Source organism: Bos taurus, chromosome 4 (assembly GCF_002263795.3).
Source record: "Bos taurus isolate L1 Dominette 01449 registration number 42190680 breed Hereford chromosome 4, ARS-UCD2.0, whole genome shotgun sequence".
Classification (NCBI taxonomy): Eukaryota; Metazoa; Chordata; class Mammalia; order Artiodactyla; family Bovidae; genus Bos; species Bos taurus.
In genome coordinates this window covers 76,884,117-77,024,878 of record NC_037331.1, presented here as the reverse complement: position 1 = coordinate 77,024,878, position 140,762 = coordinate 76,884,117, and the positions used below count along the sequence as shown (strand labels likewise).

The following is a 140,762-nucleotide window of genomic DNA, read 5'->3' as shown; positions in this document are numbered from 1 at the left end:
GCCTTTCTCCTCTGAAGGCCTGCTTCGACCTGGACCTCAAGAGGGGACGCAGGTGCACATGGGGAGGGGGGAGAGCCCTCCCTCCACAGACTCCTAACACCCCCACGAGGACATGCACAGGACCCCTCCTGCCCGGCCCGGGTCTCCACCACTCCACACACCACACCGTCCAACCTCCCTGGCAGAGAGCCACCCAGGAGCCTCCCAAACCAGGTGTGCACACTGGGAACACACAGGGAGTTCTAGATGAAAGGGTAGAGGCTGCCTGCTCCCCCGCAGTCTAAGCCCCTCCCTCTTCCTAGCACTTGGCACTAGGGGCTGGCAAGCAGAGGTCCCAGGAACAGACATTTCCTATTCAGAAAGAGGTCCCTGAATCGGGGAACAGTGTCTGGTCCATCAGCATCGTGGGGTCCTGAGAGCTCGCAGCCCCCTTGCCCAGGTAGAGGTATGTATTCTTCCTCTCCCAGGCATAGTCCACCTGCCTGCTCCCAGCTCTGGCCTGGAAGAAGATGGTCCATCTTGAGAGTGGCCCTGGAGAGGCGGACAAGTGAGCAGAAGGAGGGGCAGGAGAGGTTGGGCTGACCCCGTTTCCCACAGAAGAGCCTCTCCCAGGGCCACACCTAGGCGGCCATCTAGAACCAGGACTCCAAATTCAGCAAAGACAATCTACTGGGCTCCACACCCTCACACTCCTCAGAGAGGAGAGGGCCAGAGTGAGTCTTGGGCAGGCCCAGAGGAAATGAAGCTTCCAGCTGCCAGCCCTGGATTTGGGTCGTTCTGCTGCCCTGCTAGAAGCCACTTACTGCACGTCGGGCTCACCAGGAGTAGGGTCTGGGCCTGTCCTGCTCATCTCTCTCAGCTTGGTGGCCAATCCAGGGCTGGCTCTAGAACTCACAATAAATGTCTCCTGGATAGAAGATCTAATGCAGGGATTAGGGGGCAGGGGTGTACCTAGGGCCTCCTCGACCAGGATGCCTTTGGCACACAGCTGACAGGCATGTGAGCACACCAGGTGGTGACCAATCCCAGTCCCGGCTGGTTTTGCAGACCCAACTTGTACCCAAAAGAGGGCTGGAGGTCGAGGAACACTTAGGAGACAAGGCGAGATCTGGACTGGGGGGCAGATAGGGCCCTGTGGTGGGCGTGGCCTTGATCTCTGCAGGGCAGGGCAGAGATGAGACCTCCTCCAGGCCTCAGTGCTGGAACTAGAGTGCCCCAGGTGCCTCCCGATGGGCGGCCGCCCACCTCTCCTGGGGCAGCTGGGGGAGGACTGGAGGCCCCTCATGGACTGACAGAGGCTTGCTCTTGGGGTTGTGTTCTGCCCCACAGGGGCCTCTCCCCACATGCTGGGCCATCTGCAACACTCTGAGCTGCGGAAGGAGAAGGAGGCAGTCCCACACAATAGAATACAATTAGCAAACAAACAAAACAAAATTGCACCCCTCAGTAAATCAGGCTCTCTCCAGGCTACAAGCAGACCTTGCACACTGCCAGGGTCACACACGCTCCTTCCAGTGCGAGTCCATGCCACGACACAGTGGCATTAAAGTCATGATGACAGCAGACAGTGACTTACATATATGCATTCTACACGTGTTATCTCATCTAATTCTCAACCAGTCCTAGGAAGCATATACTATTATGATTCCCACGCTACTAGGTGGGACAGCAGAGCGACAGGTGAAGTAACTTGTCCAATGTCACGTAGCCGAGAAGTGGCTGAGGCTCAAACCTTATTTCCCCATTAAGACTCTTTTCTCTTTTATTTTCACACACACATATACAAACACACAGTCACATAGTACATACCCAGCACACACTCACACACACGCACGATGTCCTGCCACACTGGGCAAGGACACCACAGCACTCTGGGTATCTGTTTTGAGGTCCTTTCCCCTGGGAGGCTGCCCAGATCAAGTTTACATGAGAAGTCAGAGTCACTAAAAGAGTGTGATTTGAGGCCCCCATGTTGCTCTTGTGAGCACTGGAAGTCAACAGGGCAGCCCCTCCTCTGGGCTGGGACATTAAAGGCATGACATCAAGTGACCCTGAGGGGGGCAGGGATAGCAGGGTGATCAGAGCATCACAGTTGAGAAGGAGTGAGCTACCAAAGAGACCCAGATTGTCCCTGCCTATACAGTCCCACCCCTCAACCCCACTCTCCACCTCCAGACCCAGAAGGCTCCTCTCCAGCAGAGTGGAAAAGCTGGAAGGGAGAAGGGCTGCCAGCCAAGACACTTTCAGGAGTACTAGGCCCCAGAAGCCCTCTCATCTGGCTTCGGCCTCCCACCCCTCCTGCAGGAAGGGCCCTCTTCCACCCGCACCCCCACGTCATCTCCACCTCCCACCTCATCCTTTCTAGCTGGCTTTCGTCAGTAAGGAGGGCTCTCCCTCCCCGGTGGCAGCTGGGGCGGGTGTGGGGAAGATCAGTTCTGGGAGGTTATTGTTAGGACGGTCACCATGGCAACAAGCGTCACATCTGCAGAGCCAAAAGTGCTGCACATGGGGCTCCTTCTCCCAGGAAAGCCACGGCCTTCCCTATCCCCCTTGCCTCAAGGGATTGCTGTCATGGGAGGGATGCCACTGCTGCCACTTCTCCCAGGCCCAGCCATCTGCCTGGAAGAGCAGGTTGCAGTACCCCAGAGCAGGAAGACCCTAGTTCATCAATCTCCAGTCATCTGGCTCTGACACGGCAGGCCGTGCAGGACATGGTGGCAGGCATGTGGGGAGAGGATGGTAGTGGTGGGGGATGGTGACGATGGTGATGGTGATAATGATGATAGTGGTCACGATGGTGATGGTAGTGGTGGTAGTGGTGATGATGACAATGATAGTGGTGAAGCTGGTGATGGTGATAATGGTTGCTGTTGTTGAATCACTCAGTCATGTCCAACTCTGCAACCCCATGAACTGCAGCACACCAGGCTTCCCTGTCCTTCACTATTTCCTGGAGTCTGCTCAAACTCATGTGCACTGAGTCGGTGATGCCATCCAACCGTCTCATCCTCTGTTGCCCCCTTCTCCTCTTGCCCTCTATCTTTCCCAGCATCAGGGTCTTTTCCAATGAGTCAGCTCTGCACATCAGGTGGCCAAAGTATTGGGGCTTCAACTTTGGCATCAGTCTTTCCAATCAATATTCAGAACTGATTTCCTTTAGGATTGACTGGTTTGATCTCTTTGCTGTCCAAGGGACTCTCAAGGGTCTTCTTCAGCACCAGAATTCAAAAGCATCAATTCTTCGACCCTCAGCCTTCTTTATGGTCCAGCTCTCACATCAATACATGACTACTAGAAAAATCACAGCTTTGACTATATATATCTTTGTTGGCAAAGTGATGTCTCTGCTTTTTAATATTCTGTCTAGGTTTGTCATATCTTTTCTTCCAAGGAGCAAGCGTCTTTTAATTTTGTGGCTGCAGTCACTGTCTGCAGTGATTTTGGAGCTCAAGAAAATAAAATCTGTCACTGTTTCCACTTTTTCCCCATCTATTTGCTATGAAATGATGGGACCGGATGCCTTGACCTAATTTTTGAATGTTAAGTTTTAAAGATAGTGATAATGATGGTGGTAATGGTAATAATGATGGTGATGATAATGGTGGTGATGGTGCCCCTACCATCACATCCGTGTTCCTAGTGGCCAGATAGCGAAAGGGAGGATGGTCTGAGGGCCCTCATCAGTTTTTGGTCACATGACCCTCTTCCTAACGGCCCATTGTCCAGAATCTATCCATGACTTCATTTAGCTGCGAAAGATCCTGGGGAAAAGGTCTTGACCCAGCTAAAATATGGAGATCCATCACTGAAGTAGAGGGGAGAATGCATCCTGGGGACAAGCAGAATTCTCTGCCACCTGGCCTGTGACATGGCCCACCAATTCTCTGGGTATCAGTCTTAAAGAGTCAGTGTCTGCAGAGCCCACTGCTATAGAAAGAGACAGGGGCCTGAGTACATGCCAGCTCAGGGGTCTAATTCTGATCCCAACTGAGAGTCTCTGCTTTGTGACAGGAGCTAATATCTAATAGCTGTTAGGATTTACTGTTTTTAACAGATGCAAAATACTCTAAAAGAAAATGTACAGAATTAGGGACAGCCACTTTCAATAGCTGTTTGGCAGTTTCTTATAAAGCTAACCAAATACCTTCCCTATGACCCACTAATTCCTCTCTTAGGTATTTACCCAAAAGAAAAAAATGTATATCAAAAGAAAAAAAAAGGCATTTGTACAGCAATATTTATAGCAACTCTATTCATAGCAGCTGAAACTGGAAGCAACGGAAATGTCCATACACTGGAGAGCAGGTAAACAAATCGGTGTATGTAAATAAGAATCACTACTGATACACTTGACAACATGAGCAAATCTCTCAGAACTAAAGTTGAATAAAAGAAGCCAGACACCAGACACAAAGAACGCATGCTGCAAGATACCATTTCTACAAAATTCTAGGACTAGCCCATGGTTATAGAAATCATAAAAGCAGCTGCACAGCAGAGGCTCAGGGAATGCTGAGGTCAGCTCCCAGCAGCCTGAGGGAAGATTCTGAGGTGGTAGAAATGGTCTCTATTTCTTTGGGATTACACAAGGGTAGGCTTCCCAGGTGGCGCTAGTGGTAAAGAATCCATCTGCCAGTGCAGGAGACACAAGTTTGATTCCTGGGTCGGGAATATCTCCTGGAGAAGGAGATGGCAACGCACTCCAGTATTCTTGCTTGGGAAATCCCCTGGACAGAAGAGCCTGGCGGGTTACAGTCCATGGGGTCGCAAAAGAGTTGGACATGACTTAGCGGCTAAGGAACAACACAAGGGTATACATTTGTCAAAAGCATATACTCTACACAAACCATACTCTTAAAATCGATGCATTTTTATGTGAATGCAATTTACATGCCAGTGACATATCATTATGTATGTAAATTACCCCTAACTTTAAAATTACACAAAATGTTGGCATCATTTGTGGAGAATACATGTTCTTCTCAGTCACATGGAACAGTCTCAGTGCTTGGCCAAGGATCAGAAATCAGAGCGGGTCTCAAAAAATTTGACAAAAGCAGGCATCAGCGGCAACAGTGCAATAATATTAAAAAATAAATAACTAAAGGAAGCCAAATACATCCACTCGGCAGTAAATTTAAATGATAAACTACAGAAACTACAAAAGCGAAACATGAACAGACACAAGTGAAACCAGCGTGTCCATAGGCCGTCGGGTGCGGCCAAGCAGTGTTCCTAGGAGATAAGCCAGTTTGATTTACTAGAAAACAAGTGAAATTGAGAATAAGCTGAGATTTACAGCTGAAAATGTTGGCAAAGAAAAACAACCCCGAGAAAGGTAAAGGGAGGAGTGTGATAAAACCAAAGAGAAATCCGTGAAATAAAAAACAGCCAAGCTAAGCTCAACTAACCAGTAATACCAAAACTTGAAAAAAAAATTTCATGGTAAAATAGACAAACTTTCGCCAAGTTTGGCCAATAGCAAAAATATGTCCCAAAAAAGTTGAAAAGGAAGACAAAAATGAAACAAAGAGATAATGATCACCAAAGAACACTATGCACAACATTTTACCAATAAATGGAAAAGCATAGTTGAAATGGAAAATTTTCTAGGAAAATATAAATGACTCATGGAGACTCAAAAAAAGAGTAAAATACCATAGAAGAAATGCAAAAACTATGGTGAACTTTGCACAAGAATATTTTCACATATTATATTTGTACTACAAAAAAGCCAATGAAAATATGAAAAAAAAAAGATAAGCAAACAAAAGCAACAGCCATGACTGGGGAATGACCAGGGCCCATCACACCTGACCTCTATCCAGTTGCACAGAAGAGTTCATTGCAAATTTAAAGGAATAAAACATTAGGAAATACTGGGTGCTCCTCCTTTACTTTTCCTTTGGTTTGTTTATGCCCGTGAGCCTGGCAGAGGCTGCATTCCAGCCCCTGGTGCCCTTTTGTGCACTTGCCAGGCCAGCGTCCCTAGCAAGGGTCTATGCAGCGCAGGTAGGATGCGCCAGGAAGCAAGGAGGGTTTGGAAGGATGTGCTCGCGGGGCGCCAGTGCCTTGTGGGGCTTAGTTATTCGGGGTTTCAGAGGAAAGAAGGATTTGTAATAAAGACATGCACAGCGGTGTTATTTATAAACCAGAAAACTGGAAACAGCCCAAATCGCCCCCCTCTGGGACTGGCCTGGCAGATCTGCGGAGGAAGGGATGGAGATACCGGGCCACGTGACACATGGGGAGGGAGAGCTCCGTGGAAACAAGAGCCTTGTGTGTGGGGGGAGCCAAATATAATGCAGTTTGCACACAGCCACCGTAATTACGGGACACTGCAGACATGCGCACCCTTACAGGTGTCAGGCCACGGCCAGGCAGCAAACAGCCAGAGTAACTCGAGTGCTAGTCTAGCCGGAGCCTTCCATATGTGGGCACGTGGTCACCACTTTGCTAACGAGGACACAGGGTTCTGAGGCGTGGGGCTGATAGTGGTGGGGCCCAGTGGATTAGGGGTAGGAGAGTGGTGGGGGAAGCTCTCCCCAGGCCTGGGGGCAGGTGATCCAGCCAGCTGTGCGATGCCACCTGAAAGCAGTCCAATGATGGAAACAGAGCTGTAAGATCACAGGTCTTGGCCCCAGGGATACAATGCCTACCTCTAAGCTAGCTGGGTCCTCCTTCCTAACTGCAGGAACAAAGCCTGGGTCTCAGGGAGCAGAGGGGAGGTAGCATTTTTAACTCTCCCTCTCGGACCACGTTCCCTCATCCTGCCAGGACTCCCCTGGGCCCTGCTCTGAGGTGCCTGGGTGCAGGGCCTCCCCCTCTTGCAGTCATCCCATGAGGGTCTCCCAGGTGTCTGGGCTCTCCTCCACCCAGAGGCCATGAGGGCAGTGGGTGGAAGTAAAGTGGTGGGTGGACCCTGAGGCCCACAGAATGGAGTGGCCTCACTCTTGCCCAGACCCCAGCCCAAGGTGCTTGGCCTCTGCCAGCTCCTGCCTGCATCTGGCCTTCCTAGTGGGTCAGAAGAAGCTTCACACCATGGATACAGCCCTCCTGCCACTCTCCCCAGTCTCTGACCCCTCTGCACCGCACCCCCAGGCTAGCAGGCCACAATAGTTTCGGGGCTCTCATACAGAACACTCATGGGCTTTCCTGGTGGTTCAGATGGTAAAGAATCTGCCTGCAATGCGGGAGATCGGGTTCCATCCCTGGGTCGGGAAGATCCCCTGGAGAAGGGAATGATTACCTGCTCCAGTATTCTTGCCTGGAGAATCCCATGGACAGAGGAACCTGAAGAGCTACAGTCCAGAGGGTTGCAAAGAATCAGACATGACTGAGCGACTAACACAGACACATACAGGACAGTCACAGAGGGAGGAGGTCCCTGTCCTTCAGGGACGTGACTACAGAAGCCCTCTCCATACAGTAGGGGCCTCAGCAGACTCGCTGGCAGGCCTGCTGAACAGCAGCTTGGTCAGGCTCTAAAGCAGCCACCCAATGCCAGCCAGTCCCCAGGCAGGCTCCCTTCACACCTCAGCAGCTCCCTGCCACGTGACTGGGTCTCTATCACAGTGACTGGTGTCCAGGTCTTCCTGCCTAGGGTTCTGCGGGGGGCCATGCAGATCCTTGTCCTCGTCTAGGAACCAGGGTCTACTGAAACCTCCTCACCTTCCCCTCACCTCCCAAGAGAAACTGTTGAAAGCCACACCCTGGAAACTGCACATCTGACCTTCTTCATGGTGTTAATATTAATACTAGTAATAGCTACTGTCATTGGCAGGGAGCTAGAAGGTTCCCAGGTGACTCAGTGGGTAAAGAATCTGCCTGCCAATGCAGGAGGTGCAGGTTCAATCCCTGGATCAGGAAGATCCCTTGCAGGGGCACAGCAACCCACTCCAGTATTCTTGCCTGGAGAATCCCTTGGACAGAGGAGCCTGGTGGGCTACAGTCCATGGGGTCACAAACAGTCAGACCCGACTGAAGCAACCAAGCACAGAAGGTATCCATTTGGAATTATGATTTGGTGGCCACTGCAATGGAGAAGTCAGGGGAGAGGAAATGCTGCATGACCACTCCTGCTGAGGGGGGCAGTGTGGGAGAAAGACACGAGAGAGGAACAGGTTTGAGGCATAGGTAGTAAGTTCCACTTCTTGGTGTTGAGAAAGAGCCTCCTGGCACCACCACCTGCAGTGTCAGGTGAAGATAGGCCCTCAGGCCAGAGCAAAGGTGGGAACTGAAGGTCCAGACCAGGGACTTATGTGAAGGAGGCGCGTGGGAGCCATAGTGAATGTCAACTGGAAGAGAGTAAAGGGCCACTTGTAGGTCTCCAGGGAAAGCCTGCAGGAAGGGGATGATCTGAGGAAGGGGCGCTGAAAGACATTAGAGGGAGAAAGCCAGGAGTTCCCTGGTGGTCCAGTGGTGAGGACTTGGCATGTTTAATGCCGAGAACTGGGTTCCATCTCTGGTCGGGAAACTAAGATCCCAGATCCTACAAGCCATATGTCATAGCCAAAAAACTAAAAATAAGGAGCAAACTGAGGGTGAGAGAACCAGAGAGGAGACGTTCTGGAAGCCAGGCCTGAGAAGTGTCCAGGCAGAGAAGTATCACAGGTGGTGGGGGCAGGGGGTGGAGACAAGCGTCACCTTCTCCATCAAGAAGTTTGCTTTCAGGACTTGCCTGGTGGGCCAGTGGTTAAGACTCCATGCTCCATGCAGGGGACTTGTATTTGATCCCTGGTCAGGAAGCCAAGAGCCCACAAACTGCAACTAAACACTCTCACCGCAACTACTGAGCCCATGCGCTCTAGAGCCCATGAGCAGTAACTTTAGAGAAGCCTGGATGTCGCAACAAAGACCCAGCAGAGCCTAAATAAATAAATTAAAATTAAAATAATTTAAATAAAGAAGCTTACTTGTGACTTCCATGTCTAAATATTATGGACGAACTGGAACTAGAGTAACCTTTCCTCAGATAACCATAAAACTGGACAAAATGTATGCGATAACTCTTCAGGCTGTGGGTGACAGACCAGACTGGAATCCCAGAGAGGACGACTTACAATCTGCAAAGGTTTCCCACAGTGGTTTCTACCAAGTTACATTCCTACCAACACTGTGAGTTTGGGCTGCTTCATAGTCCAGGGAGTATAAACTGGTAAAACTTGGGCCATTCAGGTGGGTGTGTATTACACTGTGATCCTAACATTCATGTCCCTGACAACCTTCTCATATGTTTTAGGAACCTTTGGATATCTCTTTTTATGAAGTGCAGTTCATATTTCCCCCCATTTTTCTATTGTCTGTCTTTTTCTTATTGACTTGTAGAAATTCTTTGTATATTCTAGATCAGGATCCTTCATCAGATACAGGCACTGGAAGTATCTTTTATCACTCTGGGGCTTGCCTTTTCACCTTCTTGAACATTATTTTTTAATTAATTTATGTTTTTATTTATTTTGGGCCACGTTCAGTTTTCATTGCTGCACACAGGCTTTCTCTAGTTGCCATGCACGGGCTGCTCACCGTGGTGGCTTCTCTCGTGGCCCATCTGCTCTAGGGCATCCGGGCTTCAGTAGTTACAGCTTGTGGGCTCCAGGGTGCAGACTCAGTAGTTGTGGTGTACAAGTTAGTCTTCCCAGACGAGGGATCAAACTCATGTCCCCTGCATGGGCAGGCAGATTTTTATCCACTGGACAAGCAGGGAAGTCTGTGCACATCACTAATAGTGTATTTTGACCAGTATAAGTTCTTAATTTCAATGTGATTAAATGTATCAATTTTTTCCTCAATGGCATTGTGCTTTTTACATCCTATTTAAGAGATTATTGCTTATTCTCAAGGTCATAAAGATATTCTCCTATGTTTTTTTTTTCTTACAGCTTTATTGTTTATCCCTATGAATTAGTTCTACAATCCTTGTGAATTAGAGGTATGCACATATGCACACATGTGTGAGTATTTGTGTGTGTATAGTATAAAGTAAGCATCAAAAGTACTTTTCCATATGTATATTCAATCTACCCAGCAGTAATTTTGGAAAAAACTCTCCTTCCCCTAATTTATAAGCAAGTAGTAATTTTGTCATACATGTGTGGGCCTGTTTCTGAACTCAATTCAGTTCCATTGGCCTATATGTCTATTCTTGACTAAGGCCACCCTGGATATTTATTGAAGCTTTGCAGTGAGTGATGCTGCTGCTGGTACAAGTCCTACAGCCTTGTGTCTGCTGTTTCTCTGTTCCTCCTCCTTCAGTTCATCTTACCTTTCTTAGTCCTTTGAAATTTCAGGTAGGTTTTAGGGTCAGCTTGTCAATTTTACACACACACAAACACACAACTGCTAATATTTTGGGGGGTGGGTAATGTGCATTACATACATAGCTCAGATTGCATAGAGTTGAAATTACTTCAGTATCATCTTCCAATCCACAAATATGGTATAGGTCCTTCCATTTATTTAGGTGTACTTTAATAAAGCTCTTAATTTCCTATGTAAATGTTTTGCATGTCTTTCGTTAGTTTTATTACTAAGTATTTGGTGTTTTTTAATCCTATCAAAATGATAATTCTTAAAATATTTTAATTATTTTTGGTACATATAAATACAAATTTAAAAATATTGACATTATAGCCAGCAACCTTGCTAATTTCACATATTAATTCTAGTAAGTTGCCTGAAATTTTTTTGGACATTTTACTTGCACAATAATGTCATCTCTAAGTAATGATCATTTTATTTCTTCATTTTCAAACTTTGGGTCTTTATCTACTTGCCTTTAGAACTGGATAAACTCTTCAATACTTTGGCCACCTGATATGAAGAACTGACTCATTGGAAAAGACCCTGATGCTGGGAAAGATTGAAGGCAGGAGGAGAAGGGAATGACAGATGAGATGTTTGGATGGCATCACAGACTCGATGGACATGAGTTTGAGCAAGCTCCAGGAGTTGGTGATGGACAGGGAAGCCTGGCGTGCTGCAGTCCATGGGGTTGCAAAGAGTCAGACCCGACTGAGCAACTGAATTGACTGACTGAACCTCTTCAGTACAATGCTGAACCGTAGGGTGATTATAGATATCCTGTTTCATTCCCAATCTCAGGGGGAATGTTTTCAATATTTCATCACTAAGAATGCTTTTATAGATAGTTTTTAACAGAATACAAGTTACCAACCACTCTTAAGATGTGATCTGAATAACTTAAGTCTCTTAATATGCGTTGAAACTTATAGTTCAACCATATGATCAATTTTTGTAATGTTCCATATATATCAAAGATATCAAGTTTGTTAATCGTGTTATTCAGATCTTGTCCTTACTGAGATTTTTATCCTCTTGTTCTCATAAATTAAGGGAGATGGGTTATCCTCTGCCAATTTTAAAGTTTCTCCTTTTAGTATTGTCAATTTTTACTTTATATGTTTTGAGCTTACTAGGTTTATACAAAATTCCTAATCTTTGTGTATTTCTGGCAAGTAGACTTTTAATTATTATGTCTATCTCCAGTTACCTTTATTTTCTGAGTGTTTTTTTTAATCTAATGATAATATAATCGCATTAGCTTTTTTTTGGTTAGTGACTGCATGGTATGGAATAAAGGGTTAACACAGCAGACTTGGTTTGCCCAAATCCTGCACATTCCAAGAAAGGCCTGATCCTTGGCTGGCTTCTGTGAAATAACTTATGAGCTCTTGGAATATCCTTGCTAAAAACCATGTTTTGATATTCCTGAGATCTTGGGCCATGCTCTATCAGTTTGACCAGGGTTACAGGGAGGCCTGGTGTGCTGCGATTGTTGCAAAGAGTCAGACAGACTGAGTGACTGAACTGAACTGAACTGATGAATTTAACTGTGTCCGCTACAAATCCAGATGCTGAAACTCTAGTCCACAGTACTTCAGAATATGACTGCATTTGGAGAGAGGGTCTTTAAAGATAAATAAGCTAAAATGAGGTCATTTGGGTGGGCCCTAATACAATTTTGCTAATGTCGTTATAAGGAGACGAGGACACACAGAGAGATACTACAGATGAAGAGAACAAGTCATGGGCAGACACACGGAGAAGGTGGCCCTGCAAGCCATGGAGAGAGGTCTCAGAGAAATCAACACTGACATCTCAATGTTCCAGTCTCCAGGACTGTGAGAAAAGAAATTTCTGTTGTTTAAGCTACCCAGTCTGTGGAATTTTGTTATGGCAGCCCTAGCTGACCTATACAATCACACAGCTGTGCTAACGTGACTTGTGGTGAATATGTTTCATAGCCTGAGGCCCTGGGCTACCCTGTATTGGCCTTATCTCTGGGGGCTACAGACTGAGCAACTAAGCCTAGTCATTAGACAGTGCAGCCAATTCCCAATACAAACCCTTGACATCAAGGCTCGGCTGAACTCCTTAGCTGGCAATGCTTCATGTGTGTTATCAGGCTTCCCTGGTGGTTCAGACGGTAAAAAAAATCCTCCTGTAATGCAGGAGGCCTGGGTCGATACTTGGGTTGGGAAGATCCCCTGGAGGAGGGCATGGCAACCCACTCCAGTTTTCTTGCCTGGAGAATCCCCATGGACAGGGGAGCCTGGCAGGACTCTGCTCCATGGGGTTGCAGAGTCAGACATGACTGAGCAACTAAGAACACGCAGCACACATGTGTATTATCACACTTTATCAGGGAAATTAAGCAGCTTCCCTGGGGGTGGTGGGAAGGCGGTTTCCCAGGTTATGCCAGTAGTGAAGAATCCACCTGCCAATGCAGGAGACATAAGAGATGTGGGTTCAATCCCTGGGTCAGAAAGATTTCCTGGAGGAGGGCATGGCAACCCATTCCAGTACTCTTGCCTGGAAAATGCTATGGACAGAGGAGCCTGGAGGGCTATGGTCCATAGGGTTACAAAGAGTCAGACACAACTGAAACAGCTTAGCGTGCACACACACACACACACATTGGGAGCGATACCCCTGGAAGCTAGTGCCTGGTTTCCCCTAGATTTCATTCATGCACCTTTCCCCTTTGCTGATTGTAATCTATTTCCTTCTGCTTTAAAAAAAAAAGTAACTGTGAATATAACAGCTCCTCTGGGTCCTGTCAGTCCTAGTGAACCACCAAGCCTGAGAGTAGTCTTAGGGACCTGCGACACACATGGTCTATATTTTCCCACCCCTTTATTGTCAGACTCTCTGCATCCTTATATTTAAGATATGCCTCTTGTAGCAACATACAGTTTGTTTTGATCCAGTCTTTCTTAGTCTTTATCTTGGAATAATTCATCCCTTTATATTTAATATGGGCTTCCCAGGTCGCACTAGTGGTAAAGAACTCACTTGCCAATGCAGGAGACGTAAGAGACTCGGATTCGATCCCTGGATTGGGAAGATCCCCTGAAATGGGGCATGGCAACCCACTCCAGTGTTCTTGCTTGGAGAATCCCATGGACAGAGGAGCCTGGTGGGCTACAGTCCACGCGGTCGCACAGAGTGGAACATGACTGAAGCAACTTAGCGTGCACACGCATTCTGCCAATGAAGATTTTCATTTTTAAATTTTTTCTATTTTTCCTGAGGTGTCTTCATTTCACCCTCACTTCCGAAGAAGATTTTTGCGACCAAATTCTACGGTATTCTAGGTTGGTGTTTATTTTTGCCAGCACTTAAAAATGTTTTTTTATTGCCTTCTGATTATTCATTTGTGTTGAAAACTCTGCTATGTCTGATTGTCACTCCTTTGAAGTTACACTGTAGTTACTTATTTTTAGTCTGGCTCCTTTTAAGATTATCTTTGTATTTATCCTGCTTGTGGGTTCATTGAGTATCTTGAATCTGTGGGCTGATAGCATTCATTTATTTTTAAAATCATCTGCCATTATGTCCATTAATATTTCTTCGCTCCTTTCTCTTCCTAGGACTCCAGTGTACACATTTTAGAACTTTTCAACATATTCCATATTTTCTTTTTTTCCATCTTTGTGCATCAGCCTTGATATTTTCTACTGTCCTGGCTTCTACTAACCCTGTCAATCAACTTTCATTTGTTCTTTATTCTCTTGTGTCCCATCATAAACCCACTGCTACTGCTAAGTCACTTCAGTCGTGTCCGACTCTGTGTGACCCCGTAGACGGCAGCCCACCAGGCTCCCCCGTCCCTAGGATTCTCCAGGCAAGAACACTGGAGTGGGTTTCCATTTCCTTCTCCAGTGCATGAAAGTGAAAAATGAAAGTGGAGTCGCTCAGTCGTGTCCGACTCTTAGCGACCCCATGGACTGCAGCCTACTAGGCTCCTCCATCCATGGGATTTTCCAGGCAAGAGTACTGGAGTGGGGTGCCATTGCCTTCTCCACATAAACCCACTGACTTATTTTAAATATCAATTATTATGTTTTCAGCTCTAGAATGTGTAATATATATTTCTCTAATGAAATTCTTTATCTCATCATCTATTTTCTTTAAAATATCAATAACAGTTATTTTAAAGCCTGTCCTATAACTCCAAAATCTGTATCATCTAAGAGTTTCTTGGTATGTCGATAATTTATCACTGAATGCTGGACACTGTCCGTGACAATTGACTGAGGTTTCTGGATTCTTCTACATCTCCAGAGAGGGTTCATCTTATCCTCTGGGAGGCGGCTAGTGTGTGGGCAGACTACTTTAATCCAAAGTAATGGGAGGCAGGATTTTAGTCCTTCTGTCTCCTTCTGTCTTTAGTTCACACCCATTCCCAGGGTATAGCCTTCCCCAGGCCCGAATTCAGATCCTAAATTCCAATTTTTGTCTCTTCATAACCATGAGATTATTGAAAATTCCACTCCTTGGTTCTTAGCCTCTCACCATGCATTTAATATACAGGCTAATGCTTTAGGGGCCACATCTGAGTTTGGAGCTTCCAGTCTCTTCAGTCCTGGCTAATTTGTTGGCACTATAATTAAAAATGTCTCCTCTTCTCCATGTACGCGTAGAAAATTATGCTGGCTTCTGTGCCTTTTAACAACAGCAGCCCTATGCTCAGATTCGTAGCCTCTCTAAGCCAAGAATTGGTTCACATCTGAAGATGTAAGTGGTGTGCAGAATGTCAGTTCACATCTCTCCAGTTCTCTTTTCTTGGGAAACTTGGCTCCTCAATTCATGGTTGTCTGCAGCTCTCAGATGCCTTCAAACCAATTGTTTCGTCTGGATTTTCTAATTGTTCACAGTAGTCTAGCCAAGTCCTCCACCATAGCTAGAAGTAGAAACTCGAGGAAGGGATGACATCAAACTGGACAGGTCTCTCTCTCACACACACAAACACACAGAGTAAATAATGATGACTGCTCCTCTCCAAGGAGCTCTCATCGTGTGCCAGACTTGATGCTAAGTACTTACGTGCATTATGCCATTTGATTTTTATAGCAGCCTCATAGGATAGGTACTATGTCTGTCTTCATTTTACAAATGTGGAAACGGAGACTTAGGAGGTAAATCAACTTGTCCAGGCAACCAGTCTATCCCTTGCAACTGAAACACACACACAAAATTTGAAGTTGTTTTTTATTATAGTAAAATATATATATTATAAAAGTTACCATCTCAACTATTTTAAGTGTACAGTTCAATGATATTTAAGTACATTGTTGTGCAATCATCACTACTATTGTGCCTTTCCAAATTTTTCATCAGTCCAAACAGAAACTCTGTGGTCATTCAGTAATAACTCCCCATCCCACCACCCTCCAGAGACTGGTAACCTTTAATCTACTTTCCGTCTCAATGAATTTGCCTATCTTAGATATTTCAGATAGATGGGATCATACACAATTTGTCATTTTTTGCATCTGGCTTATTTCCCTCGGGCTTCCCTGGTGGCTCAGAGGTTAAAGCGTCTGCCTGGAATGCGGGAGACCTGGGTTCGATCCCTGGTTGGGAAGATCCCCTGGAGAAGGAAATGGCAACCCACTTCAATACTCTTGCCTGGAGAATCCCATGGAGGGAGGAGCCTGGTAGGCTATAGTCCATGGGGTCGCAAAGAATCGGACATCACTGAGAGACTTCACTTCACTTATTTCCCTTAGCATAATGTTTGCAAGGTTTGTCCACAGTGTAGCCTGTACAGTAATCTCTCCTCATCCAAACACTCCAAGCTCCCCAGTTCAGTTCAGTTCAGTCGCTCAGTCATGTCCGACTCTTTGTAACCCCATGAATTGCAGCACGCCAGGCTTCCCTGTCCATCATCAACTCCCAGAGTTCACTCAAACTCATGTCCATCGAGTCGGTGATGCCATCAAGCCATCTCATCCTCTGTCGTCCCCTTCTCCTCCTGCCCCCAATCCCTCCCAGCATCAGGGTCTTTTCCAATGAGTCAGCTCTTCGAATCAGGTGGCCAAAGTACTGGAGTTTCAGCTTCAGCATCAGTCCTACGAATGAACACCCAGGACTGATCTCCTTAAGGATGGACTGGTTGGATCTCCTTGCAGTCCAAGGGACTCTCAAGAGTCTTCTCCAACACCACAGTTCAAAAGCATCAATTCTTCGGCGCTCAGCCTTCTTCACAGTCCAACTCTCACATCCATACATGACCACAGGAAAAACCATAGCCTTGACTAAATGAACCTTTGTTGGCAAGGTAATGTCTCTGATTTTTAATATGCTATCAAGGTTGGTCATAACTTTCCTTCCAAGGAGTAAGTGTCTTTTAATTTCATGGCTACAATCACCATCTGCAGTGATTTTGGAGCCCCCCAAAATAAAGTCAGCCACTGTGTTCACTGTTTCCCCATCTATTTGCCATGAAGTGATGGGACCGGATGCCATGATCTTAGTTTTCTGAATGTTGAGCTTTAAGCCAACTTTCTCACTCTCTTCTTTCACTTTCATCAAGAAGCTCTTTAGTTCTTCTTCACTTTCTGCCATAAGGGTGGTGTCATCTGCATATCTGAGGTTATTGATATTTCTCCCAGCAATCTTGATTCCAGCTTGTGCTTCCTCCAGCCCAGCGTTTCTCATGATGTATTCTGCATACAAGTTAAATAAGCAGGGTAACAATATACAGCCTTGATGAAGCTCCCCAGTAGATGCCTCAAACTTCAGATAGTACTAAGCACTATGTATATCGTGTTTTTTCTATACAGGCAGAGCTGTGATCCAGTTTAATTTATATATTAGGCATAATAAGAGATTAACCATCATAACAAAATAAATACAACAATGTACACTGCATGTGCTCAGTTGTATCCAACTCTCAGTGACTCTGTGGACTGTAGCCCACCACACTCCTCCGTCCATAGGATCTTCCAGGCAAGAATACTGGAGTGGGTTGCCATTTCCTCCTCCAGGGGATCTGCCCTACCCAGGGATCGAACCCACGTCTCCTGCATTGGCAGGCGAATTCTTTACCACTGAGCCACTGGGGGAGCAAATTATAACAATATACTGTATAAAAGAATTATATGAATGTGATCTCTTTCTCAAAATATATTATTGTACTATATTTACTTTTCTTGTGATGACATGAAATGACAAAATGCTTACAAGATGAGATAAAGTAGTGTGAATGAAGTAGGCATTGTGATGTAGCATCAAACTATTATTGACGTTCTGATGATGTGTCAGAAGGAGGATTATCTGCTTAGGGCGATCCTGGAACATGGGGCCATGATGATGTCAGTGGCTGAATGTCATAAGCTGACGATGTCGATGATTGGGGATCTCGGACAGAATGGTGTTAGATTTCAACATACTACTCAGAATGGTAGAAATTTAAGACTTAGGAATTGTCTATTTCTAAAATTTCCCATTTTATATTTTTGGATTACAGTTGACCATGGTAACTGAAATCTTAGAAAGTCAAACTATGGATAAGGGTGAACTACTATATCAGAAAGTCATTCATTTTTACAGATGAATTATATTTTTGCTATCTGGATATACTATTGATACATTTTATTTATCCATTCATAAGTGGATGGACATTTCAGTTGTTTCTGTGTGTGCTAAGTTGCTTCAGTCATGTCCGACTCTTTGCCACTCTATGGGCTGCAGCCTGGCAGGCACTTCTGTCCTTGGGATTCTCCAGGCAGGAATCCTGGAGTGGGTTGCTGTGCCCTTCTCCAGGGGATCTTCAAGACCCAGGGATTGAACCCGAGTCTCTTGCGTCTCCTGCATTGGCAGGTGGTCAGTTGTTTCTACCTTTTGGCTATTGTGAATAATGAGGCAATCAACATGGGTGCACAAGTATCTGTTTGAACCTGTTTTCAATTCTTTTGGGCATTTATCTAGGAGTGGAATTGCTAGATCATATGGTACTTCTATGTTTATCTTTTTGAGGAACCACCAAACTGTTTGCTATAGCAACTTCACCATTTTTCATTCCCACCAGCAATATGCAAGAGTTCCAACTTCTCCACATCCTCACCAACACTTACTTGCCTTTCTAAAAAATTTATAACTGTCCTAGTACAGGTGAACTGTACCTCATTGTGGTTTTTGCATTTCTCTATTGACTAATGATATGGAGGATCTTTTCATCTGCTTATTGGTTATTTGTCTATGCACTTTGAAGAAATGTCTATTGAGATCCTTTTCCCATATTTTAGTTGGTTTGTCTTTTTCTCACTGAGTTGTAGTTCTTTCTACATTCTGGATATTAAACACTTATTTTCTTCTACTTTGTATGTTGTATTTTCACTTTCTTGATAATGTCTTTTGATGCCCCCCAATTTTTAATTTTAATTAGGTCTACTTTATCTAGTTTTCTTTTGTTGCTGGTGCTTTTTGGTATAATACTTAAGAAGCTAATATAAAATCTGAAGTTCAATGATTTGTTTTCTTCTAAGCGTGTTATGCTTTTAGCTCTTATATTTGGGTGGTTTATCCATTTTGAGTTAATCTTTGTGTATGGTGTGAGGTAGGGGTCCAACATTATCTTATGACACTGGCAAGTTCATACAGACAGATTAGTGGTTGATGAGGCCTGGGGATGGAGGGGGGGGGGTGGAATAAGGAGTGACTGCTAACGGGTATGAGGTTTCTTTTGGGGATGATTAAAGTATTCTGCATTTAGATAGTGGTGATGGTTGCATAACTGTGAATACATTAACAACCACGAATTGTACACTTTAAAAGGGTGAATTTTATGCTATGTGAATTAGACCTCAATAAAGCTGTTATTAAAACAAACAAACAAAAAGAACAGCTGGTGGCCCGTAGGAGGGGGACAGGCCTGGCAGCCCCGCCTCCTGCTTCTAGGAGAGCAAGCATGCTGCCCTCCTGTGGCCTCTGATGGCCGCCAGCCAGGCTCCAGGACTGCCAGGGCTGTGTTCTAAATCAGACTTGCAGCCCAGACCCAGGATTCATTCTCCTCTGCAGTGTCACAGTTTAAGAGGAAAGGATCTTCTTTCACCAACTTTTCTCCACTTCGGTCCCAACCCCAAATGCGACTGCAGTGGGCTTTTAATCCTGGCAAATCACCAAGATGGAAAGAGCGTGCAGACAGCAGCTCCTGTGCCGTCTGTCTCTTCCAGGGAGTGGAGGACGTGCAGAGGAAAGGCAGGAGCACGAGTGGTCCCAGTGGAGCCGTGGGCGAGACCAAGATCAAGCTCTGCCCCGAGCTCCCTCCGTGCAGGGAGGGGCTGGGACTCAACCTGTCCTCTGGCATGAACGAATCTGGCAAGGTGTCTGGGGGTCTTCCTGCTGCAGGGCCAACCCGGGTTCTACCTGGGACTTGAGCACTTGAACTCACGGACAGCCTCTCAGGAGGCCCGATTTGCACTGGCTCTTTACACGAGGCTGCTTTGTGGGCCCTTTTGTGGATTGAGGGGATGGGAAGATCTCTCATGGGTCCTGGGCATGGGGGTCTCAGGAAACGCACTGCCTTCCTGCACTTGGAGGAGCAGGGGCTGGGGGCAGGGCTGTCAGCATTCTCCCAGGGACTTTAGAGGTGCCACCTTGGTAGCCTTCCTAAGCAAAAGCTGTTGACAACCTGGGCTAGAAAGGAGAAGGCGGCAGGCAAGAGGTGAGGACTGTGGCTGAATGACCGTGGATGGGTCCCTGGGCCACTTCCAGCCCCCTCAGTATGACCAAGGCTCTAGGTTGGGAGCAGGGGGGCTGGAACCAGTCTGGTTGGTGCCATTGCTGTGTGGCCCCCAGTGGGCCTCTACCCAGGAAGCTTGGGGTCCCTCAAGCAGGCCTTGGGGGCCCTGAGCCCTCTCTTGACTTTCCTGCCTCCCAACAGGGCTGGGGCCCAGGGGAAGCAAAGCGTGGGACTCTGGGTGGAAAAAACAGGCTTGAGAAGAAGGTCCTTTGATTCTCCTTGTGAAGTCTGCAAGGCTGGGAAGGAGAAGGGCCAGAGGGCACACTGGCAGCAGGGCGCAGCCCTCCCCTCTCCTGGCCTGAAGGCCCGAGGGGCCTGGCTGGCCCGCTGCCCCCGGTGTCAGGCACTTGCGGCTCTTCAGCAGGATTCAGGAACCACCTGGCCGCTACAGAGCTGCTTGGCATTTTAATTACAGTCATTAAGATGCCTCCTGCCACTGCGGCCCTGTCAGCAGTTCCAGGCCTTTCCGTGTGGAGCACCTCAGCCTCAACCCCTCCGCCTGGCTGCTAACGCTCTCCCTCCAGGGCTCACAGTCCCCTGGGGCTTCTGGCCCCCAGGTCCCACCTCCCCAGCTGGACAGGCAGGGTTTTAGGCAGCATCTCCTGCCCCGCTACCACCCCTGCCCCATTCACACTGGCCATCAGGTCAGGCGCTGGGCAGAGGCCACGGTGACTGGGTGAGAGCAGAAGCACTTCCCACAGAAGGGTCCTCAATAGCGTCCAGACCACTGTCTGCCTTGTCCCTCTGGCATTGGGAGCTCTGCCCAAAGGAGTTCACTGTGGTGTCCCCTGCTCCCAGCCCAGCCAGCCAGCCCCTAGCCCCTCCCTAGTGGGACCCCTGGGCTCCAAGTGCTGCCTCTTCACAGAATCTGTAGAGTGGGGACCTCTTCCACAGAGCCACCATACCACCACAGTTTGGGTGTGACAAGCACCCTGTTTGTCTGTCTGTCCCCTCACAAGGCTACAAGCAAAGCACCTGTCTCCCTACGCCTCCTCTAAGACCTGGGCCTGAGTCTGAGAATCTTAATTCCCAGAAAAAGCTGTTCAGCCAAACTTAGCACAGAATGGCAATTCTGGGGTTGAACTCTACCTAGCAACAAGATTAGCAGCTGATTTTGCAAACTGGTATTTTTATCCCTGGGACTGGAACGGCTCAGAAAAGTGGCCTCCTCCTGCACCACCTGGGGACCCCGCCTCCCCAGACGCTAGTCCTGGCCCCATGCCTGGCTCTGCCTTCCCTTCTCGCTTGTAGGGGTCCCTGAGTTCTGGGAGGTAGGGGGGAGGATCGTGACAGCCCCCAGAGAGGAATGTCAGTCCCTCGGTCCATGAGGAAATGCTGAATAGATGCTGAGGCTCCCAAAGTGGCCTGTCCTCCCCTCCTCACTCACTACCTCCCTTTTTCTTTTCCTCATCCCTCTGTCTCCACATCCCAGATCACTGATACTTTCCATGTTGTGCTGCATTTTGTGCCCCATCGGCTGGGGGATCTGTGGGGCCAGTGTCACAGTGGGCTGGGCAGCTGTAGGATGCTTTGGACCATTTCCTTGCCTCCCGCTCCCAGCTCCTCTCTGCTTGCCTTCTCTCTGCCCTCCGCCCCCCACAATGATCGGAACCTTCCGGCAGCCTAAAGCCCTAGTGCTGTTTGTGTGGGCTGCCATCTGCCAAGCTGTCATCTAGGAGTCATCATGGCTCCTTGTTTTAGAGAAAAAATATTGTGATGGTAAAACCTCCCGGAACTGGACTTTCAGTTCCAGAACAGGATGGATGGTGTGGACTCTCTTTTCCAGCTCCTCCTGCCTGGACATAATCCAGCAGACACCCATAAAAGGACCCTGAAAGCTGGAAAGGAGAAGGCAGGCAGCCTGGGGTCACAGGACTTGAGAGCAACATGCTGTGTGTCCCTGGGTTTCTTTTTATCCCTCAAACATATCCAGGGTTGAGCACAGGGGCTTGCAATCTGGATTGACACCAGACATCGACAAAACAGACAAACAACAGGAAAAGCTACTCTCAGGCCAAAGGATGGGAGAGGGAGGCCCAGCGGAGCTGGTGCTCTGTGCTCTTCCACCAGATGACAAGGCAAGCAGCATCATGGAGCCCTGCCTCTCCCCACCTCCATCCAGTGCCATGCAGAGCCCCAGGCCCAGTAGAAGTGTGCCTGGCCTCACAGGCTGTGCCACCATGCAAGAACTCTGAAAACTAAACACTGTTCAGTTCAGTTCAGTCACTCAGTCATGTCTGACTCTTTGTGACCCCATAGACTTCAGCACACCAGGCTTCCCTGTCCATCACCAACTCCTGGAGCTTACTCAAACTCATGTCCATCAAGTCGGTGATGCCACCCAACCATCTCATCCTCTGTCATCCCCTTCTCCTCCTGCCTTCAATCTTTCCCAGCATCAGGGTCCTTTCCAATGAGTCAGTTCTTCACATCAGGTGGCCAAAATGTTGGAGTTTCACCTTCAGCATCAATCCTTCCAATGAATATTCAGGGTGGATTTCCTTTAGGGTTGACTGGTTTGATCTCCTTGCAGTTCAAGAGACTCTCACGAGTTCTCTCCAATACCACAGTTCAAAGGCATCAGCACTTTGGAGCTCAGCTTTCTTTATAGTCCAACTCTCACATCTGTACACATGGTAAACACTGTTACCACAGTCTATAAAAGTAAGCCTGAAAGTATACATTAAACCTGAGAAGAGTGACTACCTGCTAAATAGAGGAGTTAAATAAGATCAAGACTCAACATAATAACCAAAATATCCAGGATATAACAACAACAACAAAAACCCATCATCATACCAAGAACCAGGAAAACCACAATTTGAATGAGAAAAGACAATCAACTAATGCCAATGCCAAGCTAACTTGGCAGTTAGAATTATCAGGCAAGAATTTTAGAGCAGCCATCATGAAAATGCTTCAATAAGCAGAAGTTTTGTAAGTTTTTTTATAAAAATTTTTCTATAAAGAAAAGTATTTCCTGCAAAGTAAAAATTATACCCACAATTGTTGAGGTTTTTTTTTTTATCATAAATGGATGTTGAATTTTGTCAAATGTTTTTTTCTGAATCTATTGAGATGATCATAAGGCTTTTATCCTTCGTTTTGTTCTTTCACATGTGTTACAGTGACAGATCTGTAGATGTTGAACCATCCTTGCATCCCTGGAACAAACCCCACATGACCATAGTGTAGGACTTCTCTAATGAATTGTTGAATTCAATTTGTTCATATTTTGTTAAGAATTTTTGCATCTATGTTCATCAGGGATATTGGCCAGTAATTTTCTTTTCTTGTGGCATCCCTGTCTGGTTCTGGTATCAGGATATTGCTAGCCCATGAGTTTGGGAGAGTTCTCTCTTACTCTGGTATTTGGAAGAGTTTTAGGAGGTTTGATATCAATTCTTTGAATGTTTGGTAAAATTCACCAGTGAAGCCATCTGGTCTGGACTTTTGTTTTTTGGGAGGTTTTTTATTATGAATTCAATCTCCTTACTGGTAATCAGTCTGTTCAGATCTTCTATTAATGTTTCATCATGACTAAGTCCTGGTATGGGCTTCCCTGGTGGCTCAGACAGTAAAGAATCTGCCTGCAATGCGGGAGACCTGGGTTCGATCCCTGGGTTGGGAAAACCCCTGGAGGAGGACATGGCAATCCACTCCAGTATTCTTGCCTGAAGAATCCCCATGGACAGAGGAGCCTGGCAGGCTACAGCCCATGGGGTCATAAAAAGTTGGACATGACTGAGCGACTAAGCACAGCATAGCACAGGTCCTGTGTTGTTAGGAATTTATCAATTTTTTCTAGATTGTCCAATTTGTTGGTGTATAATTGTTCATAGCAGTCTCTTATGATCTTTTGTATTTCTGTGGTACCTCATTTTTCATGAAATTCCAATCTTATTTATATATTCTCTCTGCTTTTCTTGGCAAACCTAGCTAAATGTTGGTAAATTTTGTTTACCTTTCCAAGGAACCAGATCTTAGTTTCATTGATCTTTTCTATTGTCTTTTTATCCTCTATTTCACTTATTTCTACTCTAAGCTTTGTTATTGCCTTCTTTCTATGAACTTTTGGCTTTCTTCTTCTTTTTGTTGTTCCTTGAGGTGCAAAGTTAGGTTGTTCAGGATTTTTTTTCCCCTTGAGATAGATATTTATTGCTATAAACTCCTTCCTAGTAATGCTCAGCTGATCGCAGCACTACAAGTGTCAGCAGCCAGCATAAAGCAATTGAAGAGACCACAGTGAGAATGACTGGCTCTGAACAAGATCTGATGAGCTGGAACAGCAGTGCAATGAGATAAACAGAGAGAAGGAGAAGAATATCCAGTTGAAGAGAAGAGCTGAGGATCTGGAGTCCAAGAAAAAGAGATGAAGCTGAAAGGCCTCTGAAAACACAGTGAAATCACACCTCCACTCACGCCAGAGTGTGAACACATCTCTGAGAAGTTACAGGCAGCAGAGAGAGACAGTAGGAACCTGGAAGACAAGGTGTGTTCTCTGAAGACAGACATTGAGGAGACCAAGTGCCGACACCACCACCTGAAGGTGGAGCTGGAGAGCTTCTCGGAGGTGCTGGGTGGGAGGATCTGTGCCCTGCAAGACGTCCACCAGGGCCTCTCCAAGCCGGGTGCCAGCAGGCAGGGCTGCTCCTGAGTCCCCAGCGTGTGTGTGAGAGAGGGGGTCTCCTCCTGAGTCCCCAGTGTGTGTGAGAGAGGGGGTCTCCTCCTGAGTCCCCAGTGTGTGTGTGAGAGGGGGTCTCCTCCTGAGTCCCCAGTGTGTGTGTGAGAGGGGGTCTCCTCCTGAGTCCCCAGTGTGTGTGTGAGAGAGGGGGTCTCCTCCTGAGTCCCCAGTGTGTGTGTGAGAGGGGGTCTCCTCCTGAGTCCCCAGTGTGTGTGAGAGAGGGGGTCTCCTCCTGAGTCCCCAGTGTGTGTGTGAGAGGGGGGGTCTCCTCCTGAGTCCCCAGTGTGTATGAGAGAGGGGGTCTCCTCCTGAGTCCCCAGTGTGTGTGTGAGAGAGGGGGTCTCCTCCTGAGTCCCCAGTGTGTGTGTGAGAGGGGGGTCTCCTCCTGAGTCCCCAGTGTGTATGAGAGAGGGGGTCTCCTCCTGAGTCCCCAGTGTGTGTGTGAGAGGGGGTCTCCTCCTGAGTCCCCAGTGTGTGTGTGAGAGGGGGTCTCCTCCTGAGTCCCCAGTGTGTGTGTGAGAGGGGGTCTCCTCCTGAGTCCCCAGTGTGTGTGTGAGAGAGGGGGTCTCCTCCTGAGTCCCCAGTGTGTGTGTGAGAGGGGGTCTCCTCCTGAGTCCCCAGTGTGTGTGTGAGAGGGGGTCTCCTCCTGAGTCCCCAGTGTGTGTGTGAGAGGGGGGTCTCCTCCTGAGTCCCCAGTGTGTGTGTGAGAGGGGGTCTCCTCCTGAGTCCCCAGTGTGTGTGTGAGAGGGGGTCTCCTCCTGAGTCCCCAGTGTGTGTGAGAGAGGGGGTCTCCTCCTGAGTCCCCAGTGTGTGTGTGAGAGGGGGTCTCCTCCTGAGTCCCCAGTGTGTGTGTGAGAGGGGGTCTCCTCCTGAGTCCCCAGTGTGTGTGTGAGAGGGGGTCTCCTCCTGAGTCCCCAGTGTGTGTGTGAGAGGGGGTCTCCTCCTGAGTCCCCAGTGTGTGTGTGAGAGGGGGTCTCCTCCTGAGTCCCCAGTGTGTGTGTGAGAGGGGGTCTCCTCCTGAGTCCCCAGTGTGTGTGTGGGAGAGGGGTCTCTAGTGGTAGTGCTAGGCTGTCCTCTCGTTTCGTTGCTTCTGTAAATGCAGGTGCAGTGTATCGCGCTTCCAAACCCGAGGTGCTGTCCATGCTCTCCTCCTCAGAACAGAAATCTCCCTTCGCTTCTCTGGCCTTATGAGCTTGTAGATAACTGAACGATTCTGACTCAGGAATCCAAAACTAGGTCTACCTTAAACATTTATGCTGTCAAGGCAGGGATGTTTATATCTTTCTTAAGGGTTGTTGCAACCACATGAACTGAAAAAAAAAAAGTCTCTTCTAATCCAAATATGAATACCTTCCTTTGCCACTTCCTTTTTCTGAGTAGTGTTCAGAGTATTCGAATGTCCATCAGGCACCAGTGCGTGGGGATGTGGTGACAGCAACTTCCCTCTCAGTATACATGGAGATGTTTCAAAACAACCACTTAGTAGAGATTTGTCCCAAGAAAGAAAACAAGTTTCTGGTGGGTGTGTTTTTTGGCACAGGAATCGCCTGCATTCACTCTGCCCACTTCCACCCGCCCCTGGTTTGTAGGGTTGTGACAATTTTCTTTATCTTGGTTTCATTTCTGAGCAGATTACAATGCTGTGGGGACACGACACACTGAGGGTGCCTAACACAGTGCCTGGCACAAAGTAGGTGCTTAGTAAATATTTGTTCAGTTAAACACATTAAAAGAAACACCTCCCTCTTAGAACTGCTTTTGCTGTAGCCCATTAATTTTGGTATGCTGATCAGACATTTTTATTTTCGTTTGTCTCAAGGTATTTTTTAAATGTCTTCTTCAATCCATTGGTTGTTCAGTAGCATGCTGTTTAATCTCCACATATTTATGAATTTTCCAGTTTTCTTCGTGTAATTAATTTCTAGTTTCATACCATTGTGCTTAGAAAAGGTGCTTGATATGATTTCAATCCTCTTACATTGATTAAGTCTTATTTTATAGTCTGACATACAAGCTATCTTGGAAAATGTTCCATGTGCACTTAAGAAGAATGTGTATTCTGTTGCTTTTGGATGGATTGTTCTAAAAATATCTGTGAAGTCCATCTGCTGAACATGTTGCTTAAAACCAATGTTCCCGTACCGATTTTCTGTGTGGAAGTAAGTGGGGTATTAAAATCCCCTAGTACTATTGCGTTGCTGTCTCTTGCTCCTTTTAGGCCTGTTAATATTTACTTTATATATTCAGGCGCCCCATGTTCGGTGCATATACAATTGTTCTATCCTTTTGTTGCGCTGACTCCTTGATCGTTACATAACGCCTTTGTTGGTCTCTCATTAACAGCCTTTGCTTTAATGTCTCTTTTGTCTGACATAAGTATAGCCATTCCAATTTCCTTTTGGTTTGCACTTGCATGGAAATATCTTTTTCACATCTCTTCACTTTCAGCCTGTGTGTCCTTACATGTAAAGGGAGTCTCTTGTAGGAAGCCCATAGATGCGTACTGGTTCTGTTGTTGTTGCTCATTTGTTTTTTCAGCCACTCTATGTCTTCGCAGAATTTACCCCACTTAAACTCTTTATTGACAGACATGTGCTTATTGTCATTTTGTTAATTGTTTTCTGGCTGTTTTTGTAGTTCCTCTGTTCTTCTCTTTGAGAGGACTCAAAAAAAGTCCTCTTCTTTTGTGGCTTTATTTCTTAAGCAGTATGCTTCTATTCCTCTCTCTTTATCTTGTGTATTTACTGTAAGTTTTTGCTTTCTGGTTACCATGTGGCTTACATACAACAACTTATATCCTCAACAGTCTGTTTCAAGTGGATTAACAACTTACGTTTGAGCCCGTTCTAGAACTCAACATTTTTGCACTTTGTCACCCTTGGCTTAATGTTTCTGATGTCATATTTTACCTTGTGGCTCAGCTGGAAAAGAATCTGCCTGCAATGCGGGAGACCTGGGTTTGATCCCTGGGTTGGGAATATCCCCTGGAGACGGAAAAGGTTACCCACTCCAGTATTCTGGCCTGGAGAATTCCATGAACTATATAGTCCACGGGGTCGCAGAGTCAGACACAACTGAGAGACTGTCACTTTCACTTTCAACGTATCCCTTAGCTAATTACTAAACTCAGTTTTACTACTTTTGTCTTTTTATCATCACACTAGCTTTACAAGTAATTAAACCACTACTATCTATTTACGCTTACCAATGAGATTTATACTTTCATATGTGGCCTTTTACTAGTTAGCAGCCTTTCTTTCAGCCTAAATAAGGTCCTCTAACATTTCTTGTTTAGTAGTAATGAACTCCTTTAGCTCTGTTTGTCCATAAAACTCTTCATTTCTCCTTCAATTCTGAATGATAACCTTGCTGGGTAAAGTATTCCTGGTTGGAGGTTTTTTTCCTTTCATCACTTTGAATATATCATGCCACTCCCTTCTGGCCTGCAAAGTATATGCTGAAAAAAAATCTAATGATGGTCTTATGGGAGTTTCCTTGTATATACTAAGCTGTTTTTCTCTTGCTGCTTTTAAAATTCTCTCTGTATCTTTAACTTTTGACACTTTAATTATCACATGCCTTGCTGTGGATCTCTTTGGAGTCCTGTTTTTTGGTGGTCTCTGGGTTTCTTGGATCTGGATGCTTGTTTCCTTCCCCAGGTTAGGGAAGTTTTCAGTCATTAGTTCTTCAAAGAAGACTTCTGCCCTTTTCTCTCTCTCTTCACCTGCGGGACTCCTATAATGTGAATGTTACTCCATTTGATGTTGTCCCATAATTCCCTTAAGTTACCTTCAGTCTCTTCATTCTTTTTTCTTTTTGCTACTCCGCATTGTCCTCAAGTTTATTTATTTTTTTCTGCTTCATATAGTCTGCTGTTGAACACTTCTGATGTACTTTTTCAGTTCAGTTATTGTACGCTTTAGCTCTGTTATTTCTATTTGGTACTTTCTTATATTTTCCATCTCTTTGTTGAAGTTCTCACTGTGTCTGTCCATTCTTCTTCCCAGTTCAGTGATCATCTTTATGACAATTACTTTGAACTCTTTATCAGGTAAATTATCAAGTAAATAATTAATACTATTTAATTATAGCTTTTTTCCTGAGGTTTTTGCCTTCTTCTTTCATTTGAAAACTGTTTCTCTGTTGCTTCATTTTACTTGACTCTATGTGTAAGCTTCTATCCAATAGACAAAACAACCACTTCTCCTAGTCTTGAAAAGAGCTACCTTGTATAGAAGAGAAATCTTGTTCAACCCTGCCCCAACTTTTTGTTGTCTCTCAAATTTTGTGCTTGTCCAAACAGCCTATTACGTTTTTAATAGCTCCCAGTAGTTGAGAATGTGCCAAGACAAGACAATGTCCCAAAGTACAGGATCTCTGTACTTAGGTTCATGCTGGCTGGAAGCCAGACCCTCAGGTAACAGCTTTTAAAATACACAAATATCCACAGTCCTGTGGAACTGCAAGGGTAAGTAAGCCCCATTGGCGATCAGAGTTAGGTGATCTGGAGTTATCCGCTGGGCCACAGCCACAAAAATCAGGGCTCCAGATGAGTGTAACTCTTTTCTGGGTGACTCCAGTGAGCTGAAGCAAGACAGATGGAGAGTGTCAAGATGGTGACAACAGCCTACATTCCTTGAGAGCAGCTCTATAAGCCACTAAGTGTGTGCCAAACCTGAAGTTTGCCCCTCAGGCTGATGCTCTAAGAGAAGCAAAGAAGCCTTTTTCACAGCAAGACTGGAGGACGTGCCTCAGTTCACAGTCTGGGCAGTGTCCTGGGAGTAGCAGCTTCACAAGAACCATCTCTCCAACTGCCGCAATCCTGTGGGACCCAGGAATAAAAGCCCTTCTGGTCATTGGAACCGGGTGATCAAGAGGTGCTTCCTGCGTGGGTCAGTCACAGAAAAACGGGCACCAAACATAGAAACAAGGGCACTAATGCAGGTAAAGATCCCCCCACTCCCTGCCACCAGAAGACACGGCTGCTGAGCATGGCAGGGGTAAGGAGAAAGGTAACATCCACCCTCCAGGGTCTCTGGAAAAGATTACAGTTAGCCCCTAAATGTATCTAATTGGAAACCTGCCCCTTAGGCCTCGGTCATGATGATTAGCTAACAGGTTTTCTTCTTGCTCTGCCTGAGGGTGGCTGTTTAAGGACTCTGTCTCCACTGCTTACAGTCTTCAAAAAGATATACGTTCCCTCATGTTCACTGCAGAATTATTTACAGTAGCCAAGACATAAAAACAACCTAAGTGTCCACTGATAGATGAATGGACAAAGAAATTGTGATATATATATACTAATGGAGTATTATTCAGTTATAAAAAAGAATGAAGTCCTGCCACTTGTTGACAACATGGATGGACCTCGAGCGTTATACTAAGTGAATAAGTCAGAGAGAGAAAGACAAATACCATATAATGTCTCTTATAAGTGGAACTTGAAAAAAAAAAAAAGCTCAGGATACAGAGAACAGATTGGTGGTTGACAGAGGTGGGGTTAGGGGTAGGGAAAAATTTTTTATTAAAAAAATTAATATTTTCTATAAAGTATAAATTATAGAACTGAAAAATACACTAACCAAATTAAAAACTTTGCTGAATAAACTCTCCAGTAGATTGGAGATGACAGAGGATAGAATCAGTAAACTTAAAGAAAGATCAATAGAATTTACTCATTCTGAACAGCAGGCAGAAAATAGACTGAAAAATAAAATGAACAGATCTATGGAACAAGGACACAAGATCCAACATTCATATTGTATCATTCTTATTATCTTAGAAGGCAGGAAGAAAGAATATGGGGCTGAAAAAGTAATTTAAGAAATGGTATCTTTTTAAAAATCCCAATTTTTACAAAAGAGATAAATGTACAGATTCAAGAAGTTGAGCAAACCCCAAACAGGAAAAACCTAAAGAGATCCACACCAAGACATCATGACTAAACTTCTGAAAACGAAGAAGAATTCTTCAAAATAGTCAGAAACAATAAATTTCTAATAGAGGAATATCATTCAAATGACAGCATATTTCTCACCAGAAACCCTGGTGGCTCAGAAGTGAGTGGCACAATTATCATATTATTTTTCATGTGCTGAAAAAAAGAGAAGAGTCAACTGCAAAATCCAGTGAAATTACCCTTTAGGAATGCAGGGGAAATAAAAGTATTCCAAGATGAAGAAAAACTAAGAAAATATGTTGCTATCAGACCTAACTTTAAAGAATGGCTAAAGGAAGCTCTCCAGATATAATGACAAAAGACGGCAAGGACCTTTTTCAAGAAAAGAACAATGGAGAGGACAAATATAAAGAAAACAGGGAATCCCTGGTGACCCAGTGGTTAGGACTCTGCGTTTCCACTGCCAGGGGCTGGTTTTGATCCCTGGCTAGGGAACTAAGACCCTACAAGCCATGTGAGGTGGCCAAAAAATAAACAAACACAATAGACTACTTCACTTCATGAATTTCTTTAATAACATTTCATGGCTAAAGTAAAAATCCTAATACCATCTGATGCGGTTTCTCAATGTAGAGGAAATACTGAAGACAAATGTATTTTAAAACTTAGAAGAATAAAGAGACACTAACAAAAGTAAAATGGCTAGACTCACTCAAAGTGAGAAAATGTCAATACCACTGGACTGTGACCAGTTATATATGTGTATGAGATACTTAGGGCAATCACTAAATAAAACTATACAAGGCAATAGACAAAAAAATGTTACAAATAAATCAGAGTAGACTTATTTAAAAGGTTCAAGAAATGAAAAGAAAGCCAATGAAAAGAAACAGAGGAACGAAAAAAGGAACAAAAGCAAAAGAAATATTAAAATGACAAACAAAAGCCTAATATACCAACAATTACTTTAAATATATATGGTCTAAATACACCAATTAAAAGACAGAGATTGGTAGAATGGATTTAAAAAGCATGACCCAACTATACACTGTCTACAAGGACCTTATCTCAAAACAGAATGATACTGAAAGCATGAATTATAAAAAAATTTTAATAAATTGGACCTTGCCAACATTAAAAACTTTAGCTCTGAGAAAGTCTGTGCTAAAAGATTAAAAGATTTAATCACAGACAGGGAGAAAATATTTGCAAATCACATATCCAACAAAGGACTTTTACCTAGAATATATTTTAAACATTTAAAACTTTTAAAAACAATTAGTCCAATTAGGAAACAAGCAAAACATTTGACAAACATTGCACCTAAAAAGATATATGGATGACAAAAGGCACATCAAAAGATGTTTACCACAGTCAGCCACTGGAAAAATACAAATTAAATCACAATGAGAAACCAGCACCCACCTATTAGACCAGTTAAAATAAAAAATATTGACAGTGTCTATCACTCAGGCATGTTAATTTCCTACTGCTGCTTTTTAACAAATTACCACAAATTTAGTAGATTAAAAGAACACATTTGGGACTTCCCTGGTGGTCCAGTAGTTAAGAATTTGTTGCCAATGCAGGGTACATGGGTTCAATCCCTAGTCTAGGAACTAGGATCCCACATGTCACAGGGCAGCTGAGCCACTGAGGCAAGACTATTGAAGCCTGTGCACCCTAGATCCTGTGCTCCAAAATGAGAAGCCATCACAGGAAGCTTGTGCACTGCAACTAGAGAAGCCCCTGCTCAGCGCAACTAGAGAAAGCCCACAGGCAGCAACGAAGGCAGTGCAGTCAAATAAATAACTTAAAAAAAAAAAAAAGCATAGTTATTTTCTCAGAGTACTGGAAGTCAGAAGCCCCAGATGGGTCTCATGGGGCGAGAAGCAATGTTGGCAGGGCTGTGTTCTTTTCAAGGCTCTGGGAGAGAGTCCTTTTCCTGGCGTTTTCCAGCTTGGAGAGCCTGCCTACATTTATTGGCCCACAGGCCCCCACCATCTTCATAGGAAGCAACGGCTGGTCATGTCTTCCCGTTATTACAGCACTCTGACGTGAACTCTCCTGCCCCCACTTCCAATACCTGAGGGAGCGTCGGTGGGCAGTGTGGAGCGAAGGGGGTTGCAGTAGCTGGCTCCGCCCACCTGCTACGGCCACAGCTGCCCGGATGCCACCTGTCTGGGTTTCCAAAGCTGTCAACAGAGCCCAGAAACGGAGACTTCTGTTAAATCTCACTTCCAATACCTGCAACGAATTTTTAAAAATTTTAACCGATATGGAATTTCGCTTTGGGAAGGTAAGTTCTGGACATGGACAGTGGTGATGACTGCAGACCCACGTGAATGCACTTAATGCCACTGAACTGCACGCTTCAACGTGGGTAAGATGCTAAATTCTGTCTCATGCATATGGTACCACAATAAACATGTTAAAGGGTGTGGTCATCTTCCTGCCTTGGGGTCAGAAGAGGAAGGGCTGAGGAGGTGAGGAGGAGAGTGCAGGGAGGAAGGAAAGGATGGGAAACAGAGGGGAGATGAAAGCAGTGGGAGAGGAGAAAAGGGGAGAGAGAAGTGGAGGTGGGGAGTGGGAAGGGGAAGGGAGAGAAGTATGAAAGCAGAGGGGAGAGGGGGCCGGAGCGGGGAGGCGAGCAGAGGCCAGGGATGGTTGGGTAGACTCACAGGTGCACCCACCTCTCCAGGTGTGAAGGCGATGGTGAGAGGAGCTTGGGGTCATGATGCCACTGGAGGGGTCAACGGGTGCCTTTTCAGGACCTGCCACCCTGCACACCTGGCACAGGCTTTCAAGACCTGGACTCATTGGGCCCTCACTGCCGCATCCCTGGCCCCAGGCCCAGGGGCGTGTGGGGTGCCTGCCCATACCCTGGCCTGCCCCAGATCTCTGGGCTTCATGTGAGCCACTAACCCAGGGAGTTGGGGGTCCCAGAGACCTTGTTGCTTGTTACTGACCATAAACACGGGATGTGCTCTTGTGACTGGCACTGGGAGACGCTGATCTAGAGTCCCAGGGGGTACCCAGGATGTCCTGATGGTGTCCAGTCCAACAGAATGTGATAGAATGTTCCAGAAACACCACCTGCTTCCCCTAACCAAGAATTTGAACACAGGGTTCCTGTCACTGGGTTGATGCACTCAGAGACAGAGCATGGCTGCACTGTAGCCCCCAAGGTAGTCGGGTTGGGCAGGAACCCCAAGGGAGGTGTCGCAGCAGGTGGAACAGGCCAGTGGAATCCCCATGGGGAGGGGTGAGCCCTGCTACCCTCTCCACTGGAGGAAGCCTCTGACAGTGTCCTGAGGAACCCCGTATGCAACCTCTTGATAGGAACGTGGTCCAGAGACTGGGAGGGGCACAAACTCCCCACCTGCCTGCTGCTTGCTCTCCTTTCTTCCTTCCTTCCTCGCTCTTGGACCCTGAGTGTCCTGAAATGAGGTAGAAGGAATTTGGAGCACAAGAACACAGCCTCCTTCTCTAGCAAGCACCGCCAGCCCTCTCCTGAAGGCAGGCGAGGGCCAACACGTCAGTGGGCCCCAAACGCACTGCTAACCCACTGGTTGGATTCAGGGTGCTCCGCCAGGGTGGGTGGACAGCACTGCTCAGACCCTGGGAAGCATCTGGATTCCCGCCTAGTTTCTGGCCCTGTAGGTCACATCTTAAGTCCTCCCAGGTGCTGGTACTGATGCTTGTATGAACCACCGATGTGTGTGCTGACACCCCTGGAAGGAGCTGGCACAAACCCCACACTCAGGGTGGCTCCTGTGGATGCTTTGTGCTCAACGGATGGGGCTGTTTAAGAACACAGCTTCTGTGGGGCTCGGCAGGGCCCTTCTCCTCCTTCCTGCCCCTGCCTCCGCTTCCCTTTGCTGTCCTCTGCCCTCTGCTGGCACCTTGCACCTTGGACTGAGGTCTCCCACCCTGGGTCCTCTGCACCAGCCCGGTTCTGATGGGTGGTCATTGAGAATGCTGGCACCTTCTCCACCACAGGCCCCGCTCTGCACCCCCTCCCTGGCCTCTGTTAACCCCAAGCCCCCTGTGGGCACTCTGTAGGCCAGACAGACCCTCTTTGGGGGCTGCTGACTCCCCATGCCACACCTCTGCAGCCCAGGCCCATCAGGGGACACTCTAACCCTAACACGATGTTCCTGACCCTGGTCCCTGCAAGGTCATAACCTGAGCAGCTTCCCAACAACCCTGTCCCTCAGGCAGCAGGCTCGCCATCCCTGCAGGAGAGACCTCTGCCAACCACCCACCCTCCATCATCGCTCCGCTGTGGCTTCTGAAGTGCCCTCTGGGGCCTCTCTCGGAGTGTCTGGGCTGTCAGAGTTTCAGTGGGTGAATGGTGCTGGGGGATGCTTTGCACCCCTTCAGCATCTATATGCAGAGCCAGACCATCTCTGGGATGATGCGAGAGCAGAGGCAGGGGGTCCCACTGGGAATGAGGGCACAAGTGGGGCCCAGCTCACGCCTCAGTGGTGACACTTCCCCTGTGGCCATTGTACACGGGGAGTTTAAGCCAAAATGTCTCTAATGCCCCAGCCGGTGCTGGCCAAAAGCCTAGGATCCCTCCCAGGAGGAACAAGGACAGAGGTGATGGAAGGCCTGGCCTGAGCTCCCTGGAGAAGCCCTGACTCACCCTCGGGTCGACACCTCTCTTGCAAAGGCCTCCTCCAGAAACGACAGGCCTGGGCCTGCTCTGCGGGAGGACGGCCACCTCAGGCCCACGGGTGCCCTGTAAAAGGTGGTATCTCCCTGTGCCACCAGGTTGACCCCTCTCAGCACCACCAAGTCTGAGTCACAGTAGCCAGACTCTCCCAGCGGGAGCTGGAGGGTGTGGTTTCAGACGTCCCCTCCCCACGCCAATGGCAGCAGATGCCAGATTCCGCAGAACAGGGCTGGGAGAGCAGGGAGTGGCGTCCAGTTCAAGGTTCCAGGGGCAGGGAGATCTAAGGCCCCACCTGGCATCTGACGCTCCTTTTTCCCCTTTGAAAGCAGACCAGTGATCCAACCTTGAGTTATAAAGAATAAACCCAAGGATGTAGATAAAACCAAGCTCGTGTGGACAAGCTGAGGGGTGAGCTGAGCCTGAAATCGCAGATTATTACTTTTTCCTCGCCCCTGAAGTTGTGATAGGGACTGAAGGAGAGGCTTGGGATCCCTAACCATGTCCAGGGGGCATCATGCCAACCTCATGTCCAGGAGAGGTATGCCTGGGAGCAGCCAGGCTTGGACAACCTGATTCCCAGGCCACGGGGGACCAGCGCCATGTGTGTGCCACTGTTCGGGGCAGGGGCTCTGCTCTGGCGCCTGCCCTCTGTCCAAGAGGGAGAGAGTGCTTACCAAGGACTGCTTCCACACCCACACTCCACTCTTTATTCATGGAAACAACGTGTCCGCCCTGGATTGAGATTGCTGCCAGCTGGCCGCCTGGGGAGCAGATTGGAGGTGGGTTTGGGTCTGTTCCCCAGACTGTGCTCTGAGTGGTCAGGTCTCTGTAAGGCAGCTGCCACCTCCTGGACACATTTGCACACAAAATACTCCTGACTTCTCCCTCCTGCACACTTCGGAGACAAACTATTGAAGACGGTGCTGTCCTTCCTGGCAGATTATTTCTGTCCTGGGAGTTTGCTTGGTAATTTCACTGTTGAACTGTCTACTTTCTTCATTCATTCAAGAAATACCCACCAGGTTCTGCCCATTGAGCTCGGCCCCTGGAATGAGGGTGGGGGTGGGGGGAGGCCACACTGGACAGCCTGCGATGTAAATGAGGCACCAGGACGTGCCACAAGCCTATTATGCCTGGAGGGGTGCAGGCACAAGCATGAGCCCAGCATTTTGGGGCCACTGCAGGTAAATGGGGCACCAAGGACCCTCTGGCTGAAGTCTTTCGAATCCTGCTTGGAAATGGATGTGAGCTCTAGAGCTACAATCATTTTTCCTGATCGAAAGCTTATTATGTTTCTGAAAGCTGTGTGAAGTCTTGCCAGGATGCAGGCTGGATAAGAAACAGCTTTGGGAGCTATTTAGGAATTCCCATTTTGGTGTTTGCTGTATACATGGGCCTGATGGCTAGAATTCGGGTAATGACCACATAGTGAAAACCGTCTTGGCAGAAAATATCACACACAGACCCAGAAGTGCTTAAATACAGATTTATTGCAAACCAACACCGGAGACAGGGTGATTTCGCAGGCAGGCACCCCATTTTCCTTGGACCTCAGCTGATGGAGCTCAGTGGCCAAACTGCTCCTGCCGTGTCTGAAGAGAGAAAACAGGCAGAGTGCACAGGTCCAGGGCCCAGGCCAGCAGCGAGGGGCGCAGGCAGCCCACAGGATGGCAAGCCCTCCAGCCTGCCACTCCCAGATGCCGGCAAGCTGCTATTACCCCCAGTGGGGTGGGGAGAAACGCAAACACTTGAAAATAAAATCAGGCAAAAGGAAGACAACTGACCATGGAGTCCACAGCTCCCAAACAGCCAAGGTGCAGGCCTCATACCCCACCTGGTGACGGCAGAGGACCCCCTGGTGGTGGCGGAGGGGAGGAGACAGGCACGGCGCCAGAACGGTTCTCACATAGATGGGTGAGACCTCTCACTACGTGGGACAGGTGAGACCCGGAGGATGCTGAAAGGGGGCCTCAGCAGCTCCATGACCAGCCTTGGTGACGACAGCCAACAACAGTGCTCCGTGCCCCCTTGGTGGTGCTCCCACCAGTCACCAGGTGTACACACCTCCCGTGATGGCACAGGAGCAAGCAACTGCTTCCCAGGGATGTGTCTACAGGGCCCTGTGAGCCAGAAACCTGCCCCCACACACGGCAATGAACCAGCTCCCACCCACGCAGCTGAAGGGGGAAGCTTCTAGAAGGAACGTCCCCAGCCCCAGGACTCCTCCTCCCCAAGTCCAGCACACAGAGCTCGAGGGCAGGTTCCAGGGTGCAGAGGCCTGCAAGGTAACAACCAATAGGGCAGCCGCGCAGTCCTGGCAAAGGGCAAGGGCTCTGGGTCCTGGGAGAGCCGCGGGAGCAGGGCCCCAAGCTCTGGGTGGCACAGTCTGGCTTCAGCCAAGAAAGGACCCGGGGCTGCAGTGAGCAGTGGCACACCGTGGGGTCTCCTGAGGGCGCCTGGCCCAGCTTGCTCTGACAAGAACCAGTCCCCCAGGGGAAAGTGCCAGGCCGGGGGCAGCAGGACAAGCCAATCAGAAGACAGAGATCCTGCTGTGCAGGGCCTGAGGCCACCAGAGACGCTTCCAGCATCCGGAATCAGAGACCAGCACCCTGGTTTCCGTGGCTCCCCGATGAGGAAGGCAGGGGACACATACAAGCAGATGGGCAAGACTACACAAGAACACACCCAGCAAGAGGGCAAGGCGGCAGCTTCCCCAAACTGGCCCTGAGCCCAGCCCTCAGCCTGCACATCCCTGCCTGCGCTTCCACAGCCGAGGGGCACCCACGCCCGCCCGAGCGCACGGAGAACAGCAAGCAGAGAGCACAGGAGCAGAGCAGCGAGTGCAGGGAGGGAGGGAGCGGCGAGCGGCGCCTGCAGGGCCCAGAGCTGTGCCCGCTGGGACAGCCCCTGCTCCCCACACCCCTCGGCAAGGCCGCACAGCCCCGCCCTGCTCTCAAACAGTCAGGAGACGCAGGGCCAGGGGTGGAGGCCGGTTCACCCTTGAGAGAAAGGATGGCAGAGGTGAACTAGACAGCGAGTCCCCGGCAGGAGGGAGCTGAGGGGCGCGGCCGAGGCCCCGCTTCCCTGCCAGCGAGGGCGTCCTCTCCTCCGGTCATTAAAACTGCACAGCCCCCGGGGAGATGTTGAACATGGCGGGGTCGAATCGCTGGCCTCGGAAGGGAGAGCCTTCAGCGTCCCACCCCTTCTTCAGCATCTCATGGACTTTCTACAAACAGAAAACAGAGAGGTTACTGTAGTCACCAGGCCTGCACGTCCCAGAGCAGAGCTCTGCTCTGCTTCCTCTGGAAAAGGACCTGCCTGGGCTGACAGCAGACCCTCTGCGAGCCCCTGCTCCCCACATTCGGGTTCCACCCCATCCTGTCCCCAGAGCAACACCGGCCACCTTCCTGGTTTGGATGCTGTCCCTGCTCACCAGGAGTATCTGTCCAAGCTCCAGAGGGCCTGAGGGCCACAGCCCACAGAGCCGACTGAGCTCTAGAGAGGGTCTCTACTCCCCTTTCATAGGGACAAGGTGGGTAGTCTCCAGGCCTGTGCTCTCAGATAGTCTAGGAATGTGACTCAAAGGAAGAGACCTCAGGATGTCTGACTGTGTACCCACCAATCACCGATCCCACAGCCCCTGGGGGCAGGGGCCAAAGCTGTTATCAAAGGTGGGCTCAATCATCCCAGTCTGGACCACCAGCCTTTGGGGTGGCAGCAGGAAGCTGCTCCCTGTCCCCTCCCACATCTGCCCTCCATGTCCTCCCTGCAAACACACTGGGCTGGAAACCCTCTCCCCTTCCTTCTGACCAGGAGAAATGAAGAGACGCACGGCCACAGGGCCAGAAAGCCCTGCCCACCTCTTAACCTCCAGGCCGACAGAGTGAGCTGAGGGGAAAGCTCCTGGTGTCTGACAAGACTGCAGGGCTCCTGACGGGGCCTCCTCTGCCCCGTTACTCCACCTAAGTGGTGCAGCAGCGAACACGTCAGACACGCAGTACATACTGCGCTCGGCTCGGCACACCTGACACACGCCAAGGACCTTCGAACAGCACCTGGCACAGCTGCCCACAGGCCGCCCGAATAGGGGCTAGACGCCCAGCCCCGCCCACCTGCGCGCCTCCGGGCGCCGGCAGCCACAGGGCGAGCTGCATCCCATCCCTCCTCCTCCGGCTCGTGCCCACCGCCCGCTCTGAGTCACCTCCTCCTCAAGCTCTCACTGCACGCCCCTCATCTGAGCATCTTGAGACAAACCCTCTCCAGTGAGCTCTGCCTCGAGACACACCCTCTGAGCTCGACCCATGGTGATGTCCCCATACCCCTGCCTTGCCATGGGCAGTCTGACGGGCCCTCTTGCTCCAGCCCCACAGGGTCCTCAGCCCGCTCTCTACACTGGTCCTGCCCCAGGCCCCTCACTGCCACCTCCTACTTTCTTAAGCCCCCTCTCCTCCCACCACCCTCAACCAAAGCCACCTGCAGCGTGCTGACTATCTTCTCCTTGGGACGCTCTCCTCCGGGGACCACAGTGACTGTGCAGGGCTTCAACGCCACAGAGGCCAGCTGCCTCACCACCAGGCCACGCCAGCTCTGCCGGATCCTCATGCCTCCACGCTTTCCTCTTGGTTCCAAACCTGCTCCCCACACTGCGTGTCCCTCAAGGCCCCATGTACCGAAGACAGTCCAGGGGGACACCTAGGAGGCCAGCCCTGTATGCAGACGTTCGTTCCCAATCCCTGCTGAGCCCAGAGGAGTCCCAGACAGCAGTGCTGGTGCCCCTGCCTCTCCTAACACAGCCCTGAGGTACTGAGCCATTCAGCAGCAGGTCAGCTGGATGAGGGGTCACCGCCTGCACCAGCATCCAAGGGCTCCCGTGTGTCCACTGAAGGCCTCCACAGGGCACTGCATTCAGCCAGGCACTCATGCCACCATGGTCAGCACTGCCAGGCCCTTGACAAGTCCTGCTAGAACCAGCACCTCTGACTCAAACCACGGAAGCCTTTCCATCAGACCAGCATCTTCAGGTTTCTTCAGATGCTTCCTGGATCTGTGGATCCCAGCCCTGAGCTCATCAGCAGGAACCTCTTGCTTCTTATTTAGACCTCATGGCCTAGTGCCTGCCCACTCTGGGGCCGGACATCCAAACTTTCAACAGCTGCCCAGGGCCCTCTCCTGTCAGGTCAGTGTTCAGACTGCTCTTTCATCTGGCGGCTACAGGCAAATGCAGCATTAACTGGATAAACCTGCCACCTAAACGTGCACAGAGGTGGTTGCACCCCTTGTCCTATGTTAGGCCAGCTCAGGGATTACAGCCTGAGGCCACCTTCCACAGATGAGACTACCAGGTGCCTGGGAGCCAATGGTCAACCACAGTCCTGGCCTCCAGCCCCATAAGCCCAGGTAAGGTTGGTGAACCAGATCAAGGGACGATTCAGAGACTCAGGGAGGGATGACAGACAAGCCTAACACCAGCTCAGGGTTCAAACCCCACCCTGCTGCCAGACCAGCTACAGGACCTTGAACACGTGCTGTGACCTCTACACCTCGACCCTCCTCTCAAATCCCCATGCGGTTCACTTGGGACACTGAGAAAGGAACTCTCTTCTCTAAACAGCCCCTCTTGGGAGTATCAAACAGGAGAAAGACAGCACGAGTCTAATCTTCCTCTCTGCCACCACAGGCTCCAGATGAGCCTCCTCTCCAGTCACTGATGTCCTCCTGCCCTTCTTGGGCTACCGGCCAGCCACGCTTCTCAGGCCTCTGACTTCGAAAGTGACTTGGAAGAATTTTCTTCCCCCGGGTCCTTTGTGGTCAAAGCTGCACCGGACCTGAGGTAGGGCAGGGCCAGGCTGTTCCTCCTGTGCTGAGGGTCTTGGAGGGGCTGAGGGGAGGAACAGCCCCAGTGTGTGAGGTGAGAACACGCAGCATTACCAGGACCCTCTGGAGAGGCACCTCTCGGCCCTGCCACCTGGGCTCTCGGTCCAGGCACGGAACCAGAGCCCCAGCCCAGGCAGTGACCAGGCCCAGGCTGCCGTGTCGGGACCCAGGAGGCAGCTGCAGAGACAGCAGCATGCCCGGTCCACCCCAGCTCAAGCCCCAGGAAGGCCCAGGAAGTGTGTGTGCCCGTACCAGCTCGTGGCTCTGCGGCTTGCCCTGCAGCTTCTGGTGGTAGTCGAAGGTGAGCCTGTCCAGGACGGCGTGCTCCTCCTCGTCCACCGTGGCCATGGAGCGCTCCTTGTTGATCTTGTCGATGTCGATCTGCTCCTCGCCCTCCAGGATGGCGCTCCACCAGTACTCACCCACCTTGTTCAGGCTCACCTGGCACACGAGGGCAGAGACAGGGTCAGGGCTGGGGAGGTGGCACTGGGGACCCGGGGAATGTGGGGACACTGGGGATTCCATTCTCCAGAACTGGGACTGAGTGGTGCCTAAGGTCCTTGTCTCCAGGTCCTCTCAGAAAAAGTGACCCCCCGACGGGCATCAGCAACCCTACCTGCTCAGCCACCAGAAGCCCAGCTTGCTCATCAGAGGGGACATTTCCAGCTGCTCTGAGCTGCACCACCCGTGGTAACTGGCCCCTGTCACAGCCTCCCAAGCTGCCAAGGGAAGCTTGAGCCCAAACAGGAGATTCTTTCAACACCCACCTGTGGAGCCCCACTAGCTCACCACCCCTACAATGACCTTTCCTGCTTCCAAGTGCAGCAGCCAGTCTCCTGCCTGCTGGGGGCACTTGGAACCCAAGGGACCAAGCATTCAGCCTGACAGACTCCCCCACAACCAGACGCCCAGGCTTCTTTGTCCCACTGTCCTCCTTGGCCTGGCCAGGGCGACCACTGCGTGTGAGTCACTTTCTGCCCAGCCTCATGGTGTAGCCCAGGGAGGAGACAGAAGAGTCAGGGGGGCATGAGAACTCAGAGACAAGGATGGCGGAATAGCAGGGCTTGGCCTGAAGGTGAAGCCAAGTACACGCATCCCAGCGTCCACACAGGGAGGGTCCAGGGCACACCCCTTCCTATACCCAGCAGCTGGGTTCTTGGGGAAACTCTCTATCAGCTGACCAAGAATTGACAGGTGAGCTGCGAACCTACCTCACATTGTCCACTCTCGGACAGGATGAAACCCCCAGTCACGCCCGAAGATGTGCAGAGGTGATAGAGATTAGGAGCCCACAGCAAGAGCAGCTCTTACTCAGAGAGCCATGAGGACGGTGTGACTGGCTAGCGGGCAATCCTGACAAGTGACATCTGTGCAGATACTGCGTGCTCACAGGCCACAAGTCAGCCTGCCCCATGGCTCACGGGCTGCGGGGGGCAGTGCTGCCAATTCCAGCCCTCTGTCCCGGTGCACCAAGAGCCCCTACGGAGTCCAGGTCCAGCAGAGCTCAGCCCCAGGCACTGAGAGCGGCTGAGGTGTGGGCGCTGATAGGGCAGGTCATGCAGTGGAGACAGCTCCAGAAAACCGCGAGCACAGAATCAATGTCAGTATCTCAGCCCAGTACACAAGGCTGCCCCACTTCTGACCATCATGGGTGGACGTGGCTGTGCAGATGGCAGGGGTGAGGTGGCAGGGGCCCTGCCCTCCTCATCAGATGAATGGCCTCTACCCTGCCAACACCACGGTTTCCAGTCAGAGTGAAGTCTCTGTGTCCAGATGCTCTGCCCAGCTGCTTAGCCCAGCTGCTCAGGCAGCTTTTTGCCCACTTACTCTCCTGCTTGCATGCGTGGACCTGACCTGGCCCTCCAAGACCCCAGTGCCAAGCTCTGAGCCCCATCTTCATGGAACTGCAGATCTCTGGGTCAGTGCAGTGAAAGGCTTGAGGGGGAAATCCACTCTCTTCATATTATTCCAGGAGAGCTTCTGAGGAACAGTCAGCCTTCTATCCACTGACTCAACCAACTTCAGATCACAAATATTTGGGAAAGAAACTTCCAGAAAGTTTTCAAAAGCAAGACTTGAACTTGTCTCCTTCAGCCACAACTCTTTACATAGCATTTGCATTGTATTGGGTACATCCCATGAAGTATGAGAGGGGATGTATGTAGGTTATGTGCAGACACAACACCATCTATATACGAGATGAGAGCATCCTTGGATGTGGGTATCCTCTGGGGGTCCTGCAACCAACCCCCTGAGGATACTGAGAGACAACTGTACTTACAGAATATAAATTTCCAAAGAGAACAAACCCTTCGGATTTATTTTATTCGTGTCTTTGTTAGTGATCACTGATCTCAGCAGTGATCTCATTATCACTGCTGAGCTCTCTCTTAACGTGTATCATTAGCATTAATCCAAGCCCTGTAAAATACACACTGTTACCTCTACCTGGAGTCAGCGCCTCACCTGGATTGCCCAATGCCACAGGCAGAGCAGAGCTGCGCTCGGGCCAAGAGCCCTCAACGGCACTGTGGGGGGGCAGCTTGAACCCCACCCCGGTGCTCTGCTGCTGGTCCTTCTCACACAAACCACATGTGGGGTGTCCCAGACAGGTCCACGCACACCCAGGCCTAACACGGCTCGGGGGCACCACGGGACTGATCCTGACGAGGAGCTTGGTGGGCCTCACTACCTGTGCCTCCTGCCTCCACAGAACACGTCTGCGAGGGCACTCTGCACACCCAACAGGCATTAAGATGAGCCTAGCACCACCTTTAAGGTGGAATTCACATCAACATAGAATTAGCCATTTTAAGGTGAACAATTCAGTGCATTCTGCATTCACAGAGGCTGTGTCTAGTTTCAGAACATTCTTGTCATCACAAAGAGAACTTGTACCCACAAGCGGTCACTCCCCACTCTGCCCAGAGGCTTGCCCTCCCCCAGCTCTGGCAACAAATCATTTATTTGCCTTTTCTGGACACTTCCCAGAAATGGACCCAAAGGCTATGTTTCCCATGCCTGGCTTCTTTCACTCAATGCGATGTCCTCACATTCCTGTGCTAGTGGGTCAGAACTTTATTCCTTTTCCAGGTTGAGCAATACAAAATGTAGCACCCAGAGGACACGGGGAAAATGTTCTTGGAATGGGGCTGAAGGATTCAGGTCTAAAAATAATATCTTTGATAAAGCAGTCTGATGGTTTAACATTTGGTTTTGATTTTTTAACAGTTATTTTTTTTAATTGGGTTTGTGGGGGCGTAAGCTGGCACATAGTAAAACTCACTTGTGAGAGTAGGTCCACCCTATGAGTTTTGACAAATGCAGCCACACAGCCACCACTATCAAGCCACACCCTAAGTTCCTGGTCCCCTTGTCGGTGACCCCTCAGCCCGCCACTTGCTTTGCCATCTGGTTGGTCTGTGTCTTGGTCTGCTCTTCTCCTAGCATAGTGGTCTGGTGTTCAGCCATGCTGGGCATGCCTGGAGGGGTAACCCCTTGACACGGTGGGCTGACGCACCTGTGGGTGGCCAGGTGGGCCTTTCTAGGGTTCGGCAGTCACCTACCAGGCTGCCTGCAGGGCTGTGTGTGAACATGTGTCTCCCTTCCCCTTCGTAGACACCCAGCAGACACCAGGGCTGCGGGGTCCTACGGTAAGTGTATGTGTAACTTTATGACCTTCCCATCAACTGTATGTGTAACTTCATGGCCCTGGTCTCCGCAGGGGAGCTCCAGGGGCTCCACACTCTTGCCAGCACCTGCTACTGTTGATTCTTTTCAGGAGCCAATCAAATAAATATGAAGTGACATGTCACCATGGTTTTAATTGGCATTTCCTTAACAACTAACAATGCTGAGCATCTTTTCATGGACTTATGTGCCATCTCATTTCTTAAAACATTTTATCTGGAACAATTTCAATCTCACAAGTTACTAGAATTGTTCAAGTACAAACAATAGCCACACACCCTTTTCCTAGATTCACCCACTGTTAACACACTATTTTATTACATGCGTGTGTCTGCACACACACTCTGTGTGTAAGTTTATATATATAATATGTGGTAAGTTACATGACACTTGTTCCAGAATCTTGGCCCTTTACCCCTAATACTTCAGTGAGTGCCTCTTCCTGAAGATATGAAAGTTCTTCACTACTGGGCTGGCCAAAAAGTTCATTTGGATTTTTCTGTAACATCTTAAGGAAAAACCTGAACTTTTTGGACAACCCAGTAGAGTTCAGCTCCCCTTGCCTCCAGCACAGGATCCAGTCCAGGGTCTCGACTACATCTTAGTGGGCCTGTCCCCTTTAACATACAACATTCTGCCGCTGCGGTCTTTTGTTGTTAAAATCCATTCTTCAGGGTGGAGGGAGGAGGGTTCGGGATGGGGAACACGTGTATACCTGTGGTGGATTCATGTTGATGTATGGCAAAACCAATACAATATTATTGTAAAGTAATTAACCTCCAATTAAAATAAATAAACTTATATTAAAAAAACTATAATCCTTTGATCTAAATAAAAAAAAATAAAATAAAATCCATTCTTCATCTGGGGTTTGTCTGGTGCTTGCTCCTGCTGACTCAGGGAGGCGCCCCCAGTAGAACCCTGCACAGGCGATGCTGTGCCCCTCCTGCGATGTCCCACCGGCAGGCAAAGACGTCACGTGGCTGCAGCGCCTGGGGGTTCCTCCCTGACCCCCTCTCCCCCGCAGTGGCGGGGAGACTATGCTGCCAGCCCCAACAGAAGCTGTGGGAGGCCAGCAGGGGCCTTCTCTCAGCACCAGCTCCTGGATGTCCAGCATCTCAACAGCTCTCACTCACTCCAGTCCCTGACCATGCAGCACATGGAGCGCCCCAGCCTGGCTGGTCAGGGGTGGCTGCTATGACCTGATAACTCAGCCTTATCCCTCGGCCTTCCTCCAGGTTGTAGCAACTGGTCCCAGATCGAGAATCAGTTTCTCAGGGGAACCCCCAGAGTGCTGGCTGAACAGTTTTCCCAAAATGTCCTCGCAGAAACTTCCAACTCCATGTGGATCAGCTTACCTCAGCACCCCAATCTGTGCTGATGACTCACTGACACTCATCTCCCTCCCCTCCCCTCCTCACAGAACCCTGTTTCTATTCAGGGAGGCAGTGTGCCCGGCAAGAAGACGGGTCCTCGCAGCTGCCCATACGTGGGATCAAGTTTGGACCAAGGAGATGTGTGTGAAAGTTGCGGGTGATGTTTCAGGGGGTTGCCTTGAAACCAGGACAGAAGACAGGCAGAGACAGCAGGGGGCCTGCTCAGCTTCAGGTACTTCTGCGGAGAGAACGTGATCCCCAGCCAGACCACTGACCTCTCAGGGCTTTGCCAGGGGCAGTACTGTTGTGGGGAAACTGCCAGTCTTTGATGTTAACAAATTTTTAAGCTTTAACATTAAAGCGCTGAGGGCCAGACAGAAGCTGGCTATGATGGGGGTGTGGTTGGGAGAAAGTGACCACGTGCTGCCGAGCTTCCTCTACTCTCTCCTTCCACATGGGATGGAGGGGGTGCTTGCTCTGTCCACTGGGAGCGTGGTCCTCTGGTTTGGCTTGGCACATACCTCCTGTTCACTGGGCAACTTCTCTAGAACGGTGCTGGAACATGATGCCTTAGGCCACCTACTTCTCAACATCAGGCCTCAGCTCTTTCTGGCTGGGACCTGGGGATTGGCAATGATGCCAAAAATGTGACCAGCCTGAGAAACATGACAGGTCCCGGGAAACATGGGTACTGAAAGCCAAGAACTTGCATTTCACTCCCTGGACTAATTTCCAGGCTTGGGCTCTTGCCAAAATACTAACATAACTTAATCTGTATTTTAAGCTGAACAGTGGTCCCTCAGGGCCAGGAAAGAGGCAGGTAGCCACCCACGAAGAAACAAAGATGGTGAACCACTTCACAGAAAAACATATATCCTCCCTAGAAAAATGGAAAGGAACAAATGGGATAAATGCAGATAAGTCAGCAAAGATAAGTTAAAATGAACAAGCCCAGTGCTGGGGTGCAAAGGGGCCTGGTGACGTCACAGAAATCTGACATCCTTCAGGGAAGAGCCATGGCAATGGCCAAGGACGACAGTCAGCCTGTAACCCCACTTCTGAGAACTGTAATTTAAAGAAATCATCTAAATATGGGGGTACAGCATGCATTAAAACACTCCCAGGCTCAGGCACCAGACACATAGCAGTGTGAGCTTTTAGGCAAGTGGACAAAGGTCTGCAAACACTGCAGCTCCTGCACTGACTTTAAATGACTCGAGTGTGGGTCATGTCGGCATGTGAACGGGCTTCGCCTCACAAATGGCTACGAATCAGAGACATGGAGCATCACAAGCACGAGGCCATAGCCTGCAGGCGCCCAGAGCCTGGCCATCAGCCCCACCTGCGGGGAGAAACCAGGGCAGTGAGCCGACGCGGGTTCTGGGACAGAACAAGGCACAGGGGGAGGCCCTGGTTTCACGTCTCCGTAACCAAGAAAGGAGCTTGCTTGAGAATCAAGCAGCCTCGTTTAACATTCTCAAGTGTGGGAGGGAGGGAGGCAAGAACTGTCATCCGGTTTTAGCTGCCACCCCTGCCTGCTCTGAAAGGCTGCTTGGGCGTGTCTGATGCGGATCCCGGCTCAGGCGAGGAGAGAGCGGTGGCTGGGAATCAAGGGGCATGTCTGCGTCAGCCTGCCTGGGAGGTGAAGACTCAGGCCATGGGCTCTGGCGAGGTGACAAGCATCCCTGGGGGGACCCCTCTTGTCCCAAGTGGCCCCCACAGAAACCATGCCTTATGATACAGCCTGTGTGAGTGTCCCAGGGCAGCCGTAACAAAGCCCACATATGGTAGGCTTGCAACAAGGTATCTATCTTCTCTGTCTGGAGGCTGGAAGGCCGACATCGAGGCGCTGCCGGGCTGCACTCCCTCCGGAGCTTCTAGGGAACCTTGCCTGGCGGTCATGTCACCCTGTGTGCCTGTGTCTTTTCTTCTTCTAAGGACACTTGTCACTGGATTTAGGACCCACCTGGATAATTCAGGATCATCTTGTCATCTGCAAAGACCCTTCCTCCAAACAGGCCCTATCTGCAGGTTCTGGGGTTTGGCGAGGACATCCAGGGGCCCTTTCCAGTCCACTCAGAGTTTAGGAGGTGGGCCCTTGATGATTTCCCTCAATCGCCCCAGGGCCTAGCACAGGGTCTGGCACTTAGTGATAAGCACACAAGGCTCTGAGCTTCATTCTAAGACCAGGGAACAGAGGTACCATGGGGCTCAGGCTAGTGGGACTGAGGCAGAGAGCAGGCCTGGTGACCGCAGCAGCCACACTGCTTCCTCCAGAGGCTCGAGGGAGTGGCACTGGTTCTTCACAGCAGGTGCACCAGGGTCTTCACACATCCAAGCAGCGTGCTCACTGCACTACAGTATCATCTCAGACACATGGCACTCGGCGTCATCAATAAAATAAATAACTACACTGAAAACACACCAAACCTCCAGCTCCACGAGTAACAGTGTCTCCACAACACGCAGGCATTGGCTGTACCAATGGTCAGGAGGAAGGCGGAGACAGGCAGAGTCCCGCATCTCAGGAGAAAGTGCACGCCAGGTGAGCAGGGGGCTGTGCTGTCAAGAAAGCTCCAGAGGAGGATATGATGCTCTAAACAAGTCCCCTTTCCCTTCTACAACTGCTGCAGCATTAGAAATGTGACACCATCCACGGATAATGAAAGCTACTCAAAGGAACCAGGGAAAGAACCAGTGCAGCGCCCGCAATCCCCGGAGGTTTCTACGTGGACCCTGCGCAGTGAGCGGGAGCAGAATTGAGCCACGCTTACGGGCAGCGACAGGTGTCCCTCGGTCCACAGCTAGGGCTGCTCCTTTATAACTCCTTGAGCAGCAGGTGCCTGGCAAAAGCAAACTGGAAAACTAAAAGGTGGCCAGGGCACAAGCTTCCTCCTGGACCAGAAGAGGACCTGGGCTGACCATGGGGCCTGGGCACATGACCGGCCACCTGGGCCACCTGAGCAAGGCTGGCAGAGACGGCGACACCCCGGTCTCCCTGCTGGCCCAGTGCAGCCTCTCACAAACACCACCACACTGCTACCAGCTCTCCTCCCCTGCCTGCCCCCACCAGGGCACCTTTTGGTTGATAGACAGAGAAGGAGGGAACAGGAGGCCTCCGGGTCTGGGGTCTGGATCCACCCTGAGCAAGCCCTTCACCCTGAGTGTCAGCATCCTGGTTTGTAAAACAGGCTTGCCGAGATGAATCAGCATTGCCAGGCATCTCAGAGAGCCAGGCCAGAGTGCCTGTACGCAATACATGGAGGCCTGAATTACAAGGAGTTAAGGCCCTGGCCACAAGCCACATCTGTGTTCAGGTGTAACTTGTATAAAACACACAAGATGACATGGCTCTGGAACAGGTGTGAAGAAGTCAGTGTCACCTCTTGTGACAAACACCCTAAAGAGTGAGCTACCTGGTAACAACCTCATTTTCACTGAAGTAATGTCAAGTAAAGGGAATCCTCGGTATCCTGATTACAACCCTGACAGACCACGTGGGCTGTAAACAGAGGCTGTGAACCTTCAGAGTCCAGCAACGAGGTCAGTCTTTCCATCCCAGGCACAGGCTCGGGTTTACAGGGCTGAAGATAGCAGAAGTGCCCCTCAGAGGGAGACCAGCACAGCAGCTGCCTGCTGGGACTGCTCTGGACAGTCCATCAACCCCACACAGGTGACGTCAGGCCTGGTGCCCGTGGATAACAGGGCACCCAAGATCACGAGTCTACATTTCTGGGACCACTTGAGCCATCACAGCAGCACCTGTGGAGGGTAGCCTGCCAGCTGCTGGCTCCCACTGGCTACTGGCATGACCTCGGTAGGCAGGGGGATAATGAAACCCTGGCTTTCTACCTCCCGCAACCATGCGAAGTCCAGATGAGACCATGACCGTGAAGGCAATCTGCAAATGGAGGAACTGGTGATAAGAACATGGGCCATAGTTTGGGGAACGGCACTGCAAGTGGGGAGGCACAGGGGTGAAGAGATGAGGGGCTGAGCCCAGGGCAATGAGGGCGGAAATCATCACAACTGTCACACGCTCGTGTTGAGGACAGGGCCTATGCAACAGAGCAAGGTCTAAACAAGACTCTGGCAGACCTGGCCAGCGCTCTGCCACCAGTGTCCCTGCCACACAGAGGGGCTGCGTGCGCCCATGCATCCCGAGCACGCCAAGACCTCCAGCCGACCCAGCACTGGGGGTTCCTCTCTGTTCCATCCGGCATGGGTGTCTGCGAGCTGAGAGAACCCAAACAGAACCCTATGGGCCTGCCAGTTAGGACCAAACAGGCAGGCCCATGGGCATCTATTTTCCAGAGACAAGTAGATCTTGATGAAACTGTACATAAAGAATATTTCTATATAGAATTCTGAGGCTTTTCTTTGTCCAAAGACTTAATATTTTTCTTTTCATCTTTACCCCTTTCACCACACCCCAGGTTAAGCACCCCAGGAGGAGGGAAAAGAATGAACCCAAATATACAGTCTCCCTTTGGTGGAGGAAGCTTCCCTGCATGCTGCCCACTGAACAGGTACAAGGCTCTTATGAAGGAAGAATGTAGTACCTGGAACACATTCCCCTTAGTCTGGATCCCACACCCTTGGTTAGCTTAGCCAGTTGAGACCCCCTTTATCAAATAAGGCTGTCTGAGTTTATTAACTCTGCACCTCCAGATTGGCATTCATGTAAATGATCTGCCTTTTAATTTTTAACTTATTTGGTTTTGCCTTTTAGATATAACTGAATCCCTGGAGAGAGAGGCCTCTGAGACTGAAGAGACACATCCAGTGTGAGCAGCACAGCCACACTCTGGGGATGGTGCCCCGCCACGACCTCCTCCATGGTCACCGTGTGTGGTCTGTGTGTGGGCAGGAGAAGAGACTGCACTCAAGGGCCCCTGAGTTTCTCACTGATAGGGGCTCCACCTCAAGAAGTCAAGCACTGGGACCCCAGGGGCCAAGGCTGCAGATGCAGCAGTGAGTCAGCAGAAGCCCACAAAGGTGCCTTCTGAGCTACGTGGGAAACAACGGGGCAACTCCCCCGCTGCAGCAATCAACATGCTCACAGCCTCACAACCCACACTCACCAAGACGCACTTCCCGGGTTCGAGGCTCCAGAGGGAGCTCTCGGTGTTGATCTTGTGGGTGAACTTCCCTTCCATGAGGACACGCTCCCCATTTCCCTCCAGCACAGCCACCCGGATGGAGCTGCTGCTGAGGGTCACCGAGACCTGGAACAGAGTGAAAGAGAATCACCTTGTGCTCCAAGACAGGAAGGAACAGTGGTTTCCAAGGCACCTGGCTGCACACGGTAGGAGAACAGGATGCAAGACCATGCCAAGCGTCACCAGGTCCACTGAACCAAGAAAATAATACCAATTCATACATGAAGGAGACTGTGTCGTCATGTCCTTCAAGAGAACGCACTTACAGTTTCAATACGCCTAACAGTAACAGGGGGTGCTTTGTGGGAGCAGAATCTCCTCTCCAGTTAGGGGAGACCAACTCCCTGGACGGAAGGCAAGCAGGGCCAGTGTAGCAGGCGGCTACTCTCCCCAGGCCCACCTTGCTGTCTGGGGTCCGGAGCAGTCCCACCCCAGAGGACATGCCCGGGGGCCAGAGCAGCCAGCTCCTCTTCCCTCCAGGAGCTGCTGTGCCGGCTATGGCCACAGCTCGGCTTTCACCCAGGAGGGTGAGGCCAGATCCTCTGGTTTTACATTTTGTCTCTGTTCTCCCATATACTCATTCGCTGGATCTCTGCTCTCACACATCTGTCTTCACACCTGTGCTGGAGCTGCTGGACTAGGGGCTTTGCTTCATGCGTGGATCCCAGCAAGCAGCATCCCAAGTACATTCAGATCAGTAAACAGTCCAGGAAAGAAAACAGAACTACAGGGATTTCCCCACCACCTCCACCACCCCTTTTTCTTTAAAATTTTAAATTCTGTGTTTTATAATGCAAAAATCTTTTTATAATAGTATTTACACAATGTATTCATTACATGAACAGAGGCTGGCTAACTTAGACCTTTCTCACCGGAGCGTGGGGTCAGTCAAGGTGTCAAAACAGTTTGGAGGTGGCCCTCCCATGTCACCTGGTAAGTGCTTATTAAATGCTTATAAAGCACTTGGAAAGATTCCCTCAGTGTCACAGAATTTTCTAAATGGAGTTTACACACACGTTGATGGAATCTGATACTATAACCTACCTGAATTTTAAATAACCATAAATGAGTGATGGAAAGGAAAACGATGTCTGCACACACCATACCCACAGGCCGGCCGAGTCAGGCCCTGTAAGCCCCAGCTCCACTTACACTCAACTTCTGGGAGAATTACCACTTTCTCGACTGATCCTGCTACGGCACAGGCACAACTCACTTCACTCCCAGCTGCCCAACAGCAGCCCAGCTCACTCCTAGATGGGTCCAGACAATCACTGGCCAAATTGTGTCCCTGACCATGAACTCAGATGTGCGAAGAACACTTGATAGAGTGGACCAAGGCTCCATCAGTTGGCCTCCCAGGAACAAGCTCGCTTTAACAAATGAAATTCTCCAGCCAGCTTCACCTAACAGGATAATTTCCAAATCTGGGTGAGCTTCCACAACACTTGTCTCTTGTACAAAGGGGATGCACCCAGGCACCAAGGGAAACCAGGCAGGAGACACTTCCAAGAGCTCCAGTCCAAGGCGTCACTCTGAGAACAGGTGGTCATCCTCTGACCCACAGAGATGAGAGGAACAAAACACAAACAGAAAAACCCCGGACAGCACAAGGTAAGTAGGGAGAGGCCGGGACAGACAAGCTTTTGACAGCTCTATGGAGAGGAAGGAGAAGTGTGTGGGGACAGACACCACAGAACAGGGACAAGCACAGCTGCGTGGGGCCTCCGGCTGGCAGTCAGCAAGTACGGAGAGTGGAGGCAGAGCAGCTGAGTCAGTCCACAGGGCAGCTGGGCCAGCAAAGCCCTATCAGGAGAGACTGGAACCCACTGGGTGCCACTGAGCAACAGGCAGCCCAGCTCCAGAAAACCTGGCCAGCAGCTGAGGGGACTGGGTGGACACTGGCCCAGTACACCATAAGGCAAAGCCAACCACCAGTCAAGCCCTCAGCTGTGAGCAGTGATGGGAGGAGCAGACCTCAGACACGTAAAGGAGAAAACCATCATCATTCCACACTCAAAAGAACGAGGACCATATATTTTTTAAATAAAAAAACTAATAGGGAACTAAGGATTGTATCCTATGAGAAAAAGCAGCAGCCCCCAAAGACAGACTTAGGTTAACAACAACAAAAAGGGTAAAGACTGTAGAGCTACCTAAGAAAAAAGGCAATTTTAAAATATGTCCAATTTATATTCTGAGAGACCTGAGAAGATTCTGCATCTGCAGAACCAGAATAAAACACGAAAACAGAACTAGACAAAACAAACAAAAGATACTTAGAAAAAAATAGAGTGAAAATAAAATTTTCAATAGAAAGGAAAGATAAAATAAAAAAGATAAAATAAAAAAACTGGAAGATAAAATAAAAAAACTCAAGGTAGAATAAGAAACCAACCCAGGCAATCAGTTTGGCATCCCAGAAACTATGACAAGACAACGACCCGTGCTTAAGAAAAACATGTCTTCAGTTTGAAAGAACCCACTGAGGGCTGAACAGAAGGAATGAAAGATGACAATTCATATTGCTATTTAGAATAAGTTCCAAAAAGTTCTATGTAACAGGGGAAACGTTTACGCACAAAGAACCAGAATGGAAGAGATTACTACAATCAATAACAGTGGATGTAAGAAAACAAAAGAATGACACCTACAATCATGCTGGGGGAGTCTGCTTATTTGTTTTTGCCACACAACGCAGCTTGCTGGATCTCAGTTCCCCTCCCAGGGACTGAACCTGGACCACAGCAGCAAAAGACCAGGGAACTTTAAAGTTAGAATTCCATATGAACTCAAATCACAAAATAAGTGAAAGGTTAAAATAACTGCATTTCTTCTGCTTTATTGACTACGCCAAACCCTTTGACTGTGTGGAAAATTCTTCAAGAGATGGGAATACCAGATCATCTGACCTGCCTCCTGAGAAATCTGTATGCAGGTCAAGAAGCAACAGTGGGAACTGGACATGGAACAACAGACTGGTTCCAAATAGGAAAAGGAGTACGTCAAGGTTGTATATTGTCACCCTGCTTATTTAACTTATAGGCAGGGTACATCATGCGAAATGCCGGGCTGGATGAAGCACAAGCTGGAATCAAGGTTGCCGGGAGAAATATCAATAACCTCAGATATGCAGATATCACCACATTTATGGCAGAAAGCGAAGAACTAAAGAGCCTCTTGATTAAAGTGAAAGAAGAGAGTGAAAAAGTTGGCTTAAAACATTCAGAAATGTTTCAACATTCAGAAAACTAAGATCATGGCAACCGGTCCCATCACTTCATGGCAAATAGATGGGGAAACAATGCAAACAGTGAGAGACTATTTTGGGGGCTCCAAAATCACTGCATATGGTGACTGCAGCCATGAAATTAAAAGATGTTTGCTCCTTGGAAGAAAAGCTATGACCAACCTAGACAGCATATTAAAAAGTAGAGACATTACTTTGCCAACAAAGGTCCATCTAGTCAAAGCTATGGTTTTTCCAGTAGTCACGTATGGATGTGAGAACTGGACCATAAACAAAGCTGAGCACCAAAGAATTGATGCTTTTGAACTGTGGTGTTGGAGAAGACGCTTCAGAGTCCCCTGGACAGCAAGGAGATCCAACCAGTCCATCCTAAAGGAAATTAGTCCTGAATATTCATTAGAAGGACTGATGCTGCAGCTGAAACTCTAATACTTTGGCCACCTGGTGCAAAGAACTGACTCACTGGAAAAGATCCTGATGCTGGGAAAGATTGAAGGCAGGAGGAGAAGGGGACGACAGAGGATGAGATGGTTAGACGGCATCACCAACTTGATAGACATGAATTTGAGTAAGCTCTGGGAGTTGGTGATGGACAGGGAAGCCTGGCATGCTGCAGTCCATGGGGTCACAAAGAGTCGGCCACGACTGAGCGACTGAACTGAACTGAACTGAAGACACTCAGGAGCACTGTATTTATTACCACACCATCATTCTGAGAAAGTTACTTGAGGCTGTAACATAACAAAATGAGGATGAAACTAAAACAGAGGAAGATCCTGGGTGAAGGAGGGTCAAAGAGTACAAACTTCTACTTATAAAATGAGTAAGTTCTGGGAATCTAAAGTATAGCGTGGTGACTATAATTGACAATACTTGTATATTTAAAAGTGGCTAAGACAGGAGAACTAAGTTCTCATCACAAGAAAAAAACTGTGACTATGTGAGGTGGTAATCTTAACTAAACTGATGGTGGAAATTATTTTGCTACATATATGTATATATATATACACATACACATTTCAAGTATTTATGCTGCACACCTGAACCTACTACAATGATATATGTCAATTACATCTCAATAAAAATAAAGGGGGAGGGGGTAAGGAGGAAGGCCCAGAAAGGATCTAAAACACAGTGAATTTAATCTATAAGTGAGGTTAAAAAAAAGTTCTAGGATGCAAGCTATATAATATTGAACTAGAAAATAATCAGTCCAAATGGGAGTCATGGGTGAAATGGTCTGCAGAGAATGATTTCTAGACAATACAGATTACCAGTGAGAATCTGGGTAATTCTGAGTTTATGATGATAGTGTACTATTTTTGACAAGAAAAAAAAGCAAGACATGAAGAAACTCCAGAAAAACAAAAAACTATTCAAGAAACTCCTGATCCAAAGGGACGTAGTGAAAGTGGAGTAAGTACCACCAAAACAGCCCGACCAGAGTAAAACCAGAGACTGGAGCCCCGAGTGGAAGGGGCAGTGGGCTCAGGCACACACACTCTCTGGGTCCTGATAGATGAAGCTGGACATCAGGGGAAATTCTAGGTCCCCTGAGACTTCCCTGGGCAGCCACCTGCTGGTTGGCAGGCTCAGCTAAGGTGCGGGCAGCAGGGCAGCAAACAAGAGACCAGAGCCTCCCTGGAAGGGCCAATGTGGGCAATGCGAGTGTATCGCCTGTAGGGTCATGATGGTATCAAGTCATATTTGACAAGATACACATAGAAAACATCTGGCAGGACATCCCTGGTGGTTCAGTGGTTAAGGTTCGCTTCCAATGGCGGGGGTGCAGGTTATTCTTGGTCAGGGAACCAAGATCCCACATGTCTTGTGGCCAAAAAACCAAAACATAAAAACAGAAGCAACACTGTAACAAATACAATAAAAAAATTTTTAATGGCCCACATCAAAAATCTTTAAAAAAAAAGAAAAAGGAAAGAAAGAAGAAAAGACCTGCCAAAAGATCCCAGAAACCAGGAATGTGATTTCTGAGTTTGGGGTGGGGGCTGGAATAGGATAAAAAGACAGAAGCAGGAGAGAAACTTTTCATTGTACATTTTTATTGTTTTAAACAGGTAAGTGTCCTATGCATTCAAGCAAAAAAAATTTTTTTAATAGATAAATGCAACCTATTAGCCTTTTCTGCTATGGAAGTTTCCTATAATAAAAGTCTTCCTACATTTTTTTCTAAACGCCTTCTAAGAAGGGAACACTGTGTTGCAGAGCTTTTTAGCACAAATTCCAACAGCTGCATTGAGCTCTGGGGCACAGCATCACTGTACAAGACATGCCAAGGGGTCTTGGTGCTCTTCTGGAAGGTTCCCATAGTGAGGCTAGAGATGACATGCAGCATGGGCATGAGCCCACCAGCCCGCAGGACTTCATTAGTCAATATAGACCATGCACCATCTCCGAGAGGAAAGAGAATATTGCAAAGGAAATTAATTCACTTGTCACTCACTGTCATCCAGTCAGGACTGTGCACAACAATATCATGATATTTTTCCACTCAGAAGATGACTGATCAAACAGAGAAGGGGGTGGGAGCGGGGTCCCGCTCTCTCTTCCGCCACCATCTCACCAGACAGTGTAGGGCCTTAGCAGTTCACATCTCCAGGAAAGTTTTCTCATGTGCCAAGTGAGAGGTTAGACTAAAAATCTCTGGAGTTCAATTTTCCATCATTAAAATCCTATGATTCAATCAAAGGCCATGTTTACAACCAGCCCCAGCTGGCTTTTGCGATCACACAAAGATCTCCGTCCTGACTGCAAAGTTCCTTCTCCCGACTTCATGGCTACGCTGAGCACAGAATGGGGAACTTGGCTGCTTTTCCTGTGCAGAGCAAAGATCTAACTACATCTCATGAATGAAAGAGACCAAAGCTTCATTTTGAGAAATTTTCCTTTAGATTCACCAGCAAAACAATAGAAATTACAAAAATTTAAAAATGGTTGCATGTAAAATAACAACACTTGAACATAAAGCATAACCCACATGCATTTAGCTGTCCCCCACTACACCTGAGAAGCAAACCCATTTCCACAGAAAAAAAAAATCAAAAAGGAGTAAAGGAGAGGCAGTGTTCTGAGGCCTCAAGCACAAGCTACAGCTGAAGAAGAGGGGGCCCAGGACCGCCCTCCATTAACACTCGGTGCCTGCCACATCTACCTGTTATGCCCAACATGCCTGCCCCCATCACAGAAAGCTACTTACAAACCCAGAACAACTGCGACTTCATCAGCTGAGCTGCTACCATCACAGCTACCACCATGATGGTATCTGAAAGGTGCCACAGACAAAAACCAAAAATAAACACTGCCCATAGGTAGCTGTGACAGGTGCCGCAGGGAACAACTGGAAAGGAGCCAGTCCAGAAAGAAACTGGCAACTCAGAAAAACCCTTAGGCCAGCAAAAGCCAAGAGATACAAAATAAACTTACTCTCAAACTTTTAAGTGCTGCTGTTGCTGCTAAGTCGCTTCAGTTGTGTCCGACTCTGTGCGACCCCATAGATGGCATCCCACCAGGCTTCTCCGTCCATGGGATTCTCCAGGCAAGAACACTGGAGTGGGATGCCATTTCCTTCTCCAATGCATGAAAGTGAAAAGTGAAAGTGAGGTCGCTCAGTCGTGTCTGACTCTTCACGACCCCATGGACTGCAGCCCACCAGGCTCCTCCGTCCATGGGATTTTCCAGGCAAGAGTACTGGAGTGGGGTGCCATAAGTGAGGCATAACTAAATCTCTTAGATCACTAAAAACTAGAGCGATCATGAATTTTTAAGAAAAATACAGAATTTGAAAGTTGCTGAGGAGAGTATGTTAAAAGTTCTCAGCGCGCGTGCACACACACACACACACACACACACGGAGCTCTATAGTATGGTGAGATGTTAACCAGACGTTGTGGTGATCGTTGCACAACACACAGATATCAAACCATTATCCTAAAACTAACACTGTGTATCAATCATACTTTTTTTTTTAATGTCTTGGGGAAAAAATACTACTGAAAGAGAAAAGAAAATCTAACCACACAGGAGATTAGTGCAAATTAAATCAGCAAGTATCACAACGGGCCAACACTAGATAAATAACTGCCTTACAAAGAATGAGCCTCTTCCAGTCCCAACACCACAAACACTCAGGTTCATCCACACACCCCCGAGTGCAGGGAGCGCTAGCTCCAGAAAAAGCCAGCCTGGACACCCTGACCCTCTCTGTGTTTCCTCCTGTGAACCGCAAAGCTTCAAAGGACTGCTGGAGGAAAGGCCCTAGGGGTGCCTGGCTGCACAGCGCAGGTTAAACAAACAGCCTGTTTACGCTCCACACAGCCTGGAACTGTGCTGGCGCACCTGCCTTGTACCTGAGCCCCACATGTCAGCTCCAGTGCAGTCATCTCATACCAGTCTCAGGGACCGTCACGGGCTCAGTAAATGTCAAATGCAGAAATGAGCAAAACCCAGGGCCATCCTCAGTGAAACCGAGGCCATCTCACCCCAGAGGTCAAGACAAGTGGAGCTGAGAGGCAAGGATGTGCCGGGGGCATGGCGGTCCGTCCCTTAGCACAGTAGGATGAAGGGCAGGCCCCTCACAACACACTGCTGGCGGCAGAGCTTGGACTCATGAGACTGACACCCCAGTGACTAGTGGGCACATCTGAGATGCTGTTTTCAATGAACAGGCTTCCCAGGAAGCCATGGAAGCTCAGCAAGAGCTGTCAGGTGACCTAGGTCTCTTAAGTCAAAATACCTAGTTTGGGGTTTTTGAGGGGTGGGGTTTGCCTTTTGTGGGGAGGCCATGCTGTGCAGCTGGAGGAATCCTAGTTCCCCAATCAGGGATCAAACCTGAGTCGTCAGCAGTAAAAACATGAGAGTCCTAACCACTGGGTTGCCAGGGAATTCCCCAAAATAACTAGCTTTAGGTTGGGCCTAACAAAAGTCCTTCCAGAGAAAGTTCCCGAAGTTCATGGAGAAGTTAGAAGACACGCTGGACCAGGAAGCTCTAACATTTTTCATTAAGTGTGTAACCAACACTTTTCATAATTTATTTGCCTACATACAAGGTAATCGTACCAAAAAAAATAATGAAAATCAACACCTGACCAACTAAAATTCTAAAGCATGCTGGGCAACACAGCCTGCACTGGCTCTGACCTACAGTGTCAGAGAGGACACGGTCATCAAAAGTAGGATTCTGTGGGGATGACCCCTAGGTACCCAGTATGACCTGGATCCTAAAGTCCATTGGGTCAGGAGGTCACTGAGCCCTAGTGAGATCTCCTGGGCTAGTGTGGAAGGAGAGAAAGGGAGAGATGGTAGACAGTGCTGCTGTAGCTGACACCATCCCCACGGCGCCCTGACACACACCCACAAGGAGCTGTGAAGACCCAGGGGCTCCAGTCCTGCTCCTGTGTTCCATGCTGCAGGATGAACTGCATTTATCTGACACTGGTAGGAAGTTGCAGTCTTCTAGAGGCTTCCCCAGACCCACCCAGACTGCTGCAGAGGGCAGGTTTATTTTAGGTAAAGCCTGGGTAATCATAAAGGGACCAGGAGGGACCTCAGGACGGAAGTGGGCTAAGGGGAAGGCCTGGAAGGGCTTGCTCACTGCCTAGAGCCTGGATCTGACATGTATCCAGACCAGCAGGAGCCACTTCACACAGTGGTCCTTTCTCTGAAACGTACATGAAACTCAACTTCCATTTCATATGCTCTGGGACCATCCCTTTTAAAGAAGGCTGCAGTTGTTTCTGCTTTTAAAGTGAGGAGTGGGACACAGGGAAAACAGTATAAGCTTTAGAAGCAGACACACCTGAATCAAACCACGGCTGTACCAGGGCACCCATTCAGTCACTCACTCCTTCTAAAACATTCAGACAGTGCTCACTGTTCCTGGCATAGCAAGAGTGAAGGAGACACATGGTGACTTTTCCATGTCAACTTGGATAACTGAGTAACTTCTCTCGGCCTCAATTTCTCATCTATAAAACATGAAAGATACCACTTACTTTGCAGGTTGTAGTTTCTCATGACAAATGAAATAAGAAAACAGTTTCTAGCATATATAAGAATTTTTTACATTGTGGATTATAGTAACAATGTCCCATTTCACATGAGAGTTTTTTTCTTTAATGTGAAGCCTGCCTACTTACAACGAGCTATAATAATGTTATTCTCAGCAAGGTCCCCAAGTAAACATCTCTATCTCACTAAAAGATTAAATTTCTACTCACTCAAGCTCATTAAGATGGAGAAATCCACTCAAGCTATAAATGCTACAGCTCCACAGACCACAGGACTGTCCACTTATCACAACAGAACCTGTGGTGCTCTGCTTTGCCTCTCAGGACTCCATCTTCTCCAGTGTGAAATGGGTGTAACAATAACTGCCTTGCCTACTCTGTAGTGCTTTTGCAGAGACTAAAGACAATAAATGATATGAGAATACTATAATTACAAAGAAAAAAAAGCTCAGGTGCTATTCACATAGGAGGCTAAGTTGGGTCTCATACTTGACGTGGTTAAAGAGGGTGGAGACTGGCATGCTGGTGACTGAAGACAAGAAGCAGTCTTGTGCTGGTGGCTAAGCAGCTCCAGTGCAGCCCACAGCCTGAAGCCTTTGCTTCAGGAAAGAAGCTGAGCAGATGAAGCTGGAAGAACCTGGCGGTTACCTGCTTGCCCTTCACCACGTGCTTGGGCACCGGCACCTTGAGCTCTAGGTCGGTGTAGTCCTGGGACCAGGTGTAGTTCTCACGCACAGCACCGTTGTAGCTGTCGGGGTTTCTCTGGAACTGCTCCTGTCTCCTGAGAAAGAACAAGAAGTAAGACGACAGCCCAGGCCCACAAGCAGGGCAGGAAGCCCACAGGGTCCCAGGAACATACTGTCTCCAGGTCCTGAGAACGTTCACCTAACCTTGCTTGGTTTTGCGTCTAAAAGTCCCCTTCCCTCTGGCTGATTTCCTTTCTGACCACCCAATTCGGGCCTCAATGGGAACTCACAGGAACAAAGGGAAAATCCAAGGAGAAGACCCTGTGTAGCACCCTCAAGGTTAGGAAAAATATCTGTCAATGCAGTCCATGGCATAGCCTGGCCCTCCTGGTCTTCACAAAGCTTAGAAACCAGACCAGTCCATAAGCCAAAGAGCCTAATTAATAACATCCTGGGGCTTGTGGGTGCCTGGTTTCCCATAAACTGCTTGGCAGGCCATATCTTTTTTTAAAAAAAGGCGGGGCGGAGGGGATACCAAAAAACCACTTTAGCCTGTAGCTACTCAACTTCAATTCTAATCCAAACCCAGCCTCCATCTTCCCCTGGTAAATAAATCAAAGCCAAGGCACTGCACTGAACTGCAGACTTTCTTCAGACGTGAGCAGTGTGCTTATGAGACAGCCTAGGAAAGAAACTCCGTCAGCTGAATCTTCTTGTACGTGTATTACCAACCCAGCACAGATGCAAACAGGCATGGCCAGAAGCTGATGTCAAAAATAAAACACAATAAAACAACTGTCACAAAATTTAACTGTTAATAATAGTAAAAACACCACATAAAAATAAGTTGAGAGTCCATCATAGTAAGTTTTTGATCTAAATTAAAAGACAGAAACCTAGTCGAGGAGGAGACAACACCTATGAGCACGCCCATCCCAACAACAGGTACATGCAGCCCCGTTCTCCTGCGCGTGCGGAGCCCGCTGATGCGCCTGGAGGGAGAGGCTGATGGGTGGGCTGCCACATTCCTGTGCACGCCCACATGTCTGCAGAGGAAAACACACAAGAGGGTCAAGGGCTGTACCCCATCAGCCTCTCACTTCTGGTCAGGAGGGGCCGCGAGTGGTGGTTAATGAGGATGCACTTTTCAGGTGAACGCTGTAAGCCAAGAACATGTTTCCCTCCTGTGGGTGTGCCTTCTGCACCTTAAATCTGAGGCTGGGCCTCTGCCACAGCCCAGGCTCTCTGGGCTGGTAAACTGGTGGCTGCTGCGGGCGGAACTGTGTCCCCCAAAATGAGTGTGTTAAAGTCCTAGCCCTCGGCACCTCACGCGGAGACACAGTCTATACAGATGTAATCCGTTAGAATGAGGCCGTTAGGGTAGGCCCTGACCCAATGCGACCGTGTCCTTAAAGGGAGGGGGCTCTGGACACAAAGACACACGCACAGAGGGACAACGTGAAGAACCTCGGGGAGAAGACAGCCACACGGCAGAGGCGAGCGCTGTGGAGCTGGTGTCTGTGGAGGGCGCTGGCCAGGGAGCATCACAGGGTGGGCAGCTCAGCAGGCACGCACACCTCCCTGCCCCCTGCAACCCTGTATGGACCTGCAGCTTTTCCCCAGCACAGATCAGCAAGCTTCTGGGTGTTTTTAACACTCTAAATCCACATTCTCATTCAATAAAGTTGATTATTTCCCACTGACAGTGTACATAAAAGAAGTCTCCTGTCACATGCAGGTTCTCTGGGCCCCCGCCCTCACCCTGTCCTCCCAGACCAGCCTACAGCCACACCCCTGTAGCTGCTGGCCAGAACTGGGGTGGGAGGGGGAAGGGGGCGGGGGGAGTGGGAAGGGTGGGAGGAGGAGCATGCGTCAGCAGCCAGGGTGCAGACAGGGAGCAGGCCTCACTGCAGCACCCACGCCTGATGAGCCGGATCAGCCCAGATAACAGGATTGTGACTGTTAAAGAAAAGGCCCTCTCCAAAGGAGAGACTCTGCAGGTGCCCACAGCCAGCATCACCTGCACAGGTGGGAAAGGAACTCAGGCCACCTCCCCCCTCCCTCTCTCCAATCCCCTGCCCTGTGGGGGTGGCAGCGTGGGAGTGGGAGAAGTGGTGGGTAAAAGGGGTCACAGCCCCCAAATAAAGGCTTCTGTGCAGGAGGCTGGAGCCCATATAGGGAACAGGTTATAATTCAGCAGGGGGCACTCTCAAGCCCCTTTCCAGGTTCCCAGGGTTTGGGGCGGGGGGATGGGTAGATTCCCTACTATGTGGAGACAGGTGCTGGCCAGCACTTACCAGGTTCCCGGAGCCAGAAAAGAGCTGCTTCCACCCTGGAACATCCTGCCTCCACTCACTCACACCTGTCCCTCATGCTCTAAGGCAAAGGCCACCTCTCCTGGGTGTTCAGTGGTACACAGGTGTGACAGCTCCTCACCCACCTGTAGATGCCACTGTCCACGTACCCGGGGGAGAGGCCAGGGCTTGTGCATGAGGAATGTGGTGTGCATGTGTACATGTGAGTGAGTATGTGCTGTGAGCACGTGTGTGGTGTGTACCTGTGTGTGGAGTACACAGTGTTTGTGTGTGGAGTACACAGTACACAGTGTGTGAGCACTTCCATATGCATGTGTGAGTGTGTGATGTGAACATGTGGTGTGAGCATGTTCGTGCTGTGTGTGCGTGCAAGCCTGTGGGGGCGGTGTACATGGTGTAGACAGTACGTGTGTATGTACATTAGCAGACAGTAGTTCATCCTCTCCCTTTGCAGAGCAGCCCCATCTCGTGTTGATTTCCTGCTCTCCTCACTGATCCTACCATATCCCACACCTGGAGCTCGTGCCCCGCAATGAGAGAAGCCACCACGATGAGAAGCCTGCGCACCGCAACTAAAGAGTAGCCTCCACTCGCTGCCACTCGATAAAAGCCCGTGCAGCCAAAAATAATAAATAAAGGTATAACAGAATGAGATAATCACCACTGTGTAACCTACAATGGAAACACTGAGTCTGGGCAGCATTCCTTGACGGATGCTGAGCTCTAGGTGAGAGGTGGATGGGAGTCTGCTCACAGAAGGACCAGAAAATCCTGCTGTGTCCACAACAGCAAGATACCAGGCACCTCCTGAGGGAACCTCACCTCTGTGGTAGTCCTGCCCTAATGCTGAGCCTTAAATCTGCTCCACACCATAGGTCTAACCACCAGACCACAGACAGCAGAAGCAGCAGAGAACGTATCCATCAAAACCACCAACATAAAACCTGCCAAGTCCAGCATCTGGGAAATTACAATAGACAAAGTTCTAAGTTTCTTTACAAACAAATGGTTACAAAGGGCATCATAAAATAAAAAAAAAAAAAAGAGGAATTATTATAAATTAAGAGACTTAGAAGATACAGCAACCAAATGTAACATTTGGACTTGCTGGACAGGTATTTTGAAAAAACCAACTGTAAAAAGACATTTTGAGACAATGAGGGAAAAGTGAATGCAGTCTGGACATTAGATGATTACAGGGAATTATAAATTTGTTCAGTTGTGATATTCATTTAGTCCACTTTTCTTTTTTACTGAAGTACGCATGGGTGAAAGAAAGTTTGTGATTTCTGGGCTCTGCCACATCAGAACAAAAAGGGATTAGAGAAAGAAACGAAACATGAATTCTGACATATTGTTAATGAGGAAGTGGGGGAACCTCACAGACATTCATTATGCTATCCTCTCCTTTCTGTGTCACCAAACCTGAAGGATCTGTCTTGACTATTCACCCAGGAGTGGATCTGCTGGGTCAAGGGTATAAAAGAAAGCATCTCACCCTTAAGAGACAGTGGGAAACTCATTTCCAAGGGCTGCCCCAATTCTCACTCAACAGTGGTGTGCACAGGGTCCTGCTCAACACTGGAACACTTTCTCAAGTTTTATCAAGTAAATACACACAAAAAATAGTGTTTCCGATCGGTCTTGATTCACATTTCCCTGCATATAATGTTAACTGGCCATATGCGACTCATTTCTGCAAAATTCCTGCCATGGCTTTTGCTTGTGCTTTCCCTGGTTTGAAGAAGTTCTCCATAAATTTTTGATAAAATTCTTTGTTGGTTTCTGAGTATACAAACGCCTTCTCCTGGCTAAGTTGTCTTCCTACTTCCTTCCTTCCAGATGTTTGATAACTCAAGCACCATCATTATCATCAAACAATCTCACAGCTCCTTCCCTCCTTGAAGTCTGAAGGGCATCGCATCTATTTTCTAACAGGAATACTCTAACATTTTAATCTCTAGTTTTTGGAGTTATCATGCCCTTTGCATTCAACCTGGCTTCCTTGTGTAGTCTTTTCTTCTCTTGACCACTTGGATTAGGAGCTTGTCTAAACAGAAAGTCCAGCTGAGGAACACAGGGGCCAGCCGGGAACAGGACTCGCCTACAGTCACTGCATGCACAAGCCCAGCTCCTCTGGGATACCTTCTGGTCCTTAGCACCCACTCACCACCTTAAGGAAGACTCAGTTTAATAAAAAAAATTCTTACAACAAGTATATTTTGAAAATGTGCTTTTAATGTTTTAAAATTAATTTTGCAGTACGGTTAAAAATACGAGCTGATTCTATATTTACCTAAAATAAACGAGGCAAGGTGCTTGGAGTCTCATGATATGCCCATGAATCACTTAACAGGTGTTAATGCAAATTTAGGGAATGTATTTGACAATCTGTATCAGATGGTCAGCCAACAAAAACATAATCAATATTTACTACAAACTCTTCTAATTAACAAAAGATATAAGTTGGTTATAGTGAGACATTTTCTTAAATCATGTTAATTACTTTAACAAGGGAAAGAGACATCCCAATTTTTTTTACAAGTGTATAAATGTGAAATATACATTTTAAAACAAAAAGATAATTTACTCCATAAATATGCTGAATTCTTAGTCTTTTAAATCAATTTTCTATTCCTAGTCATCCAAAATCAGAACACTTATGACTAGCTTTACCATTTCAAGTTCCAACAGACTTCCCAACTGAGGGATACAAATGTATCTCAGAGATATGGTAGGTTCTGTCCCAGACCACCACACACCCCAATAAAGTGAGTCACAAGAATTTTCTGGTTTCCTAGTGCATGCAGAAGTTACATGTAGTCTACACTATACCATACAACTATTCTGTGTTAATTGTGCAACTGCATTATGTCTAAAAAGATGATGTACATACTTTAATTAAAATTACTTTATTGCTAAATACTACTGCCCATCATCTGAGCTTTTAGTGAGTCAGTCTTTTTGCTGGTGGAGGGTCTTGCCTTGATGTGGTGGCTATGGACCGATCAAGGTGATAGCTGCTGAAGGATGGGGTGGCTGTGGCGATTTCCTAAAAGGAGGCAACAATGAAGTCTGCCACATGGGTTGACTCCTCCTTTCATGAAGGATTTCTCGAGCAGACAATGCTGTTCAACAGCATTTTACCCACAGGAGATCTTCTTTCAAAATTGGAGTCAGTCCTCTCAAATCCTACTGCTAAGTTTATGTAATATTTCAATGCTCTGCTGTCATTTCACCAATAATCTTCATAGCATCATCACCAGTAGATTCCATTTCAAGAAATCACTTTCTTTGCACATCCGTAAGAAGCAACTCCTCATCCATTAAAGATTTATAACATACATAATAATGAAAAGCTTTGAAATATTAGGAGAATTACCAAATCGTGACACAGAGACAAGAAGTGAGCAAATGCTGCTGGGGAAATGGGGCTGAGAGACCTGCTTGACACAGGATTGCCACAGACCTTCAACTGGTACGCAACACAGTGTCTGTGAAGCACAATAGAGCAAAGCGAGATAAAATGAGGTACGTGTGTAATGGGACCAGAGGAAAACAACACCCAAACTTTCAGGAGCTGCATATCATCAGGGATGCAACCCGCAACACAGCCACGTGTCACAAACGTCCCGTCCTTAGTACTGAGAAGGCTAACGTAAATTTTATTGTTATATTTTCAAAGTGTTTTACTAAGACACTGTCTGAGATACAACAGGTCAGGGGTTGGTAAATGACAGCCCAGCACCTGTTTGGTAAATAAAGGTTCACTGGAACGAGCTACAGTAACCCATTTACAAAGCATCTCTGGCTGCTTTGGGCTCCAGAATGCGTGATCTGCAAAGCCTGAAATATTTACCAGCTGGCCCTTTAAATTAGTTTTTGCAATTTGGAATTTGGGGGTTAGTTTTTAATGAGGTTTGCTTCATTTGGGCTTTTTGTTCTTGTTATTTTTGAAAAGCCATGTTTCAAGAAAACTTTTAAAAGGCAACAATTTTAATCAATAAGAAAGCATCTGAAATGAAAGGACTCCAATCACTGGGACATGTGGCCAGACGGGGCTCTCCCCCCACTCCCGGTGGCTCCAACCTAGGAAGGGTCAGTGTGGACAGCAGACGGGCCAGGGGTTCAGGATGATGAGCCAGACCACTCACACCCACTCTGGGCTGCAGGCTCTTCATCCTGTCACCTCCCAGGATTCTCAGGTGACAATCACGTGGAAGTGCATGCACACCGGGCACCTGGCAACACACGTTTTGTGGGATTTTATCTAGTGTTTCCCTCCCATAAGCCCTCCCAACACCCCATCCCTGCCCCTGTCCTGAGGAAGAGAGCAAATGGCCTTTCATTCTGGAAGCTATCTGCTGCCCTCTTCTCTCAACACCTTCCTGACTGTCCCCCTGACTAGACAATCTCACCCACCAAGTGAGGTGGGCACACTCAGGCTTCGGGCTTCCACCTCTCTAGTCCAGACCTTAGAGGGATGAGGATGAGGCTTGGAAAAAACAGAGGTAGGGGAATTAAAATAGAGACCAAAAAGGATATCAAGAATCACCAAGATGATTCCGAAGAGGAGAAACCGGGGCGGGGGCAGGGAACCGGGGACGGACACAGCCCCTGCAGATGCCGACTGTGGCCCTGGCACTCAGGGAGCAAATGGTGAGCAGGAAGACCACCCAGCCCTGAACCAGTGCCTCCCTCATGGAATTGGGTGGCACCGGGGTGAGGAAGAATGGCTGTCTGACCAAGGGCGCCAATGCACAAAACTAAACCTAGACGTGATAAGCACACTTACACTTTAAACATTTTGTAGGAAATATTTTTACCACATCCAAGTAGAAAAGTATTAACAAGAAAATACATAAGATATAAAGAAAGTTTACATCTAAATTAAATGTAATACTTCTGGAAGAGAAGGTCCCAAAACACACAAAGTTAAGGACTTCCCTGGTGGTCCAGCAGTTAAGAATCCGCTGGCCAATGCAGGGGACACAGGTTCAATCCCTAGTCCAGAAAGATTCCACATGCCTTGGGGTAACTAAGCCCGTGCACCACAACTACTGAGCCCACACTCTAGAGCCTGTGCTCTGCAACAGAAGCCGCCACAATGAGAAGTCCAAGCACCGCAACGAAGAGTAGCCCCCACTTGCCACAACTAGAGAAAGTCTTCTTGTAGCAACCAAAAATAAATAAATAAATAATTTTTTTAAATACAAATAATTAAAAGGTAGGGCAGAGTGAGGAGGAAAATCTATGACACATAACCAACAAAGAACTGAAATATATAAAGGATTTCTACAAATTAGTAACAAAAATAGGAAAGTCGGCAAGGGCTATCAAGAAGACATTCAGAGAGGAGGAACCTGAACTGCCACTGAACACCGAACGACATGGCCTGCGAGTAACCACAATCGTGAGCAAAATGATGGACTCACCCGTCGACTGACAAAAAAATAATAAATAAACCACTGAGATAATGAGAGAGCAGGGTGAGAGGAGTATAACCTTCCATGCAGCCCTGGAGAGTGCACACCCTACAATAGCACTTCTCAGCACGTGGGTCATAAAATCTACGTGTGGAACAGAACACAACAGGGTACAGAAAATGGGAAGCTGTACTGCAGAGAAAGAGCCAGCACAGCTTCGCGGAGCTGCCCCCACATTTGCACTGGGCATCTGAGGGCGCAGCCAAGAGAGTCTGCATGCTGCTGCCCAAGAGAACCCATCACACATGCAGGAAAGGAGCTGCACCATGGCCAGGAGAGGCCGTGGAGTCAAGAGAGGGTCACGGGGCCAGAGGGGGGCCCTGGGGTAGAAAGGGGGTCACAGAGTAGGCAGGACATCGCATCAGAGATCTATCTGACATCCAGGGGGGTAAGCACGACAGCAGGTCAATCAGCGTCCAATGTATGAGGCTGCACAACTGGAAACACCGTTTAAAGACGAAGGGTGATGACTGGGTGGTGCTTGTGTTGGGGGTGGATATATCCACCAACACAAGACAGACAGAGAAGCAGCTGGGGGCTCACAGTCAACCAGTCAATCACAAAAGCAGGAACACCTCCTCCAGAATGCATCCAAGCTGAGACACAGAATTCACCTATTAGAAGGATTGGCCTATTCCATCGCAGGTTATAGGTGATAGGAGCCCTGTTCTCACTCTCAGAGAAAGGTACAAAGATTTCAATGTATTTCTAGAAAAAAAAGATAATAAGCACATATACTGACAGGGCAGTGGTAGGGGGGCCCAGCGGCAGGGGTTCCCAGAAGCAGTGAGCTCATTCACTGCCATGTACGGTTTCTAAATATTGCCTGTAAAGAAAGCAATCAGGCTCCTTGGAGAACGGGTGTAAGAGAAAATACGATGAGATGAGCCTGGAACCAGGCAATGCCAGAAAGTAAGGAAGCGCTCAAAAAACCACAGGATGCAGAACGTCAAGAGGACAAAGAAGCCAACCAGAGAGCTCCCAATGGGGCAGAGCTGGAACTGATGTGAGTGGCTAAATACGTGACACAGTGTTGGACTATAAGGCAGAGAAGAAAGTGATACCCGTGAGTCACTCTGATACAAATGAATGACTGAATAAATAAACAACTAATTAATAAACAGGAGGAATGAGGGAAATATAAAATCAGTGTTAATACCACAGTGATAATTGCTGTAAGCAAGATTCACTGATGATGCTAAAAATAGTGGGTGAGATTTTTAAGGGGAAATGGGATATTTGCATAACTTCACAGTATCTCCCCCAAAGCATTTATCAATGTGGTTTTAATCTATGTTGAGAATTTAACAAATTTAACAAATTCTCAGCAACTCCTCTACCCTCCTAGGAGGTGGAGATGGGCTCAGTGACCAGAGAACAGAAAGGGAACAGCAGTGACATTGGGTAAGGACACCTGCAGACTTATCCTCAACCAGGCGACCAAGCCAACATCACAGTCTTAAGTCATGTTCGTATGACGGGCACTCATAGGATGTGAGGGGAGGGACACATCACCTCTGCGGTCTTCATCCCAAAATCCATACCCCAACTGGACCATGAGAAAAGACTGCTGCTGCTGCTGCTGCTGCTAAGTCACTTCAGTTGTGTGCGACCCCATAGACAGCAGCCCGCCAGGCTCCGCGGTCACTAGACCAACACAAACTGAGTGTCTACAACACACCTGATGTCTTCAGAAGTTTGACAGTCACAAAAACCAAAGGGATGGAGAAACTGTCCCGGGCTGAAAGTGACTAAAGAAACGACAACAACACGCAAGGTGGCATTCTGTTCCTTTCTGGACAGAAAGGGAACACTAGCTAGGGAAGGGGGTGGTGGTGGTGGGGCCAAAATCAGAAAACCCCCAAAAGACAAGTGCACCAGCCCACTTTAGGGGCAGAAGGGCGACTCCACTCTTAGGCTCACTCTACAGCCAGAACTCAGGCCCTGGGATTCAAGCCACCCCAAAGTTTGAATCCTGACTTTCACTGGGGCAAGGGTGTTATCTGATCACATGTCTCAACCCCTTTAAAGCCTGGATTTCCTCACCTGCTTACTCACACGGCTGCTGAGAGACTTACATCAAACAATTTTCACAAGACCCCACCCAGTACTCCATGTGCAAGCAGCTCTCTACGATGCAGGGTTGTTAATAATAGACATTCGCTAACATTTCCTGCCCGTGATGCTGAACCAAAGCCCAGGCAATGAGGCTTGGCATCATCTCCAATTCAAGATTACTGTATTTACTCTTCCCCCTCCTTTTCCTCCCTACCTCCCGAACTTCTCCAGTCCCACCGATTTTGAAAAGGAAATAAAAGGGCTTTTTCCCTCTGCATAATTTCCCTGCCGACTGCCATTGTTCATAGCACTTGATGTAGCAAATTCTGGCAGTGTTTTCCCATTTGCTTTATCTGGAGAGTGGTTATTTACTGCTCCTGCCGTTTTGGGGGCGACAATGCCAGGGATCCACAAATAGCGAGATGTGTCTGCACAACAGTTAGTCCGGGGAGGGCACTGATGAGCTGGCTTCCTAACTTGAACCACAGCTTGGCGACAGTGGACCTAAGGGATTTTAGCCTGAATTACTCCAATCTAGACTCAGAAAGATGGCCCTTTGTTTTCCTGCATGCACCAACTTCTGGGAGGAATTCCAGCAGAAGAGCTAAGCAATCTGCTGGGAAACAAGCCCCATAGCATCAGCATCAACCTGCCCCGTCCCGATTAAAAGGGTCACCCACATCAAATAGCCCAAGTTCTCGGCACACCCTGCCTGACCCCTAGCCCCGCTGCCTGGTATCTGCCCGGCGCTGGCCTCCCTGTGCCACCCTCTCCTCAGGCCCCCACATTCAGCTCCGTCCAGGCCTGGCCACCAGCAGTGCCGAAGCCAAACCCCTGTGACTGCAGCATCCGCACACTTGCTGCTCAGGAAGTACCAGCTGAGCACCACTATGCCTACACCATTCTGGGTGCTGGGGCCTGAGAGGGGGCATCAAAGGCAAGGCCCACTTGAGTGGGGCTCAGACCACGAGGGCCAGTGGTGTACCGTGTTAATAAATGTGACTGGGTGGCCCCTGCAGAGCCTCCAGGGCCTCCCACTGAGATCTGCTAGATGACACGACAGGCTGCTCAGAAAGGCCACAGAGCCACATCTCTGGTCAAGGGAGTCACTCAGAGGCTTGACAGGCAGAAGGGTGCCTATGACCCCGGCAAGCAGGGGAGGCAGGCGCCCAGCCCCAAGCCAGCTCTGCCAGCGACTTGCCATGTGACCCTGGGCTGATGCCCCAAGCTTCTCACCAGTAAAACGGGGACCTATCAGTACCAATCTCAGAGACGTGAGGATTAAATGAGTCAAGACATACAAAGCGCTGAGAGCAGAGCCTGGCCCAGAGTAAGTGTCACCATCATCAACATCATTACTCACCTGGATCATCAATTCTATAAACACTGTCACTGTTTTGTCAAAGACAAGAAGCAGTTGTGCCAGGTAAGACCTGGGCTTTTAAAACCAGGGTATGGAATTTAATCAAAAAGTGATGGGTGGTCACCACAGGGTTGGAACCAGGAGTGATATCATTTGATTGCTTTAAAAGGTCCCTGCAAGGCTGCCATGTGGCGCCGATCAGATGGCAGGCCGCTCCCAGTGTGGGAAAGGAAGCTGGTGGGGGGTCAGCAGGGACAAGAAGAGGTTGGAGGAGAGGGTACTGGGGGCACCAGCCAGCAGGCGGCATGGGAGCCTAAAGGGGCGGCGGGAGTAGCAGGAGGGCGAGCACCTGGAGGGCTGGCAGAGCCCAGATACTCAGAAGCCGGGGGCTGAGTCGGGGACGGGGTGAGCCAACCACACTGGAGGCACGCCTCCCCTCCCACCCGTTTCCTCAGCCTGCTCATCCGTCCTTGCCTTTCCCCACCGAGCCCTCACCAGGACCAAGCTTCATCCCTGATGACAAGAGGGACGAATCCCCCCTTCACACTCAGCACCAGGATGCAGACGACACTGAGACACGCACAGAGCAGGCGTGGTGCTCTCTGCTCATCTCACGCTTACACCTGGGCAGCAAAAGGCACAGCTGTCATGGGGCCCCACATGAAATCACAATCTTCCAGAAGAAAAACCACACCTAACACGGGTCTGCTATACAGCTGGACAAGCTTTGAACACATTAAATGTAAACCACAGAACTTATACATTCATCATAATCTTAAAGAAGACATTCTCACACTGTTTCTTTTAAATCCATCCAAAAAGTTTCAAGTTACCAATGTCTGAGCGTCGTTTTCCATCTGAGAAGAACGCCCTGGAACTCTAAGCAGAGAGGGAGTCCATCTCCTCAGCTGTGAAGGCCCAGAGCCATCAGGGGTGGGGAGGACTGTCCACTGAAGCAGCCTCAGGCCTGACCTGAAGTTGTCCTGCTGCAGGTCAGCCTCACGTCAGCCTTCTGCATGTGCACCACCTTCCTCTCAGTAAACTCTAGAATGCCTTTGCAGCAGGCAAAAACTCGCACCTGGAATTCAAGAGTCCCTTGGACTGCAAGGAGATCAAATCAGTCAATCCTAAAGGAAATCAATCTTGAATATTCACTGGAAGGACTGATGCTGAAGCTGAAACTCCAATACTTTGGCCACCTGATGTGAAGAACGGACGCATTGGAAAAGACCCTCATGCTGGGAAAGGCTGAAGGCAGGAGGAGAAGGGGACGACAGAGGATGAGATGGTTAGACGGCATCACTGACTCAATGGACATGAGCTTGAGCAAGCTCCAAGAGTTGGTGATGGACAGGGAAGCCTGGTGTGCTGCAGTCCATGGGGTCACAAAGAGAAAGACACACTGAGTGACTGAACTGAACTGAATCCACTAAATTCCACTAAGTGAAAATCGATCACGAACTGCAGGCTGATGACCTGAGACAGGGCCTGGCGTAAAGCTGGTTGACCAGCATGGGGGCAGCCGCAGGCCTGGGCCCCATCCAGCCACTTCTATCCTCTCTGCTCTCCAGGTTTCTGAGATGGAACCGGCCTGTCTCCTCCATTCTCACCTCAGGTTCCTACTGCCTGGCCCTCATCCACTGCTTTGACTGTAAATCCAAACAGAGAAAGTCAAGGCAGGGGAATTAGCCCTTTTCTCGCCCAATCACCATCTTGACTCCCTCCACACCCTCTCCACCCTCTGCCAGGCCAGGAAGAGGTGCACCAACCCCAAAGACCTTCACACTGGCGTGGCACGAATATATGTTGCAAAGAGAACTACTCCAGTGAACTAAGGTTTTAGTTAATGGGCTTCCCTGGTGGCTCAGACTGTAAAGAATCTGCCCACCATGTGGGAAACCTGGGTTCGATCCCTGGCTCGGGAAGACTCCCTGGAGAAAGGAATGGAACCCACTCCACTATTCTTGCCTGGAGAATCCACATGGACAGAGGAGCCTTGCAGGCTACAGTCCATGGGGGTCACAAAGAGTTGGACATGACTGAGTGACTCACACACACACAAAGTGAAGCATTCATTTGACATAGTAAAGTTCCACTCTTAACAATGCTATGGAACACAATTTCGATGTTAACTAGAAATGCTGAGCCCTAGGGAGCTGGGATGCTGCTCTTGCTTCCTATTGCCAAGATCAACGTTGCCAGGCCCCCTGACTGCTTCCTGCTTGACCCTTCCCATGGATATACTGTCTCTCACAGCCTCTAGCTCTTCTCATCTACTGCTACCCACTTCATTCCTCAGCAGATCTTAGCAACAAACAAGGACTTAAAAAACCCCCATTCCCTACCAGCATTCCCTTCAGGAAGTCACTTCCTCTCCACCTAACCCTCCAGAGCACCCCGCTGTGAAACTCTCTGACAAGCCCAGCAACTTCCAAGTGTCGTAGCCAAGCAGGGCTTTTGTAGTTTCAGAGCCTGCACTCCCCCTACAGTATCTGACATCAACTTTCTGCCCGAGACCTGGGCCCCCTTCTCTCTCCTCCACATTCACACCCATCACCACCCGGTCCCCAGCTCTCTCCTCCACCATCACACCCATCACCACCTGGTCTCCAACGGTCAACCTTTCCTCTGCCCCGTCCTCCCCATAAGCTCCAAGGGCCACAGCACTAACCCTGCACCTTCCACACACAGTGTTTCTCCGGAAACACTGCCAGTGAGGTATCCTGTTTGCACCCCCAGCTATGTCTGCTCCCTGTTAACTTGCAAACAAGCCACAGTACCAAACTCTTGAGTTAGAAACCACTGGCGATCTCCCACAAGATAGACCCACTTCTTCAGCGTGAGTCAGGGTCCTTCACCAGGTCATCCCAGCCCCCAGGTACTGACAAGCCCTCTCTCCTCAGACCTCCCACAGGACCACAAGAACACCGGCACACCAGTACTGGAATTCCCCGACAGGACTGCCTACCCTTTTCAACCTGTTGACCTCCCACACCATCTCCCTGGGAGTCTGGCAGAGTCTCCCCACTAACTGTGCCTGGTGTTTCTGTCTTGTTTTGGAAGGGAGGACGGTTGTTGGGGTATGTGTGTGTACACACACATGTGCACAGTAGAAGGTGCATTCCAGACTCTGACACAGCATCGATGGTACTCACAGTATGAGGACGAGAATCGGCAGCTTATGTAACACTGAGAAGCAATGAGCACCTGACCCTAGAGAGAAAATGGAAGGCCAGGCAAAGGGATTCACATGTCTGATTCAGTCAGAGCAAGGAACATCTTCGAAGGAATTCAGATAAAAAAAAAAAAAAAAAGGCAGAATAATTTAGTGCTCAAGGACACAGACTCTGGAGTCAAGGTCCCTGCTGGGCCACCAACCAGCAATGGAACCAGGACAAGCTGGCCCAGTTCCCCAAGTCTCGGTGTGCTCACTGGTGCAATGGGAAGCATAACCCCTCACTGAGGAGACAGCACGGCCTTGTGAGCTAACAGACTGGCAGTAGCCAACCCTCAGAATCCACCCACAAGTTGTGTTGGTCCTTAGCCCCAGTTTACACACATGAGATGGCACAATTCAAGTCCAAATTCAGGTTCAGAACTGTGACTTCTGGGTGCTAGCCACCTGCCCATGCACACGACCCTAAGCTCTGAGAGTGTGTGGTCAGGCTCTCACACTGACAAAACACACTTCTCCACACACATCCAGGGTCTTGGTCAGAGTAGAGCTGTTTTCACAGCCTGACAACAGCTCAACATGGAAGAGATGGCGGCCCAAGAGTTCAGCCAAAGCAACAGCGTGCCATGGGAACACTAACGCCTGCTGGATTTCAGTCTCTGCAAATAGTACTTTCCGTTCTCATTAGTTACAGGCTGCCAGGGAATTTTAGCTGCGAACAGAATGAAGACAGGCTGGAGAAACACTCCTACTATTTATAAAGTTCTGTGTCAGAGACTCAATCCTCCCTAACAGCCCCCTCCTCTTGCATATATATCAGCTGAGACCCTCCAGCCAGTGCTGCTTTCAAGGGGGCTGAATGGATGGCTGGACAAGACCCAGGCCACGGGCTGGCCAGGTGCTCCCGTAGCCCAGGGTCGTGAGCAGGAGCACAATGCCACTCAGCCTCGCCGAGCTAGTTTGCTGTTTGGCTCCCACTGCCTGTCCCCACACAGCACTGTTAATTTTACTGCCTCCTGAAAAAAGTGCTTTGGAGGAGCCTCTTAGACTACTGTATATATTTGCAACTCCCATACTTTTACCCTTTAAAGTAGCGGAACTAGATACTCTATTGAATGTAATTACCTCATTGGACTAACAATGCCTGAGGAACACAGCCCAGATTCTGGCAATGCAGACTGGAGAGTTCTATGTAGAGGTTTACAAAGATCTTTCTTTACTATTGGAAGAGTCACAAACAAAACCAGCATCAGAAAGGCACCTCTGACAGGCAGTCTTTCAAATATGGCACATCTACTCGGGCTACTGATGGAAAACCACTCCTCCTTTTACGGAGGACACACTCTGCCTTCCTCGGGGATGGGCCCTGGCAGGGGACCTGAGGGTGCACAGGCCAAGGCCCTGACAAGGGAGCCAACACTGACTCTGCAGTCACACCCTCACCTCCCAAGGGATGGAGGAGCCAGAGAACCTGTCCTCAGGCACCAGAACAGGGTTCCCAACGGGCATCCTGCCATCCTAGAGACCAGACTCACACACGGCCCACCAAGACAGGCCGTCACTGTCCGTGGTCGGGCCCAAGAAAGAAGGGCTGGGACTCAGTTTCACCACGTGTCTGCTGTCACCAGCCACCCTCACACACAGGCCCCATCACATCCCAGGCATGCCTAGAGTTAATACTGGGATGTTAGGGTTAATGTTCCACATCAAGATGCTGGGCTTCAAAATCTGTCTTTAAATGTAAAGAGTAAGGTTCTTTCAAGTCAAGAAATGCAAATAAAAACCAATAATACCACCTCATACCTGTCAGGGGCTTCCCTTGTAGCTCAGCTGTAAAGAATTCACCTGCAACACAGGAGACCTGGGTTTGATTCCTGGGTCAGGAAGTTCCCCTAGAGAAGAGATAGGCTACCCACTCCAATATTCTTGGGTTCCTGGTGGCTCAGACAGTAAAGAATCTCCCTGCAATGCGGGAGACCTGGGTTCGATCCCTGGGTTAGGAAGATCCCCTGGAGGAGGGCATGGCAACCCACTCCAGATTCTTGCCTGGAGAACTCCATAGACAGAGAAGCCTGGCAGGCTCTAATCTATAAAAATACTGAATCATTATGTTGTACACTGGCAACTACTACAATATTGTAGGTCAAACACATTGTAACATAAACCAATCATCTTCCATGTCAAAAAAGTAAGCAAAGAGCACATGAACAAAGGATCTGCTGACTTACCAAGTTCTGCCATCCCAAACGGAGAAGGCAATGGCACCCAACTCCAGTACTCTTGCCTGGAAAATCCCATGGATGGAGGAGCCTGGTGGGCTGCAGTCCATGGAGTCACTAAGAGTCGGACACAACTGAGCGACTTCACTTTCACTTTTCACTTTCATGCATTGGAGAAGGAAATGGCAACCCACTCCAGTGTTCTTGCCTGGAGAATCCCAGGGACGGGGGAGCCTGGTGGGCTGCAGTCTCAGGGGTCGCAGAGTCAGAGACAACTGAAGCAACTTAGCAGCAGCAGCAGCAGCCATCCCAAATGTGGCCACATAGTTCAATGGATGAGCTCAACTCCCTGAACTTGCTTTCAGTCCACTGAGACCCACCTCACCCTTCCCCGACAGCTCTGCCCCCTGTCCCAGCTCAGGTCAACAAGTCCTTCCTAGACCCTCTTGCTTTCAGATCCCCCTCTAGCCAACCTACCCCTCTTCACTGATTCTTCTTCTTCAGCCATCCCCAGATCTTCAGAACACTTTCCCCAATCTCTCACTGGCCACAGCCCTTCTCACTCCTTTCAGAGATAAAACTTGATTCCCATGATTACAACCATCACGTCTAAGATGATGAGTGGCTCCAACTTTTGCTCCCCTCCCTAAACTTCAGACTGACACGCTCCTGTCAGCTAACCACTTCCACTCACAGGTCTCCACAGTCACCTCATACCTGAAACCAAACGCACACTCCTTGTGACCACAGAACCCCCAAAGGCTCTTGAGGTGGGGACACAGTTACTTTACGAAGTAGAGAAGTGAGCTAATTACTAAGGACAGGATAAAGAATCTGTCTAGGAAAAATCAGCCCCTTCCCTGTTCCACGAAACAAGCAACCACCCCTACCTACTCTCCAAAATCTCAAGGTTTACTCCACAGGGAACTGAAAATAGCTAGACACACACACACACCCCACTCCATCTTCACATACGTGTCCGTCCTCTCACAAGAGTGAGAGGATACTGCAGCCTTGAAAAACAGAATATTATGTTAAAGGACAGCAACAACCTCTTTCAGAAAACAAAGAAAGAGCTTCTGGAAATGAATAATGACAGCAAAGTAAAAACTAACTCAATACAAAAGGACTGGAGGATGCAGATGAGGACATCGTGCATGAGCTTCCCAGAAAAAAAGTCAGAGACAGAGTACACAGGCACTATCACATTTTGACTGCGTTCTGCAGATACTGCTTTCTTTTTTAAAAAAACAAGTTGAAGCTTTACGACAACCTTGCATTCACTACCAGGTAAGGGTTAGCATTTTTTTAGCAAAAAAAAAAAAAAAAATTTAATTAAGGTGTGTATATTAGTTTTTGAATTATAATGCTACTGTACACCTAATAGGCTTATAGTATAAACAACTTTTATATGTACTAGGAAACAAAAATATTCATATCACTTTGACATTTGCATTATTGCAGTGGTTTGGAACCAAACCTGCAATATCTGCAGGGTGTGCCTATCACCAAAAAAAAAAAAAAAAAGAGTATTGGAACAAGAGATCCAATTTCCTAATACCAGAAAAATTAGATGAAGAATAAAGAAAATAAAGGGGAGAAGATAACCAGAAAGAATTTAAAGACACTTTGTAGAGATGAAGAATATCAATCCACAGTCTGACAGGCCCACCAGGTGCAAAGCACACTGAGCTGAACGAGAGCCAAACCCAGAGAAGCAGAACACACTTTTGGAACAGCAGGAACACAGGGAAGAGTAAGCTCAGGAAGAGCAAGAATCAGAATGCCCTCTGACTCTCAGGAGTGCACTGTGGGCCAGAAGAAAACAAGGGAATGCAGGGCACACTGCCAGCCCAACACTCAGCACAGAGCCGGACCACCAACCCAGTATAAAGGCAACACAGACATGTTCAGGCATTTGGGAGAGTGACCAGCTTGCCCCAGTTTGCTCAGGACCTTCTTGGCTTCAGCACTGGATTCTCACATCCTGGGAACCCACTCAGTCATGGGCAATTGTCTGCCCACAAAACAAAAGCCCCTTTATCCCAAGAACCCCTTAATCCCAGGAAAATTAGGAAGCCTGGTGACATCTCAAAAACATTCTCTCATGGACACTTTCTCAGGAAGTTACTAGCAGGTGTTCTCAACTAAAACATAAGAGTAAAGGAAGACTAAGGTCCACAGTTCACATCACATTTAATGGTAAAAGTCTGACTGCTTTTCCCCATGTCTAGGAACAAGAAAGGATGTCCACTCTTACCACTCTAGTCAATGTAATACTGAAGGTGCTAGCCAGGGCAATTAGGCAAGAAAATAAATAAAATGCACCCTAAAGGGAAGGAAGAAGTGAAAATATCTCTATCTGCTGAGGACATGATCTTGTAGACAGACAGATAATAGATAGATCCTTAAGAATTCAGTAAAAATTATGAGTTAAGCAAAGCTGTGGGATAAAAAAATCAATATGAAAAAATCAATTGCATTTCATAACAGTAAGCGAACAGTATGAAAAAGAAATTAAGATAATTCCACTCACGACAGCACCAAAAAGAATAAAACGCTTAGAAATAAATTTAACAAAAAAATGATAAAACTTACACTCCAGGGACTTTCCTGGCAGTCCAGCAGTTAAGACTCTGTACTTCCATTGCAGAGGAACTGCTTTCCTAACTGCCACAAGCTGTAACACAGAGTGGCAAAGAGAATGCCACTCCTAAATGCAATACAAACATTAAATATCTGGATATTAATTGGACTCAGAATACATGAAACCTGTATATAATTCTCCAGGACAACTTTCTGTAACTGAATTTAATGAGAGAAGGAAAGGAAGCCATGAACAATGCAATGATATATCTGTTTTTAACACAAATTTTTTTTTTAATTTAATGGGAGTTTACTTGATAACATACTGAGTTGCCCAACATGTTTGTTTGCGTTTTTCCATCACAAATACCACAAGACACTCCACATGAAAAAGTGACTGTTATGCTTTTCACAAAATTGGCAGTAAGAGATTTTGGCTTTCTTGAAAAAATCCAAAGTCTCTGTTAAAGCCTATCTGAACTGCATGATGGCTCATTTCCACACCCACCAATGCGAGGTGGCCCTAGACAGCAGACCCAAAGACTAGCCTGGCCACAACCCTGCCCATCTTATGAGTTCCTGAGCACACGCAGGGCCCTCACCTGCCTGCCTCCTGCCACGACATGGGCTGGAATACCAGGAAGCCCCCACTCCTAGCTCCTGGGGCCCTGTCTAGCACACCTTCTCCAGGAAGCATTTCAGATGTCTAAGCGGGTTGTCTGACCTCTTCCTGACACTCATCACACTGGACCACAGCTGTCTGCTGCCATCCCCACACCATGAGCCTGCAAGCACCTCCTGTCCCTTCGGCTGCAACGGCAGGGCCTGGCATGGGCCACAGAGACACAACACACAGGTGGGGTGAGAGGATAGAAGGGCAGGACCACAGAGAGACACTTTCTCTAACATCAGGGTGGCCTGCGAAGAAGAAACTTCAAATAATCAGTTTCCTACCACTGGACTGATGGATTCCCACATTTGAGAGAGTGGAAGGGCAGAAGACAGCCCACCCCCATTGCTGAGGGTCAGGGCCCCAAACCCACAGCTGTTGAGTGCAGGCTGGGCCATCCTATGAATGGAGTGCTGCCATGCCTTCAGCCCCAGTGGCCAAAACTGAGGAAACTGAGGAAAAGAGAAGCCTGTGAGCCAAGCCCAGACAGGTGAGACACAGTAGTCCCTGGGGACACTGCCACCCTCCTTAGCAGCTGGCCCAAACTTGTGACCACATGGAAGCTGTCCACACTTGCGATGAACAGGTGATGACAGGACAACTTCTACAGCAAACAACATCAGTGCTCAGACCAGTCAGCTGTGCAGCAGATGTCCAAGAACAGGTGGCCTCCCTAGGAGACTATCTGTAGCACTGTAAAAATAAAGCCAGACACACACTCCCTGGGAGAGAAGGAAAGACAAAGAGAAATGTGTGTTACCTCTAGATCCTTGAGAATATTTCAGGTAACAGTAAAAGAACTGGATACATCTTGCTTACTAATGACATTTCACAAATTGCCCTAAGATTTCAACAGAAACTAATTTCTAGGGTTTTAGTCACAGGTACTGAACAAATGCAACCCTTCAGTGTGTTGTTAACATGTTCACTATGTAATAACCTATATAAATAAATCAACACACATGCAATTCATATGCCAAAATCCTCTAACAATCATGTCTCCAGGATGAGAATAAGTATAAAAAATTGATCAGAATATAAATTTGGGACTTCCTTGGTGGTCCAGTGGTTAAGAATCCACCTTGCAATGCAGAGAACTCAGGTTTGACCCCAGGCTGGGTCCATCTAGTCAAAGCGATGGTTTTTCCAATAGTCATGTATGGATGTTGAGAGTTGGACTACAAACAAAATTGAAAGCCAAAGAATTGATGCTTTTGAACTGTGGTGTTGGAGAAGACTCTTGAAGAGTCCCTTGGACTGCAAGGAGATCTAACCACTCCACCGTAAAGGAAATCAGTCCTGAATACTCATTGGAAGAATTGATGCTGAATCTGAAACTCCAATACTTTGGCCACCTAATGCAAAGAACTAACTCATTGGAAAAGACCCTGATGCTGGGAAAGATTGAAGGTAGGAGGAGAAGGGGACAAAAGAGGATGAGATGGCTGGATGGCATCATCGACTCAATGGACTTGAGTATGAGTAGGCTCTGGGAGTTGGTGATGGACAGGGAGGCCAGGCGTGCTGCAGTCCTTGGGGTCGCAAGGAGTCAGACATGACTGAGCGACTGAGCTAACTGGGGAATTAATATCCCACATGCCTCAGAGCAACTAAGCTCACACTGCAACTACTGTGAGCTTTGCAGCCCATGTGCCACAACAAGAGACTCCCGCATGACGCCATGAAGACACCGAGTGCTGCAACTAAGACCCAAAGCCACCAAATAAATAAATATTAAAAAACATATAAATGTGTGTGTGTGTGTGTATAAGCTTAACTTCTCATGGAATAAAGAAACCTGAAAGCAGCTCATTCCACCTGTTCAAATGTGCATGAAAACAGCAAAGTCCTACCTGGCTGACAGCTACCAAAGAGAGAGATGCCATGAAGCACTGGGGGCCTGGAGGAAGCAGGTGACTCTGCCTACACACTGTCCTCTGCCCTCAAGCCCCCACACTTCCCTCTAAACTTCAGGCAGCCTATTTACAACTAATCTGAGCCTGAAATAGAGCCTAATTTTAGAAAAAAACCCTAACAATCTTTTGCCTGTCTCATCACACTGAATTTTCCAGGCATACAACTGTGTATGAATCTGTTTGATTCTGGGCTCTCCTGAAAGTTAGTCACCTCTTTGAAAACGCTTGACTAGCACAGCACTTAAGTGACTTGCACTGGTAGACTTAAGTACCTGCACTGGTAAACTTCACCTAGGATAGTAAAGTGCAAAGACACAAAGTATTTCTTATAAAAAGGGAGCACAGTCTGGCAAGGTTAAGAAGCTAAGGAGGAAACAGAGTTTTCACTTTTTAAATAAATGAATGCTTAGCAACTCTTTGGAGAATCACCTCTTGATATAAACTTATAGAAAAGCAAAACAGGATCTAAAGTAGGGATCCCCAACCTCCTGGCCACGGACCAGTACCTCCAATCAGATTAGCATCGGCATTAGATTAGAAACAAAGTGCATAATAAATATAATGTGCTTGAATCATCCCCAAAACCATCCTCACCAAGCCACACAGCTTATCCCCACAGACAAAGCCACCTGCCAGCCTCTGTGCCCACGAAGAACAGTGTGCACAGGGCTCAGGCCACACTCAGGGGACGCTGTGGCTCCACGCAAGACAACTGCTCCGTGCACGTCCAGGACAAAGGGCTGAAGGGACCTCAGAGATGATCCAGCACAATCCCCTCATTTACCCAGGACGGAACTGTGACTTGTCCACAGGCACTGTCCACAGCTCTGCTGCCATCTCGTCCTGACCCAGGCTCAGAGGTCGAATCCACTCAGACACTTTTGGGGAGCAAGTGCTAAGCAGTGCCTCAGAGACTCTCTAGAACAGGGAGGTGAGGGAGCTTTTCCCCAGCAGGAGCACTGCTTGACAAGATCTTTCAGACCACAGGACACTCCTGGACGATGTGTGGCCCCTCAGTGCCACCACTGCCTCAGAGAGGGCCAAGGCTGAGCCAAAGGCTCCCCCCAGGGGCCCAGACCTGTCAGAGTCCTCTTGCAAAACTCGGTCCCTGCAGTGTACCACAGATGTCATAAGGACACCTGAAGAGACATTTTGGAAATGGTAACACTGGATCCACATCTCACACATACAGAGAGAGCAAATGGATCTTTTATAAATATAAAAAAAATGAGACCACACAAGGGTTATTTTCACAGAACTATAGAAAAAACGCAAACATGTACTTGAGGAAAATGGCTGAAATCCTTCCCGAACTGAGCACAAGAAAAGCTTCCTAATTCAAACTCCAGAACTCTCCCCCCAAAATTGATTAATTTTATAACACAAACATTATGAATATTAAAAAATGCTTTTGCTTGGAGCAAAACCTAACATAAACAAAGTCAAGAGACAAACTGGAGGAAAATATTTATATTACAGATAAAAGCCTAATTTCTCCAAAATAGAGAACAAGCTCTTGAAAGTCAAAGTAAAAAAATAACAAACCCTAACAGAAAAATGAGCAAAAGATGGAGTACTCTCAAAAAAAGATACACAATTAGCCTTAGCTGCATGTCACTATGCACAACTTTACACATGATAAAAGAAATAAACATTAAAAATATGAGTGTATCTCATCTTTCAAAGAACAAAAAATTCAAAAGCTCAGCACACCCTCCGCTGGCCGAGCTGTGGGGACAGGCTCGTAGACACTTGCGCTAAGAATGCAGACAGCTCAGCCTTCCACAGGGGAGTGTCCATGGCTGATCTAACAAAACCACAGACACACTCGCAACTGTAAGGGAGGGGGTGGAGGGAGCACATGGGCAAGTTTCCGGTTATTTCTCACTTGGGAATATCTTGTTCTGGGTGGTGATTCATGGCAATGCTCGCTTGTAAAAATACATCAGACTATACTTGAAAACTGCACCCATAACAGATGCGTGTGGTGTGTCACTCTGCCTAAGGGCCCCATCTTTGCGAACTCCCTTCCCTGGGAGATTCTGAATTCAAGTTGGCCAGAAGCCGCCTGTGGATCGAAGTGAAAGTTTCACGGGGGCAGCAGCCTCAACTGTGAGACACACAAGACACAGGCTTGGGGTGTCTGGTGGGCTCCAGCTCAACCTCATCACTTACAGCTAACCAGGTTTCCGGCTGGTGGCGGAACAGACCACCGTCAGGCCTGCAAGAACCACGACTACGCAGGATGTGGTAAATTTACCAAGTATTCCAGGGGCCTTCCAAGTCTGGAGCCAGGCGATCCAGTGTCTAGGGACAGCGGGAAGATGAAGGGGCCAGGGGGCCCTCAGCAGGGGTGGCCTTGTCCCCTCAGCAGAGCCAGGGGCAAGCCCTGTACCGAGAGGGCACCTTGCTGAGCCAGCTGGTGCTGATGCTCGAGAGCCCATGTCTCCCCAGAACTCAGGAGGGCATCCTGGGCATGTGGAGGGGGCAGTTCAGGCAGATGACCTTTCAGTTTCTCACTTACAACCTGCTTCGGATAATTAGCTTCGGGGTGTACCCCTCAAGCCTAAGTTGTACTTATGCACACAGACCAAGTCTGAGATGCAGAAAAGGATACGTGACTAACCTCAGGCAGTCTGAACCCAGAACCAGTGGCATGGTCAGAGAGGGAGAAGGACAGAAAAGGAGCCAGGGCATAGAGGGGAGTGTCCTCCCAAGAAGAGGGACATTCTGGTAGGATCAGGGGATGAGCAGGGAATGAGCCGGGGATGGAGGCAGGCAGGGAGAGCGGGAGACGGCTCCCTGGGGAGAAGTCTGAAATAAAACGGTGCAGAGTGTGAGGTTTGCAGGACAAAAGCAATGGAGAGAAAATGAGTGTCAACGAGCTAGGCTAAGTGACCAGAAGCCTTAGGTGGGGAGGGAGAGAGGAGGCCACCAGTTTCGGGGAATTATCTTACACACCTGCCTGAGTGTGCATGAGACTAAAGGGAATGGAGAAAGGCAACGAACCGAGTAGGAGGCTTCAAGCCCCAGTCTGCGTGGAGGGGTCAAAGATGCTGAGACAGACCCAGCTGTGGTCTTGCTCAAATAAGAAGGGCCAGTGTGCTGAGGGCAGGACAACAGAAGGACTACAGGTTCACCTCCTGCCCTCTTCCCAGTACACGCAAAATATGAACCAAGTGGCACCAAACCCAGAGAGTGTGGGGACACGTCTGGGGACACGTAGGAAGTGGTGCTCCATTCCTGCAGAACAGAGACGGACACAGTACAGCCAAGGCCACCCATGCCCTGCTAAACACTGCTAGAGACCAGCTGTGAATCAATGACAGACTTCACAGACAGGGTAACTGGAGTCTGGAGCACAAAAAGGAACACAAAATCAGGAATCACCAAGCCCTGAGACAAGCCAGCTTCCCAGGATGGGGGCCACCAAATTCTACAGGGAAAGAAGTGTTGCTGTGAGCCCCAGAGGGAACAGGATACCAGGACCCCACAACAGACACGATCACCCTTCCAAGCGATGGGAGGGATACTGGACTCTAGAAAATCCATCGGCCAGCTGAGAAACTGGTGATCACTGAAATTTAAAAAAAAGGAAACACAAAAGGTGAACTCCAGGAAAGTAGTTGTCTCTGGGAGCACACTGCAATCGGGGTGGTCAAATGGGGCCTGAGATTTATCTGTTTCTGAGTGTACTCTTCAGTTATCTGTGTAAGGAAAAATAAATGAAAAATTTCAAAGGATCATATTTTCTGGATGAAATAAATGAGAACTCAGTGCTTCTGTAACAGTCCCCCAAGGGGCAGGGCATCTAGAAAGGAAAAGGCCCCATGGACTAAATGCTGGGTTACATCACGTGTTTCTCTATTCCAGACCGACCTCCAGGTGACAGTGGCATGGCTCAGGCCAATGACACACGGACATCTCAAGAACACACCAGTCACAGAAACAAATACCTCTGCAGACGCCCAAATCTGTCTTTTTTTATTCTGTGGACCAAAAACCTTATGAAAACGGACAACCCCTACTCCTAGGCTTTTGAGCTGTCTCATTTTCCTCAATGAATATGTATTACTTCTGAAGACATTCTGAGAACTTTCAGAATCTAACAGTCTGGTCACCGTTCTCTAACTCCACAAGAAACACGGCCAACAGAGCAGACAGAGTCACCGAGCACAGTTTACACAGCGGAACACGCCAGGCGGCCGCTCCAAAGAACACACGGCATCGATGAGGCCGGCGAGGACACATTTGTAAGAGTCGCTGTGTGAAAGAAGCAAGGGAAGAGCAATGTACACAGCATGCTATCATCCCTGCAAAAATTCAATCTGAAAGACAGGGTGGTGACGTGGGGGAGGCTGTGCCTGTGGGAGCAGGCGTGCGTGGGAACTCTGTACTCTGCTCACTCTGCTGTGAACCTAAAACTCCTCTAAAAAATAGTCTGTTTTCTAAAAAGTAGAGGTGAGGCATAAATAAACATCTACGGATCCTCACAGACTTCCCCCGTGGTGACTGGCTCATGCCCGGAGTTGGGGTAGGGGGAGAGACACCTCTCTGCGGAAAGAACAGGAGGCGGGGTCATGATGAGAGGAGGACTGAAGTTCCATGGCTCCCCTTTCTGCTGCTACAATCCCTTTAAATATCTGCATATAGCATTTTTCAAAACATCAGCAAAAAATAGTTTTAAGGAAAAAGGAAGTTCTAGTGCTAGACGGGGGGCTTCCCTGGTGGCTCAGACAGTAAAGAATCTGCCTACAATGCTGGCAATCAGGGTTCAATCCCTGGACTGGGAAGATCTGGAGGACATCATGGCAACCCACTCCAGTATTTTTGCCTAGAGAATCCCATGGACAGAGGAGCCTGGCCAGCTACAATCCATGGGGTCACAAAGTCAGACACGACTGAGCAACTAAGCATGAGCATCAGGGCTAGAGAGATAACGGGAGGCAGATCTAAGTAGACACTGCAGCAGCAAAATCAAAGGTCCTCGGCCACAAGACCACAAAGTGGGAAAGAGATGAGCACAAGAAGGCAGCTGTAAAGAAATGACCACTGGACCCAGGGGCACAGCCTCTACCCTGCAGCCAATGGAAACTGCCAACCAGGGCAGGTGAGACTCCAGCCCCTGGGCCACCCTCAGCAGGGCTCTCCCCAGTGTCCTTGGCAGAAACCTGAACACTGCTGTTAAAGTGAGATCTACTCTGAAAGAGGGCACTGCCAACCTGCCGGAGGACAGGGACCACACCCAGCTCCACGGACCCTTGCTGTGTGGCAACCATCCCCCTCCTTCCCGACCCTGAGCTCTGGGAGGTACTCCCTTTGTGTTTTGCTCTTCGGAGAGTTGGGGACTTGTTTTTCTTGGGATGGAGAACAGATTTCTTTCTGTTCTCTTATTCAGGACCCAACAGAGTGGGCTGGGGTGGGCGGTCCCACAAAGCAAGTTAAGAAACCAGTCGTCATGACATCGCTTTGTGCAGCACCCATTCTGCCAAGCATGTGGGCCAAGCGTCATGGAGTCCACATGCAGGTGCTGGGGTCATGGGGTCACCCCATAGGTACCAGGGTCACAGGGCCAGCCTGTGGGCACCAGGGTCGCAGAGTCAGCAGCACTGCCTTCAGAAACAAGAGGCCAGGAAAGACTTGGAAGTTTGTTCTCCTGGGAGAACATGAGCATTTGAAATGACATTCCTCCTACTTTATTCAGCTTTCCCCAGGGACGCCCAGAAAATGCTCAAGTGTTTTTAGGTCACAGCTAGTCCTACCTACCCACTTACTGTGACACTCTGGCAGCAGCAGAACAGAAAGCTCCCAGGGAGCGAGCCTGCCTGCCCAGGGACGCTGGCGGGGGTGGAGTGGCTGCCCGAGGCACAGGGCTTTGCAGGGACCGGGGGAACAGCACTTCCTACTGATTTGCCCCACAGAAAAGATTCTGTCTAAGTACCTGAGGGCTCATGGAAACGTGAAGAGCACTGACTCCGTCCCCCTCATCGGCCCCCATGCCGCACTTAGCGCGAGTCACACTCGACCCCACTCCACCCCACCCCACGGAAGAACTGGCCAAGGAAGGCAGAAAGGTTATGCCAGAGGAGGGGAGTAGTTCCTTCCAACTCCACACATGACAATGCCACCCACAGCCCAGCGTGGGGCTCGCTGCCGGAAGCAGAACGCACTGACAGAACCGGGACTGCTCATTTAGCTGGGGACAGCCAAGCGCCCACTCCTCCCCCCGCCTCCCTCCAGCTCAGAGCAGCTCGGGAAGGCGGAGGCGTCCAAGGCGCTGCCCCTGCACCAGCCGGCCAGAGGGCCCACCGGGCCTGGCGCTGCTGCACGCCACGTGCCCCAGATCCTGAGACAAACCTATACGTGTATTCATTCCAGAAACACTTGCTGGATGAACGAATCCAAGTGAACCCTCCGCTTGAACTAACACTCTCATTTTACTGTCTCTCTTCACCCTCACAACAACCCTTTAAGCTGAGAATCATCACCCCTACCTGACATATGGAAAAACTAAGGCCCGAAGGCCAGACAGCTTAACAAGGTCTGAGCTGGCATCTGAATGCAGGGTTTCTGACTCCCAAGATGCACACCCTTAATCCATACCATGAGTTTTTTTTTTAAGGGGGCACAGAGAAGAACACTGGAAGTGAAAAGTTGGGCAGGATAGTTTCAGAGGTAAAGAAACCGGGAAACGGGCATAACCCAGGCCTAGTAGCCAGGACACAAGCAGTGATAATACACCTGGTGCCCAGATCCTCAATTTCAGACCATTCTCCAATTAAACCCGAGGCCCAGGAATTCCTTGGGGGTCCAGTGGTTACGACTCCACGTTCTAATGTAAGGAGAGCGGGTTCAACTCCTGGTTGAGGAACTAAGTTCCCACATGTAGCACGGCAAAAAAAAAAACCAAAAATGCAAAAAACAAACCCCAAGGCCTCTTGGAGAAAAAGCCGACTTCACAATAGGATGACATGGAACATGTTGTGGCACAAGCATGAGAAGTGCTCAGAAAATGATGTGAAGATGTCAAAAGGATAAGTCCATCTGACGGGCTTCCTGAGCAACAACACAAGACATGGGGGTCATAACTACAGAATCAACATCGTAAGGCACTCCAACACACAGAAACAAGTGCATGAATGAGAGTGAGTGGAGGAGGAAGAAAAGCCATTCCTAACAATATAATCCCAACTAATAAATGTGGAAAGGAGGATATAAACGGGAAATCGCAATTTGGCAGACACCACAGCGGTAACTGTTTCAGGAGAGAATAATCAATGGTTGCTAAAATTAGTGGGCAATATATGAGAAGAAACAAAGATATTTACAGAGTCTCAAAGTATCTCTTGCACAAGACACTTATTAATTACAAAGGGGAAAATAGTAACTCTTTAGCACAGAAAAAAAGGAGTCACTGACACCACCTTAGCTGGTCAAAACAAAACATTAGACAAAAACCACACTGAGAAACACTCTACCAAGCAAACAGTGTCAAGGTCATGAGAGAGAAGACTAAGAAACTGTGCCAGAGAGCGGAGACTGAGGAGACATGCCCCTAATGCAGTGACGACGACAAATGCAATGCTGGCCAGGCAGAAAGGACCCTAATGGAACAGTGGGTGAAAACGGAACAAGGTCTTCAGATGTGCTCACAGCAGCCCCTGGTCACAGGAGGTACAAACATCTGGCATGCTGACAGAGGGATCCACAGGATTCTTTGCATGGTTTTTTCAACTTTTCTTTTTTTGGCAGGTCTTAATCATCTAAAACAGAAAGTTTTTTTTTAAAGACCACAAAATAAATAGACCTTGAGAATTATATGCAAAAGCACATGCTGGCCCTTGTTTAGCTAAGAAACAACTGACTGCATTCCACCGCATCATTGAGACCGGGACATGCACTTGACCCTCAAGAGAAACTCAGAATCCAAGCTCACAACCAACTAGGCACACAGGATTCAAAGCGGAGTCATCCGAGACGACCTATTCCAGGGCTTCTCCAAGCGAACCTGGAGGTAGAGCCCTATGTCGCCAACTGCTGAGCCCCCACCTGTCGTACCTGGTGGCCTTCCCAGAAGGATTTCTCTTACCCACAGGAGGACGGATTCCCTGGCTTAAGAGAAAGAGACTAAAAACTAGGGCCTGCTTCAGCCTCCTTGCAGTATAGCCTACAGAGCCCAAGGCCCGCTCAGACTAGGGCTCTGGACTCCCACCAGTCCCAGGCCTGTCCCTCAAGGGTTCTTCACCAGCAGGAAAGCTAAGTGCCTGGCCTCTCCATACAGAGACAGGGACTCAGGGCTCTGTGGTCACACAGGACTCAACCAGGAGTTTACAGAATGCTGAGTTGCCATAAAAGACAGGGATGAACAGAACATAGATGTGAAAGCTCTATGAAAATTTTCATAACTCTATGAAAATTCAAGAAAACCTGAATGTTACTCGGTAATGGATTTAGATAGGTTAAAATTCAAAAGTTTATCACTTTTGAATATGACTTTTAATATGAATCACTCATTCACTAGGCTGGTTACTAAGTGCCAGCTATGTGCCAGGGACATCGCAGGCACTGGACACATGGTGGACAGGATAAATAGAGCCAAGGTGCACACAGTAACAGAAAAGCTGGGCTCTGTCCCTCCATCACTTTCTGCCAGCTGCCCTTCTCCTGGTTTCCCTGGTGAGAAAACTAACACAGGGGGCTAAAGATATAAAAAAGGCAGTTTACATGGGGACACACACGGGAGCCGCCACCAGGGGCCAGAGACAAGGGTCTGAGCCAGAGGCCAGAGAAGCGCTTGCCACAAGGAGAGCCAACCACAGAAACAGAGACCAGGGGAGAGGTCAGGAGTGTGTCCTGAAGGAAGGGAGTGACGACTGACAAAAGCAGGCCAAGGATGCGCAGGATGCAGCAGAGAGCAAGCACAGGGTGGAGCAGCAGCGAATGTTGCACACGTGTCACCACTGGCCTCCCACCCTCGTGGCAGGGCACTCGTGGTTGCCCTGCTCTGCCCCCAATCACACACCCCACTCTCCTGACCCCAAGGCAGACGCCCCCTCACCTCGTGTACAGTGCCCCAGCTCTCAATCCTTGGACCTCTTCTCCATCTACACTCACCGCCTCATCCAGTCTGTGATCTCATCCAGTTAGTGGCTTCAGACCCATTCATATACTGATGCTTTTCAAACTCCCACTCCAGTCCCGCCTACATCCCACCCTCTGAGTTCCAGACCTGAGATCACTAGCGTCCTCAGATTTTACCGACATCACTCACGGACATCACGCACATGACTGCAGCCGAAGCCTAACCTGTCACCCCCAGAACTAGCCATCCCCTACCCCGTCCCTTCAAGCAAATGTCAGCTCCACCCTTCCAGGGGGCTCAGAGCAACAAATTTTAAGGGAGAGAAAAAAAATGAATTTACAAAAATATTAAAAATATATATAATGTATTACTAAACACAGTTGTCACTAAAACACTATAATAAAACTAAAGAGTTTATATTCCTAGAAAATCCAAGAAAAGCAACTGAGACACCATTACAAAACAGTGAGAGAATTCAGTATCGGTGCACAGGACTTACTGAGTAAAAACATTAAAATTCTACAGAAGAATATAAAACAAGACATGAATAAACAAAATGTACCTAGCTCTTAGACAGAAAGACTCAATAAGGTAAAGCCGTCATTTCTCTCTAATTACAATTACATATCTAATGTATTACCAATAAAAATTTCAACAGAATTTTTCACATGGAAAAATTTTCCAGAAAAGTCTGTTGACAAGGGATTAAACCAAGTATTAAAATGTGTCACAATAAAGCCATTGTAAATAAAACAGCTAGGTACTAACAAACAAATAGAACAAATGGTTTAGTGTTTATGAATAAATGGAACAAAAAAGGAAAAAACACATTTTAAGTAAAACCAATGGAGCAAAGGTAAGAGCAGTCAAGAAATGTGTTAGGGCTGCTGGCTGGCACCTGGGGTTGGGTCAGGTACCCACCATCAGACATTCCGGGAGAGAGAGAACAAACTGTTACAACCTCTGTGAGACCACTCTAGCAACATCCATCAAAATTACACACTTCATACCCTCTGACCCAGTAATTCCTGTTCTGGGAATTCATCCAACAGATATTCATACACATGTTCCAAGAAACATGTGCAGGTACAGGACACTCGCTGCAGCATCATTTGTGACGGTGGGAGACTGAAAACAGCCTAATTACACTCCCTGCGGAGAATCACTAAACAATGACACCATGCCACGCAGGAGAATACTGTGCCACAGCTGAACGGCTGCAGTCAAGTCTGACCCTTAGCTACAGGCAGATTCGCCCAGAATGCTTCCGAAAACTCTGACACACAGTGGCAGCCAGGCCGGTCAAATTCGATCTCGAGGGGTGGGTCCAGCAATCAGCATCTTAAAAGTCCTGTAGTTGTGAAGACAGTGACCATGCATATCAGGAAAAAGGGCACCTGGCAACAGAAAGACTCAGTCCTTGTCAGCGGCCTGTCAGCTGCTCAGGGATGTAACTAAAAGTCCACACAGTATATCATATATAAATCAATATGAAAAATAAAAGTTTATAAGACAGAAAAATTTTACATCTAGTGAGATGGATGAACCTAGAGTCTGTAATACAAAAGGAAGTAAGTCAGAAAGAGAAAACAAATATCGTATATAAATGTATACATATGGAATCTAGAAAGACAGTACTGATGAACCTATTTGTACAGCAGTAGAGACACAGACATAGGGAAGAGACTTGTGGACACAGCGGGGGAAGGAGACTGGACAAATTGAGACGGTAGCACTGAAACATAAAGATGTCCATATGTGAAGCAGACAGCCAGTGGGCATTTGCTGTATGATGCAGGGACCCCAACCCGATGCTCTGTGACAACCTAGAGGGGCTGCGAGGCAGGAGGGAGGGGTATACTTATGACTGGTTCATGTTGATGTATGACAGAAACCAACAACATTGGTTATTTAATTATTTAATTATCCTCCAATTAAAAATAAATAAATTCAAAAGGTTTTTACAAAAGTATGGACAATGGCTGCCTTTAGGGAGAACTCATTTTCAGTACACACTCACATACCTTTCAAAAGTGTTCACCCTAAATCCAACTGCTAATTTACTCTGCTGCTGCTGCTAAGTCACTTCAGTCATGTTCGACTCTGTGTGACCCCCGTCCCTGGGACTCTCCAGGCAAGAACACCGGAGTGGGTTGCCATTTCCTTCTCCATTGCATGAAAATGAAAAGTGAAAGTGAAATCGCTCAATCGTGTCTGACTCTGTGCGACCCCATGGACTGCAGCCTACCATTTACTCTACTACAAAATAATCAGGGAGTGGGAAACTCAGCATATCAACAACCTGATTTTTTAAACAAATAAATTTTGAGAATAGAAAAGCAGAGGGTCAACTATAAGCAATATGTGGTTGGAGCCTTTAATTTATAGATTTAAACTTTTTTAAACATTATGACACTATGAAAAACTGGAAGTTTAAACACTGGTTGAAAACATTTACGGATGAAATGATGAGATAAAACTTACTTCTAAATAACACAGGAGGGGGAGAAATGGCTGGGTGCCAGGTTGGCAAGGAGTACACCCAGATCCATGACATTCTTCTGTCTTCTCCCCTTTGTACTTAAAGTCAACTTAATACATTTTTCACAAGGTGCATATACTTTTTTTTCAACAGAAAAAAAAAAAAAGCAAGCATAAAAAGCTATACTTCTTTCAGTCAGTTCAGTTCAGTCGCTCAATCGTGTCTAACTCTTAGGGACTCCATGAATCGCAGGACGCCAGGCCTCCCTGTCCATCACCAACTCCCAGAGTTTACCCAAACTCATGTCCATCGAGTCAGTGATGCTATCCAGCCATCTCATCCTCTGTCGTCCCCTTCTCCTCCTGCCCCCAATCCCTCCCAGCATCAGGGTCCTTTCCAATGAGTCAACTCTTCGCATAAGGTGGCCAAAGTATTGGAGTTTCAGCTTCAGCATCAGTCCTTCCAATGAACACCCAGGACTGATCTCTTTTAGGATAGACTGGTTGGATCTCCTTGCAGTCCAAGGGACTCTCAAGAGTCTTCTCCAACACCACAGTTCAAAAGCATCAATTCTTCGGTGCTCAGCTTTCTTCACAGTCCAACTCTCACATCCATACATGACCACTGGGAAAACCATAGCCTTGACTGGACGGACCTTTGTTGGCAAAGTAACGTCTCTGCTTTTCAATATGCTGTGTAGGTTGGTTATAACTTTCCTTCCAAAGAGTAAGCATCTTTTAATTTCATGGCTGCAATCACCATCTACAGTGATTCTGGAGCCCAGAAAAATAAAGTCCGACACCGTTTCCACTGTTTCCACATCTACTTCCCACGAAGTGATGGGACCAGATGCCATGATCTTCGTTTTCTGAATGTTGAGCTTTAAGCCAACTTTTTCACTCTCCTCTTTCACTTTCATCAAGAGGCTCTTTAGTTCCTCTTCACTTTCAGCCATAAGGGTGGTGTCATCTGCATATCTGAGATTATTGATATTTCTCCCAGCAATCTTGATTCCAGCTTGTGCTTCTTCCAGCCCAGCGTTTCTCATGATGTACTCTGCATAGAAGTTCAATAAGCAGGGTGACAATATACAGCCTTGACGTACTTCTTTTCCTATTTGGAACCAGTCTGTTGGTCCATGTCCAGTTCTAACTGCTGCTTCCTGACCTGCATATAGGTTTCTCTATACTTCTTCAATGCTACCAAAAAACACTCAAATAGAAACCGACTGTGTTACTTTTGAAAAGTATCTCTCAGACAGTTCTGGTAATAGCTGTTTTCTTTTTTTTCTTAACACAACAAAGAGAACATCTGGGCCCCAGAGAACACTGAGTACTGCTTCAATTCCCCTTGACTCTGGCCCTCCCTTCTAACTATGGTTTCAAGCAAAGCACTTCACACTGCTATCTCCATTCCTCATCGGTGGAAAGGAAGAATGTCAGGCTCTGGCATCTTGAAGTACACATTCCCGGGGTGGGGGGGGGCTCCCTGGGGGAGTCTCACTGGCCCCCTCCTTCCCCACACACTCATGTCACTCTCACAGGCTAGGACACCAGGTCATTTTTATGATGCGGCTTCAGTATCCAATAATCTTAAGTCACTGCTGTAAGATATACAGGCTAACCTCTTCTAAATGAAGCCTAGAAGCTAGAAATGAATCCCAAAATGAAAACAGGAATATAATGTTTCTAGAGGAAAAAAAATACTTCTAGCAAACAACCTATATCATGTTTCTTGACTTGTAATTTAAATCAAATCCTTGAGGCCTCTTACACCTGAGGTTCCTTAGAGAAGGGGCAGTTTCAGGGTGAATCGCTGGGTGGGACAGCAGCTTCTCTACTGGATGAGACTGAAAACAGACCCTGAGGCAGGCGGGCCCAGCACAGCCCCAGTGAGGTCTGAGAGCTGCGTCTATGGGGAAAGCAGGCAGACATCCCTGGACCTCTGGCTTTCCACTTACTATTCTCAAAATGCATGTTTACAGCCAACACCTTCATCTGAGCAAAAGAACCTCTTGGACACACGACACTCAACAGCACACACAACATGAAATCAAAATCAGCAAAAGGGATGCAGGAAATGCTCAGCATACAATGTTCAGCAAAACATAAGCCAAGTGTAAGAGAACTATATTATAAGCATACTGTGTGTGCGTGTGTGTGTGCGCGTGTGTGTTCAAACACATGCATGCACGTTTACATGCATAGGAAAAAACTGCAGAAATATCCCATAAAATTAAGGGGAAATGGTAGGATGTGTTCTTGTCTTTATACCCTTATCTTTGTTATCCAAATAGCCTACACTGATTATAATGAAGAAGAAAAACAGTCTGTTCTTGTTTAAGGAAAGAAAAGCAATACCGAGAACAGTACCTACTTGAGGGCTCACTATGTGCAGGACTCCTGCTCATCAGGTCTTACACACTGACCTCAGTCAATCTTCACCATAAGCCGACAGGGCGGGTACTTGGGGTGGCATTCCGGTATGTCCACGTGACTCTATCAAAGGGCCTCCTGCAATGGGCACCTGAAAAAGCAGGGACCAACAAAGGAAGGACCCTGTTTAGAGACCAGCCCAGAAAGCCAGCTCTCAGGCAGCGTGACTGCACGCAGGGAGGATGCCCCGGCAGAAAACTTCTGCCTTTTTGCTCTTGTGACAGCCCATGCAGAGATGCCCTCTGCACCTCTAAGGCAGAGATGTCACAGGATGTGGGTGAGCAGAACCAAAGGAGAGGCACGAAGGAATGAACTCAGCATGCATCAGACACTCACCTAACATGGAGCTAGGACCAGAGACAGGCTGAGTAAGTCTCTGCCCAACGCTGAAAGATGTGAGAACTAGTCATAAACAAATGGTAAGAGGAAACACACACTCAAAGGAGACGCAGTTACCTGTGGCAGGCGGCAGGACAGAAGGCTGGAAGACCTTACTGAGGGGACAGAAGCACTGAAGAGCGTGCTGTGCATGGGCAAATGCACCAGCGCGATGAAGATGAAACATCTGCTGGGTATACTACTGGAAATCTGGAATCTGAAAGTGGAATAACTGAACACAAAGGCCATGCCACCCAAAATAAGAGAAGCACTGAGCAGCTTTCTAACACACCCTTTTTCTATCAGGACTTTACCACACAGGTCAATGCATCAAGCAGTTCCATGACACCACCCCTTCACGAGGCTCTTCTGTCTGCTTCCCTGTGCAGGAAGATGGGTAGCTCAGGAGGGACTCAGGAATTCTGTAGTACTGTAGTATTTGCTACTGAAAAAAATCCATGTATAGATGAATCTGCGCAGTTCAAGGTTGTATTGTGGAAGAGCCAATAATGCTTTCTTTCCTTTTTCTTCTTTTTAAAAAATTCTGTTCATGATTTTATAAAGGCAAAAGCCAGAGGTAGCACAGCCTTTTGGACATCTTTGTCAGCACTCTAGCACCAGCAAGTGCCATTATTACTGTTTGCCTACAGCGACACCTGCAGATCCAGAGCAAAACTGCAGGACCTATTGCCACCAAAGTGGGACCAGACACAGAGATGGGATCAGAGGCAAACCCCACCCACCAGCTGCTCTGAGAGGTGTCCAATGTAGCCATTAGGATGTTGATAGTACTGATTTTGCATCCCTCTCCTTTCACAGCAACAGTAATGTCATCAGCATTTCTGAAAGTTTCCCAGCAGTATCCCTAGAAGTCCTTTGAGCACAGTTCACTGGGTCAAGTACAATAGAAACACTGGGACTCGAAGCAGTACTTTTTACAGTATCTTCACTTCAGACACTGTGAAGCTGTGAAGCTTCATATACTGTGAAGTTCCCCTGCAGAAAGTAAGCATGTTCTCAAAGCTATCTTGTATGGACAAGGAAATCTGTGTGCCCAAATGCTCTCTTCTCTAAGGAATAAAACTGGGCATCTTAAGCCCTGAGGTGGCATGTGTTAAAAATCTGCAGGTGTTAAAAATCTGCACATTATTTTATGTATAAGCAAAAATGTACACTGCAGAAACTTTAACCTGTGGTTGGCAGGGCCTAGGCTGGGGACAAGGAGTTGACTCCAAAGAATGATTTGCCTGTAGACTGAGAGAAGCTGCCATCACCACTACCCAACATTGGGCAGAACCACCAGCAAACAGGTAGCAAGCAGGAGGAATCAGAAATCAGTCATCTCAAACTGGAAATCAGACTCTAGGTAACTGGTTTTTGGACAGGGTACCCAGGAAAGGCAATGCTCCTGTGTGGCTACCTCAAGAGTAACTGTCTTAGGTTATTTAATTAACAGAATCCCCAGATCTACAGGGGCTTCCTTGATGGCTCAAACAGTAAAGAATCTGCCCGAAATGCGGGAGACCTGGGTTCGATCCCTGGGTTGAGAAGATCCCCTGGAGAAGGGAACGGCACCCACTCAGTATTCTGGCCTGGAGAATTCCATGGACAGAGGAGCCTGGCAGGCTCATGGAGTCATAAAGAGTCAGACACCACTGAGCGACTTTCACTTTCTTTCTTTCGCTTTCCAGATCTACAGTTCACAGGATAAGTGATTCTGGGCACTGACTGGAGGGACTAGGGGGACAAGGACGGCTTTCATGTTCCATTTCAGAGCTGCCCCAGCAGTGTCTGTCAGAGCGAGCTAGAGATCTGGACCACAATTTCTTATTTTGTTCACGGAAAATCAGCAAGTACCTGAAGGCCAAGAAGGTTCAGTCCCTGGAACCACTGAGCCTGTAGCATCAGTCTAAGGTTTTCTGGGACACACCCAAGTCTTCAGTCTATACTTACACCAGGGTAGGATTCACAAAACCCAGAACACAACTCTTTGGTCTAAGAATAGGGTCTCTGCAAAACAACAAGGCAGCTATTCTAATCTATTACTCATGAATCAAAAATAAACCCCCTCTTTTAATAGAGTTTTTAGACATAAAAAGAATGCAAAAAATTAGTAAAATGAAGTATACAAATCATTATAGAAAAATTAGAAAATATAGTAAGGAAGAACAAAGGCAATGAAAACCACTCACAATTCCACTCATAACGTATTTCCTTCCAGGCTTTTCTCACACATACAGTTAACCCCCTCTTGAACACATGGTGGTTACAGGCACTGATCCTCCATGCAGTCGACCTCAGCCTTTCAGACTCTGCTGTCTTGCCCCAACCTGTCTCCAAAAAATTCATTTTCCCCAGAACAGGTCACAGGCACAGTGCAAGGAGAGGGAAGAACAGAAGGGAAGTTAAATTAGAAGGGATGAGGCAGGAGAGGTAGCCCAGGAGAGGGCAGGGAGCGGTCCTATTAAAGAGGGAAGAAAGCAGATTTGCCTAAAAACAGAAACAGGCCAGGAGCAGCATGGTCTTTCAGACACTGCCTCAGCTCATACACAAGGAGGTATCAGCTCTTCTCACCCAAATGGGAGCAGTGAAGCACCAGGGAGCGGAACCTCTGAAAAGTGAAGACAAGTACCAACACAGGGCCTGACTGAAGCCCTTCCACTCAGTCGCTGTATGATCCTTAGTTCATTCAACAGTCACGACAGCCAGTGAGGCAGGTGCTGTAATTACCACCTTTGCATTGCAAAGGCGAAAACGGAGACACAGAAAAGTGACCCTGCTTGCCCAAGATAATACATTTACTAAATGGCAGACTCTGGGGGGAACTCTGGGTCCACAGTCCCCCGTATCAGACAACTTCTTCACGTGTCCATTAGACCAAGAGGATCGCAGGCCTGCATCTCAGCAGTTACTCTGCAGGGGAAGAACAGAATCAAGACTCTGAGGAGAAACTTCCACACGGATAAGTAGGTCTCATGGGAAAGCATAACTCTATGAACCCAGTGCTCTAACTTTGGCTCAAGCTCTTAACTGGCTGTATGACTGTGGGCAGACTATTACCTTACCTTACAGAGAGAAAAAGGAAGAGGACTGAACTAGTTGACCTACAGCTTTCAAAATATATAAATAATGTACAACTCAATAACAAAAAAAACAAAGAACCCAAACAAAAAATGGACAGGAGACCTAAACAGACATTTCTTCAGAGAAGACGTACAGATGGCCAACAGGCACATGAAAAGATGATCAAATCACTATTAGACAAATGCAAATCAAAACTACAATGATGTATCACCTCACACTGGTCAGAATGGCCATCACTAAAAAACCTACAAATAATAAATGCTGGAGAGGATGTAGAGAAAAGGCCAGCCTCCTACACTGTTGGTAAAAATGCAAATTGGTACAGCCACCATGGAGGTTCCTTAAAAAACTAAAAATAGTGTTACCACAAAATCCAGCAATACCACTCCTATATCCAGAGAAAATTCTAATCTGAAAAGACATATGCACCCCAGTTTACAATAGCCAAGACATGATAGCAATGCAAGTGGCCATCAACAGATGAGTGGATAAAGATGTGATACACACACATACACACACACAATGGAATGCTATTGGGCTATTAAAAAAAAAGGAAATAATGCCATCTGCAGCAACATGGATAGACCTAGAGATTACCATACCCCATACCAAGTGAAGTAAGCCAGACAGAGAAAAAAACAAGTATCATAGGATATCACTCACACGTGAAATCTAAAAAAGATACAAATGAACTTATACACAGAGCAGAAGCAGACCCACAGACACAGAAAACAAACTTACAGTTAACAAAGAGAAAAGGGAAGATAAGTTGTCAGTTAACAAAGAGAAAAGGGAAGATAAGTTATAAGTTTAAATTATCAGACACATACTACTATGTAGAAAACAGATAAACAAGATCCTTCTGTATGGGACAAGGAACTATATTCAGTACCTCGTAATAAATCATGATGGGGGAAAAGAAAAAGAAAGGAAAGAAGCAGCCGAGTAGAGATTCTTACTTGGGAAGAGCTAGCGGTTCCCTGGGGGCTTCAGCAGCGCCAGCATCTGCTCCCGGTGCCTCTGCCTCCCCAGAGCTGACAGCCACTTCCTGCAGGGTGCCCCGTGGGCCTGGGGGCTCCTGGGGCCCACCTGAGTCTGTGGTGGAGTCTACCTCCACCTCCTGAACCGGGGCTGGAACTGGCTCCTGCTCCGCTGTGGCAGCTGCCACCGCCGTGGCCTCCTCTTCTTCCTTCCTCCTGATTTTCTCCTCCAGCTCTTTTCTCCTCTTTTCATCATCCTGACGGGCCATGTGGTCAAAGGTTTTGAATACCTAAAATCAAACAGCAATTCAGTGTTGAGTTCATCTGCCAGTACTGTATCACACATTCTGTAGAAATACAGCAAAATCTGGTTTAAAAAAAAAAAAGAATGAAAAAGCAATAGATAAGAAGATGTTCCCACTAGCAAAATGGAAATGCACTTCAAATTCACCAAAAGCCACTACGAAAACAATCTTTAACAGGGGAATTCCAAAAATCAATGAAAAAGTGAAACTTTTACAAGCCAAGGCTCACAATATTTACACACCTATGAGCCCAATATTTACGTCAAAAGACGTGTAACTAAATGGTCTCATCTGTCATTACTTCTACAGCCCCAGAGAGTCTTGTTCAAAATGCAAAGAACCCATTGTCCTGGTGCTGGGAGCTATAAAGGCCCCAACAACTCAGATGCAAAAAGGGAAGATGGGGAATTGGTTGAATTTCAGTCCACAGTGCAGGCTGGCTCACTGGGTTGCTGCTATCGTCCTATACTGCATGGGAGGAGGGACAGTGCAAGTCTCACCCTGGGAATTCAAAAGACATTCATAACGTGCCTACAACTTGCCAGGAGCACCAAAAATCCAGCGACAGCTCCCACCCTTGAACAACTCAATTTTCTGGCATGTGGATCAGTCATTAATCTTTCCTGGGACACAGTCACACCCAAAAAAGTACTGCAACTCTCCATCCAAAAAGTGCACAGGAAAACGGCATATTGCATGCACTATTTAAGGGTGCACATAACCCTGAAGTGTGGCCAGGACAGACCCAGAAGTGACAAGTCTGACAGGAAAGGCTGTGATAGATACATGTGATGCCATCGGAATGTGGGTGCAAACAAGCATTCTGGCGACAGAGAGCTAAGGACATCTCTTAGAAGAAGGGGGTCTGCATCAGACCTTGAATGAAAGGTATGTCTTCCAGAGGAATGACAGGAGGAAATGTCACAGCGCCAAGAGGTGGGCTCATCAAGAAATATCTCTTATGGCAGCTGGAGACAGGAAAGCCAGAAGATCCACGTTGAAAAGTGGGTGGGAGGAGACCCTTACATTCAATCCAGCAACCATGCCCCTTGGTATTTACCAAAAGAAGATGAAAACATGTACCAATAAAAACCTGTACACGGATGTTTATAGCAACTTTATTCATAAGAGCCAAAACTTGGAGGCAACCAAGATATCCTTCAATAAATGATGGGATAAACGAACTGGTGCATCCAGACAATGGAATATTATTCTGCCATAAAAAGAAATGAGCTATCACCCATGAAGAGACATGGAGGTTATTTAAACGCATATTAGTAAAAGAAGCCAATTTGAAAATGCTACACAATGTGTGATTCCAACTATATGACACTGTGGAAAAGGCAAAACTTTGGAGACAATAAAAAGACCAGTGGTCGCCAGAGGTTGAGGGGAGAAAGGAATGAACAAGTAAGACTACACAGGATTTTTTTAGGGCAGTGAAAATACTCTGTGTGATGTCATAATGAGGGATACATGTCATCATACATTTGTCCAAATCCCATAAAGTGAACAACACTAAGAATGACCTCCAAAGTGAAGTCTGGGTTTGGGTGACTATGATATGTCAATGCAGGTCCATCCATTGTAAGAAATGCACCACTCTGGTGGGGGATATTGACAACAGGGGAAGCTGTAGGGGTGGGGGTGGCAGGGGGTAAATGGGAAATCTCTGTACTTTCCCTTCAATTTTGTTCTGAACCTAAAACTACTCTAAAAAGTAGTCTTAACAAAACAAAAATGTTTTAAAGTGTGTAGAAGTCAGTTTCCAAAGGGTTAGAATGTAGACAGGGGCTAAATAACTGCTGTGTGCACTGGGCCAGAAGACAGAACAAGAGAAGTTACAATGTCAGTGTTTTTATAAACATTCTCTCACAACCCTCAGGAAAATGCTGTTAGGAAGATAGCACTGATATTTCAAAGATGAGGGAAAACTAAGCTCAGAGGGTAACTTGCCCAAGATCCTGCCAATGAAAGAAGAAAGTAAACAATTATACAGGAAGCACACTAAACACTGAAAGGAAATGGAGGCAGAGGAAGGCAAGGGAAATCCTAAGGTTAAAAACTAGAAACAGTACCTATCTCTGCTTCTCCAGAGAACCTGAGCCCCTGACTCACTCCTCTCACACCCATGTCAATGTTACCAGACACCAGACCCACTGCCCTCAGAGCCGTTCATCTTCCTGACACACCACATCTTCATCTTAACTCCAGAAAAGAAGTAACAGCAAGGGCTCTCTCCAAACACTGGGACCTCCCTTGGACCCCAGGCCTCATACTCCTGATGACACTGTGGCCCCCACTGCCCTTGCTTACTCAGCACCCCCGGATCCTCTAAGATGACACGTGCTTCACCTCTCACATCGCCGCTGACCTCAGCACTCATTTCAGAATTCTGGATTGCGGAGCTGGAAGATGTGTCCCTGACCTCCAAGCAACCTTCTCAATTGACAGAGAGAAGAGTGAGTCTCCCAAGACTTCCCAAGAAGCTCCAGGAGGAGCAAAAAGAGCTAGCTTTCCTGACTCTCATGGGGAGGTGGGGTGGCGGGGGCGGGGGGGGGGGGGAAGGGGGTGGTAACCTTTTAAGCAGGCTTCCCAAACTGAACTCCAGAATAAACACAGGTTCAACTGAAATGAACAAAATGTCAGTCTAAATTACTGTTTTCTTAAAATACACTAATAAATAAGGGAGTGGAATACAATTTCCACATGCATCTTTCCTGCTGAAGGTCCTTCAAACTGTACAGCCTGGCGTGCAAGCCCTTAGAACTGGGAGGAAAAATTGAAGAAGGTTTAAACCACACAAACATCCCATACCCCAAAATACCAGGGGAAAACAGGAGTTCCAGAATGGAGCACTACAATACTCCCATCCAAACTCTCTTTGCCTGAATTCTGAAAAGACCCCCAAGCACCCCACTGCCCAATGCCTCTCTGAATAAAAGAACAGCTCCCCAGGATTTACCCTGATCTACTCAACCACAATAACCAGGGGACATCTGCTCTTTTAAAGTTCCTTGGGCAATGCTGACGATTCAGAACCACTTTCAAAAAACACTACATTCCTCTTAACTACCTGCTAGAAATTGTCCCTCCTGGTTTCCATGGAACTTACTGCCCTGCCCACTTCCCTCCATCCCCCTCCCACTCCTACAGCCTCTTGCTTCTCCAATTCCTTCTCTGGGGTCCTTCCCTCCAAAAGCACCTTCTCTCTGCCGTGCTCCTTCACCTTCAGCTCCTCTCCTTCAAACCACTCAGATTCTTCTACCTCCCATGAGATTCAGTCCCACAATTCAACAGCCTATGGACAGAGACTTCTGTCTGCAATCTCCAATTCAACCTGTCTAAAACTAAGCTTCTTCCCCTAAACACATGTGACAATTCAGTGAATACACTACTGATATTACAGTGCCCTGGTCTGAAACCTTGGGTCACTGCTGGCCCATCCCACCCCTCTCTGCCTTGTTCCCTACCTCCACTTTATTAAACTGTTCACCAAGTCTTAACCTTTGAGAGTCTCTAAAACATAGCAGGTGTCTTACATACTGTTACCAGATTCATGAATTACCTCTGTCAGTTCACCTGTAAAACAAGGAGAAAGATCAACCTTTTCAGGTTGTTAGGAACAAATGACAACCTAGAACAAAAATTACGTAACAACTGCTAGGTGCTCAGTAAATGTTCCTTTCTTTTTTCTGCAAAAGATCACCCTAGACAAAAGTGTTGCCGCTCTACAATGGACTGGTTAAATAATAGAACAGAAAGATATGGAATCAGAAAAATGAAGTTTTGAGCTCTAGCTATATGATGAGTTTGGTCAAAACACCTGATCTGCTGAACTGGCACCCTCATTTGCCACATAAAATTCAACCTTATCTACTTCTCAGGCTTCCGTGAAATTATTCATTTGCCAAAGGATTTGCTAAAAACCATCTCTGACACACAGTTCTCTGATCACTTGGATGGTACTTAACCACTACAAGGATGAGGAACAGCCTTAAGTTTTCAAACGGAATACCAACCTCACTCCTCATTTGACCATATCATCTCTGGTTGTTATTCAAACATTCTAAGCTTTTGTTTCTTCATGCAGGCACTTAGGAAAGTAATATCGGACCAACCTGAAGTGAGTAGCAAGACTTCACGAGATGAACCTTTGAAATCACTCTATAAACTGTAAAGTGCTAGACAACAGTGAGAGGTATCGCCAGCATTTCTACCTTCTCAGGTTCCTGGCTCAATGCTTGACTGAGTATCCTCTTTTGATCCCATCAAAATTCCACCTCCTCTACAAAACTTGTCTTCATTTCCAAAAGATCATTTCTATTCCTTTCCTTCCAATGGCTCTGTCAGATAACAGGCAAAGATCCCTGCTACTGTATTTCATCTCTTTAAATATAGCGTAAGTGTCCCAAGCAGAGAAACCATTATTTAACCATCCGCATAACCAGTGTATCTCCAATGCCTGCGGCGGCTGAGAGTGTGAATTCTTGCTTATTACATTTCAAATACCACGTCAACTTCAGTGAATGATAGCCTCCAACATAAGCTTAACCTGGGATGCACAGATATATGCTCACATGTAAACTTATTAAGTACTATTATACGGTCTTCGACGTGAAAAGTCACGTTTCAAATGAGAGAACCACACCCATCACACAGCCTCCCCCTCGTCCAGTAGTCGTAGTTCTGAGGTGTGCAGGTGTCCGTGCTGCCGCCGCCCCTTCCCCAGTCTAGCCTGCACTGTTTTCATTCTCTGCCTGGCCGGCCCTGTCACTCGAAGGGGTTACGCGCTGCTGGAGCTGACCGGGCCCTACGCTTCTGACATCCAAATACACCCTATCGGACCACGCTGCTCTAGAGCCGGCATCTCTCGCACAGGAGTAAACTGATTACAGACTAGCATCTCGGCAGAAGCCGCGGCCGCAGGAGGCGGGTCCGGGGAAGCGCCAGAGAATGAACTGAGGTCGGCAGCGGAGGAAGCGGCGGGCTCGCAGGAGCCTGAGCTCCCAGAGGGTGGGGGACTACGGGAGCGGGTTCGCGGGGATCGGGGCTCCCACGATCTTCCCCCACCTCACCCCGAGGTTCCCGCCCACCGCGCGTTACCTGCAGCACCAGCGCCTGCGCTGCCCCCGGGGGAAAGCCCATGCGGTCCGACGGGTGGCGCAGCAGGCGGTAGAAGTCCGTTTTGCGGTAGAGGAAGCCGAAAAGCACACGCAGAAAGTCCTGAACGTTGCCCACGTGCTGCAAGATGCCCAGCAGGGCCTGATCGTACAGCTCGGCCGCCCCGGGCTCCATGGCGTCGCCGGCCGGAGGAAAGCTCACTCACTGCGGGCGCGGCCCGGACGCCGGCCTATGGCCACTTCCGGTGCTCTGCAGTAACGGCCTCGGCCGCTAGCGCGCCCGGGAAACTTCCGGTCCGCTCTTGTTCGCCCCCGCGGTGGAGATGGGCTGGACTGCGCTGGAGCCGACTGGACCCAGGCACCGCCCCTATTGCCCCCGGGCTTCTCGGGAGGTCTCGCTGAGGAGCAGAAGTGGGCCGGGAAGCGCAAGAGGGCCCGGGGCTGCGGCATTGAGGGCGCCTAGTGGCCATGTTGGAAACTGGCGGAAAAGTTGTAGCGCGGGCAACAACTGTTACGTGAGCCACGCTGTTGTCACGTGGTTTGTGGGCTGTGTTCCAGACTGGATATCCAGAAACTAGGCGGGACAGCGAGAACCCTTTGCTTGCGAGTCCCAAGAGGAAACTGAGACCTTTCTGTTGGTGTGTTTCCCGTTACTAACGTAGTCGTGGGTGAAATGCAAGGTGATGTGCATAAATAAAAGAAGACAAGATTGTCAAGTGAGTGCATGTACCAGTATTAAATGGAAAGAGCTAGATGCAGAATAATCTGGTGTGCCATCCTGTGAAATATACATATACGCATATATATGTGTGTGTGTAGTATATATGCGTATGCATAGTATATATATATATATACACAGACAGCATGTATACATGTTCTAAGTGTCTTTCAAAGCATAATCTGAAACTCAAAACATAACACTCAAATATATAATGAACACATCAGAGATTTATCCATTTTAATTAACAGTAACCAATGATATGATAAAGCTAGTTTGAAGAAGCTTTTCGAGAAACTGGGTATTTATAACGCTTTCAGAAAACAGAGTAAGATGGCTAGATTGGATACAATGCTGGCTGGTGTCCTATAAAATGATGTAGATTATCTTTCCTAGTGGATAGAAATGATTTGCATCTCTACTGGCCTGAAATCTACAAGTTAACATGTATCTTCATAGTGTATGGACTCTAATGAATTGTAAACAAAGTCAAACTCATAAATTGCTCTAGAGCAGCGGTTCTGAAACTTTTTGGACTTAGGACCTATTTACAGGGGATTCCCTGAGGGTCCAGTGGTTAGGACTCTGCACTCTCACTTCAGAGTGCCCAGGTTCAATTCCTGGTCCAGGAACTAAGATCCCACAAGTGTGGCCATGGCCAAAAGGAGGGAAAAAAAAAAAAGACCCATTTTCATTCTTAAAATATATCAAAGACTCTTTGGAGTCTTCCATAAATTTTATGTGTATTCTGTTTATTGATAGTTACCATATTGGACATAAAAACAGAAAATGTTTAAATATTTATGCATTTTAACATAATAAAAACATGTTAACATATTTTTGTAAAGAAGTAAGGTTCTTCAGAGCAGTAAAAGTTTATGAGAAACAAAGCATCCTTTTAAATTTTTGCAAATCTCTTTACTATCTAGCTTAATTGAATTGAAGACAGCCAGATTCTCACATCTGCTGCATTCACTGCATTGCAGTATGGTGTTTTGATTGAAGTATGAGAAACCCAGTCTTATACAAATAGCAGTTTAATTGCCTTTTCAAATAAATATGAGGAGTATTCTTGGAAACTACATCAACATTCAACAAATTGTAGTTTCTTAAAGATTAGTTGCACTGTGAAATCTGAAATTGTATCAGTAAATGTCTCCTACTTTGTCACATTAATATCCATTGGTCTGTCCTAATACTTTGAGTGGATCTTTGTTCACAATCTAGTCTCTGTATACACAACACAGAGCAAGGAGAGATGGAAGAAAGAGGCAGACCACTTCAGACTGATAGGTAGGAGGTTTAATAAGCAAGGAAAGTTACTTGTCCTGGGCAGCCACAAGACCAGTGTATTTTCACGTCCACTTTGCCAGAATCGCAAATGTTTATACAGACACCTTAACTGGGTTCAATCACATACACTGTCCAGATGGTCTCAAAAACACCTTCCTCTCTCAAGGTGTTGAGAGGAAGATGTTGTTGAAAACAACTCTCGCTGTGAGAATGGTACGCAGAGCAGCAGAGCATACATTACAAGGACAGAGGAAGGCGTGAGGAGTCTCCCATTGCCTGGGTCTAGCCAGAGGGTCAACCAGGGATCGTGTTCTGCTGAATACCCACAACAAACTTTTACACACATGATTTTGTAAAATCAGAATGGAATAAAGAATGTGATGCAAGAATCTTAACTATATTAAAAATGTATAAGGGCTTCCCTGGTGGTCCAGGGGTTAAGAATCCTGCCAATGCAAGAGAAACGAGTTCAATCCCTGGTCTGGGAATATTCCACATGCTGCAGAACAACTAAACCCATGCCCCACTACTACTGAACCCATGCACCTAGAGCCTGTGCTCTGCAACAACAGAAGCCACTGCAATGAGAAGCCCACGCACCACAACTAAAGAGTAGCCCCTGATCTCCGCAACTAGAGAAGGCCTGAAGGCAGAAACAAAGACCTAGCTCAGCCAAAAATAAATAAATAAATATTTTTTCAATGTATGAAGCAGCTTCTCTGAAAGGGATACTGACCCCATCTGAAAGATGCTAACCGAAGTAACTTTGGAAAGGAATGATGTCTGTAAGACTAAAGGCAAAAGGAATTGCATGTAAACACTAAATTCTAAAGTTGTTTTCCACAGGAGTGTAGGTTATCATTTCTCAGACTCCTACATATGTATAAAGGTAATCAACAACTAAGTAAATGGTGAGGGTTGTGGAGCCCGGCTTCTCATTAGTGGCATGAGAGGCTACAGAGAAGCAAGAAAGGAGTCTAGAATGATTCATGTGATTATGGGTTATAACTGGAGGTATCAGCATAAAATCCTGTTTAGCTTAATGTAGATACAGATGGCTTTTCATAGAAATACTTCTAGAAATGTGTACATATACAGGTCAGTATTCACATATGTATGCCCTTGCTCTCTCAGCTGAGAGGATCAGAAGCAACAAAGCCCCAGCAGCAAAACACACTGAACACCCAGATCCTGATTTCTAATCTTATCTCCAGATGAAGGACTGGAACTCTTGGGAGAAATGGCTGACTCTAGGACTGGGATAGAAATATACAAGTTGAGCCTATACTATCTTATAATGCCAGGAAGTACAAAAGTGCTCAAAAAGTGGGGGGAACCCCACAGTGAAAGGAATACATCAAAGGGACCTAGGAGCCAACTGGAAGAGTTCCCAATGGCCAAATGTGGAGCAAATAGTCACTATATTAAAACCCAAAGTAAAAAATGAGCATCCTTGGTTCCATACTGATAAAGATAGCATACTGAATAAATAATAAATGGAGAACAATTTTCCTGTTCAGAAGAGTTCCAAATAATTTATGTAAACACTCCACCCTCCAGGAAGTAGAGCATAACCACTCACCCTTAAGTGTAGGCTGTGCATAGCAACTTCGCTGCAAAGAGTGCACCACGCAAACAGGTGCAAGATAAGTGTACAGAGGAGACACCTGGCCAACACAACCTCAGCCAGGTGGTCAGGGCCAGTGTGACAGCGACAAGTTACGGTGACTGCAGGCACCCTTGACACAATAGGCTGAGACCGGCTCTCTGCCTCGTGATCTCCCTCCGAAAAACCCATCACCTTTGTCTAATCGGGAGAAACACTAGACAAACCCCATTTGAAGGACATTCTTTAAAATACCTGACCAATCTTCAACTGTCCGGGTCACCAAAAACAAAGAAAAGGAGAGCCTGAAACACTGTCACAAACAAAAGGAGCCTAAGTAGACATAACAACAGTGTTGTGGAGTGTCCTGGACAGGATCCTGGCTCAGGAAAAGGACCCTGGGTAAAATTGTGGAAATCTAAACAAAATATGGATTTGGGTTAGTAGTAATTATCAGTACTGGTTCATTCATGGTACACTGACAAGTGTTATCACACTAATGTGTTACTCAAGTAAATTTTGGGGGGCGGGCGGGGGGCATACAGGAACTCTCTGTATTATCTTTGTAATTTTTCTGTAAAACTATTCTAAAATAAAAAAAGTTTTCTTTTAAAAAAGTATTTTTTAGAAAGGGATAACAATCTATAACCCCACTCCCCTCCCTCCCAGAAACAAGTGGAGCGTTGTGTTGGTATTGGTGCAGGGAAAGAGGCACCCTTATCCCCTGCTGGTGGAGGTGTGAATAGGGCAGACGCCCTGGAAGACACTAGTCTGTATCCATTCAGTGCTACAGCGATGGTAGCTCCCCACACATAGACAGGAGACGTGTAAACACCTGCTCATCACACAGGTCCATGGTTCCATACCTGAAATCCCATAGCAAGCTGAATTTCAGAATTTAGAACGTTTTTTTAGAAAGGTAATTTGATGCTTACAGTACATTAGATATTAGACCTCATCAGGATCTGGGGAAGCAACATGAAATCAAACTTGTTAATGTGCTGAAATATATGACTATTCACATCAAGTTGGCTGAAGAGTGTAAGTATGCTATTTATGGGAGAAAAAAAAAAAAAGAGAAGTGTTAGTCACTCAGTTGTGTCTGACTCTTTGCAACCCCGTGGACTATAGCCCGCCAGGCTCCTCTGTCCATGGAATTCTCCAGGCAGGAATACTGGAGTGGGTTGCCATTTCCCTCTCCAGGGGATCTTCCCATCCCAAGGATAGAACCTGAATCTCCTGCATTGCAGGCAAATTCTTTACCATCTGAGCCACCAGGGAAACCTATTTATAAAGAGTATAAATAGATACATCGTGTCTGATCAGTCTTTGCTATGAAATGAGTTTGTCCCAAACTTACAAAAGAAAAAAACAAACACACTAGGTTTTCAGAGTTCTGGGGGTTCTGAAATTCCACATAAGTGACTGTGGACTTATAGCAGAAAAAATAATTCAGGACAATGTGATTGCCCACTAGCAGGGGAATGCATAAAAAAACATCCTGTTCATTCACACAATGGAAAGCTGTGTCACAGTTAAAATGATTGGACTAGATCTCCATGTATCGTCACGAATAAATCGAAAAAATGTATGCTGCATAAAAAAAAAAAAAAACCTCATTGCAAAAGGATAGGTCACATATGGTATCAATTAAGGAAAATTTTAAATGTGAACAAATATGTTGTTCACATATATGGAACTAAAGTTTTAAAACTTGCATGAGGAGGACACATGTCAAATTCAAGAGATGGATTTGGACCAGGTCACACCCAAGCCATCACGTGGCACCTCTATCACAATCAGTGTCCTTATGGGTGAGATCTGGTGGCTAGAGGATGACCGATGGTGGACGGTCCTGTGGAGACAGCCTCTCTCAGGGCCTGGGGGAAGGATAAGTCAAAGGACCCCCAGGAGGAGCCTTCATGGCCCCTCAGGTCATGGCTGATGAGCTTGGACAGGGGCTCTGGCCCCATCAGAACTTCTGCCTGTTCTCTGATGGAGAGCTCTCGAGGCCTCCTACACTCTTGGCAGGATGTTCAAAGCTGCAGTTGACGTAGACACCATAATCAGTGCTCATCTGAGCGGGGTGCTTTGAGCAAGAGGTCTCCTTGGCCGCAGCTGCCTCCTCCTGCTGCTTCTGCTGCTGCACCAGAGCTGGGTTGACATCAGGCCCTGCAGAGGGACAGACACGAGCAACACGGTCAGGGAGGCGGCATGCTGGGTGCGGGATGCAGGCATGTGTTGGAGCCTCAAATGGAAGTTCTAGAGAGGGAGAGCTAAGTCCTAAGCCCCCCACCTCCCATCACTGCCCTTCACCCCAGCCCTCACTTCACCACACCCCCCAAAAGCTGGTAACTGTCAGTTGCCACCCACGCCCAGCCCCTGGTCCCCTCTGCCTTCCAGTGCAGGTCCCTGCCATCCGGGGGTCTGGCAGGGGAAGCCCTAAGCCACCCATAGCCAGTGACTCCCTCCCCCTCCTCTCTTCCTTGGACACGCTGTGCAAGCATTCCTTGCTGAGAGAAGCCATTCCTCACTGTCATCAGACTCAGGTCAGAGAGGGGACCCGGATCCCTGCGCCTGCCACTCGCCTCTCTGTCAGGATTCCAGCCACTCTCCAGGGGGTGGGCCACTCAGAATCTCCAAGGGGTGGCCATGACCTATGGGACCTGTGGCTCCCCAGCCAGGTAGCCTCTGGGGAGGTCCCCAACAACCACATTCTCCTCTTCCAAAGGGGGTCAGGAAGTTTCTACAAGACTGGGGTGCCTTGCGGAGGGGTGCCGGTGCTGTGTGGCCTCCAAATACACTGCATGTGACCAGCTCTATTACTGGGATGGAGGGGTCTCAGGTTCCTCATCTGTGAAATGGGGATGAAAACATCACCTACCTCCAGGGATGATAAGAGAATTAATATATATTTACTAGCACACAAACACACTCTTCTATTAATATAAATGGTCCATCTAAAATTACCATTATTATTAGTCCTGGTGTCAGGGAACAGTGCAAAATTGAACTCTCAGCTTGCCCACCCTATGAGGGAACGCTCCATCCAGGGGTCCTGTTTAAATCTCTGTGGAGGGATGGGGTGTGTAAATAACTGTGCTCAGTAGGGACTTGTCTAGTGGTCCACTGGTTGGGAGTCAGCCTGCTAATGCTGGGGACACAGGTTTGACCCCTGGTCCAGGAACTAAGATCCCACATGTCTCGGGGTAACTAAGCTCATGCACACAACCACTGAAGCCCATGTACTCTAGAGCCTGTGCCCCGCAACAAGAGAAGACCACGCACCACAACTAGAGTAACCCCTGCTCGCTGCACCTAGAGAAAGCCCACAGCAGCAAAGACCCAGAGCAGCCAACAAGTAATTCTTTAAAAAAGAGTAACTGTGTTCTACAGTAAGCTCCAGGAGTTGGTGATGGACAGGGAAGCCCGGCATGCTGAAGTCCATGGGGTCGCAAAGAATCAGACTTGACTGAGCTGAACTGAACTGAATGCTCTACAGTGAGGAAACAAAAATGTACATGTTGCTAATAGGAGTTTAAATGGTAAAACTTCTTAGAGGGTGTTAACAGTTGGAATGAACAATCAGTATTCATGGACTGAACTTTCTCTAGGATATATTGGAGAATGAGGTCAAAGATTCAGCCACAAAGGATAGTCATTGCAGCACTGACAATAACATGCAAAGTCAGAAATAGTCTAGTTCTAGCTCTATTTCAGTCGCTCAGTAGTGTCCAGCTCTTTGTGACCCCATGGACTGCAACACACCAGGCTTCCCTGTCCATCACCAACTCCTGGAGTTTGCTCAAAGTCATGTCCATCAAGTTGGTGATGCCAGAAACAGTCTAATGTCCAGCAACTGGGGGCTGGCTAAATGGACTGTGGCCAATCCATACAAAAGGATATGTTTTTCAACTGCAAGTTGTCACCCATGAATGACTCATGAAATCAATTTCTCAGATAACACCGGAATTTCTTAAAAAATCAATGATAGAATAGAACAGAAAATACCTGAAGCTTCTTAGGCAGTGTTATTTTGTGAAAGGCCTGTTCTACTCTGCATGTCCATGTCCATACCTGTACATATCTCCTCTCAATGTGAAAATCTATTTTTTGCTCAAGTCATGATCAAAAGTTCAATGGCATGCAGCAGAGAACCATATGGCCACTGAATGTGTTTGAAATGCACATCTGACCCCAAAAAGATGCTTTCATATGCTAAATGAAAAACTGTAGCTTCCAAACCAGGAGAAATGGTGTGCCCACAATTTGGGGCAGTACCCGTTCCAGGTGAGGGGGGGCTGTGAGTGTTCCTGGCATTTTGCCTGTGGCTTGGAATCTTGTGGGAGGGGCCTGGCACTCACCCAGGTAGCTGAGGATGACGGGCAGGAAGACCAGGCCATGCAGCAGGCCCAGCACAGTGATGAGGAGGTTGAGACGGAAGAAAAAGATCTGGATGAGCTGCGCCTTGGCCAGGCCCAGGACAAGGATGCCAGGCAGGTTGGTCATGGCTACTCCTGCAAACACCTGGGGGTCACAAGCAGGTGTCAGACTGGGCACGGGGTGGCTGGCCAAGGACCATGCAAGGCAGCCTATCACTCACCGCACTGCCCATGGAGATGGTGGCCTCCTTAGCCCTCTCCAGCCGGGTGGGCTTGGTGCTGATGGCAAAGGAGCGGGTGATATGGGACACAAACTCCACAGAGATGCCCACCGCCTGAGGGAAGAAAGGGGGCTTCAGCCACCCAAGGGCAGGGGCAGGGGCCTCCACCCAGGCCAGCAGGCAGCACCTAGACTCTAGAAAGAATTGGGAGCCTCGTTTCCCACACTAGAGCCCTGACACTCCAGCCGGCGGGTTACCGTGACCAGGTTGATGAGGGACACAGCATTGTAGCTGATGTCCCAGAGCATCATGAAGCCCACAGTGTCCACCAGGATCATGATGATAGAGAAGAGGTTGAGGAGGCCGGAGCGGACGTCCATGCCCAGCAGGAAGCAGCAGACGACAAAGGTGGGCACCAGGCAGATGGTGAGCATAAAGAGCCCCTCGGGGACTATGGTCAGGTACTGCTCATAGAACACGTTGGTGACCCTGTGGGGCACAGAGCACAGTCACTGCTCCGCAGCTTCCTGTGCCCACTTCGGGATGAACACTGGGTCCAGGTGCAGCTGAAGCCCCTCTGCTGGAGCCCACCCCCACCTCGCGGCCACCCTTGCCAACCCAGCACCCTCACCCGCACCCCCCTCTGGAGCACATGCACTCACGAGTAAGGGAAGACCTCAAAATCTGGGTCAGTGCCTGGCACCTTCCGCAGGTCAGCGGTGATGTTGGCTGCCAGTGCCCGAGTTGCCCGCAGAGCCTCCGTGAAATCCCGCGAGTTCTTCAGCGGCTTGTTGTAGGCCATGAACCGCGAGGCTGTGAAAGCCAGAGCCTGCGTCAGATACCCTCAGAACCCCCAAGAGGCAGTGCTCAGCTGAGTTCAGGGATCTGCTGCCATCATTTGGGAACTCTTAATACATGTTGAGCAAAGGGCCCTGCATTTCGGTTTTCCCCCAGCCCTGCAAGCTCTGTAGCTGGTCCTACTGCTGTGCCAGACTCAAGTCCTGGCCCTGCCTCTGATGGATGGAACTTAAAGAGTTCTCCTGAGGGACTTCACTGGTGGTCCAGTGGCTAAGACTCCAGGCTCCCAGTGCAGGGGGCCTGGGTTCGATTCCTAATTGGGGAACTAGGTCCCACATGCCACAACTAAGAACTTGCATGCCACAACTAAGACCCAATGCAGCCAAATAAATATATTTTTTAAAGAAAGAGAGAGATCTCCTGGATGAACCCAAACACTGCTCTGTATGGTTTCAAAACATGCACTGGATTCTTAACATTAATTTCATTATTTTTCCAATGCACATTTTCCTATAAGAAAGGACCAGAAAGGGAGACAAAAAATACAACAGTTGACTTAACAGAGCTGTGGGTTGGGGGACCCCCTGGGTAAGTAGAATAGTCATTCATTGAACTGGCTGCCCACTGCCCACATCTGGGTGTGACTTGCACCTGAGAGAAGAGGAAGTAGGTGGCCCCCAAGTGCAGCATCAGCCACTGAGAATTCCATGAATGTCACACTGATTATGAATTTAGGGGATGGGGAGAAGGAAGCAGGCAGACACAGGGTGGAGTCCGAGGACATGAAACTGGGTGACATGACTTCTGAAGACAGGACCAGGACAGTTAGAAGTCCCCCAGAAAGGAAGAAGGAGGGAAGGTTCAAGATGGAGAATCTGTCTCCTGGGACTCTTGGGGCCCCCGGGGCAGCTGACCCTGGTCTTCCCCTCCAGTCAAGGCCAGACTTACCTAAAATCTGGCCATCTGAGCTCATATTCACTGAGGTGCTGTATGCTGCCAGGCCACTGCAGGAGGAGGACCAGAACAGATTAGCCAAGGATCTGTCCCCTCTGTGAGCTTGGCCTATGGCTACCCCGAGAGGCCCCGCACTGCCTCCTGCCCCCTGTGACCCTGCCGTGGGCACCCACACAGCTGTCCTCCTCAGTGCCCCCCCACCACCGCCCACTGCCTACCCTTTGGGACATTTGATGTTGGGCTCGTCACTCAGAAACCAGGGAAGATATTTGTGGAACTGCTCCACTGATGGCCGGGCAGAGCCCGCTGTGGGGCTCACACAGGTCTTCAAGCAGGCCAGGGAGTCTACAAAGAGAGTGGGGGGCTCTAGGCAGCAGCACCCCCCAAGGCCAGGCAGACGATGCCCTGCCCCACCTTGTGCTCCTTTCCCATTAGGATCCCCATGCACTCCCACTGCTGTAACAAGCATGGTTACTGTGGAGAGATATGTGTTTGCCTCTACAGATGGGAGGAGTGCCCCTCTCATATATGGAAACTGCTGGTACCTTCAAGCAGGGTGGGAAGCAAAGTTCAGGGCGGAGAAACAGCCTCCACGGGGCCTCCCCACTCCACCTACAAGCGCAGCTGCTGAGGCAGGATCATGCACCAACCTCAACTCTCACTCCACTCACATGGCACTTGAGCACCAGTCTGCTCAGTGGGTATGGGCACAACTCAGCAGGGCCAGGAGGGTGCGATTGCCTGGTAATCCAGCTGGACATCTACATATATAGGTGTAGCACCCCAACCTTAGCACCTAGACAGGGCCCCTGCCCCAAACTGACCCTGTAGGAGGGCAGGAAGGGGTAAGAGATCCTCCACTGGTTCTGTCCTTTCTCTAGTCCCAATTTCCCCAAGCTATGGTGGGCCCTGAACTCCCAGAGGCCCCATACTCACTGACAGTCGAGGGGCAGAACTCATCTTTATTGGGACCAGAGATATAAAGGCGGCAGCAGGAAGATGAAGTCAGCCAGTCAATGAAGTCGTCCACCCAGGAGGAGGCAGGGATGGCCAGGTAAGACCTGAATGTCAGGGAAGAGGAAGTCAGGGGACAGGACCAGATAGGCAAGCTGTTGTGGGTCCTTCCTACAGTCCAACCTCCACGCTGGCTCCCCTCAGGCGCATAGCAGCAGGTGGGCAGCAGGGCAGGAGGGAGAGAGACACACAGAGGTGGGCTGGGACACTCACATATCAGGGAAGTCGGTGGCGTACTGGATCTTCTGGGTTAAGGAGAAGTTGTTGCAGCCTGCACTGGAGCAGATGGCATTCATTCCTTCCTCACTGGAGAAGTTGTAGCCCCCAGTGGTAACAAAATAGACCGGGGCCCCCACCTCAAAGTAGCGGTTCATAAAGAGGAAATAGTCTATCAGGTATGAGTCCTGCAATGGAAGACAGTCAGTGAGCCCATGGCCAGACGCACCTCCAGCATATGCTCAAGAGATACACACACAGTGATACACACAGAGGTACAGGCTCACAGAGTCATGTGTACAGTTCCACTACAGACGTACATGGTCATAAGTATACCCACAGAGGCACACACACACTCCAAGGTACACCTATCTAGGTATAATCACAAATACCTACACAGAACACACTCAACGGAGGTACAAGCACAGGGCATCACATACTCCCCTGTGTGAACACGCTCTCTGACACACACATACGAACACATACATATAGTTTTTACCCCTTCCTATCATCCCCTGTTTGGCACAGCCACAGTCTAGCAAGTTAGCCTATGACCACAGCCCACATGGATGCACACATATAAACACCCTCCTGCACACCCTCAAGGCTGTATGCCAGGCATCTTCATGGCTCATTCCCTTCTCCTGCAACATAAAACTTCAAAGTGACATCAGGAATGATGGTGGAGTAGGAAGTACCAGGATTCGCCTCCCCATCTAGACAATAACTGCACTGGCAGAATCTGCCTGATGTAACTATTTTGGTACTCTGGGGTCTAGTGAGGGCTTCAAGTTTCCAGAGAAAGTTCTGGATGGTAGATTGTGGTTAATTCGATCTACTTCAGCTCTTAGTATGGTACTAGCTAGTCATCATTTATCCTCCCCGACCTGTGGCAGGCAGCCATGAATGCATTCCAGGAACAGTCTGCACACAGCTTGCAGACCTGCCTCTTAAATATCAAGGATCTGTGTTCTCATCACTCATTGCTGCTTCTAATCTCAGTAGAGCAGAAACAAAGTCAGGTGCCATTAGAACCTTCACCTCAAACTGAAGTGACTGCCAAGATATTTAAAGATTATCTTTACTTGCCCAAGATATTAAAGGGCAAGTGCTAAATTTGTCTTCCCCCTTCATATTTCCCTTTTTCTCCTTTTGAGAGCCAGACGTTTAAGAAACATGACACTCAAAAGCAACCACAAATACAAGGAAAAGTAGATAGTCACTGCACATGCCCAGGGAAAAGTGGAGATTCAGAAAAGATCTGTAAAGACTTTACATCTCAAGCTGATCTCCAGGACAGAGACATTCGCAACAATTAACTTTTTAAAATAAATGAATAAATAAGCAAATTCTGGGGATGGGAGAGAATCTAATTTCTGGAGTTATTTTGGACTCAAATGTCCATTTTTCAAAAACAACAACAAAATCATAAAGCATGCAATGACTCAGAAAGATATGGCCCATACCTAGGGACAAAAATTAATCGACACTATCCTTGAGAAAGACCAGACAATGGATATATTAGATAGAGACCTTAAAACGACTATCTTAGAGATGCTCAAAGAGCCAAAATAACATTGTTTTCTGGACACAGTCAAGAAAACAATGTATGAACAAAATGGAGGGACTTCCCTGGTGATCTAGTGGTTAAGAATCTGCCTTCCAATGCAGGGGACACAGGTGCAGTCCCTGGTCAGGGAACTAAGATTCCACAACCTTGGGGAAACTAAGCCTGTGCACCACAATGAAGACCCAGCACAGCCAAAACACACACAACACACACACAATGGAATGATCAATAAAGAGAAAATATAAAACAGAACCAAAAAGAAGTTCTGGAGCTGAAATGTACAATAAATAAAGAAATAACTAGAGGGATTCAAAGACATATTTGAGCAGTCAGAAGAAGAATGGCCACACATGAAGACAGGACAATTGAAATTATCAAATGAAAAACAGAAAGAAAAAAGAATAAGGAAAATGAACAGAAACTAAGGGATCGTGCAGCATCATCAAGCAGAACAACACACACATCATAAGAATCCCAGACAGAAAAGAGAGAGAAAGAGGAAAAGAGATTATTTGAAGAAACAATGGCCAAGATTTCATAAATTTGATAAAAGATATGAGTATAAAAATCCATAGAACTTTAGCAAACTCTTAGTAGGAAAACTCAAAGAGACCCAGAACCAAGGCACATTACAATTCAAGTGTTGAACGATAAAGACAAAAAGAGAATTCTGAAAGCAACAAGAAAGAAGAGGCTTATTATATATAAAGATTATAAGCATAGTTTCTATCAGAAAACTTGAAGGCCAGAAGGCAGTGGATTTGTATATTTAAAGTATTTAAGTGGGAAAAAACTCTCAACCAGGAGCCCCATTTTTGGCAAAACTGTCCTTCAAAAATGAGGGGAAAAATTAAAGCATTAAAAATTAAAATAACTATAGAAGTCTGTTGCCAGAAGACCTGTCCTGCAAGAAGCTATAAAGTGAGTCCTTCAAGTTAAAGTGAAATGATGCTAAAGCATAACTCAAAGTCATGTAATTAAATAAAGATCACCGGTAAAAGTAAATACATGGGAAATTATAAAAGCTAGTTTTATTATAACTTTGGTTTGCAATTCCATTTTTTTATTTCTACATATCTTAAGAGATTGATACATTAAAAAAGTATTATTCTGTTTTTGAATACGCAATGTATAAAGATGTGATTTTATGATAGCAATAACTGAAAGGAAATGGAAAGGTGCAGTAAAGGAACAGATTTTTTGTAAGCAATCCATGTTAATCTAGGATAAATTCAACGCACTGTAGGATATTTAACGTAATTTCCCTGGTAACCACAAAGGAAATAGTCATATAACATACCCAAAAGGAAATGCAAAAAGAATTTAAACATTTCGCTATCAACTAAACACAAAAGAAGATGGCAATGCAGGAAATGAGAAACAAGCTATAAAGTGCATAGAAAACAAACAGCACAATAGCAAGTCTCTCCTCATCAGTAATTGCTTTACACGTAAATAGACTACTCTCTCTCATAAGAAGTCAGAAGTGGACAGAATGGGTTAGAGAAATAGGATCCAACAATATGTCTATAAGAGTCAGTTGAGATCCAGAGACACCCACAGGTTGAAAGTGAAAGTATAGAAAAAGATATGCCATGCAAATAGTAGACAGTTTGCAAAGATTGCAAAGATATTCCATGCAATAGTAGGCTATCCCACTGCCAGGTAAAATAGGCTTTAAATCAAGAAAGTTTACAAGACAAAGAAGAACATTATATATTATTAGAAGATTCAGTACAGCAAGGATAAGTGTATACAAACAGTTCCACACCTAATGAGTGACCATCAAAATCTATGAAGCGAAACTTGACAGAACTGAAGGGAGAAATAGGAAATTCTACAATGAGTTCAGTACTCTACGTCAGTAATGGGTAGGACATCCAGACAGAACACAAGTCGGGAAATGGAAGACTTGAACAACGCTAAATCAACTAAATCTAGCAAGCTTATACAGAAACTCTGCTCAACAACAAAATGCAGATTCCTCTCAAATACACATGGGACATTCTGCAAGATAAACTAGGTATTTGGCCACATATTAAATCTCAACATTTAAAAAGATAGATGTCATATTATGTATACACCCTGACCATGACTGCATGGTTAGAAATCATTAACAGAAGGAAAATTGAAAAATTCACAAAGTCATAGAAATTATACATCCCAGCAATGATTTATCTTGAATATGACACCAAAGGCACAGTTAACAACACCAACAAAACTAGACAAATTGGACTTCATGAAGATTAAAAACTTAAGTACATCAAAAGATACTACCAATAGAGTAAAAAAGCAACCAACAGAAATGAAGAAAATATTCACAATTCACATATCTGATATCTGATATTAATTAATCAGATATTAATCCCACATATCTGATAAGGGATTGATTATCCAAGCTATCTAAAGAACTCTTTAAACTTAACAACAACAAAATCCAGCCCAATTCAAAAATAGACATTTCTCCAAAGGAAATATACAAATGGCCAATAAGTAAATGCTTAACATCACTAATCATTAGGGAAACACAAATAAGCCACAATGAGATACCACTTCATATCTATTATGATGGCTGTTGTCAAAAAACAAACAAACAAAACTCAGAAAATAAGTGTTGGTGAAGGCATGGAGAAATTGGAACCCTTGCACTGTTGGTAGGAATGTAAAATGGTACAGCTATATAGAAATCAGTGTGAAGGTTCCTCAAAAAATTAAAAATAGAATTGCCATATGATTTAACAATTCCACTTCTGGGTATATACCCAAAATAATTAAAAGCAGGATTTCAAAGAGATATTTGTAAACCCATGTGCATAGCAGCATTATTTCACAATAGCCAAAACATGGAAGCAACCCATATCCATCAACAGAAAAATGGTTAAGCAAAATGTGATATATATGCATTCATACATACAGGAATATCATTCAGCCTCAAAAAGGGAGGAAATTCTGATACATGCTACAGCATGACCAAACCCTGAGGACATCATGCTAAATGAAATAAGCCCATCACAAAAGGACAAATGGATGATTCCACATATGTAAGGGACCTGGAATAGACAAATGCAGAGACACAAAGGAGAATGGGGCAGGGGGTGCTCCAGGGACTGGGGGAGGAGGAATGGGGAGTTAGCGTTTAATAGGGACAGAGTTTCAGTTTTGCAGGATGAAAGAGCTATGGAGATGGATGATGGTGAGGATTGTACAATGTCCTTAATGCCACTTAAAAAATGGTTAAAATGACAAATTTTATGTTATATTTTACCAGAAAAAAATTGAAAGAAATATATTTTATATAGTCATAAGAAACAAATTCTCCCCCAAAGGAAAATAAACAAAGAGCATAAACAAAACCTCAGCTGGGGGACTTCCCTGGTGGTCCAGTGGCTAAGACTCCCCGCTCCCAGTGCACGAGGCCTGGTTTGATCTCTGGTCAGGGAACTAGATCCCACACGCCACAACTAAAGATTTCACACACCATGACTAAAGGTTCTGAGCACGCCAACTAAGAGCCAACACAACCAGAAAAAAAAAAATTCCTCAGCTGGTCTTACAGCCCAGTACCTCCTTCTCACTGGTTTGGCCTACCAGGCCACTGATACCCATTCTGGGGTCACTGGGGACCCTCTTCTCTTCAGCCGTGTGAGCAGTCCCCAGGGCCACCGTGAGTGGCAGAGTCATTCTGGACCCTTGCTGGCTTTGCAGCCTCTTCTTGCTCCCTATGGTGGCTCGAAGGTGCCGTCCTGCCTGTCTGCTCTGCTCCCGCCTCATCTTGCTTCCAAGACCAGCACCACCAGAAGGTGGCTACCAGGCCACTGAATCCAAGATTCCTGCCCACGCCCAGACCCCCATCGCCACCCCTACAGTGGCCCTGGATGTCCAAGCCCTCATGATGCTCTCTCTCCCCTAGAGCACAGGTATGCAGACTTGCTTCCCCCAGCCACCAGCCCAGCTCTGGTTGCATGTCCAGACAAACCTCAGGTCCCTGGCCTCTTTGATGTATGATTCCTGTCAACCTCATATGCTTGCTGGTCCTCGTCAGCACATTTCCCCACCCCGTCACCTGCAGCACCTCCAGCTCTTGGCCTTACTGCTTCTCCTCCCCACACCTACAGTCACCCCTGCACACAGTAAATGAGCCTTGGTGCACCCCAACCTCCCATGGGTCAGTGCTGTGACCCTTGCCTCCTTCCTCTGCAAATCCCACTCATGCTCAGACACCCCTCAAGCCTCTCCTCCATCCAAAACCCTCAAGACCATCCAGGTCTTTTCTTCCCCAGAGCCCCCAACCCTCCCTGTCTTTCCGAGGACAGTCCAGGGACATTTGCTGCTGCAAAACCCAGGCCTGAGGACAGAGAGGCAGGAACTAGGCACTAGGCCCTGTGCATCTGGCACTAGGCAGACATTCACTGAGGTATTGGTCATTCTGCCCGGACGATCGGCTCCCACAGCCAGTCACTTGGCTGCCTGGTCGTCTCCCTCTGGTGGCCTGGGGCTGGAACCGAACTCAGGCACTTTCCATGCAGAATATGGCTTCTCTTCCTAACTCTGCATGATGAATGGTCCCCCACCCCTACCACACCCCTGGTTCAGGCCAACCCATCCACTCTGTGCTGCTGATTGCCCTCACAGCCTTGGGGACTGAGGAGAGGGGAGGGAGGGCACCCACCTTGGGCAGAGCCAGCTGCTGGTCCAGCCCCACATTAATGTAGCACATGAAATAGAGGCTCGCTGCAAACAGGGCCAGGAAGAGCAGCACCTGGAAAGGGAAGCGTCACTTGAAAGCCTCCCACCCAGCAACTCCCCAGTCTGGGTCTGGACGGGGTCTTGTAGGAAACATTCTGGAGTTGGGCCAACTTGAATCTTAGCACCCCCATCCCTGCCCCGGCTTCAGCCCCTGGACCTGGGCAAGCTCCAGACCCCTCCGATGACCACGGGCAAGGATCAAGGCTAAGCAGACCCTCCCGCCCCAGACACTGCCAGGCCCCCCCAACCCTGGGTGGCATAAGGTCCCCCTGCTGCCCCTCTCGCCCACTCACCACGACCACGCGGGTGAGCCAGTGCAACAGGAATGGGACGTAGAACTTGCGGAAGAATCGGAGCAGGAGCCCCTCATCCTGGCTCGGCGGGGGCAGCTTCTGGGCTGTCTTGCAACAGCAGATGTCCATCCGGGAGGCCTAGAAGGAGGAAGGCACTCAAGATGACCCCAAAACAGACCCTGGGGAACACTTCCCTCCCGTGGAGTGGGAGAGTCACCTTCCACATGTGGACTGTGCCAGCACCGCATGATGGGGACATGCCAGTGTGCTCTTTTCTTTATCTTCATTTTCGGCCTTGATAAAATACCTTTGAACTTTGCACCATCACCGAAACAAGAGCTCCCTCCCTGTCAATCTCTCACTTATACTTTATTTCACGACCTCAGGTACTTTTAGCAGGTTTGATCATATTCCCCCAAATGACCAAAACAAAGTTAATTTTCCATGGGACATCAGGGACTTTGTGGCCTAAACATTCCAGCATGCTGTTCCCACACTCAGTCCCCATGCTCTGAGCCTTCTGTGCAAAGTGGAGCCACTCCATCCCCGGCCAAGATGGGGACCAAGGGTGAGTCCCTGGGCCTTGCCTCCACCCCTACCTCTTGCCTCCTGCTGTCGAGGGAGAGCAGGGCCACAAAGGCTGACATCTGTAGCAGGAAGTCAAGAAGCACTGCAAAGCCGGAGGTCAGGGCAAAGGTCCGTACAGCTGGCATGGGGGTCAGGGCTCCTGGGGGACGGGGAGGGGGGTCAAGAGTGAATCTCAGGGCCTGGCACCTGCTCAGATGGGAATAGAGGGAAAGGGGGCTGCCAGCCTAAGAACTCCCAGTGCCTGGTGGGGAGGGGTTGCTCAGGCTCACCTAAGAAGAAGCAGATGGCCTCAGAGAGGCTGCAGAGAAGCATGCTGGGGGCCACTCTGCCCAGGGCTCGGCCGATGTGGGCCTCCCGTTCTTCCCCAGGCCTCCGAGGCAGCCTCTGCATGGGGATGGCAGGGACAGGGTCAAGATCTGACCAAGGGCTCTGTCCCTCACAGGCCAGCTGGGAGCTGCCACATGCCCTCACTCCCCAAGGCATGGGTATTGCCTGGAGATGCAGCCAGGCCTGAGGAACTGCCCCCACCTTCCCCAGTGGGGACAGCGGGGCAGTGACACTCTGCCCTGCCACATCTTCCACTTCTCAGGGTCTGGCCCAGAGAAACGCATGGTGTATTTTGGGATGTCCATAGCATCCTTCCTCTGACTCATCACTAGAACTCTAAATGTTCACTAACAAGAGAGGCTAAAGATTCTACTTGTCTTTCCGTGGAATGCTACCTAGCACTACAAAGACAGAGGTGGCTCTGTGTAGAACAGAGATGAACAAACATGACTCCATATTGGACCTCTAACCTTTGTGCTCTGTTGCCTGTGCTTAGTCTTGCTGTCTCTGGATCTTTTGTAAAAGGATGTTGCCCAGAGCCTGGAATATACATGACAGCCCATTGCCAAGGCTCTGACCTTTAAAGGCTATAACACTTTTCCATTCATATAGAGATTAAAAGGGTGCAGAACAGAATCTAACATTTGCCTTGTTGGAGGGGTTTAGGACCTACTTTGACAGCTGCAAGAATAAAAGATTCTGGCACCAAAAGGTTTGCAACACCCAGCCACACCACTTCCCCTTTTAGTATAAAAGAAGTCTAAATTCTAACTCAGGTAAGGTGGTTCTTTGGGACACTAGTCCACCATCTTCTCAGTCTGCTGACCTTTCAAATAAAGTCACTATTCCTTTCCCCAGCACCTCATCTCTCAATTTATTGGACTGCCATGCAGTGAGCAGTATGAGCTTGGGCTCAGTAACAGATGTGCTGTGTGACACTCTTGCCAGACACAATGTGGGGCTAACTGAGAGCAAGTTCAGGAGACATGTGAGGTACAAATGCATTTATGTGAAAGATAAACACAGAGCACTGTATTCTACAGGAATTGTACACATGGACATCAGTGCTTAGGAAGAGGCTGAAATAAACCCAGCAAACCCATGGGGCCATGCCTGGGTGTGTAGGGGCAGCTGAGGGTGTGCAGAACTTCTGCCCTCTTACCTGGTACTCAAGAACGAAGATGAAGATGTTGTCGGCCCCTACGGCAAGCACCAGGAAGGGCACCACTTGAAGGATCACCAGTGAGGAAGGGACACCCAGGTAGGAGAAGAAGCCCATAGAGGCCACGACTGCTCCCAGCACCACGGCCACCCCGCCCAGGCCCAGCGTGGCCTTGGAGTCCACCTGCAATGGGACCAGGCTCAGCCTCCTGGCTGCAGGGCTGCCCGATGTGCCCCAACCCTCGTTAGAGGAGAGCTGCATGCTCTGAGCTTCTGCACTTTGGCCACTCTGCAGCGCCGTCCTCTCGAGAGCAGGTCCTGTGAGCCTGACCACTTCTTCCTCGAGCATGCATCGTAAGACTATGTAAATACCAACTTCGCATTTGCACAAGTCGAGGGAGGGTTGTCATGAGCAGAGTGAAAACTCGCATGGCCTTTCGAAACAGAACACTTCAAGAAGCATCACCCCTTGGAAGAGCCACCCTGGGTATGTCCACTTTGCTGTTTTGAAGTGCTCTAGACAGTAGGTTGGGAAAGTTCTAGGCACCCTGATGGTGGGCCAGCTCACCCTCACAGCTCCCCTCTCACTTCTCACCGGTACCCGACGCCAGCTGGAGTAGCTGCCCAGGGCCAGGGAGATGTACAGGAAGATGACAAGGTAGCTAACAGCAAAGACGGGCAGGTCCTCGGCCGTGGTGCTGTTGATCTCATCCTCCAGGGAACGCTGTGGACACACACCCGACCAGACCCCCTGACCCAAGAGCTCGGCCAGAGGGCACCGTGTATGTGAGCCCCTGTGAACTCGGACGTGGCTCACAAACAGCTGTAGCATCACCCCATCCTCCTGGGCAGGCACCCGTTAGCTCAGGGTCACTTGGGAGGGGTGAGGGAAGGATGGGGATACAGGACCCCACCAAAACCACCTGAACTGTCTGCCCCAGAGCCAGGGACCCTGCAGCCCCTACCTCCGCCATGAATGTGACCTGGAACACACCAGCCGTCCGACGCTGAAAGGCTCGCATCTCCTCCAAGAAGGCTGCCTCCCAGAGCTTAGCCTGGGCCAGCTTGGGGTCCCCAGGAGGGTAATTGTTGAGGGAGAAGGTCATGATCAGGGCCTCTGCCTCAGAATAGTCCTTTCCTGGAAAGAAAAATGCTCAGCTACCTCCAACCACACCTCTGCTTTCCTCCCCCTACTCCAGCCTCACCCCTGCTTCCCCTCCCCCAACTGCAGCCACACCCCTGCCTCTCCTCCCCCACCCTCCTCGTCCAAGTCATTGTGTAATTCTACATCCTACTTCCCTCTATCAGTCAAAGGCAAAACCTGTGGTTTCAGGCACAGAACCAGAGAACCTGAGCAGGGTTGGCGGAAGATGCAATAAGTGACAGAGAAAGGATGCAGGATGGGCAGGTCTGTCATCCCCATGAGCCCCTCACCGACCCAGCCGCTCCCAGGCAGTGGGAAGCCCCCACGGCCTCTCCCATCCTTCTGTCCATGACTCCTGCCCCATATGTCCACTCACTGGCCTCCTGGGGAGGTCGGAGCTTACCTTTGTAGCCCCCCACGGCGAGGAAGGGGAAGATGGGTGCCCCATAGTCAGCCATGCAGCTCAGGGCCAGGGCCGTGCCATCTTTGTAGGTGAGGGGGGCACTGGTGGGAGAGAAAAGGACCTTTCCTGACCCCACTCCGACCACCATGGCCCCTGTACCTCACCCCAGACCCCAGCACCATCACCTGACCCCCAATCAGAACATTTCTTGGTCCAATCCAGAGTGAACTGGGGCTCCCTGAGCAGGACCTCGAGTTCATTTTCCCTTCACACCAGCCTCATGGTCCTGGCTCCACCATCATCTCCTTCCAGATTGGCAGGTGGATGAGCATCACACACACTCCCCTGGAGTGGCGGCTGGATTCTGGTACCAGCCCCTCCCTGAGTCCTAAGCACCAACAGAGACACACAGGCCTCACACTGCCCTCAGGGGTCTCCTCCCACCAGCCCAGAGCCCTCCAGGCCCTGAGGTGGGAACTCCTTCTTTCCTCATTCAATGTTCCAGCTCTGTAACTGTGGTCGGGTCTCCATGCCCCTCACTGAGGCCTTTCTGTAAATGGGTCATAGGTGCCTGGACAAAGCACTCATTTTGAGTGCACCTGTGAGTCACCAGCTGGCGGGGAGTGCTGGTTGCTGTGTGACCTTGAGCAGTTGACCACACCCCTCTGAGCCTCAGTTTCCCTGTCTCTGAAATGGGGATAATCAGGCCACCCAAGAGTTGTGAGCATCCAAAATCAAAATAAAGGCAATTCAAGGACTGGAATGGATGAGATGGTTGGGCGGCGTCATCAAGTCAATGGACATGAGTTTGAGCAACTCCGGGAGATACTGAAGGACAGGAAAGCCTGGCGTGCTGCAGTCCATCAGGTCTCAAAGAGTCAGACACGACTGAGCAACTGAACAGCAACAAAGGACTGGAAACCCAGAGTCAGAGCTTCTTCCCCTGACCTGCCAGTCCCAAGGGCCAGCCCTGGGGCTGAGGCACAGACTCCGGGAAGCAGCCCACACTTGGTTTGCCTGAGGGGTGGGAGCCCTGACTCTTATCCAGAGGTATTCAGGGTAACCCAGGGTCTCAGGAGCCCTAGAGACCCTTTCAAGGTCTACAAAGTCAAAACTATGTCCATAATAACACTAAGATGCCATTCTGTTTTCAGCCTCCTTTGATCTCAAGTCTGTGGCCTACAGACAGTTCACTGACATGGCTTTAGTTTCATATTGCAGCTAACATTTAAGAAAGCATCACTTGCTGAGTTAGATGAAGTAGTAAAGAAAACCCACAATTCTCTGGAAAGGCTTTGACAACACACTTCCCTCCTCTGGCTACATGGGTGGGTGTGCGGCCAAGCATTCTCGCTGCACTTCAACCAACGGGCCAAATGCAGAACCAGATGCCAGAATCCAGCATCTTCTGCTAAGCCAGACCCCAAAGAGATTTGCAAAGATCTAAAACAATGTTACTGTGATCACTCCTGATATTTTCAGTACAGAAAATACGATTTTTTTTCATAAAAATATGTTATGGGACTTCCCTGGTGGTCCAGTGGTTGAGAGTATGCCTACTGGTGTGAGGGACGCGGGTTCCATCCCTGGTCCATGAGGATCCAACATGCTGTAGAATGGCTGGGCCCATGCGTGCACCACAACTAATGAGCCCATGAACCACAACTACTGAAGCCTGCGTGCCTTTGAGCCTGTGCTCCACAGCAAGACAAACCACCACAGTGAGAAGCTTGAGCACCACAACAAAGAGCCTGTGTGCCACAACAAGGACCCAGCACAGAAAAAAAAAATTAATAATTTCCTTTAAAAAAATAAATAAATAAAAAATGTTATTTGTGTCAGCATATAATGGGCCTATTATAGCTATTGTTACAGAATTAATTAACCATTTTGTCATTTCTCAGTTTTACTTTCTCATGTGGTAAATGTCAGTGAATATAACCTCTACCCACACCCCAGCTCTCTGGGGTGCTTGGTCTTTTGTCAAGAGTGAAGGGACCCTGAGACCAAGCATTTGAAGACCTCTGTCCACTCCAACCCCAGGGGCCTCAGTGCTGCTAGCCAGCCTGCTCCCTTCAAGGCTTGGTAGCTCTCAAACCTCCACTCTTGGTCCTAAGACCCATAAGCTTCACTGGCTTCCTGCTTGCACCACAGCCAAGTTCACGCAGCTGGGGACCAAGCCCCAAACAACCTGCACAGGGCACCTGGCCCAGGCCCCTGCCCAGGCCCGGGGCACCTCCTGGGCTGCCCATGGCCCTGCTGGCCTGCACCCAGGCCCAGCACAGAAGCAAAGAAGGGAAACTACAAAGCACACCAGTGAGCAGGGCCTTCAGATTGCTCTGTGACCCTTAAACCAAGAACATGCAAGGACGAGTCCAGCTACATCAGGAGCGCTACAGAAAGACCACGTGGAGGCCAGGACAGTCAAGTGTGAATCAGGTATGGCGAGCGTGCACTCCACTGAGGATGCGGAACCCAAGAAGGAACTTGGAGAGACACGGCACATCACAGCCCACGTGACCGAGAGGCAGAGCACCTCAACCATACAAGATGTGTACCCGGCCTGGGCCCCACGAGGCCCACGCTGACCCCAGAACCTGGTCCTGGGAGGACTCACTTGGCGCAGTAGAGGAAGTGGTCCCTCCAGTCCACCTGGGCGGTCTGCCCTGACAGCGTCTGGTTGGCTGTGAGCAGCAGCTGAGTGCGGTTGTTCTGGAAGTACTGCAGGAGGCTGTTGACGCAGCAGTCGGACAGACTGGCGTTATGTGGGTTGAGGGGGGCATAGCAGGTGTCCCGCAGGGAGACGTTCCGCTGCTCCTCTGGCGACCACACCTGCAGATGCCGCAGCCTCTCCTGCAATTCCAGCACCTCCAGCAGCAGATCCGAGGACAAGATCCCGCTGAAGTTCTTGGGCCCCAGCAGCAGGGAGTCATACCTATAGCTGGGCCGGTGAGGTGCTGTCATGAACACCTGGCTGGTTCGGAAGAAGGGGCCGAAATACTTGTCGTGGAACGCCTTCTCACGTCGGGCTAGGCTGTTGGGGGCTGACCACAACTCCACGGGGTCCGTGGTCAGTTCTATAAAAGCCAGGCCCCCTGCCAGGGCCACCACCACAATCACAGATACCGCCAGGATGGTCAGTGGCCATGAGGCCACCCAAGTGCCCCAGCACTGGAAGCAGCGGCTGAGGAGGGTGTGGGTGGAGAGGCTAAGCCTGTGGGCCAGGTTGATGCTTGCCTTGGGCTTGGGCGTCTTGCGCTTGCCCCTGCACCACTCGGCCAGGCGGGACCGCAGGAGGAAGGCCGTGAGCAAGACAAAGAGAGAACAGAGGATGATAATGAGGACCAGGCTCCCTTCCATCCGGCCCAGGCGGAAGGTGGGGTCCAGGGCCCGGGGCTGGGCAATCACGGGGCAGGAGGCGGCACAGTCCTGGCAGGAACAGGCCGCTGCACCGTCCCCCTGGGACTGGTTGCAGGGCACGACCTCATCATTTAGAGGCTGTATCGTGCTCCCCTCGGCCTGGCTAGGCTCCCACAGGTGGAAGGTGATGTCCAGGGGTGCCAGGCCATTGCTCGTGTCCCCCTGGAAATTGAGCCAGCGCTGGGCGTTGCAGAGGGCAGAGCCATAGACGCCACACATGGAGCCCACGGCCAGTGTGGCAGCTGCGGGGATGCGCACACGGCTGCAGGAGTTGTAGGTCTGCTCGGCAAAGCTGCGCTGGTAGAAGGCCTCGTAGGCCACCACGGCCTGGGACTGGCTGTCCCCCTGTGTGACCACTCGGGTCACATTGATGAAGAGGCTTTGGTTGGGGCTGCAGGTGTTGTGGCAGTGCAGGCTCACGAAGTTGTCAGAGCAGGCGGGACAGCGAGTGAGGAGGGCCTTGGTGATCCGCAGGCTCATGTCCAGGGCCACCAGCTGCTTGGAGGAGCAGCAGGCGTAGGTGGTGCTGGCGCCAGTGTAGAGACGGGGACAGATGCTTTGTAGGAGGGCCAGGTGGTCACCTGTGATGTGGCGAGCAGGTGAGTTATCCAGGCAGGACACATTGGACAGCGAAGCCAGGCTTCCGGACAGCTCCGGGTTCTTCCCGCACTCATCGTAGAAGGCACAGTAGCCAGGCTGGTGTATGGGTGTGTAGACCTCACTCTGGGCCTGTGGAACAGGGCAATGTCACCACGGGCCCCAGCGCTGGCCAGCACCTCTGGGTAGCTGATGGGGCAGTGGGCAGCCAGGGAGGGCGTGGGGAATGATGCCAAACAGGGCAGGTGAGGGGTGGACGTCGGGCAGCTCCAGGATGCCAGGGGGTCCAGGGGAGCACTGGAGGAGATGGGATGCCCAAGTAGCACATGGGACTCTCGGCGGTGTCTAAGGATTGTGAGCGGATGGGTGAAGGCCTGGTTGACCCTGAGTGACAGGGTCACTGAAGAAAGAGGTGACCTGACATATCTGGGAGAGAACAGGGTCACCCAGAAGACCCCTGGACCCCTGTGTGGTCCTCCTGAGAAAAAGTGGCCCCTGGACAAGTCAAGGGACTGACTCCCAGGAGCCATGTGGATGCAGGCCCTGTGTGCCTCGGGCATCATTGCCATAGCAGTCAGCCACCACCATGACCAAACTGCAGACCACACCCAGAGGCCGGGACCCCTCTTGGAGAATCTGAGCAGAGCTTCCCCTGCCTTCATCTGCCGGGAGCTGAAAACCTTCACCCACCTCCTCAGACGTGGAAATGAGCAGGAAACTTGAGAGGTAAGAACCTCGGACCTCCTCCCTGGATGCCAAATCCTCTGTGGGTGATTCTCCCCTTGAATCCACCTCATCAGCACCCCAGGACTGGATCTTCCTTTAACCTCCCACGAGCCACCTTAGGCCAGGACACCCACAGCAGACCAGGGATGGGAAGAACTTGGTCACACCCAAGCCACCTGTCCCATTCCCCATGCTTGTGTCCATCTGACCCCATCATCTGGAGACTTGAGCAGCCTAAGACTCCCAACCTGCACCTCTTCTCTAGGGTGCCTGGCATCCCTCATCTATGTAGAAATTGCCCCCATCTGCAGACCCCTGGCCCTCTCTCACATTTGCCAAGCAGCCCTTGCCCAGAGAGGACACAGGGATTGGGACTCACCGAGTGCAGGAGCAGGGCCCAGAGCAACCAGCCCTTCAGGCCAGTCTCCACCATCCTGGCACTGGGCAGGGGTCAGAGGGTAAGTGAGGCCAGGCCTTGGGGACAGCCAAGGGCCGGCTCCTGACAATGCCAGAGCCCACTTCAGCCGTACATATACTGAAACTGGGGACGGACTACAGGGCAGCTTCCCTACCAGGGACAGCATCACCTGACTGGGTTGGGGACCAATGGGGTTGAGCCCTGTGCCTCCCAGGGCTCTTAGCTAGTTAATGATCAATGGATCACTTGTCCCTCCCACCTTTGGTCCCACCCTCTCAGATGAGCCTCTCAGGGTCTCCCCTTTACCCACTTCCCAAAGTGACCAAGGCCGGAGGGCTGGGCCAGCCAGCGACCTGCCGAGAGTTTCCCACACAGCCTCGGCTGCAGGAGCTACCAGGCCCAGGAGAAGAGGGAGACTCAGGTGGGTCTGGACACTGGCCCTCCGAAACTCTACCACCCCTACCCGCCACCCCAGATCCCAAGCCTCAGACCCCTACTCTCCTCAGTGCCCTCTTGGGTCCAGGCCAGCTCTGGCTAGGGCACACCCTTGCACTGTCATCCTTAGCAACTGTTGTTAATTAATATTAACAATCCGATAACAGAGCGGGCAGTGGGGAGTGGAGTGACGCAGGGACAATAGTCTCCTCCTGCGGGTAGAGGGGACGGCCCAGCTCGCTGGCGTCTGACAGCGCACAGAGATCCCAGGGCTGAGAGCCACAGCCTTGCTCTTCAGCCCTGGCCCCCTCCCTTATGTCCCTTGCCTGGGTCTGTCCCCACCCACCGTGGAGGGGGCCGAGTGTTTCTGGGAGACCCAGGCGAGCAGCCCCACCCTCCATGGGCCCAGGTACTCTGCACTCACCCCTGCTCCCTCCAGATAGGCATCTCTGAAGGCTTCCTTGGGCTCACTATCACCAGAATGGGCCAGACCTTGGCCCCCATGCCAAGGCTGAGCTGATAAGGGCAGCCTATGGAGACTAATCTCCCCTGTGGCCACCTGCCAGAGGCAGTAGCAGGAAGGAACCTGCTATCTCCCTGGTCTTGTGTTTGTTTCATGGACGCTGGCCTGACTCAGAGGGAGCTACGGGGGAAGACAGAAGCCAAGAGGAAGGGAACCAGACGCCAAGGGGGGGATGCGGGGGCAGGAGCAGACAGATCCCTAAACCTGGAATCAGCCACAGTGGAGAGGAGAGTCAATGGCCCAGGGCCTGCCTGTGTGCAGTGACTTCCCTCCGGCATCTCCCTGGCCCTGCCCCCACACACCCTGACCGGCAGATGCTGAGGACTCCAGCCCACAGCTATGGGCTCTGTTCTCTTTCCTAGATGTCTTCCCTGAGAAGGAGATGCTGAGACAGGGATTCCAGTATGAATAGTTGATTTGGAAGGTGATCCCAGAGGGCAGTACCAGATAGCAAGGATGAGCCAGGACATGGAAAGAATTGACCAGGGTGCATTGAAGAGTGGGCTCTTGAGACTTCCCTGGTGGTCCAGTGGTTAAGACTCTGCACGTCCATTGCAGGGGGCATAGGTTCAATCCCTAGTCAGGGAACTAAGATCCCACACGCTATGCTTTACAGTCAAAAAAAAAAAAAAGAGTAGGCTCCCACGTGGGCATCTGTATGCCCACAGAGATCCGCTGGGAAATGGCGGGGAGACTGCCCCAGAGGGTGTGGGCTTGTCCATCATTTTCTTTGGTTGCTGGTTGAGGACACTCCCTGCAGATTCAGTCTCAGGCCCCCCCCTGCCATGTGTGGAGCCCCCAGGCACACCCCCTCGATCTAGTTCGTTCCCAGCGGGAGACCCATAGAGACGGAGCCCAGATGTACGGTATCTGCAGTCTTCTCTGAGACACACACAGGGTGAGAGCAGTACCAGCCAGTTCTGAGTTACAGAGGAAAACGCTCAGCCACAGACGCACCACCAGGCTCCCTGTGCATGTGGGGTCTCTGAGGTCACGCCCTGGGGCACAGACTTCAGTTGTGACCACAGTTCCTGTACACTCCTGTATCCCACTTTATCTCCTGACTTTTAACACAGACTCAACGCTTCCTTTACTCTCTGACTAGCACATGTGTCACTGGGTTGTGTCCCACAGTGATGGATCGTCTGCTTTCCTCGTGCCAAAGGTCAGGCTGCTTCCAATAAACAAGTTTTGGGTGACTATCTTCTTGCCTAACTCTGTTTCCTCTATTTCATGTTTACCTTCCTTAATCCGGGATTCTAGAGATGAGATTGGAGTGTTAAAGAGTACCAAGTTTACAACCCTAAGCACACAGAGTTCATCAGCTTTCTCCTTGGGCTAATCTAATCTAGGATATATTGAGTAATTATCCTGATAATTACTGATCGGTGCTGATTGGTTCTGGTTGGTGTCTGGTGATGGTAGACACCCATGAATTTCCCCAGGTCTGTGATTCTTCTCACTGACACCAGCAAAAATCAAAAATGCCAAATCACTAGCCTCATCGATCTGTTCAATCTGTTATCAAGATTTACACATTTAATAACTGTAGAAAGATGCCTCATTTTCAATTTTCCTTTATTACTAAGGGGATTGAATATGTTTGAGCAGTAGCAGAGAGAGAACTGGAACTGAACACCATCCCTAAGCTCAGGAGGTGGCAAAGACGGCCCTCCTGCGGTCAGGGATGCCTGGCTGACTCAGCTCCCCTCACTGACTGGCCGCTGTGCATCCCAGGAGCCTGCAGAGGGTCTACAGTCTGGGCTGAGAGGTCAAGGTATGACTGCAATGCTCTACTGGTCACTGGTCCAGGCCGTGGCACCTGGATAGGTACGTGTGCTATGCTCTGACTAGCAGGGATGTGAACAGCCTTTGGTAATTTCTGGCTCCTGGGGGGTAACCAGCCTGCAGGTTAAGATTTCAAGCCTGGTCATCTTGTAGAGCTTTCATCTTTGCCATCAGATCCTGATTCTATTTGGTGAAGGGCTGTGTTTATAGTCCAGGTGAAAGATGCTATTCCCTGCTCTCCCAGCCTCCTTTGCAACCAGCAGTGGTCCCGTGATCCTGTTCTGCCCAATGTGAAGACTTCTTTTAAAAAAAAATTAATTTTTGAGCAGTCTTATGTATACAGAAAAACCAAGCAAACACAGCTTTATAAATCTTTTAATTAAAAAAAATGTTTTTAACTAAGCAGAAGGTATCAGTTCCCAGATGCCCCTTTATCCCTTCAAAAGTTTCATCTATTATCAACATCCGGCATTAATGTATGGCACATTTGTTGCGATCAATGAGCTAATATTGACATATTATTATTCACTGAAGTCCATAGTTCACCTTCGAGTTCCCTCTTGGTATTGCACATTCTATGGGATTTGACAAATGTATAATGACATGTATCCACCACCATAATATTATACAGAATAGTGTCTTGGCCTAAAAATCCCCTTGGTATGCTCTACCTATTCATCCTTCCCTCTCCCCAAATCCAAACTGCTGAAAACCACAGCTCTTTGTGCATTTGTTTTTCCTACTGAAGTATAGTTGATTTGCAATGTTGTGACAATCTCTGCTGTATAGCAAAGTGACTCAGTTATGCACACACACATGCTATGCTAAGTCGCTTCAGTCGTGTCCGACTCTGTGCGACCCCATAGACGGCAGCCCACCAGGCTTCCCCGTCCCTGGGATTCTCCAGGCAAGAACACTGGAATGGGTTGCCATTTCCTTCTCCAATGCATGAAAGTGAAAAGTGAAAGTGAAGTCGCTCAGTCGTGTTCAACCCTCAGCGACCCCATGGACTACAGCCTTTCAGGCTCCTCCATCCATGGGATTTTCCAGGCAAGAGTACTGGAGTGGGGTGCCATTGCCTTCTTCGACACACACACACACACACACATATATATATATTCTCTTCCATTGTGGCTTATCACAGGAGGTTAGATATAGTTCCCTGCGCTATACATTAGAACCTTGTTCATCCATTCTAAATGTCATAGTTTACATCTGCTAACCCCGAACTCCCGGTGCATCCCTCTGCCTCTCCCCTTGGCAACCACAAGTCTATTCTCTGTCTGTGAATCTGTTTCTATTTTATACATGGGTTCACGTGTGCCATCATTTTAGATTCCACATTTAAGTGATATCATACGATATTTGTCTTTCTGACTTCACTTAGTATGATCATCTCTAGTTGCATCCATGTTGCTGCAAATGGCATGATTTCCTTCTTTTTCATGGCCGAGTAGTGTGTATACCTTTTTTATGGTTCATGAAATACACATAACAAAATTTACCATCTAACCATTTTTAAGTGTACAGTTCAGAGGTATTAAATACATTAAATATAAATAAGTGCTACCATCAACATCATTTATCCTCTTAACTCATTTCACCCTGTAAAACTGAACTTCGATATCATGAAACATTGGCACCCAATCTTCCCCTCCTCCCAGCCTCTGGCAACCACCATTCTTTCTGCCTTTATAAATCTGACTACTCTAACTACCTTATATGAGTAGAATCATACAGTGTTTGTCTTTTTGTTACTGGTCTATTTTCCTTAACACAATGTCCTCAAGATTCATCTATCTTATAACATATTGCAAAATTTCCTTCTTTATTAAGACTGAATAACGGTCCTTGTATGTATACACCCATATTTTGCTTACCCATCCGTCAAAGGACACTTGCTTCCGCTTTTGGGCTATTATGAATAATGCTACTGTGAACACGGATGTACAACATCTCTTCCAGACTCTGCTTCAGTTCTTTGGAGAATATACCTAGACATGGAATTATGGGACCATATGGCAGTTCTATTTTTTATTTTTTGAGGACCCACCATACCTTTTTCCACAGCAGCTATACCATTTTATGTTACCACCAACAGTGCACAAGTGTTCTAATTTGTCCATTTCTTTGCCAACGCCTGTGATTTTCTGGTTTTTTGATAGTACCCATCCTAAATGGGTGTGAGGTGGTATCCCGTTGTAGTTTTGATTTTCAATTCCTTTATGAGCATCTTTTCATATACTAATTAGTCATTCATATATTTTCTTTGGAGAAACATCTATTCAAGTCCTTCACCAATTTTTTAAATAGGTTGTTTTTTTGTTTTGTTTTTTGATGTTGAGTTTTAAGAGCTCTTTCTATATTCTGCATGTTAATCTTTTGTCAGATATATCATTTGCAAATGTTTTCTCCCATCCTGTGGGTTGTATTTTTACTATGTTGACAGTGACTTTTGATGCAAAAAGTTAATTTTCATGACGTCAATTTCGTTTACTCTTCCTTTTGCTAAGTGTGCTGCTAGTGTCACACCCAAGGAATCATTGCCAACTCCAGTGTTATAAAAACTTTGTCCTATATTTTATTCTAAGAGTTTTGTAGTTTTTCAGCTCTGAAGTTTAGGTCTTTGGTCTCTTGCGTATATGGTATTAGTGTGGGTCTGACGTCTTTCTTTTGTAAGGGGATATCTAATTTTCCCAGCATGTGTTGAAAAGACTGTCCATTCCCCCGAATGGACAATGGGGGAATGGACAGTTTTTCCATTGAATGGTCTTGGTCTTCTTATCAAAAAATCATTTGACCATACATGCAGGTGTTTATTTCTGAGCTTTCTTTTCTATTCTATTCTATTCTCTGGCTTTATGCCAATACTATGTTGCTTTGCTTACATAGTTTTGTGATAATTCTTTAAATCAGGAAGTGTAAGTGCTCTGTCTCTGTTCTTTGTCAAAATTGTTTTAGCTGTTGAGGTTCCAATATAAATTTTAGGGTGTGTTTTTCTCTTTCTGTGAAAGCTATCATTGGACTTTTGATACAAATTGCACTGGATCTGTACATTGCTCTGGATAGTATCGACACCTTAACAATATTGTCTTCCGACCCATGAACACTGGAAGTTTTTCAATTTATTTACATCATCTTCAATTTCTTTCAGTGATGTTTTGTTGTTTTCGGTGTATGAGTCTTTCACCTCCTTTTTACTAAAGAAGGTAATTCCTTGGTATTGCATTCTTTTTGATGCCATTATAGATGGAATTGTTTTTTGAATTGTGTGTACAGAATTGTGTCATGTACGGAGATTATGGGTTGACTTTGTATACTGCAACTTTACTGAATTCATTTATTAAGTTCTAACAAGTATTTTTGTGTAATCTTTAGGGTTTTCTACATATAAGATCATATTATCTGCAAACAGTGACCATTTTACTTCTTCCTTTCCAATCTGGATGCCTTTTATTTCTTTTTCTTGCCTAATTACTTTGACTAGAACTGCCAGAACTATGTTGAAAAGAAGTGATTAAAGTGAGTATCCTTGCCATGTTTCTGACCTTAGAGAAAAAGCTTTCAGTCTTTCATCACTGAGTACACTGTTGGCTGTGGGTTTTTCCATATATGACCTTTATTGTGATGAAGTATTCCTTCTAGTCCTCATTTACTGAGTGTTTTCTTTTTAAATCATGAAAACATATTGGATTTTGTGAAATTCTTTCCTGCATCAATTGAGATGATACAGTGGGTTTATTTCCCTTCATTTCGTTGATGTGGCATATTAAATTGATTGATTTTAGTATGTTGAAACATTTTTCCATTTAACAAGTAACTCTCACTTGGTCATGCTGTATAATTTTTTTTAACACGCTGCTGAATTCTGTTTGCTCATATTTTGTTGATGACTTTTGCCTCAGTTTTCATGAGGGATATTGTTCTGTAGTTTTATCTTCTACCTTTGTCTGGCTTTGGTGTCAGGGCAATGCTGTTCTCATAGAATGAGTTGGAAAATGTTCCTTCCTCTTTGATTTTTTGGAAGAATTTGAGGAGTATTAGTGTTCATTCTTAAAATGTCTGGTACAATTCACCAGTGAAGCTGTCAGGTCCAGAACTTTTCTTTATTAGGAGATATTTTATTATGCTTCAATCTGCTTACTAGTTTTAGGTCTATTCAGATGATCTGTTTCTTTATAATTTATTCTTGGTAAATTTTGTGTTTCTAGGAATTTGTTCATTTTATATTTCTCTAATTTGTTGGCATGCAATTGTTCACATCATGAGAAACGCTGGGCTGGAGGAAGCACAAGCTGGAATCAAGATTGCCGGGAGAAATATCAATAACCTCAGATATGCAGATGACACCACCCTTATGGCAGAAAGTGAAGAGGAACTCAAAAG

General features: G+C 48.1%; 2 protein-coding genes, 1 long non-coding RNA gene and 1 other non-coding gene across 5 annotated transcripts; 2 read left to right on the top strand and 2 right to left on the bottom strand.

The window, feature by feature from the left end:
• Positions 1-36,789: 36,789 nt before the first annotated feature.
• On the bottom strand, positions 36,790-107,242 carry NUDCD3 (NudC domain containing 3). Of its 2 annotated transcripts, none has more exons than XM_005205595.4 (6): positions 107,019-107,242; positions 101,587-101,897; positions 61,341-61,473; positions 51,342-51,485; positions 41,444-41,632; positions 36,790-36,909 (listed from the first exon to the last, which is right to left on the bottom strand). In XM_005205595.4, exons 1-6 carry the CDS (start codon positions 107,208-107,210, stop codon positions 36,883-36,885), a joined length of 996 nt encoding a protein of 331 aa, XP_005205652.1. In that variant the 5' UTR covers positions 107,211-107,242; the 3' UTR covers positions 36,790-36,882. The 2 variants fall into 2 exon arrangements, with proteins under 2 accessions (XP_005205652.1, NP_001069465.1); NM_001075997.1 differs by having other exon boundaries at positions 36,790-38,543; positions 107,019-107,240.
• On the top strand, positions 63,210-64,350 carry LOC104972146 (uncharacterized). Its single transcript, XR_806236.4, has 2 exons — positions 63,210-63,406; positions 64,148-64,350. It is a non-coding gene; the product is annotated as an uncharacterized lncRNA (long non-coding RNA).
• A 1,791-nt stretch (positions 107,243-109,033) lies between the features above and the next one.
• On the bottom strand, positions 109,034-133,766 carry NPC1L1 (NPC1 like intracellular cholesterol transporter 1). Its single transcript, XM_002686890.6, has 19 exons — positions 133,592-133,766; positions 131,087-132,618; positions 128,470-128,570; positions 127,888-128,060; positions 127,518-127,646; positions 126,924-127,106; positions 125,704-125,818; positions 125,446-125,573; positions 124,847-124,984; positions 124,477-124,566; positions 118,235-118,425; positions 117,944-118,068; positions 117,226-117,352; positions 117,002-117,057; positions 115,918-116,068; positions 115,513-115,744; positions 115,256-115,369; positions 115,017-115,179; positions 109,034-112,824 (listed from the first exon to the last, which is right to left on the bottom strand). Exons 1-19 carry the CDS (start codon positions 133,643-133,645, stop codon positions 112,625-112,627), a joined length of 4,002 nt encoding a protein of 1,333 aa, XP_002686936.1. The 5' UTR covers positions 133,646-133,766; the 3' UTR covers positions 109,034-112,624.
• Positions 133,767-135,103: 1,337 nt separating this feature from the next.
• On the top strand, positions 135,104-135,176 carry TRNAG-UCC (transfer RNA glycine (anticodon UCC)). Its single transcript has one exon. It is a non-coding gene; the product is annotated as a tRNA-Gly (tRNA).
• Positions 135,177-140,762: the final 5,586 nt, after the last annotated feature.

Coding starts and splice junctions, on each gene's coding strand:
- NUDCD3 (NM_001075997.1), bottom strand. CDS start 107,210: ATGGAGCCCGGGGCGGCCGAGCTGTACGATCAGGCCCTGCTGGGCATC. Junction 101,898..107,018: donor CGCAGGCGCTGGTGCTGCAG/GTAACGCGCGGT, acceptor GTTTGATTTTAG/GTATTCAAAACCTTTGACCA. Junction 51,486..61,340: donor ACGTGGTGAAGGGCAAGCAG/GTAACCGCCAGG, acceptor ACTCTGTTCCAG/GTCTCGGTGACCCTCAGCAG.
- NPC1L1 (XM_002686890.6), bottom strand. CDS start 133,645: ATGGTGGAGACTGGCCTGAAGGGCTGGTTGCTCTGGGCCCTGCTCCTG. Junction 118,426..124,476: donor AGCAGCTGGCTCTGCCCAAG/GTGGGTGCCCTC, acceptor CTTCCATTGCAG/GACTCATACCTGATAGACTA. Junction 116,069..117,001: donor CTCAGATGGCCAGATTTTAG/GTAAGTCTGGCC, acceptor TGGCTTTCACAG/CCTCGCGGTTCATGGCCTAC.